We start from the raw sequence: 135,315 nt of genomic DNA on the forward strand, positions 1-135,315 counted from the left end.
TAGAACTGTTTGGCCATAATGACCATCGTTATGTTTGGAGGATAAAGTGGGTGGCTTGCAAGCCAAAGAACACCATCCCAACCGTGAAGCACAGGGGTGGCAGCATCATGCTGTGGGGGTGCTTTGCTGCAGGAGGGACTGGTGCACTTCACAAAATAGATGGCATCATGAGGAAGGAAAATTATGTTATTGAAGCAACATCTCAAGACATCAGTCAGGAAGTTAAAGCTTGGTCGCAAATGGGTCTTCCAAATGGACAATGACCCCAAGCATACTTCCAAAGTTGTGGCAAAATGGCTTAAGGACAACAAAGTAAAGGTATTGGAGTGGCCATCACAAAGCCCTGACCTCAATCCTATAGAACATTTGTGGGCAGAACTGAAAAAGCGTGTGCGAGCAAGGAGGCCTACAAACCTCAGTTACACCAGCTCTGTCAGGAGGAATGGGCAAAAATTCACCCAACTTATTGTGGGATGCTTGTGGAAGGCTACCTGAAACGTTTGACCCAAGTTAAACAATTTAAAGGCAATGCTACCTAATACTAATTGAGTGTATGTAAACTTCTGACCCACTGGGAATGTGATGAAAGAAATAAAGCTGAAATAAATAATTCTCTCTACTATTATTCTGACATTTCACATTCTTAAAATAAAGTGGTGATCCTAACTGACCTAAGACAGGGAATTTTTACTAGGATTAAATGTCAGGAATTGTGAAAAACTGAGTTTAAATGTATTTGGCTAAGGTGTATGTACATTTCTGACTTCAACTGTATACTCTTTGGGGTAGCTAAGAAAGCACAAAAGACTTTGGGTGGGTCATAGTGCAAAAACAATTTGGGGAGCATTGCCACAAGCAACACATACTCCCCATGTTGGACTCCTAGGATAAAGCACTTGCATCACTCAGCATTATAGGTAAAACGTTGTTTGAACATCATTGCATTGTTCATAATAACGTTGAAAACGTTGTTTTGAGCCGACTTCGCCATGGGCTTTGAACGGGGCACCTGGCTCACGCCCGGGAGGCAGCCCGGTTCCAAAACAAATGCAATCCCTGTGCAAAGCACGCCTACCCAGGTGTCCGGGCCAGATTCATAGAATCCCCTCAATGTTATAGCATATGTGGTAAGCTGATACATAAAATATCTCAGGCGTTGTAATGTCGCATTCACGTGCTAGTCGGAACTAGGAAACTCTGACATTTCCGATTTGCTAACTGGTTGTAGTTATGCCTCGTTCAAAACAACTGGGAACTCAGAACCTGGAAATCTCCGACTTCTAACTTCAAGACAACTGGGAACTCCGGAAAAATTGTTTTGAACGGTCATCCAACTCGGAATTCCAAGTCGGGAACTCGGCATCTTTCTAGCTCCGACTTTCTGACCTGAAGATCACTGACGATTTGACAACGTTTTTTTTCAGAGTTCCCAGTTTTTTTGAAAGCACCATTATACACTTGCTGCGTTCAACCAATTCGGAAATTCCAGCCTGAAACTCCAATATGGTGTAATTGCAGACCGCAATTCAGGGCGTTTCTTGATATGGGTGTTCCTTGATATCAGGAAACGCCTGTTGGTGCCTGCCATTGGTCAGTCCGTTGATATCAGGGGATTCTCCCTCCCTCTCGCTCCTTGTCATCTGTCCCTATCCAAATGGCCTGTGCTACCTGGAACTTGCCTGCCAAGGAAGTCGTGTCCATCTGCTTCTCCCCCTCATTCCTGTAGTGAAGTAGACGGAGAACAGCAAGAACACTGTTCCAATCAGCGCTGGTCCCATGTCACAAGTGGAAACCAAAGGCAGAGGCAACCAAAGGCAGTGGCATGCTGCTAAGCAGACAGGAGTGACTGCGAGAGGTTCTGAGCAGATTGACATAAGGAATAGCTTCGCTGCACTGGTGCCTCATCTACCTGTGCCTTCATCGCTGGGACTGCCTGTGTCTGTGACGACGGTGCTAACTCCAACTACGCTGACTCCAGCAGCGACTTCATCGTCGAGTTCGGATACTTTCCCTCTCTCTGGATCTGACGGGGCACTGCCTGCTGTGGGAGGTCTGGACCTATCGCCGGAAGCAGTGGGCGTACGCTATCCTGCTTCTCGTGGGCCCGAGAAAGGCTCAATGAATTGTGTGAGGGGTGGGAATGGGCGGACTTCTCAAGTCCCTTCTCTAGCCGTTGTATTGGGCAGCTCAATGGTGAGAAATATCTCAGTTCCTGGAGCAAAAACTTTGTACAATACAAGAGCACGAGTACAGGACATCAATAAGCTGCTCCCAAACATTTTAAACCAGTATCAGGAAATGGAGTCTATCATAGTTAATGTGGGATTCAATTACATTATGAAGGGCAGCTCAGAACAGCTGAAGATGGATTTTAAATAACTAATTGGGTCACTACTTGACACCAACAAACGGCCCATAATATCTGGCCCTCTGTCCTCCCTAAATTGTGTCATTGAACGGTTCAGCAGACTTTTAGCCCTTCATAACTGGCTACAAGACTATTGCAGCTCTGTGGGTGTAACATTTATTGACAATTTTGATACCTTGTGGAAACAAAGGTTGTATTATAAGGAGGATGGGATCCACCCAAATCATTTGGGTTCCTGGATACTTTCACAGCATTATAAGGCTGCGTTGAGACAATGACTTATCAAAGCCCAGCTCATTTATTCCCTACCATTGTGTCACCGGGTTGTCATAATGTTTCAGCAAATGTACATTATCCCAGGGGCGTTGGAAGACACAATGTAAGTCAACTAATTTATGTCCCTCTTACTGCCCTGAATGCCTCTGCTGATCCTACAGCTATTGTATGCAGTAATCATGTGCCTATGAACCAGAGTTATACTGTTAGCACTGAGGCGGTGTGCCCTAGCAGGAAGTCCACTGTGTGCAGCTCACCCTGCACTAACATAAATAACATGAGCATGTCTACCTCTGCTAAGCTTCCCATTAAAGCAATAAAAACAATCAAGCATCCCAGAAAAGTGCTAAAAATAGCCCACGTTAACATATGTAGCTTAAGAAACAAAGTTCATGAAATCAATAATTAGCTAGTAACAGATGACATTCATATTCTGACAATCTCTGAAACTCACTTAGATAATACCTTTGATGAAACAGTGGTAGCAATATATGTTTATAAGATCTACAGAAAAGACATAAATGCCAAAGGTGGAGGTGTGGCCGTTTATATTCAGAACCACATTCCTGTAAAGCTTAGATAGGATCTCATGTTACATACTGTTGAAGTAATATGGCTACTGGTTTATCTGCCTCACCTAAAGCCCATTCTGGTGGGAAGCTGCTATAGACCACCAAGTGCTAACAGTCAGTATCTAGATAACGTGTGAAATGCTTGATAATGTATGTGATATCAACAAAGAGGTATATTTTCTGGGTGATTTAAATATTGACTGGCTTTCATCAGGCTGCCCACTCAAGAGAAAGCTTCAAACTGTAACTAGTGCCTGAAATCTGGTTCAGGTTATCAGTCAACCTACCAGGGTAGTTACAAACAGCACAGGAATGAAATAATCAACATGTATTGATCACATCTTTACTAATGCTGCAGAAATTTGCTTGAAAGCGGTATCCAAATCCATCGGATGTAGTGATCACAATATAGTAGCCATATATAGGAAAACCAAAGTTCCAAAGGCTGAGCCTAATATAGTGTATAAGAAGTCATACAATAAGTTTTGTAGTGATTCCTATGTTGTTGATGTAAATAATATTTGTTGGTCCGTGGTGTGTAATGAGAAGCAACCAGACGCTGCACTTTACACATTTATGAAATGCTTATCCCAGTTACTAATACGCATGCACCCATTAAGAAAATGATTGTAAAAACTGTTAAATCTCAGTGGATTGATGAGGAATTTAAAAATGTTATGGTTGAGAGGGATGAGGCAAAATAAATGGCAAATAAGTGTCATGAATCCCGCTTCCTGAGTCTGTTTCTGCCTGTGTTGCCTGTTTTCTGTTCTGGAGTCTGTTTCCTGAGGTACCTGAACGCACCCTGTCTGGTTGCCAGGCGACGAAGCTAGGAGGGAGATCTCTCTATTACCCGCACCTGCATCTCATCAGCTATCTGCACACCTGGTCCTGATCATCACCACTCCACTTCATAAGCTCTGACCTGACATCCATTCCCTGCCGGATCGTTAGCCATGAACAGTATGTTGTGTCAGCGTATCAGCCTCAAGTTTACTAGAGTTAGTTTTGTTGTTCTGTACTTTTTGCTTGCCGTGTACTAACCTCTGTTTACTCTGTCTACAGACATTCTCCCGGAACATTCACCCCACCCCTACCTGGTCGTCGGTGGCTTCTGTGACACTATTGGATCTGCCTATTCACTCCCACCAACTCACTGCCCACTCCGTCTCTGCTCCCACATTTGAGTCTGTAAATAAATACTCACCTTCGTTCTACTCACCTTGTCCTGGTCTGCTTCTGGGTTCTGCTTTAGAGAATCGTGACAGAACGATCCGGCCAAGAATGAACCCAGTGGACCTGGACTCCGTTCGCCATGCCATTACCCATCACCCATCAGGAGAAGATGTTGGGACAACACAGCACAGCGCTACAGGAGATAGCGTTTTTGGTTCAGAACTTTTCTGCTAGTCTGACGAGTATCCAGGCTCAGCTCAGTTTTCCGGCGGATCATCCACCACCTGCTTCACCCCTCTCACCTGCCGCTTCTGGAGCTGTTTCCTTCCGTGAGCCCAAGATTCTGACGCCAGATAAGTAAGATTTGGGAAGATGCCGTTTATTTCTTATGCAGTGTGGACTAGTGTTTGATCTGCAGCCCCACTCTTACGCCACAGACAAGGCTAGGATAGCTTTTGTTATTGAACTGCTGCGTGGAAGAGCTCTGGAGTGGGCTTCAGCCGTATGGGTACGACAGGACACCTGCATGGCGTCATACCAGGAGTTCACAGCAGAGATGAGGAAGCTTTTTGACCATCCAGTCCGAGGTAAGGACGCAGCTAAGCGTTTGTTCTCTCTTCGCCAAGGAGCTCGCAGTGTGGCAGACTTTGTTATCGAGTTCAGGACCTTGGCTGTGGAGAGTGGGTGGAATGAGGAGTCACTACAAGCAGTTTTTTATCAGGGGTTGTCGGAGCAACTCAAGGATGAGCTGATCTCCTATCCGGAGCCTAGTGACCTGGACAGTTTGGTAGCATTATCTATTCGGGTGGATAACAGAGTCCGAGAGAGAAGGAGGGAGAAGCAATGGGGCCCGTCCAATCAATCAGCTACTCGGTTACCATTCGGGTCAGGAAGTGGACCAGAACGAGTCAATCATTGTTCACCACACGGGATTAGTGGAGAGGTCCTGCCTTCAGATCCTGAAACCATGCAAGTGGGGCGGCACTGGTTAACCAAGGAGGAGCGCCAACGTAGACGTGAGACCAACAGCTGCCTCTACTGTGGTAGATCGGGACATTACATCTCCGCTTGTCCCCAGCGCCCGTTAAATTGCCCGGCTGGGAGGACTTTTAGCGAGCCAGTTTCAACCTCTCAATAGCCCTGTCAGACCCCATTTTCCTGCAACCCTCATGAACAAGAATTTGAGTTTAGCGATTAACGCTTTTATCGATTCAGGTGCCGATGGCAGCTTTATTGATGCCGACTTGGTGGAACAGCTGGGGCTTTCCAAGGAGCGATTATCGGAAGCCATTGAAGCTACCACTCTGAACGGCAGTAGTCTGGCACGTATCACTATGAGGACTGAACCGGTTAAGATGCTGTTGTCAGGGAATCATTCAGAGGTTATCTCCTTCTTCATTCTGCCTTCTCCCCATGTTCCTCTGGTTCTTGGATACCCCTGGCTGAGAGAACACATTCGATTGGGTGACTGGCAAAGTAACTAGTTGGATCATTGAATGTCATGCTAACTGCCTTAAGACTGCCTGTTCCCATTATGTTCCCAGTCAGGTCATTGATTCTACCCCCCCAGATTTGTCCCTGGTTCCTGAATATCACGATTTGGGGGAAGTGTTCAGTAAGCAGAAGGCTCTGTCACTTCCTCCCCACCGACCATATGATTGTGCCATTAACCTGTTCCCTGGAGCTGCCTATCCCAAGGGACGGTTATACAGTATCTCTCGACCTGAACGTGAAGCTTTGGAGACCTACATAAAGGAGTCTCTAACTGCTGGTCTCATTCGTCCCTCGTCATCACCCCTGGGGGCAGGATTCTTTTTTGTGAGTAAGAAGGATGGCTCTCTTCGACCTTGTATTGATTATCGGAGTTTGAATGATATTACGGTCAAGAACAAGTACCCCCTGCCCTTGATGAGCTCTGCTTTCGACTCCTTACAGGGTGCTACTGTGTTCACTAAGCTGGATCTACGCAATGCGTATCATCTGGTCCGGATCAGAGAGGGGGACGAGTGGTTCACTGGTTTCAATACACCGATGGGTCATTTCGAGTATCAGGTGATGCCGTTTGGACTGACCAATGCTCCAGCAGTGTTCCAGAGTATGATGAATGACGTCCTGAGAGATATGATCGGTCTTTTTGTGTTCATGTACCTGGATGACATTCTTATCTTCTCTAAGGAGCTTTCCAGCCACGTCCAGCATGTCAAGCAGGTTCTGCAGCGATTGTTGGAGAACTGAGGCAGACCGAGCATTTCTGGATTTGAAGAGTCGATTCATCAACGCCCCGATTCTCTCTCAACCTGACACTGCCCGTCAGTTTGTCGTTGAAGTGGACGCGTCTGATGTGGGGGTTGGTGCCATCCTGTCCCAGCGAAGCTCCACTGACGGTAAACTCCATCCCTGCGCCTTCTACTCTCGTCGTCTTTCGTCTGCGGAGAGGAACTTGTGTGGGTAACCGGGAGCTTCTCGCGGTGAAACTTGCCTTAGAGGAGTGGCGCCACTGGTTGGAGGGGGCGGAGCAACCGTTTATTGTCTGGACTGACCACAAGAATCTTGCTTACGTGCAATCGGCTAGACGTCTCAACTCCCGTCAGGCCAGGTGGGCTTTGTTTTTTGGACGCTTTAATTTTTCCCTGACGTTCCGACCTGGGTCTAAGAACGGCAAGGCGGACGCCTTGTCCCGGATGTTCTCCAAGACGGAGGAGAGTGGGGCCAAGACTGAGACGATTCTTCACCGGAACTTCGTCGTGGGAGCAGTTACGTGGAGGATTGAGGAGGAGGTTATGGCGGCCCTTCGGACGCAGCCCGGTCCCGGTAACGGTCCACCCGGTCGGTTGTTTGTGCCAGAGTCGGTCCGTTCTGCTATCCTCCAATGGTCCCACGCTAGCAAGATGGCTTGTCACCCTGGCGTGGCTCGGACGATGGCGTTACTACGCAGACGATTTTGGTGGCCTGCCATGGGAGAAGATACCCGGAGGTTTGTTGCTGCCTGTCCAGTTTGTGCGCAGAATAAGAGTGCCAATCGGCCCAGCTCTGGACTTCTTCACCCCCTACCTATTCCCCGGCGACCATGGTCGCATCTGGCCCTGGACTTTGTCACTGGGTTGCCCTCTTCTGAGGGGAACACGGTAATTCTGACTATTGTGGACAGATTCAGCAAGTTCGCCCACTTTGTGCCCATCTCCAAGCTTCCCTCTGCCTCTGAGATAGTTTCCGACCGTGGTCCTCAGTTTACCTCTGCTGTCTGGAAATCCTTCTGTTTGGCCATTGGAGCTACAGTCAGTCTCACATCTGGATTTCACCCCCAATCTAATGGTCAGGCGGAGAGAGCCAACCAGAAGATGGAATCCACGCTGCGCTGCCTTGTCTCCTACAACCCCACCTCTTGGGTCTCTCAGTTGCCATGGGTCGAGTATGCCCACAATACTCTCCCTACATCTGCCACTGGGATGTCTCCCTTCCAGTGCCTGTACGGCTACCAACCTCCCTTGTTTCCTTCTCAGGAGAAGGATCTCTCGGTTCCCTCTGTCCAGGCCACATTCGTCGTTGCCACCGGACTTGGCATCGGGCCAGAAAGGCCCTCCTTAGAGTTTCTGACCGGTATCAGCTCCAGGCGAATCATCGCCGTGTTCCAGCCCCCGCTTATGCCGTCGGAGATAAGGTCTGGTTGGCTACACGGGATCTTCCTCTCTGGACTGAGTCGAAGAAACTGTCACCGAAGTTCATTGGTCCGTTTGTGGTGGAGAGAGTGATTAATCCTGTTGTGGTTCGACTCAAGTTGCCTAGAACGCTCAGAGTCCATCCCACCTTTCATGTCTCCTGCCTCAAGCCTGTTCTCCTCAGTCCTCTGTTGCCTCCTCCTTGGATGATCGGAGGTGGTCCTGTCTACACGGTGCGCCGCATCATGGATTCCAGACGGCGGGGTCGGGGTTTCCAGTATCTCGTGGACTGGGAGGGGTATGGTCCTGAGGAGAGGAGTTGGATTCCTCGGCGTCAGATCCTTGATGCTGACCTCCTTCGTGACTTCTTCCGCCTCCATCCTGGCGCTCCGGGTAGTCCATCCTGGCGCTCCTGTACTCACCTCCATTTACTCTGTCTACAGTCATTCTCCCGGAACATTCACCCCACCCCTGCCTGGTCGTCGGTGGCTTCTGTGACACCATTGGATCTGCCTATTCACTCCCACCAACTCACCTCTGCTGCCTGCTCCGTCTCCTGGATTATTCTGCTCCCACATTTGAGTCTGTAAATAAATACTCACCTTCGTTCTACTCACCTTGTCCTGGTCTGCTTCTGGGTTCTGCTTTAGAGAATCGTGACAATAAGTCTGGCTGCAGAACCGATTGGCAAACGTACTGCAAATTGAGAAATCATGTGACTAAACTGAATAAAAAGAAGAAGAAACTACACTATGAAACAAAGAAAATATGACATAAAGAATGATTGTAAAAAGCTTTGGAGCACCTTAAATGAAATTTTGGGCAAAAAGGCAAACTCCGCTCCATCATTCATTGAATCAGATGGCTCATTCATCACAAAACCCACTGATATTGCCAACTACTTTAATACTTTTTTTATTGCCAAGATTAGCAAACTTAGGCATGACATGCCAGCAACAAACACTGACACTACACATCCAAGTATATCTGACCAAATTATGAAAGACAAGCATTGTAATTTTGAATTCCGTAAAGTGAGCGTGGAAGAGGTAAAAAAAGTATTGTTGTCTATCAACAATGACAAGCCACCGGGGTCTGACAACTTGGAAGGAAAATTACTGAGGATAAATGCGGACGATATTGCCACTCCTATTTGCCATATCTTCAATTTAAGCAAAATAGAAAGTGTGTGCCCTCAGGCCTGGAGGGAAGCAAAAGTAATTCCCCTACCTAAGAATAGTAAAGCTGGCTCAAAACTGGCTCAAATAGCCGACCTATCAGCCTGTTACGAACCCTTAGTACATTTTTGGAAAAAATGGTGCTTGACCAATCCTATTTTACAGTAAACAAATTGACAACCGACTTTCAGCACGCTTATAGGGAAGGACATTTAACAAGCACCGCACTTACACAAATGACTGATGATTGGCTGAGAGAAATTGATGACAAAAAGATTGTGGGGCCTGTTTTTTTAGACTTCCGTGCAGCTTTTGACATTATCGATCATAGTCTGCTGCTGGAAAAATGTATATGTTATTGCTTTACACCCCCTGCTATATTGTGGATAAAGAGTTACCTGTCTAACAGAACACAGAGGGTGTTCTTTAATGGAAGCCTTTCCAACATAATCCAATTAGAATCAGGAATTCCCCAGGGCAGCATTGTATTTGGTACAAATCATTCACTAAACCCTAAACCTCAACTAAATCTTGTAATAAATAATGTGGAAATTGAGGCAGTTGAGGTGCCTAAACTGCTTGGAGTAACCCTGGATTGTAAACTGTCAAGGTCAAAACATATTGATACAACAGTCGCTAAGATGGGAAGAAGTCTGTCCATAATGAAGTGCTGCTCTACCTTCTTAATAGCACTATCAACAAGTCAGGTCCTACAGGCCCTAGTTTTGTCGCACCTGGACTACTGTTCAGTCGTGTGGTCAGGTGTCACAGAGGGACTTAGGAAAATTGCAATTGGCTACGAACAGGGCTGCACGGCTGGCCCTTAAATGTACACAGAGAGCTAACGTTAATAATATGCATGTCAATCTCTCCTGGCTCAAAGTGGAGGAGAGATTGACTTCATCACTACTTGTATTTGTGAGAGGTATTGACATGTTGAATGTCGGACACCCATACATCTACAGTGAAATAGTACAATAAGAAATAACCGAAACAGCAATAAGCAAGGCATATTGACATGGGAGGGAGGCATAAAGCAATCACAGGTGTTATTCGAGAGAGCTAAGACAACAGCTGGTAATGGCGACAAAGTTTGGGCTGAGGCTAAACATAAACAGGATTCGGTACCGTATAAAGGAACAGTCCAGCAGGCATCAGCTGTATAGCTGAGTTATCATAAGGTCCGGTGAACAGCAGTAGGAGAGTTCAGAGGTAGTTTGGGGGCTCCTACAGCACTGGCGAGCAAGAGGCCACGGCTTGCGTGTGCTAGCGGGCCAGGCTAGCAGATGGATCTTCGTGGTCGACGTCGTAACGGGAAGCCTGTTGAAACCACATCAGACGATTTCGTCGGCAGACCAGTCGTGTTGGATCGACGGGGTTCCGTGTCAACACTAGGAGGTCCCGTCCGGTTGACAGAGAGGTAGATAGCCGGGAGATGGGCCTGGCTTGAGGCTAGCTCAGGGCTGATTAGCCAACAACTACAACCATTTGGTTGCAGCTAGCTAGTTGCAATGATCCGGTATTAAAGGTCCAGTGATTCAGTGATTCCGGCAGAAAAAAACGATATGTTCTGGGTCGATAACGCGCTGTGCAGACAGTGCAGACTGGCCGATAATAGTCCAGGCTAGAGCTGGCTGGTAGGTAGTGCAGGCCACGGACAATGGTGAAAAACCGCTAACGGTGGCTAATAGCAAGTAGCTAGTTAGCTGGCTACTCCCGTCTGGTAGACAGAGAGGTAGATAGCCGGGATATGGGCCTGGCTCGAGGCTAGCTCAAGGCTAACTGGTGCTAGTTTCGGGGGCAGCGGTGATTAGCCAACAGCAACATCCATCAGGTTGCGGCTAGCTAGTTGCGATCCGGTGTTAATGTCCAGTGATTCAGTTATTCCGGCAGAAAATCCGATGTTCTGGGTGAAAACCGCTAATGGTGGCTAATAGCAAGTAGCTAGTTAGCTGGCTAGCTAGTTTCAACTGGAGATTCTAGATAAAAGGTAAGTCAATAATAGAATCCGTTCCACATTGAGAGAGGCGGGTTGCAGGAAAGTATATTTTGTAGAAGGATGAAAAGTGTGATAGGGAAATAAGTACGAAAAATACAAAAAAAATACAAAAAACTGGCTATTTACACAGACACACAACAAAGAACACGACCGCACTGCTACGCCATCTTGGATTGCAATTGATATAATAAAGTTTATTGAACGACCATTCAAAGTTGAAAACATTACCACAGTCGAACACTGATAAAACTAAACTAAAATTAGAGTTTGTGTGTGTGTGTGAATTTCTGGCAAAGTGAGAGGTTATAACTCTGGTGCCTTCAGCTTTCCTTAGCTGGAAACCTCACAATCTTAAAACATGATATCTACCAGTGATGTAGTGGTAAACTCTGATCTCCGTCCATGGTGAATAAAGTAACTCTCACAATAACTTCAATGCATTTTTCCACAAAAGGTGGGTAAACCCTCTCACAAAATAAAAAAAAAAGGTGCGTAAACTGCGTTTACCCTCTGCTACACCACTGATCTCTACTGTATATAAATATACACTAAACAAAAATATAAACACAACATGTAAAGTGTTGGTCCCATGTTTCATGAGCTGAAATAAAAGATCCCAGAAATGTTCCATACGCACAAAAAGCTTATTTCTCAAAAATGTTGTGCACAATTTCTTTACATCCCTGTTAGTGAGCATTTCTCATTTGCCAAGATAATCCATCCACCTGACAGGTGTGGCATATCATGAAGCTGATTAAACGGCATGATCATTAGACAGGTGCACCTTGTGCTGGGGACAATAAAAGGCCACTCTAAAATGTGCAGTTTTGTCACACAACATAATGCCACAGATGTCTCAAGTTTTGCGGGAGCATGCAATTGGCATGCAGACTGCATGAATGTCCACCAGAGCTTTTGCCAGAGAATTTAATGTTCATTTTTTACCGTTGTTTTAGAGAATTTGGCAGTACGTCCAACCGGCCTCAAAACCGCAGACCTTGTATGTGTATGGCGTCGTGTGGTCGAGCGGTTTGCTGATGTCAACGCTGTGAACAGAGTGCCCCATGGTGGTGGAGGGGTAATGGTATGGGCAGGCATAAGCTACAGACAACGAACACAAATTATATTTTATCAATGGTAATTTGAATGCACAGCGATATCATGACAAGATCCTGAGGCCCATTGTCATGCAATTCATCCGCCACCATCACCTCATGTTTCAGCATGATAATACATGGCCCCATGTCGCAAGGATCTGTACACAATTCCTGGAAGCTTAAAATGTCCCAGTTCTTCCATGGCCTGCATACTCACCAGACATGTCACCCATTGAGCATGTTTGGGATGCTCTGGATCGACATGTACGACAGCGTGTTCCAGTTCCCGCCAATATCCAGCAACTTCGCACAGCCATTGATGAGTGGGACAACATTCCACAGGCCACAGTCAACAGCCTGATCAACTTTGTGCGAAGGAGATGTGTCGCACTGCATGAAGCAAATGGTGGTCACACCAGATCTACAGCCCTACCTTTTTTAAGGTATCTGTGACCAACAGATGCATATCTGTATTCCCAGTCATGTGAAATCCATAGATTCGAGCCTAATTAATTTATTTAAATTGACTGATTTCCTTATATGAACTGTAACTCAGTAAAATCATTTAAATTCTTGCATATTGCGTTGATTTTTTTGTTCAGTATATATAAACACTAGTTATAAACACTAGATATGACTTACGACTAGTTAATACTGAGATTCGTGGCAACGCAGGGAGCATAACAATGCACTCACCTACCTGGCATGGTACATTATTAGCTCTGATGCACACAGACCTCTCCAGTGTCATCAGAAACAAAATAATAACAATATAAATACATTTTATTTTAAGTGCTTTTCAATACACCCAAAGTCACTTAACACCCAAAGTCTTAGCCAACTTTATTGCTTCAGTCAAATCACTCCAAACTGTATTACAATCTTTTAGTCTTTCAGTTCACTCAGATGCTTCAGTTTCATAGTGTTTGGATCAGTATCCTTTCCTCATGGAGAGAAGGAGGGAGTCAGAGAAAGAGGAAGAGAAGGAGAGGAAGAGAGCAGTAGACAAAAAAACGACCATTGCCATTCCCATTTCCTATGATGACATTATTACTTTCAGTCTGGTGTCTCTTAAGTTTATCTAGTCAAAGTGCAACAATAGCATCTGGGTCAGAGGAACGTAATACATACAAACAGTCATAAACCTTAAAAACAGAGAGTAGTACTTGGTTTAGCGCAGGTTGATATGTTGAATCAGGTGTGTTAGTGCTGGGCTGGTACAAAAGCCTGCCCAATGCAATTCACCTCCCATTCACAGACAGATCCCTCAGTATCAGTAGAATACATACCAACTCTGACATAAAATTACATATTATACGCTATACAGTACATATTGTGAATAAATACTAGTGACATCATAGGGTCAGAGGTGATTAAATGGTTTGGAATGCTGCTACTGACTGAACTCTGACCTACAGGGTCACAATCTCATATCCTATTGTGAGTTTAGAGAACTAATGAGAGAAAATGGAATGAGAGAAGGAGAAGAGGAAAGGAGGAGTAGACTTTCACCCAGGGGTTGGTGTCTCAGAAGGTCGGAAGGGATGTGTAGCTGATGGACTGTAGTTTGGTCCAGGTGTGTGTGTGTGTGTGTGTGTGTGTGTGTGTGTCTAGCTGACAGACTTTAGTTTGACCCAGGGGTGGTCCCGCAGACCTCCATGGGCAGTTCGCAGGTGAAGATGTGGTTGCAGAGGTCATCCCATGGCGGCTCAGGGTCAGAGATCGCAAACTGGGCCACATACTTGATCACCTTCCTGATCTCTACATCTATCTCCTGTAGGGAGGGAGGAGGGAGGAAGGATGGACAGAAGGACGGAAGGAAGGAAGAAAAGAAGGAGGGAAGGAAGAAAACATACAACATTTATTGGAGTATTTGGACCACCTGTGTGTGTGTGTGTGTGTGTGTGTGACCTCCTCCACAGAAGCCATGTTGTTGGACAGCATGCGTTCCTTCAGCATATCAAATCAAATGTATTTAAAAGCCCTTTTTACATCAGCAGATGTCACAAAGTGACACTTATACAGAAACACAGTGTAAAACCCCAAACAGCAAGCAATGCAGATGTAGAAGCACGGTGGTGAGGAAAAACTCCCTAGAAAGGTAGGAACCTAGGAAGAAACCTAGAGAGGAACCAGGCTCTGAGGGGTGGCCAGTCCTCTTCTGGCTGTGACAGGGTAGAGATTATACGAGTACATGGCCATTAAGGCCAGATCGCTCTTCAAGATGTTCAAAAGTTCATAGATGACCAGCAGGGTCAAATAATAATCACAATGGTTGTAGAGGGTGCAACAAGTCAGTAAATGTCAGCACCTCAGGAGTAAATTGGCTTGTTGGCTTTTCATTGCCAAGCATTCAGAGGTCGAGACAGCAGGTGCGGTAGAGAGAGAGAGAGCACAGCCTCCACACCACTAGAGGGATATCAACAGACCACCAACTTACTACCCTGACACAAGGATGAGTATAGCCCACGAAGATCTCCTCCACAGCACGAGCCCGAGGGGTCACAAAACCGGACAGGAAGATCACGTCAGTGACTCAACCCACTCAAGTCGAGTATATCGAAAAAAGCCTGGCACGACGTGACGCACTCCTCCTAGGGACGGCATGGAAGAGCACTAGTAAGCCAGTGACTCAGCCCCATAATAGGGTCAGAGGCAGAGAATCCCAGTGGCGAGAGAGGAGCCGGCCAGGTAGAGACAGCAAGGGCGGTTCGTCACTCCAGTGCCTTGCCGTTCACCTTCGCACCCCTGGTCCAGACTACACTCAATCATAGGACCTACTGAAGAGATGAGTCTTCAGTAAAGACTTAAAAGGTCAAGACAGAGTCATTCCATAAAAATGGCGCTCCATAGGACAAAGCCCTGCCTCCAGCTGTTTGCTTAGAAATTCTAGGGACAAAAAGGAGGTCTGCGTCTTGTGACTGTAGTGTACGTGTAGGTATGTATGCCAGGACCAAATCTGAGAGATAGGTAGGAGCATGTCCATGGAATGCTTTGTCAGTTAGCAGTAAAACCTTGAAATTAGCCCTAGCTTTAACAGGAAGCCAGTGTAGAGAGGCTAGCACTGGTGTAATATGATACTTTCTTTGGTTCTAGTCAAGATTCTAGCAGCCGTATTTAGCACTAACTGAAGTTTATTTAGTGCTTTATCCGGATAGCTGGAGAGTAGAGCATTGCAGTAGTCTAATCTACAAGTGACAAAAGCATGGATTAGCTTTTCTGCATAATTCTTTGACAAAAGGTTTCAGATTTTTGCAATGTTACGAAGATGGAAAAAAGCTGCCTTTTAAATATTCTTGATATGTTTGTCAAAAGAGATATCAGGGTCCAGAGTAATGCCGAGGTCCATCACAGTTTATTTTTGACGACTGTACAACCATCAAGATTAATTGTCAGATCAAACAGCAGATCTCTTTGTTTCTTGGGACTTAGAACTAGCATCTCTGTTTTGGCCATTAAGGCCATGACTATTTTCGTGAATGTGTCGAGAGATACAGGATTTAAAAACTTGAGTCCTGGCAGTTCTGTGCAGACTCAGGACAACTGGGTTTTGGAGAAATATGCAGATTCAAAGAGGAGTCCGTAATTTGCTTACTAATGATCATGATATTTTCGTTGAAGAAGTTCATGAATTCATCACTGCTGAAGTGAAGACCATCCTCTCTTGGGATATGCTGCTTTTTAGTTAGCTTTGCAACAGTATCAAAAATAAATAAAGGTGGCTGATCGAGCAGCAGTGAGGACTCTTCGATATTGCACAGTACTGTCTTTCCAAGGTAGTTGGAAAACGTACAGTTTGGTGGAGCGCCATTTCCGTTCCAATTTTCTGGAAGCTTGCTTCAGGGCTTGGGTATTATCTGTATACCAGGGAGCTAATTTCTTGTGACAAATTATTTTTGTTTTTAGAGGGGCGACTGCATCTAGGGTATTACGCAAGGTTACATTTAGATCCTCGGTTAGGTGGTTAACAGATTTTTGTACTCCAACGTCCTTGGGTAGGTGGAGGGAGTCTGGAAGGGCATTTAGGAATCTTTGGGTTGTCCGAGAATTTATAACGCAGCTTTTGATCATTCTTGGTTGGGGTCTAAGCAGATTATTTGTTGCAGGATTATGAGGAAAAACATTTTTTTACCCCACAATATTTATTCCACGGGACAAAACTAGATCCAGGGTGTCTGTGGCAATGCGTAGGTCTGGAGACATGTTGGACAAATCCCACTGAGTCGATGATGGCTCCGAAAGCCTTTCGAAGTGGGGCTGTGGACTTTTCCATGTGAATATTGAAGTCACCAAAAAATATATATATTATCTGCCATGACTACAAGGTTCAATAGGAATTCAGTGAACTCAATGAGGAATGCTGTATATGGTCCAGGAGGCCTGTAAACAATAGCTATAAAAAGTGATTGAGAAGCTGAAAAGACAAAAACGCAGCAATTATTTGCTGTTGTAAATGTTTGCAAAACCTCCGCGGGATTCGCGGGGGATATGGTCACTAGTGTCACCAGGAGCAAGCACGCCTCCAACTCAATCATCAAGTTTGCAGAAGACACAACAGTAGTAGGCTTGATTACCAACAATGACGAGACAGCCTACAGAGAGGTGAGGGCTCTGGGAGTGTGGTGCCAGGAAAATAACCTCTCACTCAACGTCAACAAAACAAAGGAGATGATCGTGGACTTCAGGAAACAGCAGAGGGTGCACCCCCCTATCCACATCGACGGGACCACAGTGGAAAAGGTGGAAAGCTTCAAGTTCCTTGGCGTACACATCACTGACAAACTGAAATGGACCACCCACACAGACAGTGTGGTGAAGAAGGCGCAACAGATCCTCTTCAACCTCTGGAGGCTAAAGAAATTTGGCTTGGCACCTAAAACCCTCACAGACTTTTACAGATGCACAATTGAGAGCATCCTGTCGGGCTGTATCACCGCCTGGTACGGCAACTGCACCGCCCGCAACCGCAAGGCTTTCAAGAGGGTGGTGCGGTCTGCCCAACGCATTACCGGGGGCAAACTACCCGCCCTCCAGGACACCTACAGCACCCGATGTCACAGGATGGCCAAAACGATCATCAAGGACATCAACCACCCGAGCCACTGCCTGTTCACCCCGCTATCATCCAGAAGGCGCGGTCAGTACAGGTGCATCAAAGCTGGGACCGAGAGACTGAAAAACAGCTTCTATCTCAAGGCCATCAGACTGTTAAACAGCCATCACTAGCACATTAGAGGCTGCTGCCTATAGACATAGACTAGAAATCACTGGCCACTTTAAGAAATGGAACACTATCCACTTTAATAATGTTTAAATATCTTGCATTACTCATCTCATATGTGTATACTGTATTCTATACTATTCTACTGTATCTTAGTCCATGCCGCTCTTACATCGCTCATCCATATATGTATATATTCTTAATTAATTCCTTACTTAGATTTGTGTGTGTATGTTGTGAAATTGTTAGATATTACTTATTAGATATTACTACACTGTCGGAGCTAGAAGCACAAGTATTTCGCTACACCCGCAATAACATCTGCTAAACACGTGTATGTGACAAATAAAAATTGATTTGATCAGTGATTTTTTAATTGACTATGACTGCCTTGGACGAGAGGGATCTAACATTAAGTAGTCCTATTTTGAGATGTGAGATATTATCTCTTTCAATAATGACAGGAATGGAGGAGGTCTTTATTCCAGTGAGATTGCTAAGGCGAACACCGCCATTTTTAGTTTTGCCGGACCTAGATCGAGGCACAGACACGGTCTCAATTGGGAAAGCTGAGCTGACTACACTGACTATGCTAATGGCAGACTCCACTAATAGTGATGGGGTCACTCTTACTGCGCACTTCCTGGATCTCCTCACAAATATGGTAGCTACATGAAGTTACATCACACACAGGAAGAGGGGTAAGACCTGATTAGGAGGGTTCAGCTCTAGGCCTTGGTCGATGAGAGAGAGAGACACAGAGCCCTGGAAAGGAAGTGGTGCTAGAGTATTGGGATGCATCCCAAACCAACACCATACTGCGTGGTGTCTAGACAGGCTAAAATAGGGAGTGAGGGAGAGTGGCAACACAAGGAGGTGGGTAAGGAAAAAACAGAACAGAACAGTGGAGGAGGTGTGGGTGGGGAGTGAGGGGGCGGAGAGGGACAGGGGTCAGGGGTCAGAGATCACGTATCACCTAACCCTGGGGTCGCTCATGCTGTCCATGGTAATGTTACACTCACTGTGTGTCCTGCCAAACTTGTTGTTCTCACAGATGAAGATACAGTGGGGAAAAAAAGTATTTAGTCAGCCACCAATTGTGCAAGTTCTCCCACTTAAAAAGATGAGAGAGGCCTGTAATTTTCATCATAGGTACACGTCAACTATGACAGACAAAATGAGAAAAAAAATCCAGAAAATCAAATTGTAGGATTTTTTATGAATTTATTTGCAAATTATGGTGGAAAATAAGTATTTGGTCACCTACAAACAAGCAAGATTTCTGGCTCTCACAGACCTGTAACTTCTTCTTTAAGAGGCTCCTCTGTCCTCCACTCGTTACCTGTATTAATGGCACCTGTTTGAACTTGTTATCAGTATAAAAGACACCTGTCCACAACCTCAAACAGTCACACTCCAAACTCCACTATGGCCAAGACCAAAGAGCTGTCAAAGGACACCAGAAACAAAATTGTAGACCTGCACCAGGCTGGGAAGACTGAATCTGCAATAGGTAAGCAGCTTGGTTTGAAGAAATCAACTGTGGGAGCAATTATTAGGAAATGGAAGACATACAAGACCACTGATAATCTCCCTCGATCTGGGGCTCCACGCAATATCTCACCCCGTGGGGTCAAAATGATCACAAGAACGGTGAGCAAAAATCCCAGAACCACACGGGGGGACCTAGTGAATGACCTGCAGAGAGCTGGGACTAAAGTAACAAAGCCTACCATCAGTAACACACTACGCCGCCAGGGACTCAAATCCTGCAGTGCCAGACGTGCCCCCCTGCTTAAGCCAGTACATGTCCAGGCCCGTCTGACGTTTGCTAGAGTGCATTTGGATGATCCAGAAGAGGATTGGGAGAATGTCATATGGTCAGATGAAACCAAAATAGAACTTTTTGGTAAAAACTCAACTCGTCGTGTTTGGAGGACAAAGAATGCTGAGTTGCATCCAAAGAACACCATACCTACTGTGAAGCATGGGGGTGGAAACATCATGCTTTGGGGCTGTTTTTCTGCAAAGGGACCAGGACGACTGATCCGTGTAAAGGAAAGAATGAATGGGGCCATGTATCGTGAGATTTTGAGTGAAAACCTCCTTCCATCAGCAAGGGCATTGAAGATGAAACGTGGCTGGGTCTTTCAGCATGACAATGATCCCAAACACACCGCCCGGGCAACGAAGGAGTGGCTTCGTAAGAAGCATTTCAAGGTCCTGGAGTGGCCTAGCCAGTCTCCAGATCTCAACCCCATAGAAAATCTTTGGAGGGAGTTGAAAGTCTGTGTTGCCCAGCGACAGCCCCAAAACATCACTGCTCTAGAGGAGATCTGCATGGAGGAATGGGCCAAAATACCAGCAACAGTGTGTGAAAACCTTGTGAAGACTTACAGAAAGTGTCATTGCCAACAAAGGGTATATAACAAAGTATTGAGAAACTTTTGTTATTGACCAAATACTTCTTTTCCACCATAATTTGAAAATAAATTCATTAAAAATCATGCAATGTGATTTTCTGGAGAGAAAAAATCTCATTTTGCCTGTCATAGTTGACGTGTACCTATGATGAAAATTACAGGCCTTTATCATCTTTTTAAGTGGGAGAACTTGCACAATTGGTGGCTGACTAAATACTTTTTTTCCCCACTGTACATGGCAGCTTCCACAGAGCCGCCATGTTGAAAGACTCAAAGATCTGGCCCTGATTGGACAAGAGGAAGATAATCGATGATGATGAGGATTAGATAGATAGACAGATAGTGTCACACACACCTGGTTGATGCCCTGGTACTGACAGGCTAGGGCCACACCTGCCACCAATGAAACCTGTAGACATACACACACACACACATAGTGAGAATGCATCTTTCCTAAATTCTAACCGTAAAGCTAGAGTCCTTAATTGAAACAATAACAAAGCGGTGACCTTGCCTCTGTTAGAAGCTTAGGGATGGGCCTGGAGAAATGTAACCACTCTCAAATTAATAGACAGCGCTATGGATGCAAGGACTGACCATCCATCATATCAAAATTATAGTTTTAACCATGTTTTGAAACAATTATATTGTTTACAAACAATGGACTAAACAAACTTATATTTGGGATTCTGATGGGGTTAGACAGTTGATAAGCTAATAGACATTGATTCTTTAAGAAAGCAACTTAGAAATGCTTCATTATAAGTTACATTCTTCAATAATCAATGTCTATATATCAATAGTTTCACAGTACACAAATTGGTAGTACCAATCCCAGATTGCCCCTTTAAATAAACACAGTAAAATAGCTTCAGGCCTACACATCATCATTTTATGTAAAGTGATCACATACTGTACCTCCATATCTCACCACTGTTTTATTGTGACTGTAAATGAGTCACAATTGTTGGATAGTCTGCTGACGATGTCTTCACAAAAAATGTGCAGCTGTACAGTCCTGTGTTTCGGCACTGTGCACTGCAGCTTCAGGATCTGTGCCCGACTTTAGTACCATAACATGCTGCCGAGTGAGGGATGTTAAACATTATCACTATATGCACATATCAAAGCACTGTCAGAAATATGCATACAACAAATGTTTAACTTGTAGTGTACAAATTATCTAGCTAACTAGCTACAGTTCAAACCATAGCCGCTGGAAGTAGGGGTGCTGAGGGTGCTGCAGCACACCCTGATAAATCAGAATTTAAAAAATTATATTAATAAAAATATATATTTTTTGACAAAAATATAGTTTCACAAAAGTAGTGCACTGGGCCTTTACTAGTATTAGCAGACCGATATAGACGTCTTTAGCACAGGCAACAACAACAAAAATTCAGTACCTCCGCTTTGGCAAAGAAGGTAGCTGTATAATTAAGAACAGTATCATGCAGGATTCAATAGTTGTAATTGTAAGAGTTGTTGCCCTGTCCCTTTCTCTGCTATTGTCATTCTAATAGAATCCAGAAAGAACAAAACCCTGTCCTCAAACATTTACATCAAAAGGTGCAAAGTTATGGGCAAAGACACAAAACATCCACATCAACTTAAATATGTATATTGATAAAATAACATGGAAAACAAACACATTTTTTGCAGTATTAATTTACCATCCTTACAAACCACTTAATGTAAATGTACATTCCTGTATTATATATATGCTGGTCATCTAGGTTTGGTACACTACATTACCAAATGTATGTGGACATCTGCTCATCGAACATCTCATTCCAAAATCATGGGCATTCATATGGAGTTAGTCCCCCCTTTGCTGCTATAACAGTCTCCAATCTTCTGCAAAGGCTTTCCACTAGATGTTGGAACATTGCTGTGGGAACTTGCTTCCATTCAGCCACAGGAGCATTAGTGAGGTCGGGCACTGATGTTGGGCGATTAGGCCTGGCTCGAAAGTCTGCGTTCCAATTCATTCCAAAGGTGTTTGATGAGGTTGAGGTCAGGGCTCTGTGCAGGCCAGTCAAGTTCTTCCACACCGATCTCGACAAACCATTTCTGAATGGACCTCGATTTGTGAACAGGGGCATTGTCATGCTGAAACAGGAAAGGGCCTTCCCCAAAATATTGCCACATAGTTGGAAGCACAGAATCGTCTAGAATGTAATTATATGCTGTAGCGTTAAGATTTCCCTTCACTGGAACTAAGGGGCCTAGCCCGAACCATGAAAAACAGCCCCAGACAGCCCTCCTCCACCAAACTTTACAGTTGGCACTATGCACTGGGGCAGGTAGCATTCTCCTGGCATCCGCCAAACCCAGATTTGTCCGTCGGACTGCCAGATGGTGAAGCGTGATTCATTACTCCAGAGAACACGCTCCAGAGTCCAATGGTGGCGAGCTTACACCACTCCAGCCGACACTTGGCATTGCACATGGTGATCTTAGGCTTGTGTGTGGCTGCTCGGCCATGGAAACCAATTTCATGAAGCTCCCTACGAACAGTTAGTGTGCTGACATTGCTTCCAAAAACAGGTTGGAACTCGGTAGTGAGTGTTGCAACCGAGGACAGGCGCTTCAGCACTCGGCGGTCCCGTTCTGTGAGCTTGTGTGGCCTACCACTTCGTGGCTGAGCTGTTGTTGCTCCTAGACGTTTTCACTTCACAATAACAGCACTTACAGTTTGACGAACTGACTTGTTGGAAAGGTGGCATCCTATGACGGTGCCACGTTGAAAGTCACTGAGCTCTTCAGTAAGGCCATTCTACTGCCAATGTTTGTCTATGGAGATTGCATGGCTGTGTGCTCGATTTTATACACCTGTCAATAACGGGTGTGGCTGAAATAGCCAAATCCACTCATTTGAAGGGGTGTCCACATACTTTTGTATATATAGTGTACCTGTAGACTTTCCACCACCATGAAGAAAAACAATGCACAATACAGTAATTGAGTACATTGAGACATCAAGTGGTTTGTGATGATGTGGCTCAGTTGGTAGAGCATGGTGCTTGCAATGCTAGGGTTGTGGGTTCGATTCCCAAGGGGGATCAGTATGAAAATGTATGCACTTACTACTGTAAGTTGCTCTGGATAAGAGTGTCTACTAAAATGTAAAAGGAATGAATAGATCATTTCAGTTTTCACATAGAAATAAGTTGCATTTGCAAAGTATTTCAAGAAACTTGAAAACATATCAAGCAAGTATTTTTATATTCCACAAGTATTATCAGATTAATTGTTTTGTACAGATAATTGTCAGACTCAAATTACACATGCTGGTAAACACTCAAACACAAATACATTTAGTTTAAATTTTTCACAAAGTAGTGCACTGGGCCTTTACTAGTCCGATATAGACGTCTTCAGGTCAGGCAAAAAATAATAAAACTACATTCGTCGAAGATGCACTTAAAAGAAACGGACACGGGCCGATGGCGAACATCAATGAGTATAACTTCATATCAAGAAACGCTCATTTCAGAAACCGCCCTGAATTGCGGTCCGCATTTAAACAATTCTCTGGAACGCCCCCTCTGGCCACTTTTTGATGTGTATCGGCAGGGGGAGCTGCAGTACAACAATACACCACCAACAACTTCAAGTCTATCAGTGCAGGACCATACATTTACATTTTAGTCATTTAGCAGACGCTCTTATCCAGAGCGACTTACAGTCAGTGAGTGTATAATATTTTTTTTCTTTTCATACAAGCCAATAAGGTCAAGAGGGGAACAACAACACTGTTGTCGTATATATGTGTAAAATGTTAGTAGAGAAAAGGAACATGCGAATGTTTTGTGCACGTGCAGCTAGCAAACGTTAGCTACCTAACTTGCAAGGTTTACGAGGTGGCTTAATTTACTTGCTGGCCCAAGCCTCCGTCTGCTAGCTAGCTCCTGTAGCCTCTTTGCTCCGAGAGAACTGTAACAGGAAATCAATGTGTAACGGTACAGGTCTGCGATAGCGAAGAGGCAGGGGACAAACTTTGCTTCTCTGAGCAGGCTATTTTTATTTAATGTCTAAAGGAAACATACATAGCTGCATAGGTACATTTTAAGCAGGGGATAGCCACCTAGCTACTGCTGCGCATGAAAACAAGAAGTGACGCACTGTATATTCTCCACAATTCGTGTATGGGCGGGTCATGGCTAGAAGGGATACCGTTTTTGTCAAATTAAGGTCAGATTTGACTTTCGTGGCAGGTTAGGAAACTATGACCATAGACACCGTTATGGAATTACACGTTAACACATATTTAATATTTGGAGTCAGGTAAGTAAAGCACGACCGACATTTTTTTCGAGCTAGTAGATTAGTTAAAATGTTAGCGTTAGCTAACTAGCTGTGTGGTAGCTAGCACACATGACTACCAGCTGTAAATTAGTTAATGAATGTATGTTAGCTAGCTAACTAACTAACGTAGCAAATGTATCAATACATGGCAGTACTGGCAGTTGTCGCCCAATGTTATGGCCATTGAAAAGGATACAATTCCGGCAACTATATTTTATACTGTGGATTGTAATTTAATGCATATCCACTTAAACATTTAAAACCTAGCCTAATATTGCACCCATACGGACAATTATGTGGCCTACCCGTCTTTGACACACTAAAATGTATGGTTGGTTTCAATAACAGGTGGTGAGCCTGGTTCTTCACTGGGATTAGCTCTTGAAAACCCTTATTATCCGAAGGGTTTTCAGCGGTGGGCGTAGCAGGTGTGAGCTTCGCCCACGGTTGGCTGTATGTGAACTACAATCCCCGACACTGTGTTTTAAAGTTTAGAAACGTCAATAGTCATTGCTTGCGAAACGGTTTTCGAAACATATGCTGAAATTCCCCTTATCTTTCATATTAGAGAGACACATTTTTACACTTACTGTAGCAGTTTGACACAGAGCCATACGCTGTTTAGGAACTGCACTTCCTCCCCAGTTAGTTTACACACAGGTTTTCAGAGCATACTAATTAGCACAGGTGGCTGCCTATGTCTTCCGTAAACAAGCACTGTAAGTAACATGGAGATATGACCCTGTGCGAACACTAACCCTTTAACCTTTTTTATTTATTTTTAGTATTTCTGGCTGATCTCCAAAACGGTACCACAAGCGATGCGTTTTAACGTTCAGAACGAGCGTCGAAGCCCTTGACAAAACCTCAGATCAGAAGATACAGTACTATCATCAATAGGCGCTAATGGTAGTGTCTATGAATGGGTTACACTGGTATCAGAAGTGTGATAACTGTCAGTGATCAATGAAACGCATAATAAAAACTCTTGATTTTTATGATAACAATTTGTGATTGCTGCCCAACTCCCCTGATTTGCAATGACCCCTCAATGATTTGAATACCCCTCAGCTAGAATAAATACTTGTTCCTTCATCCAGTGCAAAGATGCAGGCGATATTGCCTCAGGATTTGACGTTGTCAACACTGTTAAACCATGACTCAATTTAATTATGCGCCTAATTCTATAACCTTTTTTGTTCAACTATGCAGTAGGCTATTCATCTTTGATTCAGCCATTTGCTTATTACAGACTTCACGGAATAGTGCCTAGCCTATATTTGAGGTCAATTCAGTGAGAGGGATAGTAGCCTATATTTGAGGTCAATTCAGTGAGAGGGATAGAGACATACAGTAGGTCACATTTGCGTCTGACAAACCACAGTGAGGGATGGCCACCTTCAGCTTTGACTTTTGTGTGCCTGAAATTACAGAAATACTTTGTTTAAAGACAAGTTTGTAAGGCTATATTACAAGAAGGTACAGTGGCTTGCAAAAGTATTCACCCCCCTTGGCATTTTTCTTATTTTGTTGCCTTACAACCTGGAATTAAAATGGATTTTGGGGGGTTTGTATCATTTGATTTACACAATATGCCTACCACTTTGAAGATGCAAAATATTTTTTATTGTAAAACAAACAAGAAATAAGAAGAAAAAAAACAGAACATGAGCATGCATAACTATTCACTCCCCCCAAAGTCAATACTTTGTAGAGCCACCTTTTGCAGCAATTACAGCTGCAAGTATCTTGGGGTATGTCTCTATAAGCTTGGCACATCTAGCCACTGGGATTTTTGCCCATTCTTCAAGGCAAAACTGCTCCAGCTCCTTCAAGTTGGATGGGTTCCGCTGGTGTACATCAGTCTTTAAGTCATACCACAGATTCTCAATTGGATTGAGATCTGGGCTTTGACTAAGCCATTCCAATACATTTAAATGTTTCCCCTTAAACCACTTGAGTGTTGCTTTAGCAGTATGCTTAGGGTCGTTGTCCTGCTGGAAGGTGAACCTCCGTCCCAGTCTCAAATCTCTAGAAGACTGAAACAGGTTTCCCTCAAGAATTTCCCTGTATTTAGCGCATGCCTTCAATTCTGACCAGTTTCCCAGTCCCTGCCGATGGAAAAACATCCCCACAGCATGCTGCTGCCACCACCATGCTTCACTGTGGGGATAGTGTTTTCGGGGTGATGAGAGGTGTTGGGTTTGCGCCAGATATAGCGTTTTCCTTGATGGCCAAAAAGTTCAATTTTAGTCTCATCTGACCAGAGTACCTTCTTCCATATGTTTGGGGAGTCTCCCACATGCCTTTTGGCGAACACCAAACGTGTTTGCTGATTTTTTTCTTTAAGCAATGGCTTTTTTCTGGCCACTCTTCCGTAAAGCCCAGCTCTGTGGAGCGTACGGCTTAAAGTGGTCCTATGGACAGATACTCCAATCTCTGCTGTGGAGCTTTGCAGCTCCTTCAGGGTTATCTTTGGTCTCTTTGTTGCCTCTGATTAATGCCCTCCTTGCCTGGTCTGTGAGTTTTGGTGGGCGGCCCTCTCTTGGCAGGTTTGTTGTGGTGCCATATGCATTTAATGCTGCTCCGTGGGATGTTCAAAGTTTCTGATCTTTTTTTAATAACCCAACCCTGATCTGTACTTCTCCACAAATTTGTCCCTGACCTGTTTGGAGAGCTCCTTGTTCTTCATGGTGTCGCTTGCTTGGTGGTGCCCCTTGCTAAGTGGTGTTGCAGACTCCGGGGCCTTTCAGAACAGGTGTATATATACTGAGATCATGTGACACTTAGATTGCACACAGGTGGACTTTATTTAACTAATTATGTGACTTCTGAAGGTAATTGGTTGCACCAGATCTTATTTAGGGGCTTCATAGCAAAGGGGGTGAATACATATGCACGCACCACTTTTCCATTTATTTATTTTTTAGAATTTTTGAAACAAGTAATTTTTTTCATTTCACTTCACCAATTTTGACTATTTTGTGTATGTCTATTACATTAAATCCAAATAAAAATCATTTTAAATTACAGGTTGTAATGCAACAAAATAGGAAAAACACCAAAGGGGGATGAATACTTTTGCAAGGCACTGTATCACCATAATGACACAAGGTAGGTTACATCACAAGAAGATTGTCTTTATGGAACAATGTCTAGTCTGGCTAAATGTATGATTTATTGTGAAACAGAGTCCTTTGCAATGTTTTCCCCAAAGTTTGATACAAATACAACATTGCCTTGAGGTATGGTGGTTCAGGTGCTGTTATCATTATGCATTCTATATAAAACAGAGGTCTTAGAATCAATTGTTTTTGAGTGGTGTCTGACTGGAATGCATTGCTGCTTCTGTCTAGTTTGTCTCCATTGTTTGATATTAGCCTGGCTAATTGTTATTTTGCATTGGGACAATGAGGTTGTCAGTGTCTATCCTATCACACAGGATGTAGCACTAGTTGATCTTTGAAAAACCACAGGCATCATGCCTAGACAATTTCTGTGTATTGCCTAGATGCTGCTGCTGTATGTTGCGGCTGCTAAAGCCTATCTGAAACTTGGAAGTGCTGTGTGTGTGTGTGTATATGTGTGTGTGTGTGGAACATGACTCAGTAGTGTACTAAAGCTGGACGGAAGGGATCCAAAGGTCATGGCTCTGAATTAAAATCCACAAGACCGAATAAAATGCCACTGTTAGGGTATCACCTACCTTAAAGCTGAAACTTGATCGTGATGGGCTTAATGTCATGGTTGACACATTTATCTTGTGACAATGAGCAATATCCCATTCCCTTTGTGACTCATTTATCTTGAATAGGTCCATATTTCACCTGAAACTTCCAGAGGCTATTTTGAGCACAGTGCGTTCTTGCGTATCTGTCGGTCTCTTGTAGAGGACGAGTTGTGTAAATGCACTCTTCTTATATCAAATCCGTTTATTGGTCGCGTGCACAGATTTTCAGATGTTATCGCAGGTGAAATGCTTGTGTTTCTAGCTCCAATAGTGCAGTAATGCCGAGCAATACAATACACACATAATTTAAAAAGAAAGAAATTAAGAAATATCAGAATGAGGAATGTCAAGAGTCTGGAATACAGTGCCTTCAGAAAGTATTGACTTATTACACATTTTGTTACAGCCTGAATTCAAAATGGATTAAATATATTTTTTTCTCACCCATCTACACACAATACCCCTTAATGACTAAGTGAAAACCATGTTTTTAGAAATTGTAGCAAATTTATTGAAAATGAAATATAGAAATATATGATTTACATAAGTATTCACACCCCTGAGTCTATACTTTGTAAAAGCACCTTTGGCAGCGATTACAGCTGTGAGTCTTTCTGGGTAAGTCTCTAAGAGCTTTCCACTCCTGGATTGTGCAACATTTGCACATTTATTCTTTAAAAAATTATTCAAGCTCTGTCAAATTGGTTGTTGATCATTGCTAGACATCCATTTGTAGGTCTTGCAATAGATTTTCAAGTAGATTTAAGTCAAAACTGTAACTCGGCCACTCAGGAACATTAGCTGTTTTCTTGGTAAGCAACTCCAGTGTAGATTTGGCCTTGTGTTTTAGGTTATTGTCCTGCTGAAAGGTGAATTCATTTCCCAGTGTCTGGAGGAAAGCAGACTGAACCAGGTTTTCCTCTAGGATTTTGCCTTTGCTTAGCTCCATTCTGTTCCTTTTTTACCCTGAAAAACTGCCCCGTCCTTAACGATTACAAGCATATCCATAACATGATGCAGCCACCACTATGCTAGAAAATATGAAGAGTGGTACTCAGTAATGTGTTGTATTGGAATTGCCCCAAAGATAACACTTTGTATTCCGGACTAAAAGTTAATTGCTTTGCCAATATATTTCCATCCCAAAGTTGTCAGATCTGACCGCCCGCTCCAAACCGCAGCATGAAGAATGTCGACCGCACCGCAATGATCTCTGTCTATGGTGTTTAAGGCTGAGCTGTAGTCGATGAACAGCATTCTTACATAGGTATTTATCTTGTCCAGGTGGGATAGGGCAGTGCAATGGCGATTGCGTCGTCTGTGGATCTGTTGGGGTGGTATGCAAATTGTAGTGGGTCTAGGGTGTCGGGTGAGGTGGAGGTGATATGATCCTTAACTAGCTTCTCAAAGCACTTCATTATGACATAAGTAATTTAGTTCAGTTACCTTTTCTTTCTTGGGTACAGGAACAATGGGGGACATCTTGAAGCAACTAGGGACAACAGACTGGGATAGAGAGAGATTGAATATATCCGTAAACACTCCAGTCAGCTGGTCTGCACATGCTCTGAGGACGCGGCTTGGGATGCCGTCTGGGCCGGCAGCCTTGCAAGGTTTAACACGCTTAAATGTCTTACTCACGTCGGCCACGGAGAATGCGAGCACACAGTCCTCATGAGCGGCGTCCCAAGTGGGCGAAGGAGGTGTTTTGCTTGTCTGGGAGCGAGGGGTCTGTGTCTGCGACATGGCTGTCTTTCCCTTTACAATCCGTGATTGTCTGGAGTCCCTGCCACATACGTCTCGTGTCTGCGCCATTGAATTGCGACTCCACTTCATCCCTGGACTGTCGTTTTGCCTCTTTGATTGCCTTACAGAGGTTATAGCTGGTCTTTTTGTACACGTCCATGTTCCCAGTCTCCTTGCCATGGTTAAATGCGGTGGTTCTCGCTTTCAGTTTTGCACGAATGCTACCATCTATCCAAGTTTTTTGGTTTGGATATGTTCTAATCGTCAGTGGGAACAACATCCTCTATGCACTTCCTGATGAACCGAGTCAGTGTGCATACGTTGATACTATTCTCAGAGGCGACCCGGACATTTCCCAATCTTGAAGCATAGATTCTGATTTTCGGTAGTGTTTTTCTCAGATTTACTTCATTAAAGTCCCCAGCTACAATACATGCGGCCTCAGGATATGCAGTTTCCAGTTTGCACAAAGTCCAGTGTAGTTCCTTGAAAGCCGTCACGGTGTCGGCTTGGGGGGGAATATACACTGCAGTGCTGATGGTCATTCTGGATGTAATGCGCGAGGTAATGCATTTGATGGTGAGGTATTCCAGATCGGGAGAACAAAAATAATTGAATTCCTGTACGTTACCACAATCACACCCTATCACACAATGAGTTGTTAATCATGAAACATACCACTCAACCTTTCTTTTTACCTGATAATTATTTATTCCTGTCTGTGCGATGGACCTGTCCTATCTAGTCCTGAGCTGGCCTGCCTTGCCTGTCATATGGACAACAAGACTGGCTTTGTTTACGAGACATAGAACAGAGCAGCAGGCTTCATTATTGGAGTTAGTCTGCTGTGTGGTTCACCACCACCCCCTTATCGTTGGCAGTAGGAATGTCAGCTGCATGTGTGTGTCCGTAGCAAGTCGTTCCATGTAATTTCAGCAAGCCATGACACCCACCATCTCAGATTGTTCTGAAATCGTTTCTGTAGTTAGAAACATTGTGTGGTCATCCTCACAATTCAAGCTAGTCCTCAAGCTAGTCCTTCTTTTAGGCTTAATCTGTGTCCAAGAAATGCCCCCCAAAAAAGTTCTGGATTAGTTACTGTTAGACCATTCTTGGTGAATAAGAAAAACATTAGGCTACAGCAGTTCTAATGGTTTCAATTGTATGGTCTTCAATGGTAAAAGTCCCAAACATACACTGTAGTGTTTTACAATGGTGATGATATTGAGTTCTATTAGAGTTGTCACAATATTTTAGTCCCTAGCCCATTTCTCCAATGTTTTGGGCTAGGAAAAGTCTTCATATGATAATTGCACCATAGAGCTACCACTTGTTGGACTATTCGAGGAGAGTTGGGTTGAAGCATTAGGTTGGTAATAGAAGGATAAACTGAATTGCTTTCATGGAGGACTGGTGTGAATTGTGAGGATGACCACACAATGTATTTTCATAATGAGCTCGATCTATTGGGTTTCTACCCAAAGTTGCAAAGGAAATGTTGTAATCTATTTAACAAACGCAAGAGACCAGCAAAATTGATAAAATAGTGTGGTGGTATAGCAGGAACAGCTGCATTTAGTAGAGAAAAACCTGGTACTTTCACACTACTTTACACTATTTTCAATTATTCATTTCTCTGAACAGGGAAAAGAAAACATCTCCAGATTCAGGGAATACATTACATAGTATTTAGAAGCAATATTACAAGCCACAGCTTCATACTACCGTATTGGTCCGAATATAAGACGACCCTGATTATAAGACGACCCCCCGTTTTTCAACACAAACATTTAGAAAAACAGATTTGCAGACTAGATTTGCCGAACAAAGAACTTCATTTTATTTTAAAATAACAATATTAAAAACACAGTGAATTAAACACAAAGGCAAACTATGTACAGTATGATTCAAAATTAATATCAAGCAATAATAAAGCAACATTTTTAAATAACAGAGAAAATACAGGCCACACATTTAACTAAACTTAACAAAAATTCGCCAAACTTCTCCTCCGATGTCTCTCTATCCCTCACACACGTCCTCTGCCCCGCTGTGTTCGCTCTCGCTGTCATCGCTCCCCAGCTGCTCCGCTTCCACCGGCTCCTCCCAAAGCACGTCGTCCTCGCTGCCGTCCAATGCATTTGAGATGCAACATTTTTTAAAGCCATCGATGATGCTCTGTGAGGGAATAGCATCCCATGCATGCAGGATCCATTCACACAGTAGACGGACTGACGGCTTCTGTATTTTCCCGGTCGGTGTGAGTGCGTGGTTGCCAGACAGGAGCCACTCTGTGTATTTTTTTCGCAGGTTATCCTTGAAAGGCTTGTTCACAACTACGTCCAACACCTGTAGCTGGCTTGTCATTCCCCCTGGTATGATCACAAGATCCCCGTTCATTGCTCGCACCTGACTTTTCACGGGCTCAGTCAGATGTCCGCGGAACGCATCCAGAACGAGCATGTTCCTCCTCTTCCTCAGTCCCCCGTAGCGTGCGCCCCACACAACCTTTAGCCAGTCCACTACAAGCCCCGACTCCATCCAGCCCTTCTCCTGGGCGCGCACAATAATGCCAGCTGGCATTGGGTCCTTTGGCACAGTCTTACGCTTAAGAATGACATACGGGGGGAGTTTGCTGCCACCAGCGAGACATGTCAACATGACAGTGACGCGGCTCTTCTCGTTGCCCGTTGATTTCACCAACACAGACTTTTCTCCCTTTCTATTGACAGTCACCGATGTTGGCATGTCGAAATAAACGGGTGTCTGATCAGCATTGCCGATCTGATCCAGCGGGTAGGAGTGCTTCTTCCTCAGGTTGATAACAAAGCGCTGAAACGAAAGCAGCTTCTCTCCGAAGTCTGACGGCAGGCGTTGGGCCAAACTCGTTCTCCGTCTAAGTGACAGTCCATTACGCCGCATCATCCTACGACACCAGCCGAGGCTGGCTTTAAATCCAGTGATGTTGAGCTCTCTGGCGATTTCCAGGGCCTTAACCTGGATGACAGCTCTGGTAATGGGCATTCCCTCACTTCTTTTTTCCCTGACATATTCAAAAACCCTCCGGTCAACCTCAATGAAACGACCACTTTGAGGACCACGGAAGGATTTTCGCTGACTGTTAGCATCTTTTAGACGTTGTTTTTCTGCTCGCCATCTTCTTACATTACACTCAGTGACCCCGAATGTCTTGGCAGCTTGGCAGTTGTTAGATGACTCTGCCTTATTGACAACCATTATTTTGAAATTGGCATCATAGCTCCTCCGCTGTTGTTTATTGACCTGGCCCACTTTTGAGCCACTTGTCTCTAAATGGTCAGCCTGTCTTTCCATCTTTAAACACCGGTAACGGGCTGGTTGTTAAGGACGCCTCTTCCCTCCGTCCGGAACGAATTTTTGGCGCCATCTGTGCCCGCGAATGTGTATTGACATTTAAAGGGAGCGCCGAAGAAGAGAAACTGCGCTCTGAATACTAGACCCCGAATATAAGACGACCCGACTTTTTTGGACCTATTTCGAGGGGAAAAAAGGCCGTCTTATATTCGGACCAATACGGTACTTGTCAAACATAGAGAACTGATACTGTATACTGGTTGTTGGGGTGGGATTAGCATGGAATGTGGGTGGTCCGTGGGTGGCTTTTGGATTTTTTTGGGTTTGGTCCAAATCAGATGTTGGGTACTATATTTATAGAATATTACCTGAATCCTATAAATTAAAATGGCCAATTTGGGTGCAATCAATTAGCTTAATTTCTCATAGATCCAATTAAATTTCAACAAAATAATGTTGCAGGAATGCTAATCGTATCTGTTACTAGGCTATATAAACCATTTCAGAACAATCTGAGATGGTGGGTGTCAGTCCTCTTTCTTGTGCTTTTTGAGGTGGAATGACCCTGTAGCCTGTTCATGTGTCAGTGGCTGTTTGTAGAATGACTCGCTGCAAAATGTTCTGTGCTGTCCATGCCCTCCACAGCTGTGCCCACATTACTGAATTACTGTCCATGTGCTGTTCAAAGCTGTGAGAACAAACACACACACATTATCCCAATTCCTCTTCCACTTCCCTGGCTATACCTCAACCCACGCGCACACACACACAAATAATTTATGATTGCAGTATTTATGTACAGTATTAATGATTGCTAAATACTGCACAATTTTAACACATCCCCCCTTCCGCAAAACAAATGTAAATATTGGACTATAAATTGTGCCTTACTGTATATACTAAAATGTTTATTCTACTGAGCCATTTATTTTGTTCGTATTTTATTATTTCTTATTATTGTTGCATTGTCGAGAAGGAACCTGCAAGTAAGCATTTCGTTGGACGGTGTAAACCATGTGTATCCCGTACATACAACTAATAAAACTTGAAACACACACACAGGTCTACTCACAGTCCATGATTGAAAATTGGAACCATGGCAGGTGCTCATTCATGAAGTCCCCTTCCATATGGCCCCTTTTCTTCCCCAGAAAAGCACAGCCCTACTCCAAACACACCGTCCCTCCCTCCTCCTCTGCTCTCGCTGCCCCTCCCCCTCTTCTCTGTTCTTTGCCCGTCTGTTCACTGGCAGCGAAGAGAGGGAGTGGTGTCCCTGGGGTATGGAAAGGAAGGCTGTGCAGCGCAGTGTGTAAAATGCGCACGCGCACGTGTGTTGATGAGGGAGAACACGGATTTAGCAGCCGAAGAGAAGCCTGTCCGCCTATTTGTGAGAGTGCCTGGGCAGCCACTTTCCCCGCTGCCCTCCTCCTCCCGATAATCCCTGCTGACACGGCGCACAAAGGACTAAACGCTGGCCGCATCCTCCAGGAAGGCCCTCTCCACTCTGCCTGTCTGCCTTCCAGCTCTGATTACCCACACAGAGGCTGGATACAGGGAGGATGCTGCTGCCGTAACGCTGCCTGCCTGCTTCTACATAACCTCTGGTTCCCTGTCCACCACAGCATAGGGCTCTAGCCCCAGGATCCTGTCCCCCTCTCTCCATCTCACTGGAGGTGTTCCAGGAGGTGCTCTTGGACTCTCTCCTCACCATCTTTTGCAGATCTGAGGCTGCCGCCTCCTCTCCTTCTACCCCCTGTTTTTGTGTCTCTCGGCTCACTGACTGTGCCGCACGCGTCTATTCCAACAGGTAAACCTACGAACCGAGCCACAAATATGTAGCAGTACCGCAATATTTCACTAAATTTTCACTAGTTTCAGGGCGATATGAGAATGCTATCTGCACATTCTGACAGTAAGGTTATTCCTTATCACATTTCTGGTAATACAGTGGCAATGCATGTAGCCTATTGCTTTTACTGTTGCTATAGCTATTAAATTGTTTTCGTTTGAAGGTTCACAAAAATTAGGGGAGTATTATTTTGGGTAACATGCCAGTAACCTGGAAATGTTAGTTTTTTTCACTCTGAAATGGAACATGATGACCTTTATTTTGTTTGTATTTTATTTATTGGTAAATATGACAACTGCCCCATTTGCAGTAGGGGACCTAGAAAGGGCGACCAGTGAAATATTTGCATGTGCACAAAGACAGCAGCAATTTAACCAATACTACAATGGCTACACTAATACGATTGTGCAATATGTAGTTGGAAACTGTAGAAAAGCCAGCAGATAGGCTTGGCCAGGCAGGCACTACCTTCTACAATTGTTGTGTAACAGGCTAGTGATGACACCTTTTGGAGGTGTGCCAGAATATTTTATCAAGACAAATGTTTGCAGAACTCTAGTTTGTTGTTTGAGATTGAGGTGCCAAAACTGTGAAATTTGTTAGAAATTTAGAGTTAAACTAATTTCTCACGTGAGGGGTAGTCTATTTGATCATACATAGTAAAAGTCTTGCCCAGCTATTATGATAGTTTTACACTGGTCATTTTATTCCCCTCAACATTTTGGTTGATCTAAGGGCTATTGTTCAAAGCTACTGTTGTAACTTATCAGTGATTCATGCATTTAGTGATACGGGACTACAACAGGGCTATTGCTACAACCCTTCCACATATTTTCACAGAAACCTTTATTTATTTACATTGTTTGTTGTCACAGATATTGAGTCCAGCATGTTCTGTCCTTGGAAAAATAGACCAAAAATTGTTAGTTCCAAAAACAAAGAGCAAAGTTCACCCCAAAACAAATAGGAGAGAAACACCTGGAACATGTTTATTCCCCTGTTAGCAGGATGACTGGTCCATAGTGCTAAGTTAGTCACATTGACAAGGCAGTGACACAGCACAAAGCTGCTCATGGTGTCCTGCGACTCTGGAATACAGCTCTTCAAGATGTTCAGGAATGGGCTGCCGATCATGGGAAGTGAGTTTACTACTCTCTTTAAGTGGACAAACTACTGTAGCTCACTGCTGCATTATTTGGAGCAATGATCGAATACAGAAATGGAATACTCAGTAGGACTGGGTACTGTTCAAGCTTCTGTTGAGATTTTGTGTTTAGGTCTGTTATGTGGTTTGTGAGAGTGGTTCAGAAGCTCTCTGATGCGAAAATTAGACACTAATATTCCTAGGCTTACAGAGGAAACATTTTAAGAGTTTGTGTAGGTGATCAGTAAATGTCATACGGTAACAGCACTTTTTCCGATTTGGGGATGAGGGGAGAAATTGGTGAAATTGGACTGTTGTGTCAGTAATACAGTGAGGGGAAAAAAGTATTTGATCCCCTGCTGATTTTGTACGTTTGCCCACTGACAAAGACATGATCAGTCTATAATTTTAATGGTAGGTTTATTTGAACAGTGGGAGACAGAATAACAACAAAAAAATCCAGAAAAACGCATATCAAAAATGTTATAAATTGATTGGCATTTTAATGAGGGAAATAAGTATTTGACCCCTCTGCAAAACATGACTTACTACTTGGTGGCAAAACCCTTGTTGGCAATCACAGAGGTCAGACGTTTCTTGTAGTTGGCCACCAGGTTTGCACACATCTCAGGAGGGATTTTGTCCCACTCCTCTTTGCAGATCTTCTCCAAGTCATTAAGGTTTCGAGGCTGACGTTTGGCAACTCGAACCTTCAGCTCCCTCCACAGATTTTCTATGGGATTAAGGTCTGGAGACTGGCTAGGCCACTCCAGGACCTTCATGTGCTTCTTCTTGAGCCAGTCCTTTGTTGCCTTGGCTGTGTGTTTTGGGTCATTGTCATGCTGGAATACCCATCCACGACCCATTTTCAATGCCCTGGCTGAGGGAAGGAGGTTCTCACCCAAGATTTGACGGTACATGGCCCCGTCCATCGTCCCTTTGATGCGGTGAAGTTGTCCTGTCCCCTTAGCAGAAAAACACCCCCAAAGCATAATGTTTCCACCTCCATGTTTGACGGTGGGGATGGTGTTCTTGGGGTCATAGGCAGCATTCCTCCTCCTCCAAACATGGCGAGTTGAGTTGATGCCAAAGAGCTCGATTTTGGTCTCATCTGACCACAACACTTTCACCCAATTCTCCTCTGAATCATTCAGATGTTCATTGGCAAACTTCAGACGGGCATGTATATGTGCTTTCTTGAGCAGGGGGACCTTTTGGGCGCTGCAGGATTTCAGTCCTTCACGGCGTAGTGTGTTACCAATTGTTTTCTTGGTGACTATGGTCCCAGCTGCCTTGAGATCATTGACAAGATCCTCCCGTGTAGTTCTGGGCTGATTCCTCACCGTTCTCATGATCATTGCAACTCCACGGGGTGAGATCTTGCATGGAGCCCCAGGCCAAGGGAGATTGACAGTTATTTTGTGTTTCTTCCATTTGCGAATAATCGCACCAACTGTTGTCACCTTCTCACCAAGCTGCTTGGCGATGGTCTTGTAGCCCATTCCAGCCTTGTGTAGGTCTACAATCTTGTCCCTGACATCCTTGGAGAGCTCTTTGGTCTTGGCCATGGTGGAGAGTTTGGAATCTGATTGATTGATTTGCTTCTGTGGACAGGTGTCTTTTATACAGGTAACAAGCTGAGATTAGGAGCACTCCCTTTAAGAGTGTGCTCCTAATCTCAGCTTGTTACCTGTATAAAAGACACCTGGGAGCCAGAAATCTTTCTGATTGAGAGGGGGTCAAATACTTATTTCCCTCATTAAAATGCAAATCAATTTATAACATTTTTGACATGCGTTTTTCTGGATTTTTTTGTTGTTATTCTGTCTCTCACTGTTCAAATAAACCTACCATTAAAATTATAGACTGATCATTTCTTTGTCAGTGGGCAAACGTACAAAATCAGGAGGGGATCAAATACTTTTTTCCTTCACTGTAATAATAATAATTTGGTGCATTCGGGAAAGTATTCAGACCCCTTGACTTTTTCCACATTTGTGACTCGTTTCAGGAAACTAGGCGTATGTTGCGCGTCAGTACTTCACAGGAGAGCTATTTGAACAAACTTTTTTTTTTTTTTATCAAAATGCGTTTTTTGTCAGAAATGCCTTCTGGAACATATTAACTTTCATGTGCCTTAATAACAAACGTGTATACCATCTGTAAATACGAATAAAATTGTTAAATTACGAGCCTAGATGGTTTAGCCACAGAAAAAGATGGCAACCTTCCCGCTAGCCATGATTGGCTGAGATAATGAGTGGGCTGGACATACAGAGAGATGAGTTCGCATTGTAGCACACTATTTGAGCTGGTCAGTATATGTAGTAGGTAATCATTTCCAAGCAGCTTTTAAAAAAAAGATATCACGTAGTTAAACTGCATAAGTGTTGGTCTCCACTTTCTGGAGCTCGAGTTTTGAAATCAGTGGAATTAGAGTATGATAGCTAAGGGCAACCATGGCATCTGTGACAGAGAGGGAGAAGCATCCATCCATGTATACGGGTAAGATAGTCTAGCGAGCTACATTTTCAGATATTACACGTTTCTAATTTTGTCAGAAAGTCGTTTTCATTTCAAGTTAAAGTGTACTGTTAGCTAGCTAGCTAACATTACGTGTATGATCTGTGTAGTAATATTATTCGTATCTCAGAGCCATTTGCTTTGCTAGTTATAGCCTAATGTTAGCTAGCTACCATTGAACCTGGTTGGTTAGCTACCTGCAGATTCATGCAGGGTAGTAACGTCATGAGTTGGGATTATGGTTCATTGTTTAGCTAGCTGGCTAGCTAGCTACATGTCTTGACAAAATACTGAATGTTCATGATGTCACTGCGACAACTGTTGATAGACGTAGCTGGAAAATTTGCTCAGGCTATCTACTCCTATTTCAGAGCACTCTCATCTGAGTGTGCCAGAGCGCAGAATAACTGACAAATTTACGAACGCTCAACACCTGTTGAATATGGCCGTGTCAGTAAATGGTCAGAGTGAGCTGTTCTCTCATTTGTGTCTGGAAGTAGCTAGCAAGCTAGCCAACGTTAGCCAGTTAGCTAGGGTGCTTGACTGCTGCTGTTAGGACACTGCTCGGATCAACCCTACTCTTCGGCCAGAGCGTCCAGTGTGCGCTCTGAACGCACCTTAAAGAGATGGGCGGGGCTAAAGCTTAAGAGGGTGTGAACGATGCTGAATGGGTGTAGACAAAGAAGAGCTCTCCAGTAGGTGTACCAAAACATTCAAAGGCCATTTTCTCAAAAGTGAGGTTACAAGTTCATCAACTTTCAAAGCATAATTACTTTCCCATTGTTCCTCAGCTGTAGTGTATGATATACCATTTTCTAGCTCTGAGTCTCTACTTTTAGCCAATGTAAAAAACACAATTTCAAATTTTGCTACATAAGATCGAGCCGGTCTGTCACATTTTGTTACATTACAGCCTTATTCAAAAATGGATTAAAATGGTTTTTCCCCTATTCAATCTACACATAATACCCCATAATAACAAAGCATCTTTCCCCTCGATCCTGACTAGTTTCCCAGTCCCTGCCGCTGAAAAACATTCCCACAGCATGATGCTGCCACCACCATGCTTCACTGTAGGGATGGTGCCAGGTTTCCTCCAGACGTGAAGCTTGGTATTCAGGCCAAAGAGTTCAATCTTGGTTTCATCAGACCTGAGAATCTTGTTCTCATGATCTGAGAGTCCTTTAGGTGCCTTTTGGCAAACTCCAATCGGGCTGTCATGTGCCTTTTACTGAGGAGTGGCTTCCGTCTGGCCATTCTACCATAAATGCCTGATTGGTGGAGTGCTGCAGAGATTGTTGTCCTTCTGGAAGGTTCTCCCATCTCCACAGAGGAACTCTGGAGCTCTGTCAGAGTGACCATCGGGTTCTTGGTCACCTCCCTGACCAAGGCCCTTCTCCCCCCCATTGGTCAGTTTGGCCGGAGGGCCAACTCTAGGAAGAGTCTTGGTGGTTCCAAACTTTTTCCATTTAAGAATGATGGAGGCCACTGTGTTCTTGAGGACCTTCAATGCTGCAGAATTCTTTTTTTGGTTCCATTCCCCAGATCTGTGCCTCGACACAATCCTGTCTCAGAGCTCTAGGGACAATTCCTTCGACCTCATGGCTTGGTTTTTGCTCTGACATGCACTGTCAACCTTGGGACCTTATATAGACAGGTGTGTCCGTTCCAAATTATGTCCAATCAATTGAATTTACCACAGGGGGACTCCAATCAAGTTGTAGAAACATCTCAAGGATGATCAATGGAAACAGGATGCACCTGAGCTCAATTTCGAGTCTCATAGCAAAGGGTCTGAATACTTTTATATAAATAAGGTATTTCTGTTTTACATTTTTTATACATTTGCTAAAATTTCTAAACCTAACTTCTGTAAGTTTAGGAAATATTGCCTTGTGCCTTGAAATTCCGTTACCAAAAACCCACATCTTTAAGATATTTTCTAATTTCTCTCCCTCGTGAGGAGGGAGGATAATGAAGGTTCACAGAAGTAACAAGTAAAGGTAGACCTATCAATTAGTTAGTGTTTTACTGATATCAATTTTGTTTATGAATTATGTGATAACTTGTGTTCCGTTTAATGGAATTTCTGAAAATGTCTGCAATTGAATTGGCTACAATGGAAATCATAGTAGTGGCAAACCACAGTTTGGTTCAGTCAAGAAAAGTAAAGTATCGTTCAGTATAGCACAGTAGAGTACAGTAAATAAAATAGTACAGTACACAGTAGAGCACAGTAAAGAAAATAGTACAGTACACAGTAGAGCACACTGGAGTTGAGTACACTATAGTGTACTGTATTAAACTATACTCTACTTTACTGTACTGAACTGTATTGTGCTGAACTCTACTGCACTGTGCTGTACTGGTACTCTACTGAGCTCTACTGTGCTGTACTTTGATGTCCAAAGTTGTGAAACATCTATGATTGGTTCACATTTGGAGGCTGAGCTCATTAAAATAATAGCCAGTGTGTAGAATAATACCTAAATATGCAAAGGAGGATATTGCATTTTTATACCTTTTGTGTACCTATTCAGGATACACCACCATAATTATGCATTTCTGTATAGTACAGATCAGGGACTCATTATGTATTCCTTTACCGCAATTCCGTTACCGGATGTAAATCCACTTCACCTACTGTAGTTAAATAACCTAAATATATTTTTTGTCACGTCATAGTTGACACTCACATCGTTGAATCTTAATTCGGAGCAGATATTTACGTTTTTGGAAAACGTGGACACAAAAACTGAGGGCGATTTTAATGAAATTCTGTTACCAAACTTTGCGTCTGCACAGTTCTTCCAGTAAATGTTTTTTTATTTTATTTTACGTTTTAGTGTAAATTGTTAAAAGTAGTCCTTGTGCATAGATTTGTATGGTTTGTTAAACTTTTAAATCAATGGTTTTTGTTTGGCATACATTTTAAGTAACAAATCGGTGTCTCCGCGCAATTCCGTTACTGTGGAATTGCCCTCCAGTGTTTTAGCCAAGGCTAGCTAGCTGATGTAATCTTGCCAAATGTGTTGTTTATCCAGGATCTATATAGATTATTTTTTTAAACATCACCAGATGTTTCTGACGTGCCAGTTCCAGCAAGATTTTCTCAATTTCAGATACCAGGGCCAAAAACCCTATATCTATCGATATAGGCCTACCTACTTCAAGATATGTGTATGCATAGACCTATATGACGAAATACATTGTTTGCCAGATAGAATGTGCATTACCCACATTATTACAGTGGTCTAGATGTAATGTAGATGGGCATCAGAAGTTAGTGTGATAGAATATGAAAACATGGCCGTTTAGGCACTCAAACCTACATTTACATTTTAGTCATTTAGCAGACACTCTTATCCAGAGCGACTTACAGTTAGTGAGTGCATACATTTTCATACTGGTCCCACGTGGGAATCGAACCCACAACCCTGGCGTTGCAAGCACCATGCTCTACCAACTGAGCTACACTGGACTACTTGCTTCACATTATTACACCATTGAAATTTAGTCAAGTCAATCAAATGTTCACAATAACATATGGGACAGATATGCCATTTTCTGTCTATTTGTTGTAGACTGGCAAACAATCTGAAAGTGGTCATTTCTTTTTGGGGAACTTTGAATATTTCGCTATTGATAGATCCATGTACACTTGCCTTCAGCCAATGCACTTGCCTCTTATGTAATGCTTAGAATTTTGGGAGAAGCCCACTCTTTGCGATGTGAGTGATTGATTAGTAATGATTAGGATTCATCCACCTATACAGGGTTGGAGACTTGGGTATGTGTCTTGTTATCAGAAAATGGCCCTCAATTTAGATGTAGCCGACTTGTATTACCGACTCTCTTCTTAATAAGCACCTAGAGAGTATTACCTTGGAGGTAATTCTGTGTCCGAGCGTGTGTGTGGTGACGTTGGCCTCACAGATAGGTCCTCAGTGGTGTGTGACAGAGGCCAGTCCATCTGTTATGAGGAGCAGAGCTGCTTATCTTCTCTGTCTTAGCCCTCAGACACAGATTGGCAGAGATGGCTCCTAACAGGTGGCCTACCCAGGGCCCAGTCCACCCCACCTCACCTCGGGGAAGGGAGGACAGTGAGGACACCCTGTCTTGGTACAACCTCTGCTGCAGCCTCTGTTTCCCCGCACATGCAACCGCGGGCCCCTGTAGGGCCCACTAAATATGGACTGCTGTGTTGGTGTTGTCACGTTTTGGCTTGCTTGCGCTCAAGCTCGCCCACATTTTGTTACATTACAGCCTTATTCTAAAATGTATTAAATAAATACAAATTCTCATCAATCTACACACAATACCCCATAATGACAAAGCGAAAACAGGTTTTTAGACATTTTTGCAAATTAATAAAAAATAAAAAATAGAAATACCTTATTTACATAAGTATTCAGACCCTTTGGTATGAGACTCGAAATTGAGCTCAGGTGCATCCTGATTCTATTGATCATGCTTGAGTCCTTGAGTCCACCTGTCTAAATAAGGTTCCACAGTTGACAGTGCATGTCAGAGCAAAAACCAAGCCGTGTGGTCGAAGGAATTGTCCGTAGAGCTCCAAGACAGGATTGTGTCGAGGCACAGATCTGGGGAAGGGTACAAAAAAAATTCTGCAGCATTGAAGGTCCCTAAGAAATTAGCCCACCCAACTACCTCATCCCTATATTGTTATTTATTTTGCTCTTTTGTACCCCAGTATCTCTATTTGCACATAATCTCTTGCACATCTAGCATTCCAGTGTTAATACTAATTGTAATTATTTTGCACTATAGCCTATTTATTGCCTTACCTCCATAACTTGCTACATTTGCACACACTGTATATATATTTTCTGTTGTATTTTATGACCTTATGTTTTGTTTTACCCCATATGTAACTCTGTGTTGTTGTTTTTATCGCACTGCTTTGCTTTATCTTGGCCAGGTCGCAGTTGTAAATGAGAACTTGTTCTCAACTGGCTTACCTGGTTAAATAAAGGTTAAATAAAATAAAATAAAAATAAGAACACAGTGGCCTCCCTCATTCTTAAATGGAAAAAGTTTGGAACCACCAAGACTCTTACTAGAGCTGGCCGCCCGGCCAAACTGAGAATGGCCTTGGTCAGGGAGGTGACCAAGAACCCAATGGTCACATGAGAAACAAGATTCTCTGGTCTGATGAAACCAAGATTGAACTCTTTGGCCTGAATGCCAAGCGTCACGTCTGGAGGAAACTCGAGGCTGTAATCCCTGCCAAAGGTGCTTCAACAAAGTACTGAGTAAAGGGTTTGAATACTTATGTAAATGTGATATTTCAGTTTTTTAAATTTTTAATATATCCGCAAACATTTCTAAAACCTGTTTTTGCTTTGTCATTATGGGGTATTGTGTGTATATTGATGAGGGGAAAAAAACTATTTAATCTATTTTAGAATAAGGCTGTAAAGTAACAAAATGTGGAAAAAGTCAAGGGGTCTAAATAATTTCCGAATGCACTGTATAAGGGAGGTTACAATTTGACCTCTGTTATAAGACTTGGTGTCTGAAAAGTATTTTGAATAACCTGGTTGTCCTTTGTGGGAGCCCTGCGTCCTTTTTCAAATTGATTATTGATTAAACATGGCCCGACTAAAAGTCTGCTGCACACCTTTATGGGAAAATCTTTTTGATTACCGTTTAGCTGGCATCAAATCAATTAACCAATTGATTGTGAATATCGATTCCCAGTATTTCCCTTTTGGTCCAATGTCATCCAACTACCCATTGTATCGTCCTGGGCAGAGCTAAGCTCCGGCTGGGGAACAGTGTTCTTTTAAAGCCGGGATAAGTGCTTGTCAGGTAGGGTCACCTCAATGATTTCCCCCATGCTGGGAGTGTACTTGGTACAGTCAGTCCAAGTCCATTTGAATTCTGATGAGATATCAGTATGCTCTGGCAGGCTGCTGAAATCCCTGCCTGATTAAGATGTAGGTGCATGGAGGGAGATTTTTCCTTCTCTTTTAACTCCTCCTTTCCCTAATCTCAAAAGATTTCTCCATCCAGGTTGCATCTCAGTCATTTCAATTAGCCTAGACTATCTCTTTCTCCTTGTTTCTTTTCTTGTAGGCCTAGCCGGGGTGATCTGAAAGAACTGCCGGGATTTCTGCCTTATTGCTTTCACCTGTCCAGTAGATCAAAGGGAGAAGAGGACAGGAAGCTACTTTAGACTGACACAGGCTTGCTGGATGGTTGTCCTTTTTGCCTCCGTCAGTCACTTGGCCTAGCATCTCATGTGTGGTATCTCTCTAATGGAGCCTTTATTACAGATGCGAGTTGAATGATGTGTTACTCCATCAGAAGAGCACTACTGAAATTGAGTGATGTTCAGTAGGAGCCTCTCTGGGGGTTATTGGCGCCTTGTCATGAGTGTGACTGTTATTTATGGGGTCACGGCTGTTCCAGTTGCTATTTTTGTCAGGACTGAACCGAGCTGTACAGGATTGAACCCTTGGCCAAGGTACAACACACGATATGGGCGATATGGCCAAAATACAATATGACAATATTTGTCTTTTTTTTATTGCGGTATTTGATGTTGGGAATAATACAAATGTTTTATGAGAAGTGCATGACCCTAGAATGGAAACAAATGAATTCGAAGTGGTTTTAATGTGCTTTCTCCATTCTGATTATTTATTCTCAACCAAACTAGGACACAACTGACAGTGAAGTAGTCCAATTTGTGTGGATCCATACTGGTATACAATATATCGCCCAGCCCTATACACGTACATAGATACTCTCACTCTCTCTCTCACACACACACACACACACACACACACACACACACACACAGAGAGAACACAGAAGTTATGCGAACAGAGGGCCATGGAAAATAATGGAATTGGATGTTGATGTCTTCCTGTTTGCCTACACACAAACCCTGTGACAGTGAATTGTGGAGCGATGGTAGTTAGTTGGTGCCCATGAGGGTCTGTGGACTGAGTCAGATGACTGGCCAGAGTTATTAAACCAGTGAAACTGTAATTTTGGGGCTGGAGAAAGAGAGTATGAGCAGCCTGCTTATTCCCTGTCTAATCCCCCCCACTCCATATGTTTTCACGCTGAAGCAGATACCTTTACTACACAAATTACATAAGCATACAAATATCATTTTAAAACATAATCATTTTGTTTTGCCTATTGCTGCTGGATTAAGATGGATTTAGGCCTATACTAAACCACGTAGCTGGATACTTATCATGGGATTAAGACTGAATTAGGCAAAAAAATTATAATGATATGAACTGAGTTCGGTCCACATTGGCATCGGTTGTGTCACCCAGGGTGGATGAATGTTTGTAACCGTGAAGCCTCCTAGGTAGTGTTTTGTGCATGTGTAGTACTAGCCTAATAGTTGCAGGTTCTTTCTGTTATTGGAAGCTGTGAGTGTGAAATAGTATTTTGAGTGAGAAGTGGCAACAATTTTAAAGGAATACCTGTCAGAAGTTCAGAACTTCTGTAGATTAGATGCTTGGTTTTAACAAGGGAAAATTACATCAAATTTGAGTGTGTTTCACATTCTAATCCATTTGTGACAGGCCTATGTTTTTATTAGATTAGTCTCTGCTTCTTTCTCGCCCTCACACACATGCACACAACATTCTGTAGGCTGTTACATAAAGGCTACAAGCCCACGGTAGGCAGATCAGGAGGATGCAGAGAGACAGGCTGATATAGTGTGCTCCACATCTACAGGTGGCTGGACTGCCTGCTTCTATCTATGCAGTCGCGCCCCCTAGATTACTCTGTGTACTGTAGACACAGACCACCGAAGCAGCATCCAAGAATGCTACCACCAACATGATCAACGGAAATCAATCAAAGCCAAACGTGCTGGCAGAGGGACAACCGAGGTAGGCTTCCCCCGCCTCAACAACAGTGGGGAAACCATTGCTGAATAGCATTTGTAAATGAATTGACCGTTGTTAACTCACTCAGCAGTTTAAAAAGGTGACCGTGCCTTAGCCTGTTTGGTTGTGGCTGTGTAGACGGTATGTTGGATCTAAGCATGCGTCCTCGAGGAAGATGCGGCGGGTCGACTATCGGTCAGTGTTTCAACAACCAGTTAACTGAGACATTCCTCCTTGAAGAGCAATGCTATGTAAGACGGGCTAAAGTAGGCCATGTATGCAGTCTTCCCGGTTAGCTGACTGATTGGCATACCTCTCTTTTGAAGGTTCCTGCCTTTCTGCTGACTCAGTCCTCCACATGAATAAGGGCTTCCTTCCTGCGTTTGTTGTGTTTTAAGTGGCTGCCGGGCGCTAATGCTACATGCCATGGCTTCATGATGAGGGCATGCCTGTGTAGCTGCTGTGTGGTAGGTTGTGTGTGGCTGCTGTGTAAGGTCAGGGGTAGAGAGTAGAGCAGCGGGGGTGTCTGTCTAGCTGCACCTCTCTGAGTCGGCCCATGTCACAGCATGGGGTTCGGTGAATGTTCCAGGAAGGACGGGGAAAAAATCGCAGAGCTTCAGTACTCGGGTTAATGAGACCAAAGGCATTTTGCTGCAGCGTCACTGACTGTGTCCCTCAGCAGTCATCGACTAAAAAACACAGTTTTTTATTTTATTTTTTATTTTATTTCACCTTTATTTTAACCAGGTAAGCCAGTTGAGAACAAGTTCTCATTTACAACTGCGACCTGGCCAAGATAAAGCAAAGCAGTGCGATTAAAAACAACAACACAGAGTTACATATGGGGTAAACAAAACATAAAGTCAAAAATACAACAGAAAATATATATACAGTGTGTGCGAATGTAGTAAGTTATGGAGGTAAGGCAATAAATAGGCCATAGTGCAAAAATAGTTACAATTTCGTAAATAACACTGGAATGATAGATGTGCAAAAGATTATGTGCAAATAGAGATAATGGGGTGCAAAATAAATAATATGAGGATGAGGTAGTTGGGTGGGCTAATTTCAGAATGGCTGTGTACAGGTGCAGTGATCGGTAAGCTGCTCTGACAACTGACGCTTAAAGTTAGTGAGGGAGATAAGAGTCTCCAGCTTGAGAGATTTTTGCAGTTCGTTCCAGTCATTGGCAGCAGAGAACTGGAAGGAATGGCGGCCAAAGGAGGTGTTGTCTTTGGGGATGACCAGTGAGATATACCTGCTGGAGCGCAGACTACGGGTGGGTGTTGCTATGGTGACCAGTGAGCTAAAATAAGACAGGGATTTGCCTAGCAGTGATTTATAGATGACCTGGAGCCAGTGGGTTTGGCGACGAATATGTAGTGAGGGCCAGCCAACAAGAGCGTACAGGTCACAATGGTGGGTAGTATATGGGGCTTTGGTGACAAAACGGATGGCACTGTGATAGACTACATCCAATTTGCTGAGTAGAGTGTTGGAGGCTATTTTGTAAATGACATTGCCGAAGTCAAGGATCGGTAGGATAGTCAGTTTTACGAGGGCATGTTTGGCAGCATGAGGTGAAGGAGGCTTTGTTGCGAAATAGGAAGCCGATCCTAGATCTAACTTTTGATTGGAGATGCTTAATGTGAGTCTGGAAGGAGAGTTTACAGTCTAACCAGACACCTAGATATTTGTAGTTGTCCACATACTCTAGGTCAGACCCGAAGAGAGTAGTGATTCTAGTCAGGTGGGCGGGTGCAAGCAGCGTTCGGTTGAAGAGCATGCATTTAGTTTTACTAGTGTTTTAAATGCAGTTGGAGGCTACGGAAGGAGTGTTGTATGGCGTTGAAGCTCGTTTGGAGGTTTGTTAACACGGTGTCCAATGAAGGGCCAGATGTATACAAAATGGAGTCGTCCGCATAGAGGTGGATCCGAGCGTCACCAGCAGCAAGAGCGACATCATTGATTGAGTCGGCCCGAGAATTGAACCCTGTGGCACCCCCATAGAGACAGCCAGAGGTCCAGACAACAGGCCCCCTGATTTGACACATTGAACTCTATCTGAGAAGTAGTTGGTGAACCAGGCGAGGCAGTCATTAGAGAAACCAAGGCTATTTAGTCAGCCAATAAAGAATGCGGTGGTTGACAGAGTCGAAAGCCTTGGCCAGGTCGATGAAGACTGCTGCGCAGTACAGTCTTTTATCAATCGTGGTTATAATATCGTTTAGGACCTTGAGCTTGGCTGAGGTACACCCATGACCAGCTCGAAAACCGGATTGCATAGCGGAGAAGGTACGGAGTGGTCGGTGATCTGTTTTGTTAACTCAAATACTTTCGAAAGGCAGGGCAGGATGGATATAGGTCTGTAACAGTTTGGATCTAGAGTGTCACCCCCTTTGAAGAGGGGGATGACCGCGGCAGCTTTCCAATCTCTGGGGATCTCAGACGTTACGAAAGAGAGGTTGAATAGGCTAGTAATAGGGGTTGCGACAATTTCGCCGGCTAATTTTAGAAAGAAAGGGTCCAGATTGTCTAGCCCAGCTGATTTTCCGGGGTCCATATTTTTTTTAGCTCTTTCAGAACATCAGCTGTCTGAATTTGTGTGAAGGAGAAGTGGGGGGGGCATGGGCAAGTTGCAGCGGAGGGTGCAGAGCTGGTGGCCGGGGTAGTGGTAGCCAGGTGGAAAGCATGGCCAGCCGTAGCAAAATGCTTGTTGAAATTCTCGATTATTGTAGATGTATCGGTGGTGACAGTGTTTCCTAGCCTCAGTGCAGTGGGCAGTTGGGAGGAGGTGCTCTTATTTTCCATGGACTTTACAGTGTCCCAAAACCTTTTGGAGTTAGTGCTACAGGATGCAAATTTCTGTTTGGAAAAAGCTAGCCTTTGCTTTCCTAACTGATTGTGTATATTGGTTCCTGACTTCCCTGAAAAGTTGCATATCGTGGGTCTGTTCGATGCTAATGCAGTATGCCACAGGATGTTTTTGTGCTGGTCAAAGGCAGTCAAGTCTGAGGAGAACCAGGGGCTATATCTGTTCTTAGTTCTGAATTTTTTGAATGGGGCATGCTTATTTAAGATTGAGAGGAAAGCACTTTTAATGAACAACCAGGCATTCTCTACTGACGGAATGAGGTCAATATCCATCCAGGATAGCCGGCCAGGTCAATTAGAAAGGCCTGCTTCTAAAGTGTTTTAGGGAGCGTTTGACAGTGATGAGGGGTGGTCGTTTGACCGCGGACCCATTACGGACGCAGGCAATAAGGCAGTGATCGCTGAGATCCTGGTTGAAGACAGCGGAGGTGTATTTAGAGGGTACATTTGTCAGGATGATATCTATGAGGGTGCCCATGTTTACAGATTTAGGGTTGTACCTGGTAGGTTTGTTGATAATTTGTGAGATTGAGGGCATCTAGTTTAGATTGTAGATTGGCCGGGGTGTTAAGCATATCCCAGTTTAGGTCACCAAGCAGTACGAACTCTGAGGATAGATGGGGGGCAATCAGTTCACATATGGTGTCCAGGGCACAGCTCGGGGCTGAGGGGGGTCTGTAGCAAGCGGCAACAGTGAGAGACTTATTTCTGGAAAGGTGGATTTTTAGAAGTAGAAGCTCAAACTGTTTGGGCACAGAACTGGATAGTACGATAGAGCTCTGCAGGCTATCTCTACAGTAGATTGCAACCCCACCCCCTTTGGCAGTTCTATCGAGACAGAAAATGTTGTAGTTGGGGATGGACATTTCTGAATTTTTGGTGGCCTTCCTAAGCCAGGATTCAGACACTGCTAGAACATCAGGGTTGGCGGAGTGTGCTAACGCAGTGAATAACTCAAACTTAGGGAGGAGGCTTCGGATGTTAACGTGCAAGAAACCAAGGCTTTTACGGTTACAGAAGTCAACAAATGATAACGCCTGGGGAGTAGGAGTGATACTGGGGGCTACAGGGCCTGGGATAACCTCTACATCACCAGAGGAACAGAGGAGGAGTAGAATAAGGATACGGCTAAAGGCTTTAAGTACTGGTCTTCTAGTGCGTTGGGTACAGAGAAAAAAAGGGGCAGATTTCTGGGCGTTGTAGAATAGATTCAGGGCATTATGTACAGACAAGGATATGGAAGGATATGAGTACAGTGGATGTAAACCTAAGCGTTGGGTAACGATGAAAGAGAGAGCGTCACTGGAGGCACCAATTGAGTCGGTCTCTGCGTGTATGGGTGGTGGGAAAAAGGAGCTATCTAAGGCAGGTTGAGCTGGGCTGGGGGATCTACAGTGAAATAGTACAATAAGAAATAACCGAAACAGCAATAAGCAAGGCATATTGACATGGGAGAGAGGCATAAAGCAATCACAGGTGTTATTCGAGAGAGCTAAGACAACAGCTGGTAATGGCGACAAAGTTTGGGCTGAGTTATCATAAGGTCCGGTGAACAGCAATAGGAGCGTTCGGGGGCTGCTACAGCACTGGCGAGCAAGAGGCCACGGCTTGCGTGTGCTAGCGGGCCGAGGCTAGCAGATGGATCTTCGTGGTCGACGTCGTAACGGGAAGCCTGTTGAAACCACATCAGACGATTTCGTCGGCAGACCAGTCGTGTTGGATCGGCGGAGTTCCGTGTCAACACTAGGAGGTCCCGTCCGGTTGACAGAGAGGTAGATAGCCGGGAGATGGGCCTGGCTCGAGGCTAGCTCAGGGCTGATTAGCCAACAACTACATCCATTTGGTTGCAGCTAGCTAGTTGCGATGATCCGGTATTAAAGGTCCAGTGATTCAGTGATTCCGGCAGAAAAACCGATATGTTCTGGGTCGATAACGAGCTGTGCAGACAGTGCAGGCTAATAGTCCAGGCTAGAGCTGGCTGGTAGGTAGTGCAGGCCACGGACAATGGTGAAAAACCGCTAACGGTGGCTAATAGCAAGTAGCTAGTTAGCTGGCTACTCCCGTCTGGTAGACAGAGAGGTAGATAGCCGGGATATGGGCCTGGCTCGAGGCTAGCTCAAGGCTAACTGGTGCTTGCTTCGGGGGCAGCGGTGATTAGCTAGCAGCAACATCCATCCGGTTGCGGCTAGCTAGTTGCGATCCGGTGTTAATGTCCAGTGATTCAGTTATTCCGGCAGAAAATCTGATGTTCTGGGTGAAAACCGCTAACGGTGGCTAATAGCAAGTAGCTAGTTAGCTGGCTAGCTAGTTTCAACTGGAGATTCTAGATAAATGGTAAGTCAATAATAGAATCCGTTCCACATTGAGTGAGGCGGGTTGCAGGAAGGTATATTTTGTAGAAGGATGAAAAGTGTGATAGGGAAATATGTACGAAAAAAAAAAAAAGGCTATTTACACGGACACACAACAAAGAACACGACCGCACTGCTACGCCATCTTGGAAAGTATCTCTGGGATAAGTGTTGAGCATCATTGTTATAGGGCTTAGTCTGACTGCTCTTTTAAAATGTGTCGATCATAAAATTGTTAAGCAATGAAGAAGTGGCGGTGAATAGCCAAAGTGAGCTTGCCTATTTACAGAAAAAGCTGCTTGGCAACAATTACTATTTGTCACAATGAAAGCTCAAATTCCGGTTATCATTCACATCTTCTCTAGTAGATGGCGCCCCAACTGATTTTGCTGTCTTATTTTCTCCCTTTCTCCCCTCAGTCACACCTGATCTGGTCCCGGAATCCCTGGTACCACCCGTGGTGCCTTCCCTGCCCTCAGCACGGGCCCGGCCTGCCCTGCACAGGCCCCGTAGGCGCAGCGGCAACAACAGCAGCAGCGGAGGCGACCCCACCAGGCCGTGGCCCTTGGGCCCGGCAGTCCCCAGAGGAAGCATGGAGGTGGGCATGCGCGTGGTGCGCGGCCTGGACTGGAAGTGGGGGAACCAGGACGATGGTGACGGCCACGTGGGCACGGTGGTGGAGATCGGGCGGCAGGGCAGCACGACCACGCCCGACAAGACGGTGGTGGTGCAGTGGGACAGCGGCACACGCACCAACTACCGCACAGGCTACCAAGGCTCCTACGACCTGCTGCTCTACGACAACGCCCAGATCGGTGAGCATTGAGCCCTGAGAACCCCACCACAGCTGTTTACACACATATAAGTTACACTATATATACAAAAGTATGTGGACACCCCTTCAAAGTAATGGATTTTGCTATTTCAGCCACACCCGTTGCTGACGGTGTATAAAATCGAGCACACAGCCATGCAACCTCCATAGACAAACATTGGCACTAGAATGGCCTTACTGAAGAGCTCAGTGACTTTCAACCGCGCACAAGTCTAAGATCACCATACGCAATGCCAAGCGTCGGCTGGAGTGGTGTAAAGCTCGCCGCCATTGGAGCAGTGGAAACACGTTCTCTGGAGTGATGAATCACGTTTCACCATCTGGCAGTCTGACGGACTAATCTGGGTTTGGCGATGCCAGGAGAACGCTACCTGCCCGAATGGATAGTGCCAACTGTAAAGTTTGGTGGAGGTGGAATATTGGTCTGGGGCTGTTTTTCATGGTTCGGGCTAGGCCCCTTAGTTCCAGTGAAGGGAAATCTTAACGCTACAGCATATAATGACATTCTAGACGATTCTGTGCATCCAACTTTGTGGCAACAGTTCGGGGAAGGCCCTTCAGCATGACAATGCCCCCATGCACAAAACGAGGTCCATACAGAAATGCTTTGTCGAGATCGGTGTGGAAGAACTTGACTGACCTGCACAGAGCCCTGACCTCAACCCAGTCGAACACCTTTGGGATGAATTGGAATGCCGACTGCGAGCCAGGCCTAATCGCCCCACATCAGTGCCCGACCTCACTTATGCTCTTGTGGCTGAGTGGAAGCAAGTCCCCGCAGCAATGTTCCAATATCTAGTGGAAAGCCTTCCCAGAAAAGTGGAGGCAGTTATAGCAGCAAAGGGGGGACCAACTCCATATTAATTCCCATGATTTTGGAATGAGATGTTTGACGAGCAGGTGTCCACATACTTTTGGTCATGTAGTGTATGTACTTGTTAGGGATGGGCATTTGAAATTATTTCACTATTAAAATAATATGGATATTTTGGGGATATCCGGGTAGTCAAACTTCAAAAAAATGAATGCTCTCAACTCTCTTGACCAATCAGAATGACCCACATGCACATGGCAGAGGTAAACAGTGGACAGGATGCTTTTCTCTGTAGCTTTTGGCTAAAAGCAACAGTGAAAGAGAAGTTTGACGGTAGAACTGATTCTGTTATGAAAATGTTTTCTAGTGAGTTTTGCATTGATCTGTGTCAGGTCTTGTGGAAACTCTGTTAGTTGCGCGCCTGTAATTGCTATTTGAAGCGGGGAAATAGCATACCGAGGTCAGTGCATACTGGAGGGTAAATGCGCAACAAGTAGCACAACGCAGTTTATAAAAACTACATTCAAAAGTTTGTTTTGTTAAGTATTTCAAATGTCATGGTATATCCCTGAAGGTAACAATGCCATAAGGATAATCTAATTTAATTTATAACAAAGCTTTTTCATTGTCAAAATAGGCCTACAATTATTTTTCTCTCCAAAAATGCAAACTCACTCAAGTAATCGAAACTAATGTCCATTCAGATATCCGGATATTCGATTAACCGTGCCCATCCCTAGTACTTGTGTGTAAAACAACCTACTGTACATTTTTTATATAAAACCATATTCATTAAGACCGGGATTCAATCCGATCCGCCTTAGAACCATGTTATAGCAAGCTTGACATTTAAAGGTAATTTCCGATTGAGGCAACATGCACAGCGTTTACCGTGAATGCTATGTCTGCGAACGAAATTGCCTTTAAAAGCATAGTTGTCGGCTGTCCAGTGCACTTTGCTCTGAATTGAATCCCGGCTTTAAACTATATTCAAGTTTCATGTACTTTTTTTTTATATCTTTTTTTTTTTGGGGTATTTATGTCTCATCTCTGTGACTCAAGCAAGCTTCCTCAAGCTCATGTTTACTTAGCATCGCAGAGCAAAGGGCATCTTTCTCCATCTCCATTTCCATTTCCCTCGACTCAAACCGAGAGACAGGCGATACAGCCCTGTTTTAGAATCGAATGCCAAGTGCTAATGCAGGATTCATCTGCATTTTGCTCCATTAAAGACAGCATTTTTCTGCCTCAGAAGCCAATAAGGCTTCAATTTTAGCCTAGAAAAAGGGGGAGAAGGAGAGTCAAAAGGAGAGAAAGGGAGAGGGGTGAGGAAGAGCATTATCTCTCGACATCTCTTTCATCAGTCAAAGCGTCTCATTTACTGGGCTGGCTTGTCTTGACCTCCTTCCACCTCTCTCTGACTCTCTCGCTCTCTCTCCCCTTTTCTCTGTCTCAGGTGTGCGCCACTCCAACATAATCTGTGACAGCTGCAAGAAGCATGGCATCATGGGGATGCGCTGGAAGTGTAAGGTGTGCTTTGACTACGACCTGTGCACGCAGTGTTACATGAACAACAAGCACGACCTGGGCCACGCCTTTGAACGCTATGAGACCGCCCACTCCCAACCGTGAGTACCATGGTCACCCCCCCAAATCTTTTCTCAAGAATTACGCCTTCATGTAGTGCAATACAACCAGTATTATACAGACACAGGCTTATCATCTGGCCAGGAGCTAAAACACTATATGGGAGAATGGTACTTAAGCAAATATGTTCAGTAATGCCACGCAGAATACTGTTGGCCAATAGTACAGTAATTCCTTATGTGGAATCAATTCCCTCTTATCTGCCATTGTCACATTGCATTGCATAATTACAGTTTCCTCAAGTGAGTGAAGGCTTTTGAGTTCATAGACATTGCGAAAGACATTAGGGCAAAATAAAGAGGAACTGTGTCAGAGAACAATCTCACCAAACCTTCAATGGCTGTATGTCACTGCTGCTTAGGTTTAGGGCTATTCAATCAAAACAGGTTGTCCGGTTTTTAGAGGTAAAGTAGCCTGAACTACTGAATGAATGAGTCTTCATCTTGACATGCAAAAAAAGTAAATAAGCGGTTTGGATAGTAGGACCCCTAGTTGAAATTATTCTCTAATATCGAGAAGATAGAGAAAATGTATTTGTCACTGACGGTCAGCTCTCATATTCTGTACTGTACAATACAGTCTGCCAGAGGCTCCTTCCCCTCTCACTTTGACTCCCGCTTCAGTTTCTCTACGGTATTGATTTCACATTGGGCCTGTATGCTGTTATAAGATCTGATTTTAAACCTAACTGCTTTATGTCACGTCAAGAGTTAAGTCTGGACTTCAGGACTTGAAAGCTGACGGGAGAGTAAACACAAGGCTAAATGTTGGATTTCTGTCCTTTGAAAACACTAGTGGACAGCAGTGTGCCCCAAGAAGACTACTATAAGATCTAATCGTCTTATCGGTCTTGTTATTTTGAGGATGTTTACAAACTACTCAGCCCCACCGTAGGACTTACACTCACTACCTTACGAGACCGCAAATCTCAACCTTTAATAGATTTATATCTTCTACTTATATCACTGGCTTCAGTAAGAAGCTTGATACATCTGGTGGGTGTGTTGATCCGATTTGAGAGTAGTAAACATACAGACCACCACGCTCCCGCTTTGTTTTGAGGGAAACAAAAGCCCATTATTTGGTTAGTTCACCATTTATGAAATTACTTCCACAAACACATTAACTTCTCTATATCAACAAACAGTACAGAGAGGTAAAGGCAAATGCAGGATTAGATATCGCAGTAGTTGAATCCTGTGCATGAATGATGGAGGTTATGAAATGCAACGATTGGTTGCTTTTGACCCAAAACGGCTGATGGTTAACACATGTTTAGTGCATGTGGTCCATACAGGAATTGAACCAACAACTCCTGAACATGCCCTGATCTGGACCACAAAATAACAGCGGAAATGTTCAAATTTGAAGTGGATCTCTGGACTCTGAAGGGATCTCTGTCACCCCAATACAAACACGTTATGAAGCTCAGAGCCATCTCTCTGAGACATCTTTAAGCATGAATGGAGTAGTTAGTCTAAAGTGGAATGAAAGAATGTCACTCAGCTGAAGTCAGTGGGCCTGCAGTGATGTGATAGACCCTTCAGACATCTCTGGCCTTGGCTAGAGAGGACAGCAATGTGATGAGTGGAGGGCAGACGTGGCAAGGAAAACCACTCAGAGTGAACAGACGGGCTCTTACGCAACCCGCATCCCGATGGAGAACATTTATTACGCTGATTCTACGAATGTTTTCCCGCCGTGACCACTGAGGATTCTGAGAAACAGACGTCGTCCACAATGATACAAAGAACCATTGATGGTCTTTCTCAGTTCTGTTTAGGCCTCGCTACTTTAGAGAAGCCAACTGAATATGCATCAATTTATTTGAACTATGACTCCCATTGGCGTCATTCTGAATTCGCTACATTGGGGTCAGGCGGGACTCTGAACGAGTTTCAGTTCTCCTTTGGCCAAATACGCCATATGCATGAAATTTAGCCAGTCATTTATATTTCAACACCTCATCATACTATAACTCATCCATACTTCATTAGATCATGCCATGAGCATTTTAGACATACTCCAGCAGCTTACACAATACACACACAACATTCCACCCATACCATACAAGCTTATTATGGGACGTTGCATTCGTCTTTCAAAAAGCTTATCTGTATAACGTTTCATTATGAATTAAACAGCATATCGATAGAACAGCCCCCGCTATGGTTAATGAATGGAGATACAGGAGGAGGTAAAGGTAGACAATGGTGACTAAATTAGCCAACGTTTATATCCAACCATTGGATCCCAATTCTGATTTATATGTACTGTTGATGTCATTTATTACACACCGTGAAGTAGGGTTGAGCGATATATCGAATGAATTATAATGTATTATATTACGCAATATGCCTGTATCGCAATAATCATTTTTTTTAAAGTGTTTGTCCGCTTGTACTCGTATTGTCTTTTTGATTCCTTCGCTCCTTCTGTGCTGTGTGCAATGACTGTAGGCTCTGTGCACCTTCCTATTTACACACACCAAGCCCCTCCCCAAAATCACTTCTTCCTCTCTGACAAGCGGTTTAAACTCGCTATTTGCATTTGATATTTGGTCCAACAGAATCGGTCATATGGACACCGAAACACATTGAGACATTTATTTTACTGTAACAGAGGAGAAGTTAACAATACCCTTTTTATATCTTAACTCCTCAAATTGTGCAGAACAGACACTATTCAAACGGGAGTGTCAATAAACATTGATTCTGTAAAATTCATGCTCCGTTTGTGGCGCGTGACATTGCTGTACCACGTACCGCTAGCAGCATTTTAGGCAAAGACTGTTATATGGCGCCGACAGCCAAGGCAGCTCTGCTTCTAGCTCTTAACCAACTTTGCAGTATTTAGATTTTTGGGTGTTATTTCTTACATTATTAGCCCAGAACTTTTTTGTGTTATTACATACAGCCGGAAATAACTTTTGGATATCAGAGCGGCGGTAACTCTACGACCAGGAATACGGCGTCTCTTCTGGCCACCCTTCGGGTGCTTCCAAGAAGAAGCTCTGACGACCTCTCTCGTCAAAGGCACGGTCGGGACCTCTGGCTCCGCAGGAGGGGTGGGGCCCGCTTCTCTGCTGCTGGAAGTCGCTGCATGGCGCCGTGCACGACGCCTCGCTATAGACCCCTGTCTACTTGAGGCGGTGGAGCTTGACGGTCGTTTCGGTGCAGGGCCGAGTCTTCCTGCCAGTGGCAGATGTCTGGCCAGCTGCTTCCTCTCCTCGTCAAGTCTCATAAAACGCTCCGTCGCATCTTTGACGGCGACCCCAAACAGGCCGTCGTCAGAGATGGGGGCGTTCAGTAACGCGGCTCTGTCTGTCTCTTTCATGGCTGTCATAGACAGCCAAAGGTGTCGTTCCACCACCACCGAAGTTGCCATGGACCTCCCCGCACACACAGCTGATGCCTGCGTTAAGTGGAGAATAGCGGCAGAAATTCTGGACGCCTCTTCCACTTCCTCCCCAGTGAGCTCAGACTTACCCGTTGTTAGGCGGGACAGAGGCTGCTAGGAGGGCAATATTATTCGCCGCTGCAACGGCCTGGGCTCCCAACACGACGGACTTCTCAACCAGCTGTGCTGTGAGTCGGTCCTTCTGTGTGGGTAGAACGGCTTTCTTGGACGAGGGCCAGGGACCCGAACCCGGCACGAGATACGCAGCCAGGGCGCTCTCAAGCCTAGGGATTCCCCTTGAAAAGCCCTGCTGTCTGCCTTCTACTCTGGTGAATGGGAGGTACGCCTTAGCCGGCGAACTCACCGCTAAAGGTGCCTCCCATGAGCCCTCCACATACTTACCAAGCGAGGGCATGGTCGGTGCCAGAGGCTCCGCCGCCCTCCTGGGCCTGGAATAAGGACCGCCTCCATCATATCCACTTCCGGGTTGGAGTGAATGGGGGGCAGCTTAATCTGCAGGCGCTCGGCAGCCCTCTCGATAAGCCCTGGAAAGTCAGAGCGCAGAGAGGCTGTGGCGTATGATGTGGCTGCTGAATTCTCAGAGCCCGCATCATCATCGCCCAGGGATGAAAAAGACCTCGCCCTTTCCAATGGAAATGGGGTCTTAATATCATGGGTCAGAGGGATGGATTGTTCCGCTGGAATATCCATCTCTTCCCCAATATCCCTGTCATCTCCTGAGTCAGCGCCATCAGATGATGCCTCAGAAGCTGAGGCTAACACTGATAGCACATCCTCAAGAGGAATATCCTCCCTAAAAAATGCCCAACGCTGCTTCCTCTCTTTCAATGAAAGGAGGACGCAGCTGGCGCATAGTGGAGGATCTATGAGGCCGTCCCTGGCGTGCTGTGACCCTAGACACACAAAACATAAGTCATGGGGGTCAGCAGCCACCATAGAGGAACAGCGACATTGAGCTCTGAAAATAGCTTTTGGGGGTGGAAAATCTCCTGGTGTGCTCATTTTAGGACAATGTCGATGATCTGGAAAATCGACTGTGTTTTCTTCATCCTGAGTCTTCGTCTTCTTATTGGCTTCTTCAGTCCAGTCCAGTCGCTGAAGATAATGGGAGGCTGATTGAGGGGAAGCGTCCCCTCTTATAGGGACACCTGTACTCCTATTGGCTGCAGGTGTGTGCATAATTTTGTCTCAGGCTGTTAGCTGCCTAGGCAGCGGGGTAAACCAATAGGAGCAGAGCTCCCCTATGGGGCGGAGCTCCTCGATATAGAACTCTCCGGGAAGAAGAAAGGCTGTGGTGTATATTTCATGATTAACTGCTCATAGTGTGATTGTGATAACATACAGAAACTCAAGTCCTTTTATTCACCCGACCTAGAATACCTCACAATCAAATGCCGACCATATTACCTCCCAAGATAATTCTCTTCGGTTATAGTCACAGCCGTGTATATTCCCCCTCAAGCCGATACCACGACGGCCCTCAAGGAACTACACTGGACATTGTGCAAACTGGAAACCACATATTCTGAGGCCGCATTTATTGTAGCTGGGGATTTTAACAAAGCAAACTTGAGGAAAACTCTACCGAAGTTCTATCAACACATTGACTGTAGAACTCGTGCTGCTAAAACACTCGACCACTGCTACTCCCCCTTCCTGGATGCCTACAAGGCCCTCCCCGCCCTCCCTTTGGCAAATCAGATCACGACTCCATTTTGCTCCTCCCTTCCTATAGGCAGAAACTCAAACAGGAAGTACCCGTGCTAAGGTCTATTCAATGCTGGTCTGACCAATCGGAATCAATGCTTCAAGATTGTTTTGATCATGCGGACTGGGATATGTTCCGGGTAGCCTCTGAGAATAATATTGACGTATACATGGACACAGTGACTGAGTTCATCAAGAAGTGTATAGGGGTTGTTGTTCCCACTGTGACTATTAAAACCTACCCAAATCAGAAACTGTGGATAGATGGCAGCATTCGCTCAAAACTGAAACCGCAAACCACCGCATTTAACCATGGCAAGGCGACTGGGAATATGGTTGAATACAAACAGTGTAGTTATTCCCTCCGTAAGGCAATCGAACAGGCAAAACGTCATTACATAGACAAAGTGGAGTCGCAATTCAACAGCTCAGACACGAGACGTATGTGGCAGGGTCTACAGACAATCACGGATTACAAAGGGAAAACCAGCCATGTCGCGGACACCGACGTCTTGCTCCCGGACAAGCTAAACACCTTCTTCGCCCGCTTTGAGGATAACACAGTGCCACTGACGCGGCCCGCTCCCAAGGACTGTGGGCTCTCGTTCTCCGTGGCCGACGTGAGTAACACATTTAAGCGTGTTAACCCTCGCAAGGCTGCTGGCCCAGACGGCATTCCTAACTGCGTCCTCAGAGCATGCGCAGACCAGCTGGCTGGAGTGTTTACGGACATATTCAATCTCTCCCTATCCCAGTCTGCTGTCCCCACTTGCTTCAAGATGCCCACAATTGTTCCTGTACCCAAAGGTAAGTGAACTAAATTACTATCGCTGCATAGCACTCACTTCTGTCATAATGAAGTGCTTTGAGAGGCTAGTTAAGGATCATATCACCTCTACCTTACCTGACACCCTAGACCCACTTCAATTCGCATACTGCCCCAATAGATCCACAGACGATGCAATCGCCATCGCACTGTACACCGCCCTAACCCATCTGGACAAGAGGAGTACCTATGTAAGAATGCTGTTCATTGACTGTAGCTCAGCCTTCAACACCATAGTGTTCTCCAAGCTCGTCATTAAGCTCGGGGCCCTGGGTCTGAACCCCGCCCTGTGCAACTGGGTCCTGGACATCCTGACGGGCTGCCCCCAGGTGGTGAAGGAAACAACACCTCCACTTCGCTGATCCTCAACACAGGGGCCCCACAAGGGTGCGTGCGCGCGCAGCCCCCTCCAGTACTCCCTGTTCACCAATGATTGCGTGGCCAGGCACGCCTCCAACTCAATCATCAAGTTTGCAGACGACACAATAGTAGTAGGCTTGATTACCAACAATGACGAGACCGCCTACAGGGAGGAGGTTAGGGCCCTGGAGGAGTGGTGCCAGGAAAATAACCTCTCCCTCAACGTCAACAAAATGAAGGAGCTGATTGTGGACTTCAGGAAACAGCAGAGGGAGCATGTCCCTATCCACATCGACGGGACCGACCGCAGTGGAGAAGGTGAAAAGCTTCAAGTTCCTCGGCGTACACATCGCTGACAATCTGAAATGGACAGTGTGGTGAAGAAGGCGCAACAGGAGGCTGAATAAATTTGTCTTGGCCCCTAAGACCCTCACAATCTTTTACAGATGCACAATTGAGAGCAGCCTGTCGGGCTGTATCATCACCTGGTACGGCAACTGCACCGCCCACAACCATAGGGCTCTCCAGAGGGTGGCACACTGCCTGCCCTCCAAGACACCTACAGCACCCGATGTCACAGGAAGGCCAAAAAGATAATCAAAGACATCAACCACCCGTGCCACGGCCTGTTCACCCCGCTACCATCCAGAAGGCGAGGTCAGTACAGGTGCATCAAAGCTGGGAACAAGCCATCACTAGCCGGCTACCACCTGGTTACTCAACCCTGCACCTTAGAGGCTGCTGCCCTATATACATAGACATGGAATCACTGGTCACTTTAATGCAACACTAGTCACTTTAATAATGTTTACATACTGCTTTACTCATTTTCATATCTATATACTGTATTCTATTCTTCTGTATTTTAGTCAATTCCACTCCGACATTGCTCGTCCTAATATTTATATATTTCTTAATTCCATTCTTTTTCTTTTAGATTTGTGTGTATTGTTGTGAATTGTTAGATACTACTGCACTGTTGGAGCTAGGAACACAAGCATTTCGCTACACCCGCAATAACATCTGCTAAATATGTGTGACCAATACAATTTGATTTACTAGCTTTCTAGTCTGTGTTTTATGAATGTCCAACTCGTTCTCATTCTGAGACATAAGGTATGCCACTTGATTTCAACATCTGAACAAAGTGGACAGTATGGTGTTCAAACAGTTGGAGACGGACAGAAGGGTTTGTTCATAACATTTCAACTGTTCTTCCTTGTTAGCTAGCAAATAGATATGTTGGCTAATTTTGAAATATAAAGATTAGCTGGCTACTCACTAGCACGTGGGCTTGTGCTTGAGAGATTGTTTACGCATACAATATCTGTGCTGGGCTTAAGTCTAGCGCTACCGCTTACAAGGAATGGGACACATACAAGAAAGCCCGCTACGACCTCCGAGACATCAAACATGCAAAAGGACAGGTGGAATCCTATTACACCAGCTCCGACGCTCTTCGTATGTGGCAGAGCTTGCAGACGGTAATGGATTACAAAGGGAAATCCAGCCATGAGTTGCCCAGCGACGCAGAACTCCCAAACAAGCTAAATGCCTTTTATGCCCTCTTCGAGGAATATAACACTGTGCTTTGTGTGAAACCCTTGTTTTTCAGGTTGACTGTGTGAGCTCGATCTCTGTGGCCGATGTGAGAAAACCGTTTTAAACAGGTTAACAATCACAAGGCTAACGGAATGCCAGGGTCCGTTCTCAAAGCATGTGCAGACCAGCTGGCAAGTGTCTTCAGACATTTTCAATCTATCCTTGTCCCAGTCTGTAATCCCATTATGTTTCAAGCTGACAACCATTGTCCCTGTTCCCAAGAGCTCCAAGGTAACCTGCCTAAATGACTAATTCCCTCTAGCACTCACATCTGTAATTATGAAGTGCTTTGAAAGGCTGGTCATGACACACAGCAACACCATCATCCCAGACCCTAGACCCACTCCAATTTGCATACCGCCCCAACAGATCCACAGATGACGCAATCTCAAATGCACTTCACACGCCCTCTCCCACCTGGACAAGAGGGAAAATAACTATGTGAGAATGCTGTTCATAGACTACAGCTCAGCGTTCAACACCATAGTCCCTTCCAAGCTCATCACCAAGCTAGGGACCCTGGGACTGAACCCCTTCCTCTGCAACTGGATCCTGGACTTCCTGATGGGCCGACCTCAAGTGGTGAAGGTAGGCAAGAACACTTCCGCCACGCTGACCCTCAACACGGAGGCCCCTCAGTGGTGTGTGTGCTTAGTCCCCTCCTGTACTCCCTTTTCACCCACGACTGCGTCACCACACATGACTTCAACACCATCATCAAGTTTGCTGACGACACAATGGTGGTAGGCCTGATCACTGACTGCGATGAATCAGCCTAGAGGAAGGACAGAGACTTAGCAGTGTGGTGCCAGGACAACAACCTCTCCCTCAACGTAAGTAAGACCAAGGAGCTGATCGTGGACTATAGGAGAAAGAGGGGAGAGCACGCCCCCATCCACATCGACAGGGCTGTTGTGGAGCGGGTCGAGAGCTTCAAGTTCCTTGGCATCCACGTCACTAAGGACTTACCATGGTCCACACACACCTGTACAGTAAGCTGAAAATATTTGGCATCGGCCCTCGGATCCTCAAAAAGTTTTACAGCTGCACCATCGAGAGCATCTTGACTGGCTGCACCACCGCTTAGTATGGCAAATGCACCGCCCTTTACCGCAAACACTACAGAGGGTGGTGCGGACAGCCCAGTACATCACTTGGGCCGAGCTCCCTGCCATCCAGGACCTGTATATCGGGCGGCGTCAGAGGAAGGCCTGAAAAGTTGGCAAAAACTCCAGCCACCCAAGCCGTAGACTGTTCACTCTGCTACCATCCGACCAACAGGCTCCGAGACAGCTTCTACCCTCAAGCCATAAGACTGCTAAATAGCCAGACTGCTAAATAGTAAATGAATGGCACCCGAACTATAAACCCACACACATACAGTGCATTCGGAAAGTATTCAGACCCCTTGACTTTTTCCACATTTTGTTACTTTACAGCCTTATTCTAAAATCGATGTGTTTTTTTCCTCATCAATCTACACACAATACCCTATAAAACATTTCTCTCTGTACTTTGCTCCGTTTATCTTTCCCTTAATCCTGACTAGTCTCCCAGTCCCTACTGCTGAAAAACATCCCCACCGCATGATGCTGCCACCACCATGCTTCACCGTAAGGGATGGTGCCAGGTTTCCTCCAGACGTGACGCTTGGCATTCAGGCCACAGAGTTCAATCTTGGTTTCATCAGACCAGAGAATCTTGTTTCTCATGGTCTGAGAGTCCTTTAGGTGCCTTTTGGCAAACTCCAAGTGGGCTGTCATGTGCCTTTTACTGAGGAGTGGCTTCCGTCTGGCCACTCTACAATAAAAACCTGATTGGTGGAGTGCTGCAGAGATTATTGTCCTTCTGGAAGGTTCTTCCATCTCCACAGCGGAACTCTGGAGCCCTGTCAGAGTGAGCATCAGGTTCTTGGGCACCTCCCTGACCAAGGCTATCTCCCCCGATTGCTCAGTTTGGCCGGGCGGCCAGCTCTTGGAATAGTCTTGGTCGTTCCAAACTTATTTCATTTAAGAATGATGGAGGCAACTGTGTTCTTGGGTACCTTCAATGCTGCAGAAATGTTTTAGACCCTTCCCCAGATCTGTGCCTCGACACAATCCTGTCTCGGGGCTCTACAGACAATTCCTTCGACTTCATGGCTTGGTTTTTGCTCTGATATGCACTGTCAAATGTGGGACCTTTTATAGACAGGTGTGTGCCTTTCCAAATCATGTCCAATCTGTTGAATTTACCACAGGTGGACTCCAATCAAGTTGTAGAAACATCTCAAAGATGACCAATGGAAACAGGATGCACCTGAGCTCAATTTCGAGTCTCATAGCAAATGGTCTGAATACTCAAGTAAATAAGGTATTTCTGTTTTTTATTTTTAATAAATTTGCAAAATCTTCTAAAAACCTGTTTTCGCTTTGTCATTATGGGGTATTGTGTGTAGATTGATGAGGGATTTTTAAAAAAGTCCTGTTTGGATTTAGGCGACCCGAAAAAAACAGAAGTTAGTCATTATTAGTGAATGTGCGTTATGCATGGTTCTGGTTAAATTTGTAACACAAAGGGAGTTTTCATAGACTTGAAAGCCAGATCAGTGATTATTGCAAAAAAGCACGTTAAACTATTTTCATAAAATAATGAAATTATTAGTGGTCTTATGGTTGTCGAAAGCTTATATTTAGCCTAGGTATAATTTCACAAACCCTGAATTCATTAGATTATTGCTGACTGTCTGAAATGCAGTGCATTTGATCTTTAATTGTACAACAAAGCTTATTTAGAAAAAAAACATTTTTAAAATGTAGATGTATATTGTGAAATGTTGATGATTTTTAGGCCATATCGCCCAGCCCTACAGTGAAGATACATTCAACAAAGCATGGAGTGTTGCTGCTCCAAGACCCAGCACTGAAGCAAAGAGGAAAAACATCATATGAAAGTCATGCACACTAACCCCGTTCTTCTTCATGCTTGTTGTGCATGATGCAAAACACAACAGAGCCCCTCTATATCTCAATTCCTCAGTGACCCAAATTTCATCAAAAGCGCTACTGTATTCTGCACATCTCATTAGACCCCGGCCCGTCTTAAGAACAAGTAGGCATTCAATCTGTCCCAAACCGATATTGGGGGGAGCCGAGAGGTTGGCTGGCTTCCATGATGAGAGAGGCCCTGCTTTATTCTGCTAGTCATTTGTGTTTGAGGGATTGGATCTGGGCTCAGCAGCACGGCTAATGGGATTCATTTCATGTCACTACATATTCGTCGCCAAACCCACTGGCTCCAGGTCATCTATAAATCACTTCTAGGCAAATCCCCGCCTTATCTTAGATCATTTGTCACCATAGCAACACCCACCCGTAGTATGCGTTCCAGCAGGTATATCTCACTGGTCATCCCCAAAGCCAACACCTCCTTTGGCCGCCATTCCTTCCAGTTCTCTGCTGCAAATGACTGGAACGAACTGCAAAAATCTCTCAAGCTGGAGACTCTTATCTCCCTCACTAACTTTAAGCATCAGTTGTCAGAGCAGCTTACCGATCACTGCACCTGTACACAGCCCATCTGTAATTAGCCCACCCAACTACCTCATCCCCATATTGTTATTTACATTGTTATTTATTTTGCTAATTTGCACCCCAGTATCTCTATTTGCACATCATCTTCTGCACATCTATCACTCCAGTGTTAATACTAAATTGTAATTATTTTGCACTATGGCCTATTTATTGCCTTACCTCAATAACTTACTACATTTGCACACACTGTATATAGATTTTCTATTGTGTTATTGACTGTACGTTTTGTTTATTCCAGGGGTGTCAAACGTCCGGCCCGCGGGCCGGATCAGGCCCGCAAACGGGTTTAATCCGGCCCGCGAGATGATTTTGTAAAGTATAAAAATGAGCTGCAATTTTTCAATAAAAGAAACTGCTGTTCCAATTGTGTCCACTGGATGGCGCAATAGCAATTGTGTTAAGCAAGCAAACTGTTTATACCGGGGCAGAGCAAATAGGTCAAGCAAGTGCAGCCAGTCCGGATGAGCTACTTTGTTTTGCCCGCGATATTTATTACGGCTTCTACTTTTAACATTATGTGCTTTGGCACCCTCATTGCCCCAATATGTATCTGTCAAAAAAGAGAAAAGTGGACGCAGAGTGCAGAGTGTTCCAAGAAAAATTGTCATCCTTCTATTTATTCACGGAATTGAATGGGAAAGCTGTATGTTTGGTGTGTTCACAGCATGTTGCAGTGCTAAAAGAATATAACCTTTGTCGCCACTACGTGAGTCTTCATGCCGACAAATATGACAACTTTCAAGGACAGCGGAGAAGAGAGAAGGTGAATGAACTGTTGGTGGGTCTGAAGAAACAGCAGTCTGTGTTTACTCACAGCCGAGACATCAGTGACGCTGCAGTGAAAGCTAGCTACCTCATTGCTAATGAAATCGCAGTGGCTTCAAAACATTTAGTGAGGGTGAATTTGTAAAAACATGCATGATGAAGGCAGCAGAGATTGTGTGCCCTGAAAAGCACCAGGCTTTTGCAAATATCAGCCTGACAAGAAACACAGTTGCAGACAGGATTTCCGATCTTTCAGTGGATTTGGACAGCCAGTTGAAGCAAAAAGTAAAGTAATTTATTGCGTTTTCGGTTGCAATTGATGAAAGCACGGACATTACAGATGTTGCACAACTGGCCATTTTCATCCGCGGAGTTGATGACACATTGACCGTCACCGAGGAGTTCGTGGAGTTGGTGCCGATGACAGATACAACGACAGCAGCTGATATTTTCACTGCACTCGTCGGCGCGCTGGACAGGGTCGGAGTGGACTGGTCCCGCGCTGTCAGCCTGGCTACAGATGGTGCGCCCTCAATTATCGGGGAAAAAAGCAGGCGTTGTGACAAAGTTCCGAGAGAAAGTGCAATCTGCAAATGGAGGACGTGATTTTTGGACTTTTCACTGTATTTTGCACCAGGAGGCTTTGTGTTGCAAGTCATTAAAGATGGATAACGTCATGAAGGTGGTCATCCAAACTGTTAATTTCATCCGATCCAGAAGCCTGAATCACCGTCAGTTTGACAGCCTTCTCAGAGAGAAAGACCACATCTATGGCCTGCCATACCACACTGAGGTAAGATGGTTAAGCCGAGGTGCTGTGCTGAGGCGTTTCTTTGATTTACGAGAAGAAATTGAACAGTTCATGGAAGAAAAGGGCAAACCAGTGTTAGAATTTAATTCTGCAGAATGGATGCAGGACCTTGCATTTATGGTGGATGTTACAGAGCACCTGAATAACTTGAACAAACAGCTGCAAGGGCGCAACAAAGTTGCCACGCAGTATTATGACAGGATACGTTCTTTCAAGTTGAAGCTGTCATTGTGGGAGACGCAACTCGCCGGTGGTGATGCAGCTCACTTCCCCTGTCTGAAAAATGTGTGCGCGACCCAACATGTGGCAGACATGAAGCGGTTCAAAGATAAAATAACGGGACTGTTAAGGGAGTTTGAGCAACGCTTTCAGATTTTTGGTGAACTGGAGAAAGACTTCACCGTGAATCCCTCGGATTTGAAGGGCAAATTTGCCGCAGCTGGCTTGGACACATTTTATCAGAATCTCTTGCCAGGTTACCCCAACTTGACAGCCCTCGCTGCAAAACTGTTGTGCATGTTTGGAACCACATATCTTTGTGAGCAAGTTCTCTGTAATGAGCATAAATAAAACAAAGCTGCGCTCAAGGCTCACGCACAAGCACTTGAATCACATCCTGAAGTTGGCTGCCACTCAGGATGTGACGCCTGATATTGATGCGCTGGTGAAAGCTAAAAGTTGCCAGGTATCAGGAGTCAAATAAACTATGCAACCCCACTTAAAGTGCTGCATGAGACACCCTGATATAGATATGTGATATACTTCTGTGAATCACTGAGGCATTGTGTGTTTGTGTGTTGTTTGTCCTCAGAATTTCAAATAACTTGAGGTGTTTTATGATTAATAGTGATGTTGTGCTTTTGGGCACACTGTCCTCAGGCTCCAGCTTTATGTTTATATGTTTTTATGTTGATGTGCTATTGTTTTTAATTGTTTTTATTTTATTTGTATATTTAACCTATTCTTGACTCTGTGGTTCTTGCACTTGTTTGGGGAACAGGATTTCATTATTTGTATCTACATTTCTGCCTGGGAAATGACACCCTGATATAGTTCTGTGATCTGTGAAACAGTTCTGTGAATCACTGAGGCATTGTGTGTTTGTGTGTTCTTTTTCTTTAGAATTTTCAAATAAACTTGAGGTGTTTTATGATTAATAGTGATGTTGTGCTTGTACTATTTTGGACACACTGTCCTCAGGCTCCAGCTTTATGTTTTATGTTGATAGTATTAAAACAAAGAAAACAATCTGAAGTTGTTGTTTTTAAGTTATATATACCATGATTTTACCGGTCCGGCCCACTTGGGAATAGATTTTCCTCCATGTGGCCCCTGAGCTAAAATGAGTTTGACACCCCTGGTTTATTCCATATGTAACTCTGTGTTGTTGTGTAGGCTTACCCTGGTGTGACATTTTGATAACCGTGTAAATCTCTGTAGGACAAGGTGACTTTTATCAATATATATTCGCCTGTATTCACCCCCCAAAATAAAATCCTAATTATCTGTGATTCAGCACCACCTGACCTTTTCACCTCCTACTGGTCACGTTTCAGCCACATCTTCCCTCTCTTTCTCAGTCTCTTGCCGCTATCGTTGTATTTGTATTTATTATGGATCCCCATTAATTGCTGCCAAGGCAGCAGCTACTCTTCCTGGGGTCCAGCTAAATTAAGGCAGTTATACATTTTTAAAAGCATTACAATACATTCACAACAGATTTCACAACACATTAAGTGTGTGCCCTCAGGCCCCTACTCTACTACCACATATCTACAAAAGTGTATGTGTCTGTGCCTATGTTTGTGTTGCTTCACAGTCCCTGCTGTTCCATAAGGTGTATTTGTATCTGTTTTTTAAATCTAATTTTACTGCTTGCATGAGTTACTTGATGTGGAATAGAGTTCCATGTAGTCATGGCTCTATGTAGTACTGTGCGCCTCCCATAGTCTGTTCTGGACATGGGGACTGTGAAGAGACCTCTGGTGGCATTTCTTGTGGGGTATGCATGGGTGTCCGAGCTGTGTGCCAGTAGTTCAAACAGACAGCTCGGTGCATTCAACATGTCAATACCTCTCACAAATGCAAGTAGTGATGAAGTCAATCTCTCCTCCACTGTGTACATCCAGGGGCCAGCCATGCTGCCCTGTTCTGTTCCAATTGCAATTTTCCTAACTCACTCTTTGTGGCACCTGACCACACGACTGAACAGGAGTCCAGGTGTGACAAAACTAGGGCCTGTAGGACCTGCCTTGTTGATAGTGCCTTTAAGAAGGCAGTGCTTTATTATGGACAGACTTCTCCCCATCTTAGCTACTGTTGTATCAATATGTTTTGACCATGACAGTAATTCAGGGTTACTCCAAGCAGTTTAGTCACCTCAACTTGCTCAATTTCCACATTATTCATTACAAGATTTAGTTCAGGTTTAGGGTTTAGTGAATGATTTGTCCCAAATTCAATGCTTTTAGTTTTTGAAATATTTAGGACTAACTTATTCCTTGCCACCCATTCTGTAGCTCTTTGTTAAGTGTTGCAGTAATTTCAGTTGCTGTAGTAGCTGATGTGTATAGTGTTGAGTCATCTGCATACATACACACTGGCTTTACTCAAAGATTGAAAAAAGTAAGGGGCCTAGACAGCTGCCCTGGGAAATCCCTGATATTACCTGGATTATGTTGGAGAGGCTTCCATTAAAAGAACACCCTCTGTGTTCTGTTAGACCGGTAACTCTTTATCCACAATATAGCAGGGGGTGTAAAGCCATAACACATACCTTTTTTCCATCAGCAGACTATGATCGATAATGTCAAAAGCCACACTGAAGTCTAACAAAACAGCCCCCACAATCTTTTTATTATCAATTTCTAAGTGAATTTCAGAGATTGTCAGAATATGAATGTCATCTGTTATTGATTTCATGAACTTTGTTTCTTAAGCTACATATGTTAACGAGGGCTATTTTTAGCACTTTTCTGGGATGCTTGATTGTTTTTATTGCTTTACTGGGAAGCTTAGCAGAGGTAGACATGCTCATGTTATTTATGTTAGTGCAGTGTGAGCTGCACACAGTGGACTTCCTACTAGAGCACACTGCTTCAGTGCTAACAGTATCACTGGTTCATAGGCACATGATTACTGCATATAATAGCTGTGGGATCAGCAGAGGCATTCAGGGCAGTAAGAGGGACATAAATTAGGTTACTTACATTCTGTCTTCCAACACCCCTGGGCTAATGTACATTTGCTGAAGCATTATGACAACTCAGCGACACAGTGGTAGGGATTAAATTAGCTTGGCTTGGGTCATTGATAAGTCATTGTCTCAACGCAGCTGTGAAAGGATCCAGGAACCCACATTTTTTGGGTGGATCCCATCCTCCTTATAATACAAGCTTTGTTTCCAGAAGGTATCAAAATTGTCAATAAATGTTACACCCACAGGGCTGCAATAGTCTCGTAGCCAGTTATGGAGGGCTAAAAGTCTGCTAAACCGTTCAATGCCACGATTTAGGGAGGGCAGAGGGACAGATATTATGGGGTGTTTGATGTCAAGTTGTGACCAAATCAGGTCTTTAAAATACATCTTCAGCTGTTCTGAGCTGTTCATTATGTAATTGAATCCCACATGAACTATGATAGACTCAATTTCCTGATGCTGGATTAAAATGTTTGGAAGCAGCTTTATTGATGTCCTGAACTCATGCTCCTGGATAGCACAACGGTTTTGCTCCAGGAACTGAGATATTTCTCACCAGTGAACTGCCAATGCAACGGCCGTAGAAGGGAACGGCGAAATCTGCCCATTCCCACCCTCACACAATTCGTTGAGTCTTTCACAGGTGTACACGAGCAGCAGGATAGCCTACGCCCGCTGCTCCCGGCAATAGGTCCAGACCTCCCACAGCAGGCAGAGCCCCGTCAGATCCAGAAAGAGGGAAAGGAGCCGAACTCGACGACGAAGTCGCTGCTGGAGTCAGCGTAGTTGGAGTCAGCACCGCCGTCGCAGACACAGGCAGTCCCAGTGATGAAGGCGCAAGTAGATCAGGCACCAGTGCAGCGACGCTATTCCTTATGTCAATCTGCTCCAAACCTCTCGCAGTCACTCCCATCCGCTTAGCAGCATGCCGCTACCTTTGGTTTCCACGACTTGTGACATGGGATCAGCACTGATTGGAACACTCTTCTTGCTGTTCTCCGTCTACTTCTCTACAGGATGGAGGAGAAACAGATGGAGACGATTTCCTTGGCAGGCAAATTCCAGGTAGCGCAGGCCATTCGGCTAGGGATAGATGACAAGGTGGGGAAACATCCATCAGGCCCGAGCGGCGTCCAGCCATATGAGTTAAGAGTTCCAATTTGCGTTTTCTCCATAAATTTGCGAAGAATTTAGATTTGTTTGCTTATCATAGTCACCTCATTCGTGTAATTCTCCGCTAGCAAACAATTGCCGCATTGGAACTCAGGATTGTCAATATTGTCCCGGACAAGAGCATAATAAACACCGCTTCTACAGCGCTGGAAACGTTTGTTAGCTATTCCAGGCAAAGCGGGCTCCATTGCAACCTAGCTGGCTAGGTAGTTGGTAGCAGGTGTTGACACAGGTATCCGAGTTATTGAGTTCCGAAGTTTTCGTCGTCGAGTCGGTGTCCCCCGACAGCAACTGCCGGGGAAATGTGAGAGGCTATACTGATCACAATTTGGGATCACACTTACTCACACACTGGAAATAAGCACTTTCCTTTAGCTTGTGCTATTGCGAGCGTTATATGAGTTCCCTTTGGTAGTCTGGCTTGTGTGTTTGGGGGCGGAGTGTGTCATCAGCAGGTGTGATGTGTTTCTTGGCCATTTACATTGTTTTGTTCATAAGCTAGGTTTTTCAATGTTTAAGTTTCAACTGCTAGGGAAGAGAAGACAAAGCTGCTACTAGTCTGTCTCTCCCCATCCAGACAATGTAATCAAATCATGAGCAATTTCGACATGGGTAGTGGTCAGAAATTGGCATTTAGTGTAACAAGCTATTAAGGACATTCCAACATTTCACATTATGGTCAACTGGTCCCTGACCCTGTTCTGGCTGAACATGTGGGCAGAGAGACAGTTGGTCATCTAGACATTTTAGACATTTAATCTCTACTAAATCTGTTTTGGATAGTGTTTTTTTCCCCCTACATATTTTGTCCAATGGTATCTGCACCCATAAATCCCATAAAGTGGTGTTTTTAATCTGGCTGAACCATATTGTTGAAAGCAGCCCAGTAACATCATCCATCCTAATCCACCAATTCAGGAAGTCCTGCTGTATAAACCAGCATTGTTCTATTCAGGCCTTAACTCCACTGCATCGTCAACATTGCGTGGAATTCTCAGAAAATACTGTTGCGTACCAACCCTTCCACCACTTGTGGACGTACACAGTCAACGCAGTATCTTCGCAGAAAAGGCCTATATACAGTGAGTGTAAAATGTATTTGATCCCCTGCTGATTTTGTATGTTTCCCCACTGACAAAGAAATTATCAGTCTATAATTGTAATGGTATGTTTATTTGAACAGTGAGAGACAGAATAACAACAAAAAAATCCAGAAAGATGCATGTAAAAATGTTTATAAATTGATTTGCATTTTAATGAGGGAAATAAGTATTTGACCCCCTCTCAATCAGAAAGAGTTCTGGCTCCCAGGTGTCTTTTATACAGGGAGTGCTCCTAATCTCAGTTTGTTACCTGTATAAAAGACACCTGTCCACAGAAGCAATCAATCAATCAGATTCCAAACTCTCCACCATGGCCAAGACCAAAGAGCACTCCAAGGATGTCAGGGACAAGATTGTAGACCTACACAAGGCTGGAATGGGCTACAAGACCATCGCCAAGCAGCTTGGTGAGAAGGTGACAACAGTTGGTGCGATTATTCGCAAATGGAAGAGACACAAAATAACTGTCAATCTCCCTCGGCCTGGGGCTCCATGCAAGATCTCACCTCGTGGAGTTGCAATGATCATGAGAACGGTGAGGAATCAGCCCAGAACTACACGGGAGGATCTTGTCAATGATCTCAAGGCAGCTGGGACCATAGTCACCAAGAAAACAATTGGTAACACACTACGCCGTGAAGGACTGAAATCCTACTGCGCCCCCAAGGTCCCCCTGCTCAAGAAAGCACATATACAGGCCCGTCTGAAGTTTGCTAATGAACATCTGAATGATTCAGAGGAGAATTGGGTGAAAGTGTTGTGGTCAGATGAGACCAAAATTGAGCTCTTTGGCATCAACTCAACTTGCCGTGTTTGGAGGAGGAGGAATGCTGCCTATGACCCCAAGAACACCATCCCCACCGTCAAACATGGAGGTGGAAACATTATGCTTTGGGAGTGTTTTTCTGCTAACGGGACAGGAGAACTTCACCACATCAAAGGGGCCATGTACCGTCAAATCTTGGGTGAGAACCTCCTTCCCTCAGCGTCGTGGATGGGTATTCCAGCATGACAATGACCCAAAACACACGGCCAAGGCAACAAAGGAGTGGCTCAAGAAGAAGCACATTAAGGTCCTGGAGTGGCCTAGCCAGTCTCCAGACCTTAATCCCATAGAAAATCTGTGGAGGGAGCTGAAGGTTCGAGTTGCCAAACGTCAGGCTCGAAACCTTAATGACTTGGAGAAGGTCTGCAAAGAGGAGTGGGACAAAATCCCTCCTGAGATGTGTGCAAACCTGGTGGCCAACTACAAGAAACGTCTGACCTCTGTGATTGCCAACAAGGGTTTTGCCACCAAGTACTAAGTCATGTTTTGCAGAGGGATCAAATACTTATTTCCCTCATTAAAATGCAAATCAATTTATAACATTTTTGACATGCGTTTTTCTGGATTTTTTTGTTGTTATTCTGTCTCTCACTGTTCAAATAAACCTACCATTAAAATTATATACTGATAATGTCTTTGTCAGTGGGCAAACGTACAAAATCAGCAGGGGATCAAATACTTTTTTCATTATAACAAGCTTGGTAGCAATGTGAAAATTGTTGTGTAAATCTGTTGCAGCTCAAGTTGACTACAAAACCCACAATGCAATGCTCTCTCGCTGGCTGGCTAGTAGCCACACACAATAATACCAAAGTAAGCATGTGAAGTAGCTAGCTAGCTGTAAAATCAAATTAAATCAAATATTTTACAGCCCTTAACCAACAATTCATTTATTTTTTAAATAAAAAAAGTAAAATAAAACAACAAAACAAAAAAGTGTTGAGAAAAAAAGAGCAGAAGTAAAATAAAATAACAGTAGGGAGGCTATATACAGAGGGGTACCGGTGCAGAGTCAATGTGCCGGGGAACCAGCTAGTTGAGGTAGTTGAGGTAATATGTACATGTGGGTAGAGTTAAAGTGACTATGCATAAATAATTAACAGAGTAGCAGCAGCGTAAAAAGATGATGGGGGTGGGGGGGCAGTGCAAATAGTCCGGGTAGCCATGATTAGCTGTTCAGGAGTCTTATGGGTTTGGGGTAGAAGCTGTTGAGAAGCCTTTTGGACCTAGACTTGGCGCTCCGGTACCGCTTGCCGTGCGGTAGCAGAGAGAACAGTCTATGACTAGGGTGGCTGGAGTCTTTGACAATTTTGAGGGCCTTCCTCTGACACCGCCTGGTATAGAGGTCCTGGATGGCAGGAAGCTTGGCCCCATTTATGTACTGGGCCGTACGCACTACCCTCTGTAGTCCCTTGCGGTCGGAGGCCGAGCAGTTGCCATACCATGCGGTGATGCAACCAGTCAGGATGCTCTCGATGGTGCAGCTGTAGAACCTTTTGAGGATCTGAGGACCCATGCCAAGTCTTTTCAGTCTCCTGATGGGGAATAGGCTTTGTCGTGCCCTCTTCACAACTGTCTTGGTGTGTTTGGACCATGATAGTTCGTTGGTGATGTGGACACAAAGGAACTTGAAGCTCTCAACCTGTTCCACTACAGCCCCGTCGATGAGAATGGGGGCGTGCTCAGTCCTCTTTTTTTTCCCTGTAGTCCACAATCATCTCCTTTGTCTTTGTCACGTTGAGAGAGAGGTTGTTATCCTGACACCACACGGCCAGGTCTATGACCTCATCCCTATAGGCTGTCTGATCAGGCCTACCACTGTTGTGTCTTCGGCAAACTTAATGATGGTGTTGGAGTCGTGCCTGGCCATGCAGTCATGGGTGAACAGGGAGTACACCTAAACAAACTGCACTATCAATTTAGGAGTCTACAATCTCACCATGTTGAACCTGCCTGCAGTTCGTCTCAGTCTGCGTGCAAAGTGCAGACGTTGCTATGGCAACAACATCCCTTTCCAACAGACACACAGGGCGCATTGCCTGATGGTACTTGAAGGAAAAACTGAGTTGAATAATTTGGTGCACTGTTTAGATTGAGCACATGTAAGTGAAATATATACTTCGTCATGACGATATAAATGGATTGGATGTGTTTTAGACAAGTATGCCCATACCATCTATTGGCTGATTTGGTGATCTGGAGTGCAGGTAATTGTAGGGAGTGTGTTATCCCCTATCATTGTCAAGGACCTTGTACAGTGCCTTCGGAAAGTATTCAGACCCCTTGACTTTTTCCACATTTTGTTACTTTACAGCCTTATTCTAAAATGGATTAAATAAAAACAATTCCTCAGCAATCTACACACATTACCCCATAATGACAAAGCAAAAATAGGTTTTTTGAAATGTTTGTACATTTATAAAGAATTAAAAAACAAATACCTTATTTACATAAGTATTCAGACCCTTTGCTATGAGACTCGAAATTGAGCTCAGGTGCATCCTGTTTCCATTGATCATCCTTGATGTTTCTACAACTTGACTGGAGTCCACCTGTGGTAAATTCAATTGATTGGACATGATTTGGAAAGGCACACACCTGTCTATAAAAGGTCCCACATTTGACAGTGCATATCAGAGCAAAAACCAAGCCATGAAGTCGAAGGAATTGTCTGTAGAGCCCCGAGACAGGATTGTGTCGAGGCACAGATCTGGGGAAGGGTCTAAAACATTTCTGCAGCATTGAAGGTACCAAGAACACAGTGGCCTCCATCATTCTTAAATGGAAGAAGTTTGGAACCACCAAGTCTCGTCCGAGACCTGGCAACCTGGCCAAACTGAGCAATCGGGGGAGAAGGGCCTTGGTCAGGGAGGTGACCAAGAACCCGATGGTCACTCTGACAGAGCTCTAGAGTTCCTCTGTGGAGATGGGAGAACCTTCCAAAAGGACAACCATCTCTGCAGCACTCCACCAGTCAGGCCTTTATGGTAGATTTGCCAGGTGGAAGCAACTCCTCAGTAAAAGGCCCATGACAGCCCGCTTGGAGTTTTTCTCAAAAGGCACTTAAAGACTCTCAGACCGTGAGAAACAAGATTCTCTGGTCTGATGAAACAAAGATTGAACTCTTTTTGGCCTGATGCCAAGCGTCACATCTGGAGGAAACCTGGCATCATCCCTACGGTGAAGCGTGGTGGCAGCATCAATCTGTGGGGATGTTTTTCAGCGGCAGGGAGACTAGGCAGGATCGAGGCAAAGTACAGAGAGATCCTTGATGAAAACCTGCTCCAGAGCGCTCAGGACCTCATACTGGGGCAAAGGTTCACCTTCCAACAGGACAACGACCCTAAGCACACAGCCAAGACAACGCAGGAGTTGCTTCAGGACAAGTCTCTGAATGCCCTTGAGTGGCCCAGCCAGAGCCCGGACTTGAACCCGATTGAAAATGTATAGAGAGACCTGAAAATAGCTGTGCAGCAACACTCCCCATCCAACCTGACAGAGCTTGAGAGGATCTGCAGAAAAGAAAAGGAGAAACTCCCCAAATACAGGTGTGCCAAGCTTGTTGCGTCATACCCAAGAAGACTCGAGGCTGTAATCGCTGCCAAAGGTGCGTCAACAAAGTACTGAGTAAAGGGTCTGAATACTTATGTAAATGTGATATATCAGTTTTTTTTTTTTTTTTTTTTTGGTTGCAGAAATGTCTAAACCTGTTTTTGCTTTGTCATTATGGGGTATTGCGTGTAGATTGACAAGGGAAAAAAATCAATTTAATCAATTTTAGAATAAGGCTGTAACCTAACAAAATGTGGAAAAAGTCAAGGGGTCTGAATACTTTCCGAAGGCACTGTAGGTATGAAAAGTTCCTACATGATTTCCTGATTTCCTGAAAATAGTTATTTTACCCACTGATAGGACATAGGCTTTCACCAAATTAACATGAGTTTCATGATTTTTATTTACGGGTGTGGATTATCATGTCAAGGGCCTTATGTTGTGTCTCCTTGGTGATGCGGGTGTATTCTTGGAACACACACACTCTTAGCTGTGCTCTCTGATGGCCTGCTTCCTGATTGCCCTGCTGTCTAGGGATTAGGCCTCAAAGCTCTGCTTTTAGACACACTCCACCTCACCTCCCCACTGTCCCAGCCCCGGCCACACGGCCCACACTGGGATTTACTGTCAGTCTACAGTAAGCCACCAATAAGCAAAGGTGCCACTGGCTTCTTTTTCTATAGGGCCCCAGTGCCTCACAAGTTGACCCAATGCATTCGGAAGATAACCATGGCTAGCTTCGTAAATGTACGCTTTTGCGTTGATGGACTATGACGCCCGTGCGCAGCCGAATGGGGAGCAACGCGTAGGAGTTGCAAAGCCTCTCTTTATCCCAGAGGAAGACCGCCAGTAGATGATTGTTTTACTTTGATTTTAGTGGATTGATGGGAATTCAAGTCCCGTGTCTCTTCCCAAGCTGCATGGCAGAATGAAACCTGGATGCTGACCTTGCCGATAAAGTATGGGAATAGGCAGTTCCTTTGCCCCTTTGAGATCTGACCAAATTTTTACCATAAGGTATGTCTCCTCCAAGTCCCCCCCCCCCCCCCCCCCCTTCTGATTTCTGAAGAATTTGATGTAACTGCCGGCCTGATCCTGTCAAACAAGTCCCGGTTTTGCAACCATATTCTGCTTGGTTGTGTTGTTGACATGAGATTGATGTCCTCTGTTGAGCAGTTAATGGTTTCGCAGCATGCGTTTTCAGTTTAAGGCGCCTCTCAGCCCTCAGCAATGCTGAACGACCCATCAAAAACAAAGACCTCTCTTTAATTTAGACGAGCAATCGAGCACATGTACACCATCTTCCCTTGGCAAGTACCGACCACATAAGACTTCCCTTTGTCTCCCCACCACCCTTACTAATTCAAGTGTCCTCTGAGTGTTTCTCAGTACCATAGCCCCAACATTGTTGTATCTTATGGTCCTCTCTGACTTTCTGGCTAGTGTGTGTGACATAGCGTGTCTTTAAGCCAGAGAGCGTTAAATGTGGCTTGTTTGCCTGTGTCACTTAGTGGAACTTAATGTAGGCCAGACGGTTGGCTTACTTATTCGAGATAGCTATACGTTTTAGAGGGTTTTAGCTTGTGTTTTTCTGGTGGCCGATAAGCGATGCATTTGGAACAAGCATATGTCGGTCAGTGGTTTTCGGTTTCTGAAATTGGACAATGTCATTTGGACAGAACATTCTGCATACACTCTATCATGTTGTATAACAGCATTATAACTTGTTATCATGTTGTATAAGAAGTTATAATGCAGTCGTCCTGCCATAGTGCTTCATGGAGAATGTGGTTTGTACTTTTTGCCTTTCACAGAGTGTGCTTGGCCCCGAGGCAGAATCTCCCACGGATCATCCTCAAAGGAATCTTCCAGGGGGTGAAAGTGGTACGCGGACCCGACTGGGACTGGGGCAACCAAGACGGTGAGTGAGGGAGTGAGCGGAGCAATCCATCCATACTGACCAGGGCCTCTTGTTTACCAGTGTGGCAGTGTTGTTGTTCAAACTGTTTCACCATGACCCCATAACCTAATTCCATTGTCTCTAAGGTTATCTTATTACCTACAATGTGACAGTGTGAACTGGTGTGTTTGTGCTTAGTGCTTCAGGATTTATCCCCAACCCAAAAGTATCTCATTGAGTCTGTTTTAACAGATGTTTCTTAAAGAGCTGTGTTCACATGAGCAAGGTTTATTTTCCCTTTCGTACAGATTCCCCTCTAGTGTAGCGGAATATACAAAGAAGTCACATTAATTCTAATTATAGCATGTGCTGCAACTCCAGACAGGACAAAATGGTATTTGGGGTTATTTACTGTTTTGGGACGTGGTTTTAAAGAGTCAAGAGAATTTGACTCTCAATGGCAAATCATTAGTGAAGAAACAGATTTGCCATACAAGTACAAACATAACTATTTGCAGAATCTCCATCTGTGGGAAGTTTGATTGCCCCTGTTTCTTTCCATTTCAAAACCCTTGAATATCATTGCCTTTAGGGATGGCAAAATCTGTCATTAGCTCTTTCTATTACTTCATGTGGGGTCAGAACCGGGAATGGCATTGGTTCTTCTCTGTGCTAAAGCACTGGCGAATGAGTCAAAATGTCCTTTTAGTGTCTTTGAAAATGAACCACTAAGTCAGTCATCATCAGTCTTTACGCAGAATGTGGTAAGTGCATAGGGACATTCTTGGCATGGTCAGAAGAGAGCCTGTCACTTTCCATGAGTCCTGTCCTTAGGTTACCTGGCAGACTGTGTAATCCTTGATGACTTTGTAATCCTTGATGTAACCTGCGTAATCTAAGATATACAATGCCAGGCTCTCGCTTTGTGGTGGAAACTGAACGTAGTATTTGATGACATTTGAATTTGACTGTCAGTAAGTAGTAAAGTAGAAATGTATCGTGGTGGTTAGTAAATCAATGTATTTTATTGTACTTTCTCTCGTGTCTGGTACAGTAGTCTGAGAATGTGAGTGGTGCTAGCCCCAGCCTGTACGTGTGCTTTGTTTTGTGTTCTGTTTATTATTATTTTTATTTTATTTTTCACTTCTAACCAGATTCAAAGGGATGATTGGAAAAACCTTGTTGAAAGATGGCCAATGTTCACTGTCTGTTCAGATTACAGTGCCTTCAGAAAGTATTTACATTTTACATTACATTTTACATTTTAGTCATTTAGCAGACGCTCTTATCCAGAGCGACTTACAGTTAGTGAGTGCATACATTTTTCATACTTACACCCCTTGACTTATTCCACATTTTGTTGTTACAGCCGGAATTCAAAATGGATTAAATTGTTTTTTCCCCCCGCCCATCTACACACAATACCCCATAATGACAAAGTGAAAACATGTTTTTAGAAATGTTAGCAAATTGATTGAAAATTAAATACAGAAATATCTCATTAACATAAGTATTCACACCCCTGAGTCTATACTTTGTAAAAGCACCTTTGGCAGTGATTACAAAAGTGAGTCTTTGTGGGTAAGTCTCTAAGAGATTTCCACACCTGAATTGTGCAACAGTTTCCCATTATTACATTCAAAATTCTTCAAGCTCTGTCATATTGCTTGTTGATCATTGCTAGACAACCATTTTCCGATCTTGCCATAGATTTTCAAGTAGATTTAAGTCAAAACTGTAACTCGGCCACTCAGGAACATTCACGGTCTTCTTGGTAAGCAACTCCGGTGTAGATTTGGCCTTGTGTTTTAGGTTATTGTCCTGCTGAAAGGTGAATTCATCTCCCAGTGTCTGGTGGAAAGCATACTGAACCAGGTTCTTTTTTTTTATCCTGAAAAACTCCCCAGTCTTTAATGATTACAAGCATACCCATAACATGATGCAGCCTCCACTATGCTTGAAAATATGGAGAGTGGTACTCAGTAATGTGTTGTTTTGGATTTACCCCAGACATAGCACTTTGTATTCAGGACAAAAAGTTAATTGCTTTGCCACATTTTTTGTAGTATTACTTTAGTGTCTTTTTGCAAACAGGATGCATGTTTTGGAATATTTTTATTCTGTACAGGCTTCCTCCTTTTCACTCTGTAAATTAGGTTCTTATTGTGGAGTAACTAAACATTTTGTTGATCCATCCTCAGTTTTTTCCTATCACAGCCATAAAACTATGTCACCATTGACCTCATGGCGAAATCCCTGAGCGCTTTTCTTCCTCTCCGGCAACTGAGTTAGGAAGGATGGCTGTATCTTTGTAGTGACTGGGTTTATTAATACACCATCCAAAGTGTAATTAATAACTTCACCATGCTCAAAGGGATATTCAGTGTCTGCTTTTTTTATTTTTTCCCCATCTACCAATAGGTGCCCTTCTTTGCGAGGCATTGGAAAACCTCCTTCTTTGTGGTTGAATCTTTGGTTGAAATTCACTGCTCGACTGAGGGACCTTACAGATAATTGTATGTGTGGGGTACAGAGATGAGGTAGTCATTCAACAATCATGTTAAACACTATTATTGCACATAGTTAGTCCATGAAACGTATTATGTGACCTGTTAAGCACATTTTTACTCCTGAACTTATTTAGGCTTGCCATAACAAAGGGGTTGAATACTTATTGACTCAAGACATTTCAGCTTTTCATTTTTAATACATTTGTAAGACATTCGAAAAACATAATTCCACTTTGACGTTATGGGGTATTGTGTGTAAGCCAGTGACAAAGAATCTAAATTTAATCAATTTTAAATTCAGGCTGTAACACAACAAAATGCGGAAAAATATACTTTCTGAAGGCACTATCTGATTGGTCTTTGAGCCTTTCTCAGCATCCAGAGCACCGATTTGAGTCACGATCCTCACTAGTTGTTTCTTGTTTTCGGTATGTGATGTGTTGAATTAGCCAAGTCTAGAATTGACCAGATTTGTGTGCTGTGTTCCCAGAAATAGGTTGAACATTTGGATGTGAAACGTTGATGGGCACCATTTCCTGTTTTAACATTGTGTCTTTTTGAAGTGGTCACTTCCTGCCTGCGCACAGAATCAAACGACACAAAATAAAATGATTGTGTTTGATATATTCACCCTAACTATTTATCTTCTCATCATTCCTAATTTTTCCCCAATAAGCCTATTCTTTCTCTTGCTGTCTTCGCTCTTTCTCTCCTCCCACACTTCTACACTGTATGTGCGTGTGCAGGAGGAGAGGGTAAGGTTGGGAAGGTGGTAGACATCCGTGGCTGGGACACAGAGTCCGGTCGCAGTGTGGCCAGTGTCACCTGGTCCAATGGTACCACCAACGTCTACCGAATGGGTCACAAGGGCAAGGTAGACCTCAAATACGTGTCTGACGTCCAGGGAGGCTTCTACTACAAAGACCACCTACCAAAGCTGGGTATGAAACTAGGGGGGGGGTATAGACTTTGTTAAGGAGACATGCTTGTTTTCGTAATTCTAGAAAATAGTTTATGTATCCTATAGATCAGGGGTGTCAAACTCGTGTTGCCCCGCGGGCCGCATTTGGTCTTCACTGAGGTCTGGAGGGCCGCACTTAATGTATTATTTCCTCGCCATCAATATTTGCAAAACATTGTCCTATCTATCGCTTTTTGAATTTTGAATACTCCCTGACTTTCTAGCTTTAGTTTCGATGACTGTTAGCAAGCTGGACAGAGTAAAGAGATTTCTAAATGTAGGTCCATTATAATTTATACACAATTTTGATTAGGTTTTATCCCCCCCCCCCCCCCCCCCAACAATTCATTTGGGCATGTTTGACACCCCTGCTATACACTGAGTAAACCAAACATTATTAACACCTTCCTAATATTGAGTTGCCCCCCCCCCCCCACCCCACACTTTGCTCTCAGAACAGCCTCAATTCGTTGAGACATGGACTATACAAGGTGTCGAAAGCGTTCCACAGGGATACTGGCCCATGTTGACTCCAATGCTTCCCACAGTTGTGTCAAGTTGGCCGGATGTCCTTTGCGTGGTGGACCATTTCTTGATACACACAGGAAACTGTTGAGCGTGTAAAACCCAGCAGCATTGCAGTTCTTGACACAAACTTTTGCGCCTGGCACCTACTACCATACCCATTTTAAAGGCACTTAAATCTTTTGTCTTGCCCATTCACCCTCTGAATCGCACACATACACAATCCATGTCTCAATTATCTCAAGGCTTAAAATTCCTTCTTTAACCGGTCTCCTCCCCTTCATCTACACTGATTTGAAGTGGATTTAACAAGAGACATCAATAAGGGATCAAAGCTTTCACCTGGTCAGACTGGCAGGTGTTCTTAATGTTTTGTATACTCTGTAGATCAGTATGAAGGCACTGCAGTGTAGAGTTGGCCTATGCATGTGTGTGTAGAGTTGTGTGTGTTTATCTATGGTTTGTGTGTACACAGGTGAGCACGCAGAACTGCAGAGGCAGGAGAGTGCAGAAGGCCACACCTTCAACCAGGGGGACAAGGTGAAGTGTCTCCTGGAGGTGGACATCCTCAGACAGATGCAGGAGGGCCACGGTGGGTGGAACCCCAAAATGGCAGAGGTACTAAACTAAACTCCCTCCAAGTCAAATGGTGGAATTTCTCTGACAGAATTTTATCAAAAGAGTCTGACCTCATTCCAAGCTTTCTCCAGTTGTAGAACTACTTTTAAGTGTTTACCACATTATCACTGTGCTGCATGTGTCATGTTAGACAAATGTTACTTCAAATTCTGAGTACCGTATCCCCATTTTGAACCTTTGAACCCAGCTTTATGTAATGTCGCTGGCGTGAATGGTCTCAGGTGTGCAAAACCAACAAGCACTTATTACTTTCAAATTAATCGAGCCAGCGAAACAATAAGGTCAAGGCCGGCCACAATCTGCGACTGCAAATCAAATCTGATTTGTGTGTTTACAGTACACCTGCAGAATCGGGACGGTACACAGAATCACTGACCGGGGAGATGTCCGAGTCCAGTACAGCAACAACATCCGCTGGACCTTCCACCCAGGGGCCCTAACCAAGGTAGTCTACCTCTACCAGTGGGATATGAATACAGGCTCACAGCTTGGTCTTATAGGTTAACGTTAGTTAGCGATGTGATGCTAATGCTGACAGATTAGCATCATATCACTAACAATTTGCTCTCTTCCCCATTCTTGCCGTAGGTGAACACGTTTGTTGTGGGCGAGCTGGTGCGTGTGCTGGAAGACATGGACAGTGTTAAGAGGCTTCAGGCAGGCCACGGAGAATGGACAGACAGCATGGCACCCGTACGTTGACATAGCCTAACACTAACTTTCCATAGCCTGGCACTATCCTCCCATAGCCTGCCACAAACCTCTCTTCTAGGTTTCTTTAGCCTGGTATGAACTTCCTGTCATGCCATTGTGCGAAGCCTCCTCTGGCAGTCGGCCCTCTGGATTAGAGGCAGTGACCCACAGTGGAAAAATGCCTTTTGTGCCTCGGGGACTACCGGTAAACAAGCTTATGGCTTCTGTGAAAGCAAAGCATCCTGATTAATTACCTATAAATAAAAGCCCTGAGACTTTCCCAGAGTGGCATGGGTAACTAAAAAGAGTGCATTTTAGATGGCAAGATGACAGTCATGGTTTGATGGAGGTTCTCTGAAACGCTTCCTCTCCTTCATGGCCTGTGATAGGTGTTTATACCTAATATCTTGTCCTATTGGTCATGATGGAATGGAGACAAAGAGAGGAACTTTTAAAGTGTATTGAGTCCATAGTCCTACCTACCTATCTGGTGTCCAAACACTGTCAGTATCACTGTCTTTTCACTCTCCCCCTCTCTCCTTCCTTATCTCCCTCTCTCTCCTCTGTCCCCCACCCCTCTTCCTCCTTTTGTTTTCTATACCCCCTCCTCTACCGTCAGGCCCTGGGGCAGGTGGGCAAGGTGCTGAAGGTGTACGCTGATGGGGACCTGCGCGTGGCCTTCAACGGCCAGACGTGGACCTTTAACCCGGCGTGCCTCTCGACCCAACCCGTGGAGGTGGACGCCAACCTCATGACGGCCGAGAATCACAACGTATCCGGAAGTAAGGACTACTGAGACCTCGCAAACAGGAGGAAGGGGGCCTCTTATCCAACAGTCATCCAGCAAGCTCTGCTTTTTATCTGTCCTTCCATTTCCTTATTCTCACTTTCCCTGAATTCCCCATGAACCCCCTCCCTCTTCTTCCAGCACTATAGCTGCAAGCTATGCATGTACAACTGACCAAGGGCTGTGACAGTGGTTGTCTGTTGCATATACGGCCACTCATAACGCTGTTTCGCCTGGTCACTGTCTCCGCATGCATGACGAACGGGTTTCATTTGCACGTCATTTGCATGTCTCTGAAATGCCTGTTTTTTCTCTCTATATCATGTCCCTGCATGTTGGAGGCAAGCTACATAGGCCTCATTAGCATATGTGCCTCTACTGCTCCTCATGTGTCTGTATGTGAATGTGTGGTTCTCCTACCAGTCTTGGGTGCCCTGGCTCAATCACTCATTTTTCTGTGTCCGTCATATACATCATGGTGGAAGAGAGAGTGGATACGAGAGGCTCGTAATGCTGGGTTAGGGTGCACAGGGACATTTTGACTCATTCCAATGGTTGTGCTTTGACTTGACTTAACAAAGCGTCTTGGTAACTCTGTGTATGTATGTGCTCTCTGAGTTTAGAGGGGCCTGGAGGGCAACGCTGCATAAACTATGCATGTTCTCCATGCTCTGGAATCCATCACTAACATGTCACTCTCTCTTTCTTTCTTCTCTCTTTCTTCTTTCTCCTTCCCTTGCTCTTTATTCATCCACATTATCTTTTTTCACTCTCCCTCTTCCCCTTCAATGTCGATTGTGTGTACCCCCACCCCTCTTTCTCCCTCCCTTGATCTCTCTCTCCAGACACAGTCATTTCAGTCCTGGAGAAGCTGCTGTCTCAGTCTACAGAGCAGGACAACCCCAGCCGGCTGGTCATCGAGGCTGCACATGGCAGTGCCAACAAAGTCAGAGAGCTTGTGCAGAAATACCCTGACAAGGTGCGCTTACTCCCACCACTGGAGACTTTGTGTGTGTGTAACATCTCTTATTGTGATTGTGTGTTACATCTCTTGTTGTGATTGTGTGTTACATCTCTGATTGTGATTGTGTGTTACATCTCTGATTGTGATTGTGTGTTACATCTCTTGATTGTGATTGTGTGTTACATCTCTTAATGTGATTGTGTGTTACATCTCTTATTGTGATTGTGTGTTACATCTCTTAATGTGATTGTGTGTTACATCTCTTAATGTGATTGTGTGTTACATCTCTTAATGTGATTGTGTGTTACATCTCTCCAGGTGGATATAAAGAACCAGGGCAAGACGGCGCTGCAGGTGGCAGCCCACCAGGGCCACATGGAGGTGGTCCTGGCTCTGCTGCAAGCCAACAGCTCCATCGAAGTGAAGGACGAGGACGGAGACACTGCCCTGCATTACACGGCCTTCGGGTGAGAGGAACACACACACACACACACAAGGTTGCCAGTCTTAAGTACCCTGTATTCACATTGTTAGCGAACAAGTTATGGGGGGGTTGGTCTCTGGATTTAATTGGATTTGGGGTGCATTGGGTTCAGTGAAATCACTACACACACACAGTCAATCACACAGGGGCATTACTGTTGTCCATAATCCCTCACCATATACCCCCCCTAAAATAAGTTATTAAAAACAGAACTTTGTTGTCAGAATGAGTCAATTAAAACAACAACAATTATATGAAAATGCATTGAGTAAAGGATATTTAAATGAATACCCTAAATAGATATGAAAAATGATGATGCTTAGGCCTATACATTTTGTTGCTCATTATCTCTGTGTGTGTGTGTGTGTGTGTGTGTGTGCAGAAACCAGGCAGAGATTGCACGGCTATTGCTGAGCAAGGGGGCCAACGTGAACCTGCTCAACAACTCCATGTGCACGGCGCTGCACATAGCCGTCAACAAGGGCTTCACTGACGTGGTGCGCGTGCTGTCGGAACACTCAGCCGACATCAACCTACAGGTCAGTACCCACTAATAAGAACTACATTATCTGCATCTGAAATGGCATCATATTCCCTATGCAATTCACTACTTTGGTTCATGCTTTCTTCTGTCATGCTCACTGCCCGTACATGCAAAACACACACGTGCGTGTGCAAACACACACACGTCTCTCAAGAAACTAAACAGCATAGAGTGCAATGGCAGACATATTTATTTTACCTCGGAGCAAAACAGAATGTTTCCGCAGATCTTTCTCCTATGAAGCATTTTAACACTTTGTTTTTTATATTCATTGATGATGTGCTGCTTTTAGTGTCTGTGTCATTTGTTGTGTTTTTACTGTATATTTATTGTTGTTGTATGTATTGGCTAGTGCAATAACATTTCCCCTTTGGGGGATTAATAATGTACTATCTTATCTTAAATCGACACACACATATTCACCCCCAGCCTGAAACATTTCTCCATAAGGGCTGTGTGGGTCTTGTGCTCACTTGTTGAGTTCTTTAAAGCCATTTAGACAGCTTTCCAACTTTGTCGGGCTTTCATCAAACGGCCACATCTCGAAGCAGCTCAATACGCCTCACAACTGGTCTCTGGTTTTGGGTACGGCTCGGATATTAAATTTTTCTGCTCAAGCAGTGTGCGTGTTCAGCTGGAGTGGAATGGCTGCTTGGAGTTTGTGTGTGTGGTATGTGTGTATCTGAGCCGTAATGTAACAGAAAAGAGCAGCATTGCTATATATGAGTACTCCGAGTAGGCTTGGGCGATATACCGTTTATTTAGACGGAATGATTTTCAAAAAATATACAGTACCAGTCAAAAGTTTGGACACACCCACTCATTCAAGGGTTTTTCTTTATTTTTACTATTTTCTACATTGTAGAATAATAGTGAAGACATCAAAACTATGAAATAACACATATGGAATCATGTAGTAACCAAAAAAGTGTTAAACAAATCAAAATGTACCTTTGCCTTGATGACAGCTTTGCACACACTTGGCATTCTCTCAACCAGCTTGATGAGGAATGCTTTTGCAACAGTCTTGAATGAGTTCCCACATATGCTGAGCACTTGTTGGCTGCTTTTCTTTCACTCTGCGGTCCAACTCATCCCAAACCATCTCAAATGGGTTGAGGTCGGGTGATTGTGGAGGCCAGGTCATCTGATGCAGCACTCCATCACTCTCCTTGGTCAAATAGCCTTTACACAGACTGGAGGTGTGTTTTGGGTCATGGTCCTGTTGAAAAACAAATGATAGTCCCACTAAGCGCAAACCAGATGGGATGGGTTATCGCTGCAGAATGCTGTGGTAGCCATGCTGGTTAAGTGTGCCTTGAATTCTAAATAAATCACAGACAGTGTCACCAGAAAAGCACCATCACACCACCTCCTCCATGCTTCACGGTGGGAACCACACATGCAGAGATCATCCGTTCACCTATTCTGCGTCTCACAAAGACACGGCGGTTGGAACCAAAAATCTCAAATTTAGACTCGTCAGACCAAAGGACAGGTTTCCACCGATCGAATGTCCATTGCTTGTGTTTCTTGGCCCAAGCAAGTCTCTTCTTCTTATTGGTGTCCTTTAGTAGTGGTTTCTTTGCAGCAATTCGACCATGAAGGCCTGATTCACACAGTCTCCTCTGAACAGTTGATGTTGAGATGTGTCTGCTACTTGAACTCTGTGAAGCATTTATTTGGGCTGCAATCTGAGGTGCGGTTAACTCTAATGAACTTATCCTCTGCAGCAGAGGTAACTCTGGGTCTTCCTTTCCTGTGGCAGTCCTCATGAGAGCCAGTTTCATCATAGCGCTTGATGGTTTTTGCGACTGGACTTGAAGAAACTTTCAAAGTTCTTGAAATGTTCTGGATTGACTGACCTTCATGTCAGTATGAAAAATGTATGCACTCACTAACTGTAAGTCGCTCTGGATAAGAGCGTCTGCTAAATAACTAAAATGTACAAAAAAATTGTTCTCTTTGCTTATTTGAGCTGTTCTTGCCATAATATGGACTTGGTCTTTTACCAAATAGGGCTATCTTCTGTATTCCAACCCTACCTTGTCACAACACAACTGATTTGCTCAAACGCATAAAGAAGGAAAGCCATGAGCAAAAACCAAGCCATGAGGTCGAAGGAATCTGGGGAAGGGTACAAAAAAAATTCTGCAGCATTAAAGATCCCCAAGAACACAGTGGCCTCCCTCATTCTTAAATGGAATAAGTTTGGAACCACCAAGACTCTTACTAGAGCTGGCCGACCGGCCAAACTGAGCAATCGGGGGTGAAGAGCCTTGGTCAGGGAGGTGACCAAGAACCCAATGGTCACTCTGACAGAGCTCTAGAGTTCCTCTGTGGAGATGGGAGAACCTTCCAGAAGGACAAGGGGTCTGAATACTTTCCAAAGGCACTGTATATATATATATTTATTTATTATTTTCCCCTGACCATACCACCCTTCCCCTAATTGGAGTAAACTAATGGACAACAACACTTAGGCTTCTACTTCCAGCTTATACATACTATATAGATTTTACGGACACAATATATTTTACAATAGTTATCTTTTGTTTGTTTTTAGTACCATCCTTCAGCTACCCTCAACCCCTCCCATGTATCTCAGAAGACCATCCAGTTTTGATTTCTATTTGCCATATATTTTTCAACTGTGCTATGATGTTTCACAAAAGTTCTGAACCGTTCTACTCTCATAGTTTCTACAGATTGTAAATTAAAGATAAACATTTTTGCTAAGAGTATTATATTATTGATCGATCGACTGACTTTTCAAATCACCCAGCAGTGCATAGGCCCCAGAGTCTGCAACACCACTAAGCAAGGGGCACCACCAAGCAAGCGGCACCATGAAGACCAAGTAGCTCTCCAAACAGGTCAGGGACAAAGTTGTGAAAAAGTATAGATCAGGGTTGGGTTATAAAAAAATATCAGAAACTTTGAACATCTCACGGAGCACCATTAAATCCATTATTTAAAAATTGAAAGAAAATGGCACCACAACAAACCTGCCAAGAGAGGGCCGCCCACCAAAACTCACGGACCAGGCAAGGAGGGCATTCATCAGAAAGGCAACAAAGAGACCAAAGATAACCCTGAAGGAGCTGCAAAGCTCCACAGCGGAGATTGGAGTATCTGTCCATAGGACCACTTTAAGCCGTACACTCCACAGAGCTGGGCTTTACGGAAGAGTGGCCAGAAAAAAGCCATTGCTTAAAGAACAACATCAGCAAACACGTTTGGTGTTCGCCAAAAGGCATGTGGGAGACTCCCCAAACATATGGAAGAAGGTACTCTGGTCAGATGAGACTAAAATTGAGCTTTTTGGCCATCAAGGAAAACACTGTCTGGCGCAAACCCAACACCTCTCATCACCCCGAGAATACTATCCCCACAGTGAAGCATGGTGGTGGCAGCATCATGCTGTGGGGATGTTTTTCATCGGCAGGGACTGGGAAACTGGTCAGAATTGAAGGAATGATGAATGGCGCTAAATACAGGGAAATTCTTGAGGGAAACCTGTTTCAGTCTTCCAGAGATTTGAGACTGGGACGGAGGTTCACCTTCCAGCAGGACAATGACCCTAAGCATACTGCTAAAGCAACAACTTGAGTGGTTTAAGGGGAAACATTTAAATGTCTTGGAATGGCCTAGTCAAAGCCCAGACCTCAATCCAATTGAGAATCTGTGGTATGACTTAAAGATTGCTGTACACCTGCGGAACCCATTCAACAAAAATATATATTTTGCATCTTCAAAGTGGTAGGCATGTTGTGTAAATCAAATGATACAAACCCCCCAAAAATCTATTTTAATTCCAGGTTGTTAGGCAACAAAATAGGAAAAATGCCAAGGGGGGTAAATACTTTCGCAAGCCACTGTATATACTGAGATCATGTGACAGATCATGTGACACTTAGATTGCAGACATTGGACTGTATTTAACTATGTGACTTCTGAAGGTAATTGGTTGCACCAGATCTTATTAATGGGCTTCATAGCAAAGGGGGTGAATACATATGCACGCACCACTTTTCCATTTATTTATTTTTTAGAATTTTTTTAAACAAGTTATTGTTTTCATTTCACTTCACCAATTTGGACTATTTTGTGTATGTCCATTACATGAAATCCAAATAAAAATCAATTTAAATGACAGGTTGTAATGCAACAAAATAGGAAAAACGGCAAGGGGGTTGAATACTTTTGCAAGGCACTGTAGTTAGCTCCAGGTAAATGTTGCAATTCTTCAGCCAAAACAAGCTGCATATGGACCAAAAACAAGCTGCATATGGACAGTACCAAAACAAATGATCTAATGATTGTCTCTTTGCAGCAAAATCTGATGGGATGGGATGGTCGTATCCCCCATATATATAACATTCTATTGGTTGCAATAATTGTTTATAATAATTTAAATTTTCATTATAGGGTATTGTGTGTAGATTGATGAGGGGGGAAAAAACAATTTAATCCATTTTAGAATAAGGCTGTAACATAACAAAATGTGGAAAAGGTCAAGGGGTCTCAATACTTTCCGAATGCACTGTATATGGCACAGCTGTCAATTTTTTGGTCCTAAAATTAAACTGGTATACTTTTTTATTCATCACAATTTTCTTTAACCAATTTTGGTCTTTAATGCAGGGCCCATCAGACAAGTTCCTTACTTTCTCCCCCTTTAGCTAACAGTTAAATGTTTGTTTTTGGCTTGTTTATAATTCTAATTCTATTTTCGAGTCTCCACATGTTGTCATGGAAAATATTGTTATTTCCAACAACCCATGAGCAACTCCGCCGCAAATCCAGCTCCATATTGAATGTTGAGATTGCCGAAAGGCAAGTCTCTTTGGCAATGACAGAGAGTGACAAGGAGTGGAATGTTAGCTAAAAAGACTCGTACTCAGACTAGAGACATTCAATCCCCCCCCCCCCCCCCCCCTTCCAGTAATACCGTATACCCCAGTATGGTATAGAAACGGTATGCAGGATATAAAAACGTTGCTGTATAACTAAGCTCAAATACAATCAAATGAAGGCCTCAAGGTCTCTCATCCCTCAAGGGCTGCTGTTAGGACAAGGTGCAGCACAGATTTAGGATCAGCTCTCCCTGCCCAAATTCTAACCCTCTCCATTAGGGGCTACAACAATAAACTGATCCCAGATAATTTATTACGGGGCTAACTTCTTTCTCCTCCTGTCCTACCAGGACTCGTACGGAGACACACCGCTGCACGACGTCATCGCCAAAGACTTCCGGAACATCATCGAGATCCTGGTGGTGGTGCCCAACATAGACTTCACCCAGCAGAACAACCGCGGCTTCAACCTGCTGCACCACGCAGCCCTCAAAGGCAACAAGCTGTGAGTCCTACACTACTACCGTACACTACCCCATACACACTATACTACAGTATACCATGCAGCCCTCAAAGGCAACAAGCTGTGAGTACTTCACTACTAGGGTTGGGCGGTAACCAGATTTTCATATCGCAGGTCTCCTGAGTGGAGCAGCGATCTAAGGCACTGCATCGCAGTGCTGAGGCGCCACTACAGCCTCGGGTTCGATCCACAGCCGGCCGTGACCAGGAGACCCATGGGGCGGCGCACAATTGGCCCTGCGTCGTTCGGGTTAGGGGAGGGTTTGGCCGGCCGGGATTTCCTTGTCTCATCGTGCTCTAGCGACTCCTTGCTCTAGCGACACATTGGTGTGGCTGGCTTCCGGGTTAAGCGAGCAGTGTGTCAAGAAGCAGTGCGGCTTGGCAGGGTCGTATTTCGGAGGACGCATCGCTCTCGACCTTCGCCTCTCCCGAGTCCGTAGGGGAGTTGCAGCGATGAGACGATCGTAACTACCAATTAGATATCACGAAAAAAAGTAATACCGTCATACTGTGATTTATGGTATTACCGGCTTAGTACACAAGGGGGCGCTAAAAACGCAAACACAAAAAAGCCCTTTGGGCATCTATTACCAGAATGCTAGCAAAATTAGCACAAGTAATAGCGAATTTCCATGGAGCCTGCTAACGAGTGCAAACGAAAATAAACTCATTGCAAAGGCAGGCAATCCAGCTCATAAAGATATACATATATAGGTAGTAGCTACCAGTGATGTAGTGGGCCGTACTCACTACCAATGTTTTTTTAATTGTCGTGCAAATTTCAGGTCTGCTGAGCTCAAACTTGAACTTTTTACTGTGAACACTGAGGCTGTACCCGCTTTAAGTTATTTTTAACAGTGGTCAAGTAGACTGCTGTGGCTATTTGATCATAATGTAGGCCTACCAGAGTGGCCTACCATCAAAAACAATGGAGGAAATTAATCCCATAACATTTTAACATGGAAATAGCTGTTCTATCGTTCAGCCTACAGTAGCAGCCAATGTGTGGTGTTCAATGTAGGCCTACATTCCATGACACTATTGAAAAAAACATGCAGGGCTTGACATTAACATATTTGCCCACTTGTCCTTCAGACAAGGAGGTGACTGAAAATGTTGTTGTGGTGTTTGATGCAAGAAACCACTTTACAAAATAAAATGCTTCATTATTCCCATGCCATTATTACAGAGAATTAGACAAATTATGTTACCCTCTGCGTATTGGCCACTTAGCTTATTCAAGCCGGTCTCAAAATACAACACTGCCCCTTTAAGACAAAAAAAAGCTCTTTATCTGACTCGCTTTTCAAAGATGTCTAGAAATGCAAGTTTTGTGTTCTTGTAGGAAGCAATCACTCCCCCATTGCTGACTACAAATTATCTATAACTGGGCTAATAACTAACTAACTAGCAAAGGATATTAACAAATGTAGAAATGTGCACACGTAGCTACATGTAGCTCTCGCTTTGATCTCAAAACAAGCGCATCTACTTACAACCGCTCATGCTCTATAAACAGTCCAGTTCAAATTAAATGGCACAGATCCATATATGGCAATGGTATATTTGCATATAGGCCTATGATTGGTTATGGCGCGCACTGGTCTGTGTAGAGTACGGCCTGTAAATGCAATAGAATCCTACTCCGATGTGTTCTGCCTACAACAAAATCTCTTGCATAGTTAGTTTTGTTTCGGTATGTTGCATTGAAAGTGACTAATATTGCGTTGATTCAATCACAATTCCCACAGTAAAGGGAAACGTTGATAGTGTTAACTAACGGGGAAATCTCTGTGTGCGCTGATATTACTTCTGCCCGGCAGTCCCGGAGAACAGAGGAAACATTGCACACTACCCTCTGTAGCGCCTTGCGGTAGGGTGCCTTAAAGTTGCTGTACCAAGCAGTGATGCAGCCAGTCAAGATGCTCTCAGTGGTGCAGCTGTAGCACATTTGAGGATCTTAGGGCCCATGACAAATCTTTTCAGCCTCCTGAGGGGGAAGAGGCGCTGACATGCCTCTTCACAACTGTGTGGGTGTTTGTAGAACATGTTATTTCCTTAGTAATGTCGTATTCCCCAGGTCATTGCTGTAAATGAGAATGTGTTAAATACACATTTGTATTTGTATTTATTAAGGATCACCAAGGCAGCAGCTACTCTTCCTGGGGTCCAGCAACATTAAGGCAGTTATATACAGTTTAAAATACATGACATTACATTTCATAACACTTTACCCAATACATTTAGTGTGTTCCCTCAGGCCACTACTCCAATATCACATATTTACAATACAACATCCATGTGTACGTGTGTGTAGAGTGCGTGTCTTACCATGTGTACTGTATGTGTGCCTGTGTGTGTATCTTCACAGTCCCCGCTGTTCCATAAGGTGTATTTTTATCTGTTTTTTAAATCCGATTCTACTGCTTGCATCAGTTACCTGATATGGAGTAGAGTTCCATGTAGCCATGGCTCTATGTAGTACTGTACGCCTCCCATAGTCTGTTCTTGACATGGGGATTGTGGCGAGACCTTTGGTGGCATGTCTTGTGGGGTATGCATGGGTGTCCGAGCTGTGTGCTAGTAGTAGTTTAAACAGACACCTCGGTGCATTCAGCATGTCAACACTTCTTACAAAAACAAGTAGTGATGAAGTCAGTCTCTCCTCCACTTTGAGCCATGAGATATTTAAATGCATATTATTGTTAGCTCTCCGTGTACATTTAAGGGCCAGCCGTGCTGCCCTGTTCTGAGCCAATTGTAATTCTCCGAGGTCCCTCTTTGTGGCACCTGACCACACTACTGAACAGTCGTCCAGGTGCGACAAAACTAGAGCCTGTAGGACCTGCCTTGTTGATAGTATTGTTAAAAAGGCAGACATGTATCAACATGTTTTGACCATGACAGTTTACAATCCAGGGTTACTCCAAGCAGTTTAGTCACCGCAACTTGCTCAATTTCCACATGATTTATTACGAGATTTAGGGTTTAGTGAATGATTTGTCCCAAATACAATACTTTTAGTTTATGAAATATTTAGGACTAACTTATTCCTTGCCACCCATTCTGAAACTAACTGCAGCTCTTTAAGTGTTGCAGTGATTTCACTCGCTGTAGTAGCTGATGTGTATAGTGTTGAGTTATCCGCATACATAGACACACTGTCTTTTCTCAAGGCCAGTGGCAAGTCATTAGTAAAGATTGAAAAAAGGGGCCTAGACAGCTGCCCTGGGGAATTCCTCATTCTACCTGGATTATGTTGGAGAGGCTTCCATTAAGCAGCAGGCAAAAGCAGCACTGAAGTGTAACAAAACAGCTCCCACAATCTTTTTATCATGAATTTCTCTCAGCCAATCATCAGTCATTCGTGTAAGTGGCGTGCTTGTTGAATGTCCTTCCCTATAAGCGTGCTGAAAGTCAGTTGTCAATTTGTTTACAGTAAAATAGCATTGTATCTGGTCAAACACCATTTTTTCCAAAAGTTTACGAAGGGTTGTTAACAGGCTGATTGGTTGGCTATTTGAGCCAGTAAAGGGGGCTTTACTATTCTTGGGTAGCATAATTACTTTTGCTTCCCTCCAGGCCTGAGGGCACACACTTTCTATTATGCTTAGATTGAAGATATGGCAAATAGGAGTGGCAATATCGTCCGCTATTATCCTCAGTAATTTTCCATCCAAGTTGTCAAACCCCATGGCTTGTCAATGTTGATAGACAACAATCATTTTTGCACTTTTTGCACACTCACTTTACGGTTTGCATTTTTGCCCAAAATTTCATTTAAGGTGCTCCAAAGCTTTTTACTATCATTCATTGTCATTTATCTTTGTTTCATAGTATCGTTTCTTCTTCTTTTTATTCAGTTTAGTCACATGATTTCTCAATTTACAGTACATTTGCCAATCGGTTGTGCAGCCAGACTTATTTGCCATTCCTTTTGCCTCATCCCTCTCAACCATACACATTTTCAATTCCTCATCAATCCACAGGGATTTAACAGTTTTTACAGTCATTTTCTTAATGGGTGCATGCTTATTAATAACTGCAATAAGCAATTTCATACATGTGTCAAGTGCAGCATCTGGTTGCTCCTCATTACACACCACAGACCAACAAATATTCTTTACATCAACAACATAGGAATCACTACAAAAAACTTATTGTATGACCTCTTATACACTATATTAGGCCCAGCCTTTGGAACTTTGGTTTTCCTAGATATGGCTACTATATTGTGATCACTACATCCGATAGATTTGGAAACTGCTTTAAAGCACATTTCTGCAGCATTTGTAAAGATGTGATCAATACATGTTGATGATTTCATTCCTGTGCAGTTTGTAATAACCCTGGTAGGTTGACTGATAACCTGAACCAGGTTGCATGCACTAGCTACAGTTTGAAGCTTTTTCTTGAGTGGGCAGCTTGATGAAAGCCAGTCAATATTTAAATCACCCAGAAAATATACCTTCTGTTGATATCACATACATTATCAAGCATTTCACACGTTATCCAGATACTGACTGTTAGCACTTGGTGGTCTATAGCAGCTTTCCACCAGAATGGGCTTTAGGTGAGGCAGATGAACCTGTAGCCATATTACTTCAACAGTATTTAACATGAGATCCTATCTAGTGTTCTGAATATAAACAGCAACACCTCCATCTTTGGCATTTCTGTCTTCTCTGTGTATGTTATAACCATGTATAAAAAGACACAGAGGAACTTGAAGCACTCGACCCGCTCCACTACAGCCCCATCGATGTGGATAGAGGCGTGCTCGCCCCTCCGTTCCCTGTAGTCCACAATCAGCTCTTTGTCTTGCTGACGTTGAGGGAGAGGTTGTTGTCCTGACACCACACTGCCAGGTCTTTGACCTCCCTATAGGCTGCCGCCACGTCGTCGGTGAGCAGTCCTACCACTGTAGCACCGTCAGCAAACTTGATGAAGGTGTTGGAGTTGTGCGCGGCCAAGAGTGTGTGTGTGAGAGAGAGGGAGAGATGTTAGGCTACATACAGTACATGGAGGGGATTACTGGGTAGTTTGGTTCATCAGGCTGACCCCTAGTCTACGCTTGATGTTATTGAGGGATGATGGTGTTTTGGCAATGTGAAGATAGAAATTCCAGAGTATGGAACCTCTGTATCTGATAGAGAATTGACTATGTGTGGTGTGGCAGTGGGGACGGTGAAGGTTATCAAACTGTCCTGTGTTGTGTGCATGGATTTGGGAATTATCCTGGAAGAATTCATTGTAAGGTTTAGGTAGGCTGTCTGGGAGGTACACTACATGACCAAAAGTATGTGGACACCTGTTGAACATCTCATTTCAAAATCATAGGTATTAATATGGAGTTGGTCCCACCTTTGCTGCTATAACAGCCTCCACTCTTTTGGGAAGGCTTTCCACTAGATGTTTGAACATTGCTGCAGGGACTTGCTTCCATTCAGTCACAAGAGCATTAGTGAGATTGGGCACTGATGTTGGGCGATTAGGCCTGGCTCACAGTCGGCGTTCCAATTAATCACAAACTCCAGAGAATGCATTTCCACTGCTCCAGAGTCCAATGGCGGCGAGCTTTACACCACTTCAGCCGACGCTTGACATTGTGCATGATGAACTTAGGCTTGTGTGCGGCTGCTCGGCCATGGAAACCCATTTCATGAAGCTCCCGACGAACAGTTCTTGTGCTGATGTTGCTTCCAGAGGCAGTTTGGAGCTCGGTAGTGAGTGTTGCAACCGAGGACAGACAATTTTTACGCACTACGTGCTTCAGCACTCAGGGGTCCCGTTCTGTGAGCTTGTGTGGCCTACCACTTCGCGGCTGAGCCATTGTTGCTTCTAGACGTTTCCACTTCACAATAACAGCACTTACAGTTGACCGGGACAACTCTAGCAGGGCAGACATTTTACGAACTGACTTGTTGGAAAGTTGGCATCCTATGATGGTGCCACGTTGCATGTCACTGAAATCTTCAGTAAGGCCATTCTACTGCCAATGTTTGTCTATGGAGATTGCATGGCTGTGTGCTCGATTTTATACACCTGTCAGCCGAATCCACTAATTTTAATTTTAAGGGGTGTCCGCTTACTTTTGTACATATAGTGTATGTTTATTTGTAGACGAAGGTGCATAATTGGAGTATATAGACAATATGTCTGTAGCTCAATTGGTAGAGCATGGCGCTTGTAACGCCAGGGTAGTGGGTTCGATCCCCGGGACCACCCATACGTAAAAATGTATGCACACATGACTGTAAGTCGCTTTGGATAAAAGCGTCTGCTAAATGGCATATTATATTATATTATTATAATATATTTAGTTTCTTAAACAGAGAGGCAGATGGAGCCAAGTATTTAGAGGAGGTGGCTAGTCTAACAAATGTATTTTGTGTGATGAATAATTTGTGTAGATGGGAAGCAAATGTACAGACCCAGACAATATTGCAGTAAATGAGATATAATTTAAGATGTATTATAGTGTTAGGAAGCAAGCCTGATGAACCAAACCACTAATCTTTCTGACGATACCAACAGACTTCACCACTTGGCTGCAGACAAAGTGAATATGATTGTTCCAGCACAACTTTTCATCAACTAGAACACCTAGGAACCTAGTGGATGAAACCTGGTCCATTTCATTCCCACCAATTTGAGATTCTGTTTATTTTTTACAATATTTCTTATTCTTACCAGTGAATACAATGAAGTTGGATTTTTTAACATTTAAAGAAAAATTATTTATCTGGAACCCTTCAGAAAATTTGGCCTTGCCTGAGTTGGCGTCATTGATTAGTGAATCCTAATTATTGTATGATAACATCAAATTGGTATCAGCAAAAAGAATGGTAAGTATGGTACAAGACACAGCACATATAGATTAGGAATCACAAAGGTCCAAGGATCGAACCCTGTGGAACGCCACAGGATATCTTGACACTGGTAGATGCACACCATTTGCATATTCAAATTGTTCTCTTTCATAAACATAATAATATAGCAATTTAATGTATAATCATGGGAACCGTAAAAATGCAATTTGGCAAGTAATATTTCATGATCAACGGTGTCAACCGCTTTGGATAAATCTAGAAAGATGGCAAGAGCGTATTCATTGTTGTCCAGGGCTGTAAAGATTTGATCCACAAGTTGTAAAAGAGACTTATCTGTGGAGTAGTTTTAACTATATAAAATACAATGTTGGTTTAAATGTTTCAACATTCTTTTATACACGAGTTTCTCTAGGATTTTAGAAAAACATGGTAGTACAGATATTGGGCGATAATTTGTAAAAAATCTTGCATCCCCAGATTTATAGATGGGGATAACTTTGGCAATATTCTAATCTTTACGAACAATACCAGTTTGCATAAATCTGGTGAAGATGTATGTTAAAGCAGTGGTCACCAACCTTTCCTTAGTCAAGATCACTTTCTAAGTCAAAATGCAAGCCGAGATCTACAGGTCAAATTTTTTTTAAACATGACTTAAAAAACGTAAGCCTATGCAACATTTAACCAATTAAAAATAGTTATGTAGCAGTGAGGTTTGTGCAGTAGGCTATAGGCCCAATACATTATCACTGCATATTGGCTATGCTTAATATAATATAATATGCCATTTAGCAGACGCTTTTATCCAAAGCGACTTACAGTCATGTGTGCATACATTTTTAGGTATGGGTGGTCCCGGGGATCGAACCCACTACCCTGGCGTTACAAGCGCCATACTCTACCAATTGAGCTACAGAGGACCACTATGCTTGAATTGCCCTGCCAATGTTGTTCTTCTCAGACCATGGGATATCCGAAGTAGATGGGTAAATTTGTTTTTATACTTAATTGGCAGAGTTCTGGAGGGTGTGATTTGTGAGAAACTTTTTATACAACTTTCTTTTTTTACTGAGGATTTTTTGTGACCGGTTGTAAACCAAAGTTTGCAGAACCCATCTGCTGCTCTCTTACTAGGTCAAACTAAGGGAAAGCAGTGAAATACAGAATTGAAGGATGGGAGAAAAGTCTGGTAAGCAGACTCTACATTGGGATGATTATACAAATTTTCCCATAAAATATCATCAATCAACATTTGAAAGCGCTCAGAATTACTTTTGTTAAATGTTCTACATTTAATGCTACTGTCCATTCCCACCTGTTTCCTGCTGCCAACGAGAAGTGGAATATTGGAAAGTGGTCCGAAATGTCAGTATTAAGTATACCTGTTTCAGCCACATTATTCAAAGAATTAGTAAAAATATTATCAATAAGGGTGGCAGATGAACTGGTTACTCTTGTGGGCTAGTACATGAGGGGATATAGATAGCTGGAGTATAAAGTATTCAAAAAGTCTGATGTTAGTGAGTGGTTCTCACTTTTAAATAAATTGTTTTAGTCACCCAATAGACAACAAATGTTATCTTCATTATTTATCAAGTCCAAGGTTGATGCAAGGACATCAATAAAACTTCCAATGTCAGTATCTGGTGGCCGATAGACACATCCAATTAGCAGTTTTTTACCACCAAACAATTTACAGGATGGAATTTCTATGAAATGGTCCTCTCTTACAAAGAATTGAAGACTTTGATTAACAAAAATGGACACACCTCCTCCCACTCTTGATGGTATACAGTGGTGAACAGCATTTATAAGGGGACATTTCATAAATCATTCTTGTCGCTTCAGTTAACCATGTTTCTGAAAGGGCAATAATGGAAAATTCATGGTTGAGAGAAGACTGAAAATGAACAATGTGGTCATGATTTTTAGGAAGACTGTGAATGTTCAAATGAAAGGTAGAGAATAAGCTTGTCTTGGAATTAGACTGCTATACAAGTTGTTAGATTGTTTAACATTATTGTCATGTGATAGAATCATCTCTGGTGAATTTCAGGAAATTTGAATCTGGATTAACACAGTCATTATATTTAACGTTAGCTTCATTAATATCAAATGGATTAAAGACCAGGTTATCAGGGTTGACATCCTGCCCAAATAAGAAAGATACAAAGTCTGTATCATCCAGAGAGTGGAAGGGAAACATATAAGTGCATGCCTTCAATACAACCATACATTTGTGCCAGTGTTATCAATAGGGGTGCACTTCCTTTGAAATGCACCTTGACAAAGTCCACATAACACCACTGAAGACTTCAGAGTGTTAGGACATTTAGAGAAATGTGTGTTTTTTGACTTGAGGTGAAACACATGAACAAAGTAGTGTGTGTGTGTGTCATCAAATTAATCCATGTGATTAGATCAACGGACTACAGCCGAGTCACCTGCCGTAGGCCTACGAAAGGTGGGGGTGAACGACCAGCTGGTGTTGCGATGTTGCCTCTTTCGTTCTTCAATGAGTCGTGGCAGCAGTTCCTTCCTTCATTGATGAAGAACTTAGTTCCCTTCAGGCACTTGATTCTCTTGAGAATCTCCTCCTTGTCCTTGTACCTAAACAGTTTCACCACTATAGATCTGGGCTGTCCATCAGAAAAAAACGGGCCTCTCCATCTCAATGAGCTTAGGGTCCAGTTTAAGGTGACCTGCCAGGAGTTTCTTTGCCTTGATTTCTGTGTCATGCCAAGTTTCAGTTTTAACGTCTTCGATTCCATCGATTTGAATGTTGTTTCGCCTGGATAGGATAGATTTTCCAGGAAGAGAGTTTGTCTAGTGTTGTTTGGAATTTTGCTAAATCATCTGAGACAGATTTTTAATGTGGCCAGGCTGGTGACATTCGCGCCCTTTAGCTCATCCACCTCTGACTGCGTAAAATCCATCCTGTATTTAAAGTCCATTACATCCCTAACGAGATGATAATAATAATATAATATGCCATTTAGCAGACGCTTTTATCCAAAGTGACTTACAGTCATGGGTGGTCCCGGGGATCGAACCCACTACCCTGGCATTACAAGCGCCATGCTCTACCAATTGAGATCATCAACCCTTTTGTTGGTAGAATCCATAAAGAGTTGCAGGAAGGATTTAAAGTTATTTTCTTGCAGATCTGTTAGATCTTTATAGAACACTTTGTTGACCAAGTAGATCATGGAGTGTAGTGATTGATACGTACTCGTCTTCCGCATTGAGCTTTTCAGCGTTTTTGTTTCTAGTAGACATGCTAAAGGTTTGCTGTGAACTATAGTGAGTTTGCAAATACAACCCACACCCCGCCTCCCGAAAACAAGCTCAGCCAGTGAATTGGCAACCACACAAGCAACACACACCTGAATCACACACCAGTACGATAAACAGAGAGAAAGTGAAGGACTTGCTCACTGTACAGATCCTGGCTGCACATACACTATACGAGCGGGAGATGACTGACGCGCAAGCTAGTGCTGTGGATACAAGCAGTATGAGGGGCAGTAAGCCAAAACACCGGTCAAAGAAGTTAGGGAGAGACATGGCTAGGCACACCCTAAAATATTATTTGTCCATCCAGTTTATGATGATGAGGAACAAGTAGTTTGTGCTCAAACAGAGTAGCGGTGTTGCATTGAGTAAGTACATACTAGACAGAAGGCGCAGCTTTCACTTCAGATACAAAAAATCCCAGTGTTGATAAAGAATTCACAATGACCTTAATCTGACAAGGAGTTTGAGGGGAGACAGAGAGGGTGGTATAGTAGAGGAGTGTAACGGAGGTGACACTGAGGCGTCATACGACAGTGTTGACAGTCCAGACATGTAAGCTGTGTGAGTGACACTGTCATAAACCATTAAGGCTCCAGACTTGATTCTGCTGAGCTGTTGGGGGATCAAAATCAAATCAGTTAAGCTTCCACCCCAGAGCCGGGGTGAAATACATTCGATTCGGCAATAACTTGAATACCCAGCCCAAAGTTGCAACATTCAATTTCAGTCTTCGTCAGGCCTTTAAATCCCATGAGGAAATACAGTGGGGAGAACAAGTATTTGATACACTGCCGATTTTGCAGGCTTTCCTACTTACAAAGCATGTAGAGGTCTGTAATTTTTATCATAGGTACACTTCAACTGTGAGAGATGAAATCTAAAACAAAAATCCAGAAAATCACATTGTATGATTTTTAAGTAATTAATTTCCATTTTATTGCATGACATAAGTATTTGATCACCTACCAACCAGTAAGAATTCCGGCTCTCACAGACCTGTTAGTTTTTCTTTAAGAAGCCCTCCAGTTCTCCACTCATTACCTGTATTAACTGCACCTGTTTGAACTCGTTACCTGTATAAAAGACACCTGTCCACACACTCAATCAAACAGACTCCAACCTCTCCACAATGGCCAAGACTAGAGAGCTGTGTAAGGACATCAGGGATAAAATTGTAGACCTGCACAAGACTAGGATGGGCTACAGGACAATAGGCAAGCAGCTTGGTGAGAAGGCAACAACTGTTGGCGCAATTATTAGAAAATTGAAGAAGGTCAAGATGACGGTCAATCACCCTCGGTCTGGGGCTCCATGCAAGATCTCACCTCGTGGGTCATCAATGATCATGAGCAAGGTGAGGGATCAGCCCAGAACTACACGGCAGGACCTGGTCAATGACCTGAAGAGAGGTGGGACCACAGTCTCAAAGAAAACCATTAGTAACACACTACGCCGTCATGGATTAAAATCCTGCAGCGCACGCAAGGTCCCCCTGCTCAAGCCAGCAAATGTCCAGGCCCGTCTGAATTTTGCCAATGACCATCTGGATGATCCAGAGGAGGAATGGGAGAAGGTCATGTGGTCTGATGAGACTAAAATAGAGCTTTTTGGTCTAAACTCCACTCGCCGTGTTTGGAGGAAGAAGAAGGATGTGTACAACCCCAAGAACACCATCCCAACCGTGAAACATGCAGGTGGAAACATCATTCTTTGGGGATGCTATTCTGCAAAGGGGACAGGACGACTGCACCGTATTGAGGGGAGGATGGATGGGGCCATGTATCGCCAGATCTTGGCCAACAACCTCCTTCCCTCAGTAAGAGCATTGGAGATGGGTCGTGGCTGGGTCTTCCAGCATGACAACGACCCGAAACACACAGCCAGGGCAACTAAGGAGTGGCTCCGTAAGAAGCATCTCAAGGTCCTGGAGTGGCCTAGCCACTGAACCCAATAGAAAATCTTTAGAGGGAGCTGAAAGTCCGTATTGCCCAGCGACAGCCCCGAAACCTGAAGGATCTGCAGGAGTGGGCCAAAATCCCTGCTGCAGTGTGTGCAAACCTGGTCAAGACCTACAGGAAACGTATGATCTCTGTAATTGCAAACAAAGGTTTCTGTACCAAATATTAAGTTCTGCTTTTCTGATGTATCAAATACTTATGTCATGCAATAAAATGCAAATTCATTACTTAAAAATCATACAATGTGATTTTCTGGATTAAAAATTACAGACCTCTACATGCTTTGTAAGTAGGAAAACCTGCACAATCGGCAGTGTATTAAATACTTGTTCTCCCCACTGTATAGGACCGAATGAATGCTTATAGACCCAACAAGTGATTGATGAACATCAGAACGCAGTCTGTTAGGCCTGGCTTAACCAGAAATGGTCTAGAGTAACTGGCTTTAACCCTCCACCGTATAGCAAGACACTTGTGTTGCTGTTGATAAGCCAGGCCCCCAACTTGATAGGACCCCCCAATCCCACTAGTAGTAGTTATGACCCAGATTCTTTCATCACATTGCCACAGCTCACTCCCACAGCTCTGGGGGGACTAAATAACAACTACACCCCCCGAGCCTGAAATCCATGTTAAACACACGCACACTTGCACACACACTAGCTCACATATGCATATGATCACACACACACACGTGCCCTATATTGCTTGTATCTCTATTCAATCAAATAAAAGTTTATTAGTCGCATACACAGATTTGCAGATGGTTTTACAGTGAAGTAATACCTAGCAACACATAAAACCATGTTTAAACAATACACACATTATCCAGAAAAATAAAAACATTTTCAGAACGAGCAATGTCAGAGACCGGAATATAAATAATATAAATATACACTCAGTGGCAAGTTTATTAGGTACACCCATGTAGTATCGGGTCGGACACCCCTTTGGCTTCCAGAACAGCCTGAATTCTTCAGGGCATGGATTCTACAAGGTGTGGTGTTCAAACGTTGCTCAATTGGTGTCAAGGAGCCTAACATGTGCCAGGAAAACATTCCCCACACCATTACACCAACACCACCAGCCTGTACCGTTGACACCAGGCAGGATGGTGGACCATGCTGCTTATGCCAAATCCTGACTCTGCCATCAGCATGAGGCAACAGGAACCAGGATTCGTCAGACCAAGCAATTTTTTCCACTCCTCAATTGTCCAGTGTTGGTGATCGCGTGCCCACTGGAGCCGGTTCTTCTTGTTTTTAGCTGATAGGAGTGGAACCCGATGTGGTTGTCTTCTGCAATAGCCCATCCGTGACAAGGACCGACGAGTTGTGCGTTCCGAGATGCCGTTCTGCACACCACTGTTGTACTGCGCCGTTATTTGCCTGTTTGTAGCCCGCCTGTTAGTTTGCACGATTCTTGCCATTTTCCTTCGACCTCTCTCATCAATTAACTGTTTTCTCCCACAGGACTGCCGTTGACTAGATGTTTTTTGTTTGTTGCACCATTCTCGGTAAACCCTAGACACTGTCATGTGTGAAAAGTCCAGGAGGCCGGCCTTTTCTGAGATACTGGAACCGGCACTCCTGGCACCGACGATCATACCACGCTCAAAGTCGCTTAGGTCACTCATTTTGCCCATTCTAATATTCAGTCGAACAGTAACTGAATGCCTTGATGCCTGTCTGCCTGCTATATATAGCAAGCCACGGCCACGTGACTCATTGTCTGTAGAAGAGAACCATTTTCGTGAACGGGGTGGTGTACCTAATAAACTAGCCACTTAGTGTATATACATATAATGGTGTATAAAGACAGTATGGACAGTATATGAATAGAAAAGTTGTGTACAGCAGTAGTTATATAGGATGAGCATGACTAGAATACAGTATATACATACACTGAGTATACAAAACATAAAAAACACCTGCTCTTTCTATGACATAGACTTACCAGGTGAAAGCTATGATCCCTTATTGATGTCACTTGTTAAATCCACTTCAATCAGTGTAGATGAAGGAGAGGAGACAGGTTAAAGAAGGATTTTTAAGCCTAGAGACAATTGAGACATGGATTGTGTATGTGTGCCATTCAGAGGGTGAATGGGCAAGACAAAATATTTAAGTGCCTTTGAACGGGGTATGGTAGAAGGTGCCAGGTGCACCGGTTTGTGTCAAGTGGTTATCCCACTGGCTATAGGGTGAACGCACCAATTTGTGAGTCGCTCTGGCTAAGAGCGTCTGCTAAATGACGTTAATGTGCCCTTGAGCAAGGCACTTAACCCTAATTGCTCCTGTAAGTCGCTCTGGTTAAGAGCGTCTGCTAAATGACTAAAATGTAAATGTAAATGTAAGAACTGCAACGCTGCTGGGTTTTTCACGCTCAACAGTTTCCGGGGGGACGACTCAATATTAGGAAGGTGTTACTAATGTTTGATATACTCAGTGTATAAAGTGGATAGAACAGTATGTAAACATTATTCAAGTGACCAGTGTTCAATGACTAGAATACAGTATATACAGTGCCTTTATAAAGTATTCATGCCCCTTGTTCCACATTTTGTTGTTTTCTTGTTCTTCCTGTGACACCGGAAGCTGTAGATGTCCTGGAAGACAGGCAGTGTGCCCCGGTGATGCGTTGAACTGACCGCACCACCCTCTGGAGAGCCCTGCGGTTGCGGACGGTGCAATTGATGTACCAGTTGGTGATACAGCCCGACAGGATGCTCTCAATGGTGCATCTGTAGAAGTTCGTGAAGGTCTTAGGGACCCGCTCCAGTGAAAAGCATCTCCTTTTATGGGGAGAATGTTGACTCGGCACAAACCAAGGGTAAAAGGGAATACAGTCAGTCAGGAAGGCTGCAACACAGAATCATAAAATAAATGGCCAATCTGTTCTGGCAAGTGTCATATGTGCAGTGCTGGAATTCAGCATCCTCACTGTAGCATTCATTTGGCCTGACATCAGCTGCTGCTGCAAATGAAAATAACATTGATAATTACAGTATTCTGGAGGAGCTCTTTTCACTTATGTACACATACATATATTACAGTGTGGTCTAAGGTACTGTATGCATGCATGCTGAAAAATGCCCAAGTGTCTGTGTTTCTTTCATTGTTTAGTTGTTTGAGTTTATTTGTCCCCAAAGTAGCATCCCTAAAGTGGTTTTGAGTTCTCCAATTCTTCTGCCGCTCCTCTCGAGTGGTTTTGCCGATAGAAATGTGCGTTTGTTTATTTGAGTGAAGGTATTTATTTAGTTTATCTGAGGAAATGGGAATAGAAGGTCTTAGCCTAGTTCTAAAATGATCTTGGGAAGGCAACGGGAGAGGCAGGCAGACCATGAGAGAGAGATACTCTCTCCTTCCTCTCTCCTCTCTCTTTCTCTCCCTCTCCTATCTTCCTCTCTCCCTCTCTTCTAATTCTCTCTCTCCCTCCAATCTTCCTCTTGTCTCTCTCTCCATCTTTCTCTGTCTGGTGACCTGGGCTCTCTGTGCTCCTCCCGAGTCCCCAGCCAAGCTCCCAGCCAAAGGCAAGTCCGTCTGGCCGTACGCACCCCAGCTAGGCCTTACCCCTCACACACAGTCCAACCACAACAACATTAAACGTCTGACTCACTCTGGCCCTCCTAAAAATGCATTGATCTTTCCACCTCCCCAAATCGATGTCACTCAAAAGGATGTTTATATTCCCCAATGAGTCCACAATTAAGACATTAATTCAGAAACTACAAATATTTTTTCTCTCTAGCGAAGTCATTACCATTGCGTTGGTGTCATGATGTATGAGCTCATGTTACGACAGTAATGCCTCGTAGATCAGGGGATATGTGAATATTCATGAACGTGCAGGGGTTATTATGGAAATTATGCAGAGATCTAAACCGAGGGAAGACGAGGTAAGAGACGACGGAGTGACTGGGCTAAAATCCAATCAGAGACACTTTCCCAGGGCTGCAGGGTAAGGGGGTGGGACTATGAGCTTGTGAAGTAGGGAGGGGCAGAGGGGGTCTGAGAGATGCAGTCTTGATGGAGGAGAAAGGTAGGCAGCCGTGACAACCTCCCTATCCACCTCGCTTCTCCCTCCTCCCCAAGTGAGTCGCACTACAGGTACAAATGACCTAGATGTCCCCCCCCACCAGTAGTACAGTATGTACAGGTAACTGCCAAAATAATGGAAACACTTGAGTAAATGAGGGATACAAAGTAAAAGCAGGTGAAAGCAGGTGCTTCCACACAGGTGCAGTTCCTGAGTTAATTAAGCAATTAACATCCCATCATGCTTAGGGTCATGTATAAAAATGCTGGGCAGGCCATTTTTTTGGCAATGCCCCCATCCACAGGGCACGAGTGGTCACTAAATGGTTTGATTAGCATGAAAACAATGTAAACCATATGTCATGGCCGTCTCAGTCACCAGATCGAAACCAAATTGAAAACTTTTCGGAGATTCTGGAGCAGCACCTGAGACGCCGTTTTCCACCACCATCAACAAAACACCAAATGATGGAATTTCTCATGGAAGAATGGTGTCGCATCCCTCCAATAGAGTCCCAGACACCTGTAGAATCCTTTATTTTAGAATTTACCTGTAATTTGCTCTAAGCGCCACAGTGAGTGTTGAGCTGCTCCTAGCAAGGCTGGCTGCCCTGAGGTGAAGAATGACTATATGTGACCATGCCCATCCACTGGTTGTTTCCACCCAGCCACCTCTGCTGCTCGTGTACAGTACTGAAGCGGATGAGCAATATGTTAATGAGGACTGCACTCTGTTACTTTGTTGCCATCATAAATAATGCTGCATTAAACCCCCCTTATTTGACGCCGCAGCAGAAATAGACTATGCGTCCTTTGACCGTGCTTTTACTGTACACTACTGTAACTACTAAACGGCTACCCAGTCAATTAAGGATATACAGTATAACTATTTATTCTTGAAGAATTTAATTTATAAATGCCTCATGAGCGTTCAAATTATTTCACAGTAACTTGGAGATGCAAATAGGCAAACCAGCAGATTATAAAAATGTAGATACAAGGGGAAAACAACTCTGACTAATGGGAAAGGGTCTGGTTCGTGTCTGGCTGTCTGTCTGCTTGTCTGTCTAACCGGCATGTCTGTGTGATGCTTGTCTGCCGTGGCCTGAGAACTGTATGATACTGTGTAGGCAGGGCTAATTTCACACGCCGTAAAGCAGCCGGCGCAGACGACAGACACGGACAGCCCTGCTTTACAGCCAGCCGGCCCCCCGACGGACTGCAATATCAAAACCCAGCGCATGAATAACAGAGCAGGATTAGTCAATACGTCTGTCCTATTTGTCCTCAAAGCCCGAGCTCAATGTCTCTCCACAACCAGCTCTCATTTTGTACACTATGGAGATTGGTCAAAGTCTGTGGAAGTGGTTATAGAAAACAATTTTGTTGGCCAATATGTGGTGTGGATTAGAGTGAATTATGATCAGTGCTTGAGGAAGCTTTATCTGAGTGTGGGAATGGTGGAGTAGCTAAGTGACTGATGAGAGACAGAGTTGGTGTGCGGGGGGGGGGGGGTTAGGAAAGAGCAACGCCAATCCATTATACAAGTTCAGCCGAGAGCTGGAGGTCAATGCTGTTTAGAGCCGCTGCTCTCAGTAAAACGCTTAGCACTGCCTAATGGAAATCCCTGCCCCATGTTGGGGCTCGCTGGCTGTGTTGTTTCCTTTCCTTCTAATGGTGGGTTAGTTTTAGCTCCTGAAACAGCCGTCTTTGTGCCATCATCCAAATGCCCCTTAAGCTACCGATTGTGATGCAGGTAAATGTGTCATACACACCTTCTCTCTGATTCCAGGGTTTCCACGTGTGTGTGTGTATGTTAACAGTGATTCATAATCCATAAAGCACTCTTCTGTCCCCAAAGCATGAAACATGTCCATATATGAGTAGTGCACTATATACTCCATCTGAACCCGAGACCATTTGTTTCCACAGGGCCACAGAGAAGATCTTGGCTCGGGCGCGTCAGCTGGTGGACGTCAAGAAGGAGGACGGCTTCACGGCTCTGCACCTGGCCGCCCTCAACAACCACCGAGACGTGGCTGAGATCCTTGTGAAAGAGGTAAGTAAAGGCGCTGAAAAAAGGGTTTCCCTCAGCCTGTATATATCTGTATCTTTCTATCTCCCCTTCTCTCTCTGCTCCTAAGTGTTGTGAAGGAGACCTCCCCCTGGTGGCTATTAACGGTTATTACATATTTGGTTGTGGAGCAGCTAGAAGGGTTGTTGTTTCCATGTAACACCTTCAAGGACTTGTTGGCTTAAAATTAAGTTTCCAAGAAACTTTCCTTAATACTGCCATGACAACATTCTTCGGAACTGGGACAGGAATGCCGAAGTATAACATGACAAGTACTAGAACAAAACAAAATAGAATACTTTTTTGAAACAACAGTGGATCGAAATCAGTTTCAGTGCCCACGTTGTTAAAATCGGGACAATCAGTGAGGTACAACACAATAGGGACACAACGGCACAGTAAAATACTTAGATACCAAGCAGTCACAGGACAGCGACATAAAAAGCAAATGCATGCAATGTAACATTGGTACCTTCTGAGCCTTCCAAAAACTGAAAAATGACAGCAACACCCAAAGATGGCCGCAACAACGTTATATTCAATGATTGTGTGCCTTTTAAGCTTCAAAAGGAACATCCCAACTAACTTTCTCTTACCCCTCACCCACCCTCTCACAGGGCCGCTGTGACGTCAACATCCGCAACAACCGCAACCAGACGCCGCTGCAGCTGGCGGTGACGCAAGGCCACGGGGACCTGGTGCAGCTGCTAGTGGCCGAGGGCGCGGACGTCAATGTGGAGGACGAGGATGGGGACACGGCCATGCACGTCGCCCTCAGCCGCCCGCAGCTGGCCAACGCCACGCTCACCCCCGCCACCACCAGCACCACGACCACCACGCAGGGGAGAGGAGAGGGGTGCCCGGGCTCGTCATCGTCCTTGCTCTACTGCCAGGTAAGACTGTGAGGAAGGGTGGGATTTTTCTTGATTCTTGGGTGGTGCGAGAGAAATTATACAAAAAGAGGCGTGACAGGAAGAGAAAGGGAGACCAAAATAAGAGAGAGACCTGGTTTTGAACGAAACATTAAATCAGTATGAAAAATGTATGCACTCACTAACTGTAAGTCGCTCTGGATAAGAGCGTCTGCTAAATGACATAAATGTAAATCACTGAGGGATAAATTAATTACCCTTACACTATTAGACTATCTAATCATCTTCCCTAGATTCAAATAGGCACAATCACTGCTCACCTCTCAATTGTCATACACAGGTCTATTTAAAAAATGTGTTCCTTCTATTAGCTAGGTAGGTTAATGCAAATCATCAGCATTGTGTTCTAGCTGCCACTGGCACCGCCGAATGGTATCTGCACGACCCCAAACACTGCAGTGCTCAAACTGGCCATCTGCCAAGCCTTTTTGGATAGGGGAAACACACACACACACACACACACACACACACACACACACTGGCCATCTCAAGGTGGCTAGTCTAAGTACCCTGTATTCACATTGTCAGCAAAGGAGGGGGGTTCTGGATTTGATTGGATTTGGGCTTGTCTATTTCTCCAGCTTGGGTGCATTGGGTTTAGTGACATCACTCCCTTGCTGTACTATAGTCTATGTACGAGGACCAGACATGCCTTTTGCATTTAGTAAACATGTGGGCAGCTTGCATCTGACGTGCCGCTGATTACTAGAAGATTATTGATTAATTGATACTAATTATCAATTACTCATTTTAGTGTCATCTGACGTCCCCACTAATCTTGTTGTGGTTGTTGTGCACTGTACTTTCTGTCTCTCTCTCTCATATCCTGTGTGTGCAGCTTTGAATCTCATGTGATTCCTTTAATTTACAAGAATAAAGGCTCGTCAGAACTCAACTCTCCTCCTCTCTCCCTCCTCTTGTCTCCTGTGTAGCTGAGCAGCTCGGGGCTGATGGGTAATACAGAGCTGAGCGTGGGCGCAGCCATCGCCTGTTTCCTGGCACAGGAGGGCGCCGACATCAACTACGCCAACCACAAGGGCAAGAGCCCGCTGGACCTGGTGGCTGACACAGCCGTGCTGCAGCTCATCAAGAGCTTCTCCGAGAAGCAGCGGTATGTACAACTACTGACTGGCTGGCTGTATCGTCCTTAATGGTTCTACTATTATAACAGCACCTCTTACGCTCCTTGCTCTAAAGGCTCAGCCTGGAGATTAAGGCCCCAATCAGACATAAATGGGCTTTAAAATAAGTGGAAAAGACGAGAACAAATAACTAACCAAAACAAAGAAGATAGGATTTGTTCTCTTTTCATACAGTGTACCAATCAGTCTTTCATCCATCCGTTCCTCCAGGTTGCAGCGGCTGCAGGCAATCACATGCGGCACGTCACTGAGCAGCACCAGCCTGCGGCGGGTCCACACCACCCCCAATACCATGACCAACCTGGCCATGCCCGCCCTGCCGGGGCCCAGCGAGTGTCTCATCTGCTCCGAGCTGGCCCTGCTCGTCCTCTTCTGCCCCTGCCAGCACAGCGTTGCCTGCGAAGGTATATTGGGTGTGTGTGTCACTGCAGGAAATAATGTGTGTGTGGGGGCAGCTGGAGCATTAAGGCTAGTCCTGGACTAAAATGCATCCATTGAAAGTGGTTTTAGTCCAAGACTAGGTTTAATCAGTATCTGAGAAACTGGCCTTTGGTGTTCCCACAATGGTACTCGGGTACCATATTTTAGCATTGAGGTCTTGATGTTTGGGATCTGAAGTGACTCCTCGTGCCTCTCCCTAATCTCTCCACAGAGTGTGCTCATCGAATGAAGAAATGCATCAAATGCCAGGTTACAATCACCAAGAAAATAAGACAAGGTAATGATACCACAGATGACTAGAAGCCCTTTCTTGTTTTCTGATATTAATTGATGTGTGTCGGTGAGGGGCATTGATAGTAATTGATAAATAGAAGCTACAACATAAATAGATGTCCTGATAATACTAGTACAGATCACAATACCCTTTAATGGAGTGTTTTGTTAAATGGTGAAGTGAATTATGTGTATCCCCCTCCTCTCCCTCCAGACCAGACAGAGGTGGACTGCAGCCCGGGCTCGGAGAACTCGGAGCAGCACAACCTGCTGGAGCAGCTGCAGTCACGCTACCGCCAGATGGAGGAGCGCATCACCTGCCCCATCTGCATCGACAACCACATCAAGCTGGTCTTTCAGTGTGGCCACGCCTCCTGCATCGACTGCAGCGCCGCCCTCAAGACATGCCCCATCTGCAGGCAGACCATCCGCGAGCGCATCCAGCTCTTCGTTTGAGGGCGGCGCTGCAGTCTGTTTTCTGCTGGTGTCCGTTAGTCAGTCAGTCTGCTCCTCAGTCCTTTGCGATTAGCCACTTGCTCGTCCATCCTGACTCAGCCGCTGCGCTTTGTTGTGTTCTGTTTCGTGAAGTTGCACCAGGGGTGTAATCATTATGCCGATTCTGTTGCAAAACGTTCTGGCTGTTGCAAAACGTTTTGCCATAGAAACCGTTTACTCCAAACAGAAAACACAAACGAGAGTTTCTATTGGGCAAATTCAGGTAGTTCCCTACGTGTTTCGTTCCGTTTGCTCTGTTTGCTTCCATATGTATCTTAAACGGTAAGTGGTTTCCTTAATGAATACATCCCAGGGTTTCCAGCAGTATCACATAGCTGGATATGGTCATACTGACTAGATTTATTTATTTTGTTTTTTGGTTGCCCATTTCTGCATGGAAAAAATCCAGCCGCTGCCCCTGAAAGGCTCTGCAATGCTTTCTCCGTGGCCCCCAGTAACCAGCAGCCACGGCCGGTTACATCAGGAGGAGGAGGTGGTGCCACAAGCTCCACTCCTATTGGTGAACAAGGAGGACGTCCCTATGAACCAAGGAGGAAGTCCATCTGAAAAGTCCCTCACCTGTGCTGCTCTAAGAGGATGTCTGTTACTCCCCATTTAATTGCACCCCACCCTGTTCCCCCGTTTGCCTGTCTTGCCTCCCCTGTTTACAAGGCTGCAGAGAACTGTCCATCTCCCTGTCTTGAATCCTGTGTATTATGTTTGCTCTCCTTCGTATGAAGCTATTTGTAATCAGTGTTAGTCTCCAAAGGGTGATGGTATAACTAAAGGCTCCTCTGTATAGACCCTCCCGCTTGCCGTACATACGTAAGAGGAAAATACACACTATATGCATGAGTATATGCATATTCTAAGCTGAAGACTTTGTTGTGGGTTTGGTTACATGTGTGGTTTTAAGATTACCAGTAATTAGTACTGAGTTATTTATGTCTAAAGGTGTTTCTATTTAGCTAAAGTCATATTATTTTTGGTGTTTGCTGAAATTTCACCCAAGCCTATGTCCTTCTCTACTCAGGGTCCTGATTCATTGAAACGCTTCTAGTATCAAAAAGGTTACGGAATGTTTTTGTTTTGTTTTTGTCAACCGTTTTTACATTAGAGCCTTCTGACAATTTGGTGTGTGCATTCATTAAGGAACTTGTAGTTAATATCTGGTAACACAACAGCTAGGACTGTTTTATAGCAGAATAGACGTGTGGATGAGTTCACTTCAGCCCAACATACCTTTCTTGCTTTAGGTATGAAATGAATGTTTAAATACACCATTGTAGAGAGTGGTTTGCGTGTTGCTTTAAAAGAAAGGAAATACTTATTTGTCAGACGACGCAGTGCAAGTCATTTTCCTTATACCATCACCCAGATACCTATTGTTCTTTTTAGATTTGTATAAAGAGCATGAACGAAGCCCGTGTCTTTTGTTGGCTGAACCTGACTCTGTCAGTCTCCTCAGCGTGTAGCGTAGCGTTGTACTACACAGCGAGTGCGTTAGCTACCCATCTGCTTGCTAGCATCATCACACTCAGCCTCAGACAGGGCTCAGTCCATTGGGTGGTGCAGAGAGGTTTGTCATTGAGTTTAGGTCAACTTTGGACTCTTGCGGACAGAATTACTTTGGATTTCTGGAAGCCTTGGTGTCCTTTGGATAGAGGAAGATCACTGATACTGTACACGACGATGAATCCTCCAATACAGAACAGAAAGGATTATTGGTCAAGTGACGTGTGTAAACTTACACCAAAGCTGAGCCAGAAAAATGGTGTATATGCTTTTTCTTTCTTATTTTGTCACAATGTGGACTTTTGACAGCCTTTGGACTCTTGTGATGTATCTTTTTTTCTCAAACAGATGTATTGTAAACATTGAATTAGAAATGGCAAAAAAATATATGAAGTGTGCATCTGTAGTTACCTGTCTCGCATCATATTCAGCCTACATAGAAGAAACCCTCCCCGGTCTGTGTTTGGCAATGCATTTTGGATTGTACATCATCCTTTGTATTTTTTGGTTTGTTTTCCAAAGGGCTTATGTGTTTAAAAAAAAAGATGAATATTTGAATCTTCTATTTCATTTTTCTATTTTAAACTTCCAGTGGTTTTGTAGATCCCAGCTTTGAGTAAGCCAATTAAGTTGTACATTTGAATGTCAGAAAAATGTAACCTGTCTTACTCTGCCTTTTGTGGAAAGGTTGTAAAGACGTGAGAGAGAGCACAAGCGGGGGAAAGTAAGGTTTATTAAAGGTTTACTCTAAGAAGTACTACTACACCAGTGTCAAATCTTTAAAAGGATGTGCACAGGACTGCACAGCCTAGTTCATCTAGATATAATGCTGTAGCCATTATCAATGTTCAAGTCGTTTGAAATAATTGAATAGCACTATTGTGGCTCCCTATGTTGATTTTGTCTCACAAAACTATCATGGCGATTTACTATTTGGGCAAAAGAACAAGAGCATAATGTGATCTGAGGAGTTTGCTATGGAGTTTGGACAACAGGTTGTAGGGTACGAAAAAAGTAGTGCACTACATGGGGAATAGGGTGTCATTTGAGACGGCGCCCAGTCCCTCTTTCCCAGCTTCTGAAGGACAACTGATATCACAAAGAATTCAGTTTCAAAGTTTAATTAATCCAAATATTTTTTTAGTTTATAATTTTAATGATGCATAATGAATCGAGAGATCCTTTATGATCGAAGCAATTAAATCATCAAAGATTGTCATCTGGTGTCCTACATTGGGTCATGTGAGTAGTCTCTGTGCACAGGTAAAGGCAATAATTATTTAGAAGAGCCAGGAGGTTTGGAAATGTACTACTAGAGGTTTGCTGTGAGAAGTACATATACCATTTAAGCAAGACATTTTACTATTGGTGTGTACAGTACAGCACTTGGAGTTCTGATGTTGGCCTTACTGTCCATTCCTCCAATGTTTGTTTTTGTTCAGTTGTATTCTGTACGAAAATATTTTGCAATAAATATGGAACTGTTTTATAAGGATTTGGTGTTCTGTGCTTAATCAGTCACCGTCTCCTCCCAACATGTACAGTGCATTCAGAAAGTATTCAGACCCCTTGACTTTTTCCACATTTTGTTATGTTACAGCCTTATTCTAAAATGTATTAAATTGTATTTTCTCCTCATCAATCTACACACAACACCCCATAATGACAAAGCAAAAACTGGTTTTTAGAATTTCTTGCACATTTTTTTAAAATAAATTGAAATATCACATTTACTTAAGTATTCAAACCCTTTACTCAGTACTTTTGTTGAAGCACCTTTGGCAGCGATTACAGCCTCAAGTCTTCTTAGGTATGACGCTACAAGCTTGGCACCCCTGTATTTGGGGAGTTTCTCCCATTCTTCTCTGCTGATCCTCTCAAGCTCTGTCAGGTTGGATGGGGAGTGTCGCTGCACAGCTATTTTCAGGTCTCTCCAGAGATGTTTGATCGGGTTCAAGTCCGAGTTCTGGCTGGGCCACTCAAGGACATTCAGAGACTTGTCCCGAAGCCACTCCTGCATTGTCTTGGCTGTGTGCTTAGGGTCGTTGTCCTGTTGGAAGGTGAACCTTTGCCCCAGTCTGAGGTTCTGAGCGCTCTGGAGCAGGTTCCAATCAAGTTGTAGAAACATCTCAAGGATGATCAATGAAAACAAGATGCACCTGAGCTCAATTTCGAGTCTCATAGCATACTTATGTAAATAAGGTATTTTCTGTTTTTTATTTTAATAAATCTGCTAAAATGTCTAAAAACTTGTTTTCGCTTTGTCATTATGGGGTAATGTGTGTAGATTGATGAGGATTTAATTTAATTCATGTTATAATAAGGCTGTAACGTAACAAAATGTGGAAAAAGGGAAGGGGTCTGAATACTTTCCGAATGTTCTGTAATTGACGTCACCCTTCTAACTTAAAATAATATGTTTATCCAACTAATGAATCAATAGGTTTACTCCAAAATAATGAAATAATAAAGTCAAACCAATAAGTCAAACAAAATAATAAAGTCAAACCAATTCAGAATATCAACGTTATCTAACTCGGTTTACTCACAAAAATACGTTTTGGGTAAATGTATTATTTTGAGTTGGATAAACTGATTGATTGATTTTGATGGTTGATCATACTTTTCTCTTTGGACCTGTTAGGTTCTGGAGCTCGGCTCCGCCTGGCTCTCCCTTTGATCAGTGGTGCAGGAGCCCCGCTCCGGGTAACTCCGGCCCAATTTAACCACTGTTTGTGACACTGTTTATTGAATGTCATACGACCCTTTTTTCTTAGTAACACATCAGTAGTAATGTGTTCAGCTAAATGCTGCTGTGTGCCAGTTCTTAGGCCTAATTGTCTTACAGCCCAGATGGCTTTGGCATATGACTCTTAAGCAGGGACGTCCTCCTTGAGAAGGTGATGACAGATTTGCTTTAGAGACTGGGACAGACACTACATACACACAAGATCATGCTGAAATGGGAAAATATAGTAAAATGTATTTTGAATGTAGAGAATTTCTTATTTGACTGAGGCTTAAACAGAAGTGGACAATTGATCTGCTTGGTAAAATAAAATGTATATTTGTTTGACTCAAGTAAATGTACCATTAGTCATCGTGTCACAATACGCCCCGATCATGAGTCATGACTGCTAGCTAGCATTGACAGCATTGAGTTACGTATCAGTAATACACATGACATTGACTTGTTGTACCGTCTCTGGTTATTTAAAGCCCTGTTTATACCTAGTGCTGACACGTTGATCTTGTCCACGTTCTGATTCTGCCCAACTTTTTCAGACTGGTGTAGACAATTTAAAATAACTAATTGTGACCAGATCTTCCTTATCACCTCCGTAAGTAGTTTGGGGCACAGGCCCTGCACAAACCACAATGGATGAAAAGATCCCCTTGGACCTTCCCCGCCAATGCATTTTGAAAAGAGGAGAGGAGAGCGGACACAAGGAATTGAGGAAAGAATCATTCTGAAAGAGCCCTGGAATTCTGTCCAGAGGAGTTTTCCTCATTCAGGCAGGGATTCAATAGGTATTCCGCTGTCGACAATGTCACTTTCAAAGGCAATGTTCTGGCGTTCACAGATACCGTAACCTTTAAATTGCGCATTGTCGACAAAGCGCGATTGGTTTGAGACTGGGATTCAATCCGAAATCGCGCTATAACGAGCTTGACATTTTAAGGTAATTCTCTCCGGACGTGGTAACATTCCCTTTAAAAGCTGGATTGTCTACAAGTGCGATCGAATTGAATCATGGCCAGAAAGATTTTAAGAAAGGGGGAGTTGCTAAACCAGTTAGGATTAGCCATGAGAATGCTTACCATTCATTGGTTGTGTTCCCCTGCTCAGATGTTGCTGACGCATTCCAGATCTTACAACGCCTGGATAGGTATTTTACGTATTAAGCCGCATTGTCTACAAGCACGATCATTTGAATCCCGGCCAGAAAGATTTTAAGTAAGGGATTTGCTAAACCATTTAGGATTAGCCATAACGCCTATGAGAATGCTTACCATTCATTGGTCATGTTCCCCTGCTTAGACGTTGCTGACGCATGCCAGATCTTACAATGACTGGATAGGTATTTTACGTATTAAGCCGCATTGTCTACAAGCGCGATCGGATTGAATCCCGGCCAGAAAGATTTTAAGAAAAGGGGAGTTGCTAAATCGGCTGGATAGGTATTTTACATATCAGCTAACCACATATGTTATAGCAATCTGGACAGATTGCTAGTCGATGACATGGCACGCAACCATTGGTTGATGCATGCAACATCTGAGCAGGGGAACACAACCATTTTCAATAGGCCCTGCAGTACATTCTGGGTCAAAGAGTGCACTCCTTTAAGGAGTGAATGCGAGTCAATTGGGCGCTAGTTTAACAACCCAACATTAGCATGAATTATGTGGGGGGAAAATCTGAGGGCAGCTCCGCCTCCAGGGCGTTGGTAGAATGAATGTGATTGGTTGGGTGAAAGTCCAGTGGGCAGAGCTTAGAGTGAAAGGTTAGTGAGTGGAGTTAACAGGTTAGGATCAAATAAAATAAACGCTTTCAAAGAGGTTCTGTTCATCAGCTATAATTTGCCAGGGAAAAAAAGATATACAAATAAACAGGGTCAGTAGAGTTGGATAATGGTGTAATAAGCAATGATAGAAATCCAGACAAAACATTGCCGGAGTGGCTTACTATTCCCATCTCAGTGTCTGTGCTTTAATGTGTCAATTATCTCGCTCTGCTGCAGAGCACACTTGTGATGCCAGCCAGACAGTCCTTAGCAAGGTCTGTATCATAAACCATCTCTGTCCTTAGCCTAACATACTATGCCATAACAACCTCATGCCCTCTTCGTCAGGAACACATATGACACAAACACACAAATTGATTTGCATGTGACGAACTGCTCATGAGTGGATGATGACAGAGCAACATGAGAGCAGGGGCTTACTCAGGTGGTGGAAACGTTCTGAGCGGTGCAGATAGAAATGTAAAGGCAGAGCAGACATGATTATATTATCATGGACTATCTGTGTGAGGCATTTGTCTTTTTTTTTTTTTTTTTTAAAGGAGAGTAGAATTATTTTATTGAGATGGAATAGGTCTTCCTGAACAGGCCCCAGCCTAACCTAACCAGAGCCCTGTTTCCCTAAAGCATCTTAAGGCTAAGTTCATCGTTAGAACCTTCGTCGGAGCATTGTTAAATCTCAGAGATGTTTCCCAAAACCGTTGTTACTAAAGTTGCACTTAAAAACGCTTGTTATTTACTGCCTGCCTCAGACCACAGAACAGCTAAGTGTGTCGTCACTTTATAAACAGAAGATCTCCGCAAAACATAGATTCAAGATGTTTATCTGTCTCTCTGTGACTGCCGATAACGTCAAAATGAAGTCAACTACAAATACAAAGTTGCCAATGTCTTTGTAATTAGACTCATGGGCGGCGCACAATTGGCCCAGCGTCGTCCAGGGTAGGGGAGGGAATGGCCGGCAGGGATGTAGCTCAGTTGATAGAGCATGGCGTTTGCAACGCCAGGGTTGTGGGTTCGATTCCCACGGGGGGCCAGTATAAAAAATAAAAAATAAAAAATAATAATGTATTCACTAACTGTAAGTCGCTCTGGATAAGAGCGTCTGCTAAATGACTTAAATGTAAATGTAAAATGTAATTGATACAAAAAGCGAACAATACAAATATGCTTAAAATTAAAACCGAGATGACTGCATTAAAAGGTAAATAGCCTACAGTATAGGCTACATAAAAATAAAAAAGATGGCACCGTACTGTATGGCTGCTGTCTTGCGAGCTCCAACCCAACTTTGCTAAACACGTCTCCTTCGCCACTAGGGGCAATAAAGTCCTAGACTACTATTATTCTACCCACAAGCAAGCATACAAAGCCATCCCTCGTCCCCCCCTTCGGCAAATCAGATCATGACTCTATACTCCTAATTTCTGTCTACCTGTGACGCACGCGCTCCGTAGAGAAATTGTCCTCTGCTACAGGACTGCTTTGCTAACACTGACTGGAATATGTTCCAGGACTCCGCCGATAGCATGGACGAGCTAACCACCTCCGTCACAGGCTTCATTAGGAAATGCATCGCCAATGTTGTCCCCACAGTGAAGGTTCGCTGCTTCCCCAATCAACAGCCCTGGATTAACACAGGTTGGTGCTAAAATAAAGGACAGGGCTACCGCACACTGGGCTATCAAAGCCAACTCCTAGGCTACTGCTGAGGACACAAACAAGTACAAGAAGTCCCGCTACGACCTCTGGAGAGCCATCAAACAAGCAAAAGGACAATATAGGAATCCTATTACACAGGCTCCGACGCCCGCAGCATGTGGCATGGGCTACAGTCCATTACAGATTACAAAGGTTGACCCAGCCGTGATCTGCCCAACTATGCCTCCCTACCAGATGAATTCAATGCATTTAATGCACGCTTTGACAAAAACAACACTGGGCCGTGCATGAGGGCCCCCACCTACCCAGGGGACTGGGTGATCTCGCCCTTCGAGGCCGACGTGAGTAAGATTTTCAATCAGGTCAACACTCGCAAGGTCGCGGGCCAGACGGTATTTCAGGGTGCGTTCTCAGAGCATGCTCAGAACAATTGGCAGGAATATTCATTTTCAACCTCTCCTTGTCCCAGTCTGTAATCCCCACGTCTCAAGCTGACCAACATAATTTCTGTTCCCAATAACTGTAAGGCTACTTGCCACAATGACAACCGCCCTGTAGCACTCACATCTGTAATCATGAAGTGCTTTGAAAGGCTGATTATGGCACACATCAACTCCATCATCTCATCAAACTCAACTCTGGACCTCGAAGCCAGTTCCACTGGATTTGTTTATTGTTTCCCTCTAATCAGGGACTGATTTAAACCTGGGACACCAGGTGGGTGCAATTAATTATCAGGTAGAACAGAAAACCAGCAGGCTCCGGACCTCGTAGGGCACATGTGTCAAACTCATTCCATAGAGGGCAGAGTGTCTGCTGGTTTTCGCTCCTCCCTTGGACTTGATTGGTCCCTGATTAGTAAGGAACTCCCCTTACCTGGTTGTCTAGGTCTTAATTGAAAGCTCTATAGACGACACAATCTCAGTTGCACTCCACACTACTCACCCACCTAGATACAGTGCCTTCAGAACGTATTCATTCCCCTTAATTTATTCCACATTTTGTTGTGTTACAGCTTGAATTCAAAATGGATTAAATATATTTTCTTCTCACCCATCTACACACAATACCTCATAATGACAAAGTGAAAATATATTTTTTTAAATTTGAGCAAATCTATTGAAAATGAAATACAGAAATATTTCATTTACATAAGTATTCACACTCCTGAGTCAATACATGTTAGAATCATCTTTGGAAGTGATCACAACTGTGAGTCTATCTGGGTAAGTCTCTAACAACCTCTCCCTCAACGTGATCAAGACAAAGGAGATGATTACAGGAAAAATAAATTGGACTGAGCACACCCCCATTCTCATCGATAGGGCTGTAGTGGAACAGGTTGAGAGCTTCATGTTCCTTGGTGTCCACATCACCAACAAACTATCATGGTCCAAACACACCAAGACAGTCGTGAAGAGGGCACGACAAAGCCTATTCCCTAAGGAGACTGAAAAGATTTGGCATGGGTCCTCAGATCCTCAAAAAGTTCTACACCTGCACCATCGAGAGCATCCTGACTGGTTGCATCACCGCCTGGTATGGCAACTGCTCGGCCTCCGACCGCAAGGCACTACAGAGGGTAGTGCGTACGGCCCAGTACATCACTGGGGCCAAGTTTCCTGCCATCCAGGACCTCTATACCAGGCGGTGTCAGAGGAAGGCCCTAAAAATTGTCAAAGACTCCAGCCACCCTAGTCATAGACTGTTCTTTCTGATACCGCACGGCAAGCGTTACCGGAGCGGCAAGTCTAGGTCCAAAAGGCTTCTTAACAGCTTCTACCCCAACCCATAAGACTCCTGAACAGCTAATCATGGCTACCCGGACTATTTGCACTGCCCCCCCACCCCATCCCCCTCTTTTACGCTGCTGCTACTCTGTTTATTATTTATGCATAGTCACTTTAACTCTACCCACATGTACATATTACCTAAATTACCTCGACTAGCCGGTGCCCCCGCACATTGACTCTGTACCGGTACCCCCCCCCCTGTAATTTTATTTTACTGCTGCTCTTTAGTTATTTGCTTTTATTTTTTACTTTTATTTATTTTTTAACTGCATTGCTGGTTAAGGGCTTGTAAGTAAGCATTTGTAATGTCTACACCTGTTGTATTCGGCGCATGTGGCAAATACAATTTGATTTGATTTGAAGAACTTTCCACACCTGAATTGTACAATATTTGTCCATTATTATTTTCAAGATTCTTCAAGCTCTGTCAAATCAGTTGTTGATCATTGCTAGACAACCATTTTCTAGTCTTGCCATAGATTTTCAAGCAGATGTAAGTCAAAACTGTAACTAGACCACTCAGGAACATTCACTGTCTTCTTGGTAAGCAACTCCAGTGTAGATTTGACCTTGTGTTTTAGGTTATTGTCCTGCTGAAAGCTGAATTCATCTCCCAGAGTCTGGTGGAAAGCAGACTGAACCAGGTTTTCCTCTAGGATTTTGCCTGTGCTTAGCTCCATTCCGTTACTTTTTTATCCTGAAAAACTCCCCAGTCTTTAACGATTACAAGCATACCAATAACATGATGCAGCCACCACTATGCTTAAAATATGAAGAGTCATACTCAGTAATGTGTTGTATTGGATTTGCCCCAAACATAACACTTTGTATTTAGGACAAAAAGTTAATTGCTTTGCCACATTCTTTGCAGTATTACTTTAGTGCATTGTTGCAAACAGGACGCATGTTTTGGAATTGTATTCTGTACAGGCTTCCTTCTTTTCACTCTGTCAATTAGGTTAGTATTGTGGAGTTAACTACATTGTTGTTGATCCATCCTCAGTTTTCTCCTATCACAGCCATTAAACTCTGTAACTGTTTTAATGTTGGCCTCATGGTGAAATCCCTGAGCGGTTTCCTTCCTCTCCGGCAACTGAGTTAGGAAGGATGCCTGTGTCTTTGTAGTGACTGGGTGTATTGATACACCATTCAAAGTGTAATTGGATAACCTCCCTGGTCTTTGTGGTTGAATCTGTGTTTGAAATTCACTGCTCGACTGAGGGATCTTACAGATAGTTGTATGTGTGGGGTACAGAGATCATTCAAAAATAATGTTTAACACTATTATTGCACACAGAGTGAGTCCATGCAACTTATGTGACTTGTTAAGCACATTTTCACTCCTGGACTTATTTAGGCCTGCCATAACAAAGGTGTTGAATACTTATTGACTAAAGACATTTCAGCTTGACATTCTTTATTCATTTGCAAACATTTCGAAAAACATAATTCATTTTTTACATTATGGTGATTTTATGTAGGCCAGTAACAAAAATTCTAAATGTTATCAATTTTAAATTTGGGCTGTAACACAACATAATGTTTAAAAAGTCAAGGGGTGTGAAATATTTCTGAACACACTGTAAGAGTAATACCTATGTAAGAATGATGGTCATTGACTACAGCTCAGCGTTCAACACCATAGTCCCCTCTAAGCTCGTCACCAAGCTTGGGACCCTGGGACTGAGCACCTCCCTCTTCAACTGGATCCTGGACTTCCTTATGGGCCGACCCCCAATTTCTTGGCTTGCAATGTCTCACGCAAGTTCACTAAAGTAGGGGCTATCAATGAGTATACTGAGATATTCTACACACAACAGACGGAAGACGAAAAACACACAGTAGCGTTTTTTATAGAGAAGAGAAAGAGGAGTATGCGAGGGAGAGAGAGGATCGGGGTAGGCAGACAGACAGAATCATGCACATAGGCTATATCTTGGTAATCTGGATCTAGCAATGCCTCGTAAATTCACCAAAAGTATATTCAAGTAGTTTATACAGTGCATTTGGAAAGTATTCAGACCCCTTCACTTTTTCCACATTTTGTTACGTTACAGCCTTATTCTAAAATTGATTAAATAAATGTTTGTCGTCATCAATCTACACACATAATGACAAAGCGAAAACAGGTTTTTAGAAGATTTTGCTAATTTGTTAAAAATAAAAAACCGAAATACCTTATTTACATAAATATTCAGACCCTTTGCTATGAGACTCAAAATTGAGCTCAGGTGCATCTTGTTTCCATTGATCATCCTTGAGATGTTTCTACAACTTGATTGGAGTCCCCCTGTGGTAAATTAAACTGATTGGACATGATTTGGAAAGGCACACACCTGTCTATATAAGGTCCCACAGTTGACAGTGCATGTCAGAGCAAAAACCAAGCCATGAGGTCGAAGGAATTGTCTGTAAAACTCTGAGACAGAATTGTGTCGAGGCACAGATCTGGGGAAGGGTACCAAAACATTTCTGCAGCATTGAAGGTCCCCAAGAACACAGTGGCCTCCATCATTCTTAAATGGAAGAAGTTTGGAACCACCAAGACTCTTCCTAGAGCTGACCACCCGGCCAAACTCCAAGAACCAAGAACCCGATGGTCACTCTGACAGAGCTCCAGAGTTCCTCTGTCGAGATGGGAGAACCTTCCAGAAGGACAACCATCTCTGCAGCACTCCACCAATCAGGCCTTTATGGTAGAGTGGCCAGACGGAAGCCACTCCTCAGTAAAAGGCACATGACAGCCCGCTTGGAGTTTGCCAAAAGGCACCTAAAGGACTCTCAGACCATGAGAAACAAGATTCTCTGGTCTGATGAAACCAAGATCGAACTCTTTGGCCTGAATGCCAAGCGTCACGTCTGGAGGAAACCTGGCACCATCCCTACGGTGAAGCATGGTGGTGGCAGCATCATGCTGTGGGGATGTTTTTCAGCGGCAGGGACTGGGAGACTAGTTAGGATTGAGGGAAAGATGAACAGAGCAAAGTACAGAGAGATCCTTGATGAAAACCTGCTCCAGAGCGCTCAGGACCTCAGACTGGGGCGAAGGTTCACCTTCCAACAGGACAACGACCCTAAGCACACAGCCAAGACAACACAGGAGTGGCTTCAGGACAAGTCTCTGAATGTCCTTGAGTGGCCCAGCCAGAGCCCGGACTTGAACCCGATCTAACATATCTGGAGAAACCTGACAATAAATTCAGCAAACAAAGAAACGTCCTCTCACTGTCAACTGCGTTTATTTTGGGTCCGGCCATGCTTGGTCCGGCCGGTCAGACAACTAGGTCCTGCCGTGTAGTTCTGGGCTGATCCGTCACCTTCCTCATGATCACTGATGCCCCACGAGGTGACATCTTGCATGGAGCCCCAGACCGAGGGTGATTGACCGTCATCTTGAACTTCTTCCATTTTCTAATAATTGCGCCAACAGTTGTTGCCTTCTCACCAAGCTGCTTGCCTATTGCCTGTAGCCCATCCCAGCCTTGTGCAGGTCTACAATTTTATCCCGGATGTCCTTACACAGCTCTCTGGTCTTGGCCATTGCGGAGAGGTTGGAGTCTGTTTGATTGAGTGTGTGGACAGGTGTCTTTTATACAGGTAACGAGTTCAAACAGGTGCAGTTAATACAGGTAATGAGTGGAGAACAGGAGGGCTTCTTAAAGAAAAACTAACAGGTCTGTGAGAGCCGGAATTCTTACTGGTTGGTAGGTGATCAAATACTTATGTCATGCAATAAAATGCAAATTAATTACTTAAAAATCATACAATGTGATTTTCTGGATTTTTGTTTTAGATTCCGTCTCTCACAATTGAAGTGTACCTATGATACAAATTACAGACCTCTACATGCTTTGTAAGTAGGAAAACCTGCAAAATCGGCAGTGTATCAAATACTTGTTCTCCCACTGTATGTCCAGCCAAATTGGTCCAGCCGGCCAGCCAGAGGTAGCTCCGGCCGGCCAGATAGATACGCAACATGTAAAGTGTTGGTCCCATGTGCTGAAATAAAAGATCCCAGAAATGTTCGATATGCTCATAAAGCTTATTTCTCTCAAATTCTGGGCACACATTCGTTTACATCTCTGTTAGTGAGCATTTCTCCTTTGCCAAGATAATCCATCCACCTGACAGGTGTGGCATATCAAGAAGCTGATTAAACAGTATGATCATTACACAGATGCACCTTGTGCTGTGGACAACAAAAGGCCACTCTAAAATGTGCAGTTTTGTCACACAACACAATGCCACAGATGACTCAAGTTTTGAGGGAGCGAGCAATTGGCATGCTGACTGCAGGAATGTCCACCAGAGCTGTTGACAGAGAATTTAATGTTCATTTCTCTACCATAAGCCGCCTCCAACGTTGTTTTAGAGAATTTGGCAATACATCCAACCGGCCTTACAACCGCTGACCACGTGTAACCACGCCAGCCCAGGACCTCCACATCCGGCTTCTCCACCTGCGGGATCATCTGAGACCAGCCACCCGGATACCTGATGAAACTGTAGGTTTGCACAACCAAAGAATTTCTGCACAAACTGTAAGAAACCATCTCATGGAAGCTCATCTGCGCACTCGTCGTCCTCTCCAGGGTCTTGACCTGACTGCAGTTCGGGATCGTGACCAACTTCAGTGGGCAAATGCTCACCTTCGATGGCCACTGGCACGCTGGCGAAGTGTGCCCATTATGGATGAATCCCGGTTGGGCAAGCAGTTTGCTGATGTCAACGTTGTGAACAGAGTGCCCCATGGTGTCGGTGGGGTTATGGTATAGGCAGGCATAAGCTACGGACAATGAACACAATTGCATTTTATCAATGGCAATTTGAATGCATAGAGATACCGTGAGGAGATCCTGAGGCCCATTGTCGTGCCATTCATCCCCCGCCATCACCTCATGTTTCAGCACAGAGGAGGCTGGTGGGAGGAGCTATAGGAGGACAGGCTCATTGTAATACAGCCCAACAGTGGAGGTGTGATAATACCCATAAAACCTAGCGGTCAAACAGTAAAATGGTTCCAATCGTTTTTCCAGCATTCATTTTTCCCATAGGGAATTTTAGAAACACTTAAAATAAGGGCTGTGTTTCGTGTAGGCTTACCCTGGCGTGATGTTTTGATAACCATGTAAATCTCTCTCTCGGACAAGGTGAAAAAAAAGTACACCTTATGGAACAGAGGGAATGTGAAAAGATACACGCGCACAGGAACAGACACACGCATATGCACACACACGCTAGCTCACACACTCTACACACGTACATTGTAATATTGTTGTATGGTGGTATTATACATTTTGTATTGTAGATATGTAGTGGTGAAATAATGTTGTATGATGTACTGTTTTATCTTCTGTTTTATTTGTGATGTAAGTGCCTTAATGTGTTTGGACCCCAGGAAGAGTAATGGTGATCCCTAATATATACAAACACAAATACACTATTCCTGGAAGCTGAAAATGTCCCAGTTCTTCCCATGGCCTGCATACTCAACAGACATGTCACCCATTGAGCATGTTTGGGATGTTCTGGATCGACGTGTACGACAGCGTGTTCCAGTTCCCGCCAATATTCAGCACCTTCGCACAGCCATTGAAGAGGAGTGGGACAACATTCCACAGGCCACAATCAACAGCCTGATGAACTCTATGCAAAGGAGATGTGTCGCGCTGCATGAGGCAAATGGTGGTCACACCAGATACTGACTGGTTTTCTGTTCCACGCCCCTACCTTTTCTTATTTTTAGGTATCTGTGACCAACAGATGCATATCTGTATTGCCAGTCATGTGAAATCCATAGATTAGGGCCTAATGAATTCCTTATATGAGCTGTAACTCAGTAAAATCTTTAAAAGTGTTGCATGTTGCTTTCAGAGCATATGAGCGGAGTGGAGCGGTGAGAATCTCAGCTCCTCGCTCACGGAGTTGTTCACCCCTCCGCTCCCCCCGCTCAAAGCCACATCAGGCCAGTCCGCTCATTATCGCTCAGCGCTCAACGCAGTTTGCATCGCGCTCCACTCAAATCGCCCCCGCTCACTCCAAAAAAGGAACGAAATCTGCATGTATTTCACTTTTAGCTTAAACCACAGCCTTACTTTATCTCCCCGAATTTGTTGCATACAGACTCATCTTGGATTATCCATTCTGTCTTGAAACGGGGATCTAACACTGACGCTAAAATGAGATGTTAATCAGTATAGTATATTCCATAGCGAATTGACAAGTTGTTTGCCAATGTTTCTGCAAAAGCAGCGATGCCCATTGGAAGTGCAGCGTGAGTGTAATCGGTGAGCAGGGATTTGATTTCTGTGACAGCAGGGAGGATCATCCCCAGGTTCCCCAGCTCCTTCTGCATTTTGTCTGTGAGGTCTGCTAGTGGTGTCAGCACACGGACAAGGTGCGTCAGCTGCGGTACTTGATTCAGGGTGATGTTAGCAACATTAGACTTGAGTTTGTTTTGCCATAACGGGTCTTTTTGGAACAACCGGATGAACGACTGAATCATCCGCAGCTGGCTGCTCCATCGAATGGCGCAGGCATTTGTGGGGCGGACACCTAATTGGTCGGTTTCCTCTGTGCTCTTGCGTACACTTTTCACCAGGTGGCCGACTTTCACTAACAGCCTATTAATGTTGTCGTGCTCGTTAACGGCGTTTTTGATCGCCAGCTGAAGCATGTGAATGGGGCATCTCAGATGTACATTTGACAAAGTAAAGTACAGATTTATCATAGTTTCTTGGGGGGGGGGGGGGTGTAGCCCGGTTGAGCTGCGCTGGCGAAGTGTTGCATCCCTTCGCGTTCTCCTTTACTCAGCGGTTCATAGTCCATGAAAATCATTTTTAAAAATGCTACATCCAGCTCTCTTTTTCTCTCCCTTGTTATGGTTGGGCCTTTGCCTGCAGTGAATACACTTTTGAATTCCTCAACGCTTTTCTCTTGTTGCTGCTGCTGCTCCTCGCTCTATAAAATACAAATTCTTGGATGACACAAATTAAATTAAACAGATGGATTCTGGGTCAGGCTTGAGCATGCTTCAGACTCTTGGTGTGAGCGAGCGAAATTGGAGCGGGACATAGGGCGACGCTCCGTCCTTTTAAAAATGCCGCTCTGCGCTCTGTTCAAAATCCGTCCGCTCACGCTCCACGCTCGCTCCCGCTCCACTCCGCTCATATGCTCTGGTTGCTTTTATATTTTTGGTCAGTGTATTAAGTTCCACTTCACATTTAATTCTAAATACCTACTGCTTGCAAAATATATATTTTTAACTATAAAAATAATGTTTCTTGGCAGGAAATGGATTGTCCTGATTTTCAAAAATGCCTGAATTACTTTGCCTTTTCTGGTTGGCTGGCAAATTTCATCATCCAATTATTTCAGATCTACAGGAGTGCAAGTTTTCATGCAAATTTTCTAAAATCTGTATTAAACAATATGCACATTTTCCCACCAGATCAATCCATCTGACTTTTTGCTGATAAAAGGCTGTGTGCGTGATGACGCAGTGCACATTTAATCAGTGGTGTAAAGTACTTAAGTATAAATACTTTAAAGTACTACTTAAGTCGTTTTTTGGGGTATCTGCACTTTACTATTTATATTTTTTACTACTTTTACTTTTACTCCACTACATTCCTAAAGAAAATAATGTACTTTTTACTCAATACATTTTCCCTGTCACCCAAATGTACTTGTTACATTTCGAATGCTTAGCAGGACAGGAAAATGGTCCAATTCACACTTATCAAGAGAACATCCCTGCTCATCTCTACTGCCTCTGATCTGGTGAACTCCCTCAACACAAATGTTTAGTTTGTAAATTATGAGTGTTGGCAATCCGTAAAAAATAACAAAATCGTGCCGTCTGGTTTTCTGAATATAAGGAATGTGAAATTATTTATATTTTTACTTTTTGATACTGAAGTATATTTTTGCAATTACATTTACTTTTGATACTTAAGTATATTTAAAACCAAAATTATTAAATACGTTTAGACTTTTACTCAAGTAGTATTTTACTGGGTTACTTTTACTTGAGTCATTTCCTATTAAGGTACCTTTACTTTTACTCAAGTATGACAACCACTGATAAAAATTACTTTTGCCATGACAATTCCATGTACCGAATGAAAAATACAAGTTAAATGGATTTCCCTCGCATTTCCAACTCTACTGATGGTTTTGTCACAAGAACTAGTTATACATAGAAAATGTGCTCACTCTTGGCACATGCGCTCTAGCCAACAGCTCGCAGATACAGTTCGTTTAGGCTACTTACATTATGAGATTATTATGGATAAGAGCAATATTATTTGTATTTGTCAAACGGCAGCCAACCATCGATCATGTCACCAGAATATGACCCTCGATATTTATTGGAAAGGAGCATCAAACTCATCACCTTGCACATTCACCACACTGTGAAGTTAATAATTTATTTAATCTGTAGCCTAATAAACTGCATACTTTCACAAATCGTAGTGGGAGGACCATACAACATATCGCGTGACTCCAAATATACTTCGATATGTGGTTATTATATCAATATTTGCGCATAAATGCGTTTCCACTGCCATTTCTCACATAATTAATTGTACCGACACAAAAAGATCCCACCATGTCGAACGAACAAATTGCCTGTCAGCATTTATAAAATTGTACCGGCATTTGATGGTCCTATCAGCCCTGTCGTGACATTTTTATGCGTCAGGTAATTCTTCCACATGAAATGGTTGGATGGAAACGTGGTTCCTGTAGGTGTTTTTTTGTTGATGTGACGTTATTAGTCCAGCTATTTATACACAAGTTTACGCGCTGTATCCCGGGTGGCGCCATAACTCTACACAAATGCATTTCATTTCCGCCTGAAGTTGTTTGCACAACGTCTGCCGGTGTAAACACAGCGATGTCGACGCTAGCTTGGGAACACGGTTCTACTGGAGTGATAAACAACGACATTCTGTTGGAGATCAAATCACCTGTGATGGGAAACAAGTCACTTGCAGAATTTTTGCCAACAAAGAACTGCGAAATCACAACTGTGGCAAACGGAGATAGGGTAGATTACCATATTGCCTGCAATGGTCCAAAATTTGCAGGTACAAATTGGGATGCACTGCACAGGGCTTCAGCACTCCAAGTTGGTGATCTGGAACAAAACTGAGCACCTAGAAATCGAAGTACCCTACGACCAAGGCTTTGTCCAGGGGCATATCATAAGGCTGCGCACATTCTACTTTGCCCACATGCTCCCGAAAATTGTTGATGATTTTGTTGAGGGAAGGTTACAGTTCTGCAGTAAATATCTCAGCATTTTAAAACCAAAATAAACTGCCTTATTTAGGTCATGCCCACAGGAGCCAACAGATGTCCATTGTTTACATGATCTCTTTATGCTGTGCAATATATCAGTGTGCCTACTGTTTGAGTGAAAATAAAGTTTGATGTAATTTCAATCCTTAGAGTGCTACAATTTATTTTAACACAGTTCATAATTCATAGTAAACTCATACTGTACATAAATAACACTGGATTAATTAATTGTTTTGAGGAAACTAAACAAATGGCTTCAACAAGAAAGATTGCGTGTTTAATCTTAACAGGTATTAAAAAGTAAAATACAAAAGCAGCCCACACAATTACATCACTATGAAAATATTCATATATAATATTAAAAAATACAATGCACGCAGTATTTGTTGTGTTTATCTGTATTTAATGAACAACATGGCTGGGTGTTGGTAGACAGGGACACAGGGCAAGATTCTAAACCTCACTGATCAGTGGACTCTTCAGGTTAACTAGGCCAGCACAGATGGTTAAGATGTTGTCCAGTTTCGGTGCCATGCTGATGGGAACATTCTGGGATAAAATCTTAAACACCTTCAGTCTCTGGATTGCTCTTTCCACATGTATGCGGACATTGGCTACTTGCCTGGTGCGTGTCGTCTCCTCATTGGTCAACTGATTGCGCCTGTAGGTGAAAGCAGGGATGTTCAAACTGACCCTTCTCTCATCAAGCAAGTCTCGAATGGTGAACCCACGGTCCGCCATGACCTCATCACCAGCCCTCAGATAGTCTAGGAACCCACTGTCCATGGTGATAAACTTATCGCTGCTTCTGCCAGCATAGGCATCAGATATAAACATGATTAGCCCATTAGGGGCCACAGCGACGAGATATTTTACAGTGTTGCGTGATTTATACTGGCTGAAAGTGTCACTGCTTGAGTCGTGGTTTGTGGCTCTCTGCATGGCACTTTCGGCACAGTCAATGATGCAGGTGGTTCGAGGGTAGTTCCTCTGAAACGACAAGGGCATGGTGGCACGAATGGTCTCTCTTGGAAGCCAGGGGATCAGGACTTTGAACTGTTCACCCATCACGTCAATCCAGTGACTAATCACAATGCTTGCCATGGATGTAGACACATTGAAGCGGTGAGCAATATCTCCTAATATTAGGTTTAGTTTTAGTTTCATCAACGTCATAAGTATTTGGTCAACAACAGGAAGGGTAATTGATGGCTTACTGAAAGGCAACAACACCGTCACCAGGGTGAAGAATTGAACCATAAGCACTCCTGTATACAGCCGGGACCTAGCATCATCAATGACCGTGGTGCTGGTCACAGTAGGACCCATTTCTGCCTCGCACTGTGTGGCCTTGTCTACTTTAACAGACTGTGTTGTTGAACAGTAAATGTGATCAATATGTGACGGATCCTCCCATTGGGTCTGGGCATCTCGAAATTTTGGTGTAGCAGGCTCGGCCTCACAGACAGGCTGACAGGTTTCTGGAGCATCTAAAAAGGGGAAGAGAAAACATGGATGGAGCAAAATTAATGCAGGCATAGAGTCCTCTCACTACAAACATCACAATGGAAAAATGTGTACTACAACATTGCACTCACACGCACACACACAATCATCATCACAACAGCCTGCCACCTTGCATTGTATTTATGATGTAGACTAAGGCACACGCAGGCAGGCACACACACACACACACACACACACACACACAC

General features: G+C 43.9%; 1 protein-coding gene and 1 long non-coding RNA gene across 4 annotated transcripts; one reads left to right on the forward strand and one right to left on the reverse strand.

The window, feature by feature from the left end:
• Positions 1-13,153: 13,153 nt before the first annotated feature.
• Positions 13,154-34,333, reverse strand: LOC311147931. The gene is made up of 4 exons (XR_014614829.1): positions 34,159-34,333; positions 20,885-21,047; positions 20,322-20,375; positions 13,154-14,096 (listed from the first exon to the last, which is right to left on the reverse strand). It is a non-coding gene; the product is annotated as an uncharacterized lncRNA (long non-coding RNA).
• A 395-nt stretch (positions 34,334-34,728) lies between these two features.
• On the forward strand, positions 34,729-117,808 carry LOC311147929 (E3 ubiquitin-protein ligase MIB2-like). 3 transcript variants are annotated; one of them, XM_084184779.1, is made up of 19 exons: positions 34,729-34,893; positions 52,136-52,531; positions 54,822-54,993; positions 79,743-79,849; positions 83,085-83,279; positions 84,300-84,442; positions 84,801-84,908; positions 85,052-85,156; positions 85,776-85,938; positions 86,789-86,922; positions 87,226-87,374; positions 87,774-87,930; positions 93,145-93,299; positions 111,374-111,500; positions 112,133-112,408; positions 113,380-113,558; positions 113,800-113,993; positions 114,242-114,307; positions 114,518-117,808. In XM_084184779.1, the coding sequence occupies exons 2-19, from the start codon at positions 52,309-52,311 to the stop codon at positions 114,757-114,759; spliced, it is 2,895 nt and encodes a 964-aa protein (XP_084040905.1). In that variant the 5' UTR covers positions 34,729-34,893; positions 52,136-52,308; the 3' UTR covers positions 114,760-117,808. The 3 variants fall into 3 exon arrangements, with proteins under 3 accessions (XP_084040905.1, XP_084040903.1, XP_084040904.1); XM_084184777.1 differs by lacking the exon at positions 34,729-34,893 and adding an exon at positions 35,951-36,074; XM_084184778.1 differs by lacking the exons at positions 34,729-34,893; positions 83,085-83,279 and adding an exon at positions 35,951-36,074.
• Positions 117,809-135,315: the final 17,507 nt, after the last annotated feature.

This window comes from Coregonus lavaretus (genome assembly GCF_964263955.1).
Source record: "Coregonus lavaretus genome assembly, chromosome: 20".
In the NCBI taxonomy this organism is placed as follows: domain Eukaryota; kingdom Metazoa; phylum Chordata; class Actinopteri; order Salmoniformes; family Salmonidae; genus Coregonus; species Coregonus lavaretus.

What these genes read in the sequence shown, in the direction of transcription:
- LOC311147929 (XM_084184777.1), top strand. Translation starts at nt 36,008, where the DNA reads ATGGTGTCCTGCGACTCTGGAATACAGCTCTTCAAGATGTTCAGGAAT. An exon ending in CTACGACAACGCCCAGATCG is followed by an intron (nt 52,532 to 54,821) that starts GTGAGCATTGAG and finishes TCTCTGTCTCAG; the next exon opens with GTGTGCGCCACTCCAACATA. An exon ending in CTGCATTACACGGCCTTCGG is followed by an intron (nt 87,375 to 87,773) that starts GTGAGAGGAACA and finishes GTGTGTGTGCAG; the next exon opens with AAACCAGGCAGAGATTGCAC.